This window comes from Rhamphochromis sp. 'chilingali', assembly GCF_963969265.1.
Source record: "Rhamphochromis sp. 'chilingali' genome assembly, chromosome: 22".
NCBI classification, from domain to species: Eukaryota; Metazoa; Chordata; class Actinopteri; order Cichliformes; family Cichlidae; genus Rhamphochromis; species Rhamphochromis sp. 'chilingali'.
The window spans coordinates 18,528,679-18,672,857 of NC_137950.1; the positions used below are offsets into that span (position 1 = coordinate 18,528,679).

Genomic DNA, 144,179 nt, shown 5'->3' on the forward strand with positions numbered 1-144,179 from the left:
GACAATCGGTTGCTCAACTCCAATTTCCAGGAATTTAAATTCGCTTTAGTGTTTCTTCTGTTTGTGGCCTTCAGTGAATCTGATTATTTGTTTAAAAAGTGGTTGAATTGGAATATTTTTTAATTGAAAGGTGACATATCAGATAAAAACAATAGCAGCTTTGGCAATAATCAAATTTGAGTGAAAAGCCTGTTAGCATTTTAGCATAAAAATGCTCCACACGGGTTCTTTTTCCACTAAAATATCAGTACTTTCTATATGTCTAAATATGGCACAGGTCTTACCAAATTCAAAACTATGAAGTTATTCTCTGAGAAAATCCCAAAAAACAATCCAAAGATAGACGTCGGAGCAGATTTGTAGTTGTCTTTTAAAATAACGTTGAACAAACAAGGCTGTCAGTTTGTGCAAACTGCTATACACAAAGTGTTCTCTTTTCATCCGACGTGTCACACCAGATCATAGTTTAACATCACATTAGTCGGAAGCATGCTCAATTTTAGTTTCTGCTCCGGATTCCAGCTGTTTAAACGCTGGGCCCGTTTAAACTGTGTCAGCTGTTAATGACCGTCTAACGCCGTGTCATCCGCTGGTCTCAAACACATTTAAGTACACAGCACGCACATTAAATTGTTCACCACCTGTAATTTTCCCCGAAGGGAGGCAAATGTTTCACATGTTGTCTGATTTTGTCGCGGTTTACCACAAATATGTTTCACTGAGACGCCGGAGCAGGTCTCAGTTTGGCTCTCGACTGTATGCATCTATACGTCCCTCCTCTTTATGTCTAAAAGAGGAGAGGTGGAAAACAGCTCTGTGCCCTCCAAGTTTAGCACCACTCTGTACTTTTGGTTAGGCCTGAGTGGGCCCTCTGATTTACTTTGAAATGCTCCAATTAAAATAAAGGCTAATTGTTAGTTTGTGCCTTCTTTTTTCCTCAGACAGGAAAATCCTCTCTCTCCTCTCTATAGGGCGTCACATCCCAAATTATGCATTGTGTACGTCTGAATGTGTGCATTATATACATATATATATTTATCCCTGTGCTAGAATTGCCATTAGGCGGTATGGAGTACATGTCAGTTCTTGCATGATAGCAGGGTTAGTTGTGCTGTGTGTATGTGTCTAGTGAACTGCATATAGAAAACGTCTGTGACTGTGCTGCAGCAAAGCAGGCGTGCATCTCCGGCAGCAGCCACCAAACAGCTCCTGAAGGGGCAGTCAGGCTGCAGCTGTTTGTTTATTTAGCTCTAACTTGTAATTACGTCTCCGACAGACGGCACCACGTAGAAAAGACATATTTGGCCCCACTCAGCAGCCAGTCGTCAAAGGGCGGTCGCTGTCCCGTTTGATTACAGTTGTGCATTGTAGCCGTGCCATCCCGATGGCTTTGGGAGAGAAGAACCACAATATCACTTAAGAGGCAATTATAAGTGACTCCACTGTTCTGAATGTGTTAATATGAGGTATTATTTCACATGACAGAACAACACTTTCATTTTAAATGGGTATGTGTTAAGTTTCAACTAAAGCACACAGCAGAAGCGCACCAGAGTAAATGCCAGCACAGGTCCAGCAATTTGAAAATGCTTTGTCCGGGTCAAGGATGATTTCTGCTTATCATACAAACTATATGGAAATGTCCCCCTGGTAGCACGGATGCTTGCTGCGCTTCTTCATTTGACATTCATAAGCAGTTGTGACGACCTCATCAGTTAGATGGAGCTGACTCCAAGACGGAGACAACAAAACCGCAGACCTCAAAATGAGAGGAGCAGGAAGACAGAGACTCCACTTCACAGGAAGCGTGCAAACTGAACCGAATTCTCCCTCTCTCTCTCTCCCTCTCTGTCTCTCCTCCTTTCTTCCCTCCCTTTTTCTTCACTCGCTAGTTTAAAGTTGTCCTGGCTTTTATTTTGAGAAATATTAATTTGGTAGAAGAGTGGTGTCGTATCTGAAACACAACACAGAGAAAGAAAAAAGAGAGAGGGAGAGTGAGAAAAAAGGGGGGAAAGAGGGGAGGGGGGAAAAAAGAGGCGCAATGCGTGCACATTTCTCTCGCTTGACGTTTTGCTGAAGTTTGTACGCCACTTGAGCCCGCCGTTTCCCTCGCTAATGATACCAGCGGAGCCTCTCTGGGGAATGGCGTCCGTCGTGCGCCTGGCTTTCACATTTCCAGCACCAGGTATTTTGGGATACGAAAGCGGGGACTATGAGGCACATCATTCCAAGAGCTCATCTGGTTCTTTCTCTCTGTCTCCCTCTCTCTCTCTCCTGCTTCCTCTCTCCTCTCCAATCGGCTTCACTCCTCTCCTCTTTCTTGTTGTTGTTGTACTTCTGCATACGCAGACATTCTCTGTCCCACTGTAGTTCTCTGTCTTTCTTTCTTCCTCCCTCCCTTTCTCTTTCCCTCTTACTTTTTGATTTGGTAAGGATGATTTCAAGTGTGGAGGGGAGGAAAAAATGCATGCACAGGAGAGGGAAGAAATCTTTTTATTAACTTATTCATTGTATGTGAAATCAAGAGGATTTTTCCTTTCTCCCCTCCGCTCCCTCTCCCCCTTCCTCTTGGTTAAGGCAAATGAATGTTTAAAGAGGTAATTTACTGGGCCCTGGCAGGATCTACATTGTGTATTACACAAACAGGCAGCAACAAAAGGAAATTCTAATCTAGACAGTAACACGACTGCACAGAGGATCCTCGGCAGGGGGTCTAGATGAATTATACAACAATCTGTGTTCTCCCTCGTTTAATTTAAAGGTCTGTTTTCAAGGCTATCACCAGCTCCCACTTCAGAGGAGAGACTTGGCCCACTGAGGTCAAGCCTATATTGACAAATATCAAGAGGCAAGAAAGGAGTGCCCAAAACGCAGATATGAATAAGTAAAGGCAAACAGATAAGCAAATGTAAATCTATAAGGCAGAGGGGAGGCAAAAAGACAGGCATGCGCACGATGTCTGCCTCCCAGACGAGGCATGTGAAAGCATTCTTTTATAAATGGGGGGGGGGATTGTTTGTTTGATGGCGCTGCTTGGCTGTCAGGGTCTCTTAGTTTTCATGTGGATTTACTGTAAGGAAGGTGTCATCGCTGATGGTCTGCAGCGCATGGAGGCCGATCGCCTCCCCTGCCTGCCTCCGTGCATTAATTTGTTGAGATGCTGCTTCCAGAGATGGATTGAGGCAATATCGTGAATTTTGGTTACATAATAGCCATGTGATCATGCCAGGTACCTCATGGTTCTTTTATTTTTAACCTCCACTGATGTAGTTTCAAGTAACTCTGAATGATGTCCGCCTAAATCTTTGAACTAAAATATCCTTAGAAGAACAGCCCCCCTGCTGGACATATTTTCCTCTCTCTTTCTCCTCCTCAACCGTCTTTTTCCTTTCTCGCGTTTCAAAAAGAGCGCCAGGTGGTGACAAAATTGCCCAACCACCCAGTGTCACCTCGTGTCGCCACTGATTTTCCTCATAGGTCAGTGGGAGCCACATACGGCAACCTCCCCCTGCCCTCTCCCAGTCCATCATACCTTGGACAATCAACAGGTCACAACCCCCAACCCTTCCCTGTGGCTCACCACCAGCCTCCTTCTGACAGGATGAGTTTGACCTTTGATCCCTCGAGCAGACAGCTCAATCTGCTTTTTATGGCACCCGTCATAGCAAAGAAAAGAGACCACAGCCACATCAGATGGTCCCAGGGAAATAAACACTGGCAGCTTCCTTCTTTTTCATTGTAACCCTTTCTCAGTCACATGCACTCAGTGTTAGGCTTTGAATTAACAGCATGACATTGCAAAGCACTTTGGGCATTTACACGTTGTCCTTACATATTATTCGCTTCCTTTATTTTCTCAGCTCATCATCAGTGTTCTTTAATAGTCGGAAGCTTGTGGAGCTTTTATTTTTGCGTGCTCGTACCTCGAAAGTCATAACCCAGTGCTGAAGAATGTGATCTGATTGAGGAGGCATTTAAAAAAAGAAGAACTCTGATGCAAATTTGGCCCCTAGTTCACAGTAGAGCTGCCAGTGATGTTTGCTCCCTTACGTCCTCTGTGCTCCACCGCTGATTTAACCTCCAGGGATGAGCAGCCAGTGATCACAACGCTCAGAGGAAGTTAGTGGCCTCCACTCTCCAGAGGCCAGCACTTCCTCTTGATTTCGCCTGTTCTGTCGAGAAAGAAAAGGAAGGTAAAGATAAAAAAAACACCCCTGCTAAGCCGTGTGTGTGGGCTTCACACAACTCTAAAACTGCGTCATCAGCACAAAAGATGAAACTCAGAGTATGTGTGTGTCTTTGCGTGAGTGCATGTGTGTGCATGTGTGTATTTTAGGCAAGGTGCCTGCCCTGGAGCTAGATAATGTGAACAGAAGCAGATGGGGAAACTTAAACGCACACCCACTAGGGTATAGCAGAGCTGGCACAAAGTGAGAAGAGGTCTTAGAACATCTCCCAGCCCGAGTGGATGCCAACACTCTCGCTATCACTGAGACTGGATGACAAAGAGAGTGAAAAAGAGAGTGAGAAAGAGAGTAAGTGAGAAATAGAGGATTTGTGGGGTGTGTGTCTGTGTGTGTTTTCTACAGTACCTCTACTTTTTGTTCTTTTTGCATATTTATTCCTTTTACGAAACTATTGGCCCTCTGTCCTTCTGTTTTGCGTCTCATCTGCTGCGCACCAACACTAGGTGTGTCGCACTTTGAGGATGCCTTTCTGCATTCCACATATTTTGCGTATCGTTTTATAACATTTAAAATGAAATGAATTTAAAAGTGGACGTGCTTCGAGGCCACAATCGTTTGCAGGACGGAAACAAAAAAAGGCAAAAGGAAAGACACATAAAGGGTGTCCCATGTTTGTTTACAGTGCCACGAAATTCTGGATCAAAGGAACTTATGTTTTATAATAGCTGATACTCGGGCGCTTGATTGATTAACCCCACATGAGAGAAGTAATAAGATTTCAAACAGTCCATCATTGCAAACATAAGTGCACCAAGCACTTGGGCCTTGCAGGAATTCACCATCTGCCTTGTAGATATTAGCAATTAATATGCAATAAAAACCCTCCCATGCAAACCCGATGAGGAATAAATGTGTCAGTGAAGAAATGCATTCAAAAAGAAACATACAGGCTTAGTTATATTTAAGGTTATGGACTTGATAGATCAACATCCATTAAGTTTTCATCATTCCAGCATCCACAAGGGTTTACAGACACTCAGAAAACACTACCAAGTGTTTAATATTAGTAAACACAAGTTTGCTATTTCTCTGAAGATTCTGAGTGTCTTTACGTAGGATTTTTAAAAAATCACAGCTGGTACTGCGATAGATAAAGATAAAGATTACAACATAACAGTGCTGACTTTTTTCCTCTTTTTTTCTGCACAATTTTTTAAAAATCATGACATCCAGACTCTAAAAAGGGAGACCTCCTAAATCACTCCGACTCCGCCTGTTTGACAATCACGCAAGAAGCACTTGTGCCAAACCTTAGTCATGCGTCACATTTCGCAAACCATCTAACTCACTTGGGACCAATCTGCTTAGGCTCATAAATCAGCTCTGGATCTCCGCATAAGCCAGTCGGGGAAGGCCAGGGTGAAAAACGGGGCCAATGATTCCTCTCCGCCGCAATGAGATGCACATGTTGCTGCCTGGTGGGTGGGAGCTGGAAAGGTCAGAGGGGGTGTGTAGGTTAATAATGAGGTGAACTTGATCTTCTCCAGTCCCAGAGAAGACCAGTCACTCTTTCCCCCCAGAGGGGAGGAAGACGATTATCTCAGCAATGTAAGAAGAGGAAAGTGATGAGGGAGAGAGTGGTAGTGGCTCTAAACTGCTGGGTCAGATCATGGTGGTGAGATTACAGATAAATGGTTTATTAGTATTGATAACAAAGGTAGTAAAAATCCTAGTTGTACTGGCAATATTAAGAGGAAGACGTTAAGGTGGACTATACATATCAGTGCTAAAAGTGGCCATTGTTTCAAATAATGAAGTCAGCACACGGAAATCTACAAATGAAGACTATTTTGGACTACATTGACTCATGGAAAGCTGTTCATTCAACAGTATGTACACATTATGGTGCCAGAACTTGCCTTTTCTTTCCAACACCTCATTACAAACCCTTTTTAATACTTGACACGCTTAAGAAGCATTACACTGGACTCAAATGTTGCACAACCAGCAGCTGTATAAGGGCTGTCTGCACACACTTGCTGTAAATAAAAATGTTGTATGTATATCTTTAAAACTTATAACTATATCAAGCTCATACTGGATTTTTACTGAATTTATTGTCAGGGATAAAGATTGTACCTGACAATTTTATGTTTAAACCATCTTAATCAAGACATTACGTGCTCCTTAATTATTTTGTGCTTGCTGTTGATTTTTCTGCCATGCATGGTAAAATCAGAAGCCAGCTGAGCATAGTGCTAAGTAGGATTTAGGAAACTAGATCCTGATCCCCTTGGGCACACTGTTCCAAAGCTTAATGGTCCCGACAGAAAAGACTTTTAACACTCTTGACCTCAAGTCTAGACTTCCTTGACTAGACTAGAGTTCCTCTTGCACGTGTCAGTCATTAAAACATTAAACGGGAGCAACTCAGGTGCAGCTATTCTTATCCTCTTCATTAGATAAAACTAAAAAAATATGTGAATATGCATAACTGAGCCACAGTATTAAAATGATCTTGATGTCTTGGATCATTTAATCGCAATGCATTGTAGCACCTTTGGTCATTAATGTGGACTTTGACACCTACCACTTGTCTAAAAAGCATGAAGCTGTTCCACCAGTAGGACAGTGTACCCTGTATTTTCTCAAGAACCGCTCAAAGAAGGCTGGAGGAATAAGACAAAGAGACCAAGTGGTTGTACCAGCCTCCAGCTCTCCAGATCCCAATCAGATCAATAAGCCACAGTATGCACCTAAACAAGTCGGACATACCCGATCCCCACCAACCAAGCAACCCACAAAACCCAAAGGGTCCCAGTGCTATACAATGACAGGTCCGGTGTCTACCTCCTACAGCTCAGAGCTGTTACACTTCAGTCACAATAGAGTAAAAATAGGACAAAACCTCCCTGTAACTAAGAAAAATGGGTGGTTGCTCGATATTTACACAGAATTTTTTTTTGCAGTCAGAGAGTGAATGCAAGTAGTTGCAGTAGCTAAGTGGTCTCCCAAAGGTTGAGCATGCAACACCCTCAACTTCTGGGCAACCACTTTTAGTTGTAAGGTGATTTCACAGGTCGCCTGGTAGGAGGCAACCTGTGCAAAAAGCTGAGGTCGAACTTACACTAGCAGATTTATAAATGCAGACAGATTGCTAACACGTTCCAATCAGCCTGTGTCAGCCCGCATTGATGAGCGCAACTTACCGTAATACAATCATTTGGAAACTGGTTGCCAACTGGTTGCATTCTGGTTATATTTTTATATAAAACCAAGGTTACTAGGCTCCTGTGTCATTTTGTAGTTAACTTTTTAACTAATTATGTTAATGTGAAAGTTCTGTTTGATGTGGATTTCTTTGTATGTAGATGTCGACAGATTTAGAATTTACAATGACAGATTTTCTGAGAGATTTTCACCAATAGATCAGCTAATCACTGTATTATTACAAATCTCCAAATTACCAACTTGACCCCATTCAATCTCCATCTTATTGTAACTTTATTGCTGTCTTGATGCACCAAAGTTGCTTTGAAGACTGCAGCTGATTGTGTGGTTGCAGACTTGGTCCTTATCTTCAAAGCAAACATTTCAGAGGCAACAAGATAGCGACTTGATTACACACGGTCACACCAATTTTGAACGTGCTACACTCTCCAGCCTGTGACTTTAGCATTAGGGAGAATTACAGAATATTTAGTATGTGAGGATAAACCATGATCCAGGTGGTAGCTTTGATGGAGTGTATAAGAGTTTCATGACAACTTGTGTAACATTTTGTGGGAATATTTTAAGATTGAATTTTGGCTTGTTCAGATGTAAGCTGCATTAATGAGCTTGTTCCAGCTGAATGCTTAAAAAAAGTTTAGGGAATTGTGCCACTGGGTAAAAAGCTGTTTATAGTAGATAACGAAAAGTTAGCACTAAACACTTAAGGGGCTCTTTGGGAAATTTAGCAAGGATAACATCTGCTGGTAAGTTAGAGAATCTTATTTGAGAATATTTTTAAGAGCTAGAGCAGCACTGAGGTCAAAACTGCCCAACAGCTGTGAAGTTACAGATAGCAGGTCAACAAGCGAACGAAAGAGCATGCACAGCATAGGCTATTTGGGGGGGAAAAATCAGTCTTCTGTATTCTGTTAACAAGGTTTGACTGCTGAGGAAATAAAGGCATGCTTTATAAGAATTTCACTTTAACACCTCGGAAATTTGCTGGAGTAAATTATGTTGTATTTCATGAATTGTGTCTAATTTAAATTAAACAAACAGGAAGTCTTTCTTAATGTAGATAAGACACCATAAGAGCTTTTCTGTATTCTGTTAATGCCATTTGATGCCCTTCACGATAGGTCTGTTTTTCTCTTTCTTGAGAAGACACACATTACGCACGCACACACACACACACACACACACACACACACACACACACACACACACACACACACACACACACACACACACACACACACACACACACCGCATATTCCACCCCCTTGTACCAATGTCCACGTTTGATTGATGAGGAAATAGATGGCAAATTGCAGTGTCCATCCTGATGGATGACATCATTTGGCCCGATGTGCTGATCACGTATGCCAAACCAGGGGCTCGCTCACCCCTCCACCCTTCCTCCACTCCCCTTTGCTTACAATTGATCAGTGGGAGTTTTGTACACCAGCTTCCTTTGAATTTAATGCATGAGGAGGGAGAGAAGTTGACGTGGCTCTTTACTGCCCGTCCCGGTCCCTCGGCTCCCCTCCCTCCTTTTCCACTCCTCCATCCATCTTTATCTAGAGGGGTCCAAGACATGACAGATCCAGTGGCACTCTGTTTGTTTACCCTCATATGCAGACAATCAGTCTGTGTTAAATGGGCCTTCTGCTTTTAGATGGATTATTGTTTACACAAGTTCAATTATAGGGGGGTGTCTAAATGGAGACTTATTGAAGGGGACATGAAGAAAGATGGGCAGCGATTTTCAGCCCTTGACTTCTTCTGTCAATGTTTGTTCTCGTCATCAAACCAGTGCTGACATTGTCGAGTGTTTCAGTTCTTGTCAGTGTGTTTGCCAAAGAATTTTTTAAATGCCTGTTCAAACAATGATGGTCAGCTTTAAGAGGTAAATATTCAAATTGATCTGTAAAGCCTTGACTTTTACAGGATGATGTGATGCACGTTATAATGTGTAAAATAAGTCTGGAAAAGACCTGTGACTGGGGTGAGAGTGGTTGTCAAATCTCAGGAGAGCCGTGCATATTCCTCAATCAAAATTCCTACACGTGTAAACAGCCTTGCCGAGCCTTGTTCTCCCAGAAGCTTATTTTCTGGAAGCCATCCAAGCGCCACCTCATATTCAAATGGGCTGACAGGTGAAAAAGAGTCAGTGGAGGGGGCGGGGGTGGAGATGTCTTGATTGATGGGCCAATGGCGCGCAGTGGCGTCTGAATTTATGAGCCAGAGCAAATCTGAATATTGAGAACACTGCCATCGTGTCATACTGGACATATTAAGAATTATTTGACAATGCATTATGTTGGAGATCTGTCACGCAAAAAAGATGAGCATGCCCTCCCTGTGCGGCTGAAATTACAACCTGCGGTGCAGTGAGGAGTGGCTCCTACTTTGTCAATTCTCTATGGACCACTGTAGGACCCACTGACCGCAGCCTTCCTCACTTATTCACAGTTAGTAACTGCCAAAATAAATAATAAAGAACATCAGTATGCATGGATTCTGCTGTCGTTTTGTGTCTCCGATTTATATTGTTGACCAGCACCTTAACTTTGCATGTTTTCCCCTATAAACACAACTTTTGAACCTTAGTTATGGCACTGTACAGTCTTGAGTCACTCCACATTTCTTTGAAGAAATCTATTGAAAGATTTGCATGGAAATACAGGGTATAAGTCAAAAAGTTTTTCAATCTAATTTGAAAGTTCACTTTTTTGTATAACCACCTTTATTCTTCAACACAGCCTAAATGCTCTTAGGCAAGCTTTCTTATAATTTCTTTAATTAGACTTCAGGAATAGCTCTCCAGGCCTCTTCAAGGACATTCAAAGCTCTTCTTTGGATGTCTCTTGTTCTGTTTTCTGTCAACGCGATCCCAAACTGGATTCGTCACTCCACAACACCTGTTGCTGCTGATTTTCGGTCCAGTTCTTGTGTGGTATTTGGCATACGTCTGTATTTTCCCTTTGTTTCCCTTGTTTAAGAATGACTCATTGGCAGACAGCCTTCCATTGAGACCATTTCTGATGAGAATCCAATAAACACTAGATGGATCAACTAATGGGCCAGATGTGTCTCTCAGGTCCTGTGTCAGGTCTTTGCTGGAACTTTCCCTCAATTTCTTAAACACATGACCTTCAGATACCGTTCATCTCCTAGTTCATCTCCTATAGATAGTTTTTGTTTTTTTGTTTTTTTTGGGCCTGTCACCTTTGTCTTCCATATCAATCTATCGATCGATACAAAAGAGGTGGTTCTTTGTTAAGTTGTCTAGAGACAACATTGGCTCATCCCTTGAATTAGGTGTCTTTTTATGCTCGAATGACTCATAGATCAAAACACATTCTTCTGACAATGGGTAGGTACAAGGACTGGACAGAAAACGAGTGAAAAAACAATCAATTGTTAAAGAAAAAATTTGAACGACTTTCAGAGAACTATTCACCAACACACTTTAAAGAATAACAAGAAAGTTTGTCTCCTTAGAAGCAAAATATGAAGAAATGAGGGGTGGCACAAGGCTTTTGCACAGTATTATAGCAGAGTTCCTATAGGCCTGCACATAGAGGCAAAAAATGTGTACGTCTTGAGTTACTCCCAATAGGCCACATGCAAACATTTGGTCAGAAACCCATTGTCATTGCATTTTACTCATTCGTACGTTTGTTTTTTTTTTCTGGTGTGCAAGGTACAAACAAGAACAAAAAGCACTAAAAGTCTGAATTAGGAGTGAGTTGGGATGGCAGATGGCGCATGTTGAGGGACTCCTATTGAATCCTATCAGACAAACCTACAAGGTACAATGACACCCACTTTAAAATACAAAGCCTGCGAGCCCTGGCCACTGTTAGTACACTAGAGCTAGATCGAGTTGATTACAGCAGAAACTGTTATGTGATCAAAATCTAAGAAAAACCTTTCATATTATGATGACTTGTTTACTCCAGTCGATGTTCTCATGAGTTCACAGCCCTCGAATGTACTGTGGTTTACTGTTACATGGAAATTATTTAGCCTGTAAGTACTCCATTCCAAGGGTGTTTCCCTCTGGGACACAACATAGTGCTAACAAATGTCTTCCACCTTGGATCAGGATTGTCCTTCCTGGCTCTGTACTGCAGCTAATCTTAGCTCTCTAAACCACATGTGACCATTTTCTTTTTACCATAAAGGAATCTTCATCTGGTTATACAAGACGCGGCTGCAGTGGTGCAATGCGATCGTGTTCGTGCGCGCGCAGCGTGTAGACGTGTTTGGTTTTCTCATTACAAGGTGTCAAATTGTTTTTTATTTGGTCGTTTAATTAATGAGAGAAATGAACCCCGAGGCTGTGTGTGTCCACTACAGGGGAAAAAATAAAACCTCCTGAGCCGCATCTCACATCGGTTTGTTTTCCCAGGGTTTTTCTCGCTGCTTTGCTCGGACTGAACATGACAAGAGTCCGCTGTAATAACTTCAAGGTTTTAATCGGATATTAATTTAGATGTGAGCCATGTTCCTCCAAATGGTGGAGGAAACAAATCATTGGCCCTTTAATAATAATCAATGCCTATCCCCCCCGCCCAGCACCACCCCTCCATTTTCCCTGTGCATCATCTGGTGAGCTGTTTGTGTGTGTGTATGTGTATATGGTATGGTGTGTGGTGTTTCTAGGTGTACTCTGTGAGCCGTGTTTTTTTTCCTGTGGGGGTCTCTTTGGCTGACCCCGCGACCTCTCTTTCTCTGAGGACAGCCAGCTAAGAACCAAGCAACATATCAAAGAGTGGGGGGGGCACAGCCAGGCCACTGGGTTTCTGGCAAAATCATCTCAATAAATAAATATCACAAGACACCGCTGGAGGGAAAAGCTTTGATGTGGGGGGGTTGAGCCCCACTCTCTCTTTTCTCTCTCACTCTTTTGCAACCTCAATACAGGCTCTTCTCCTCTGGTGTCTTCTCTCACCGCCAAACCTTCACCACTTGCTCTGACAAAATGGCTCATGTGTGCTCCTCTATACTCATCTCAGCAGCACCAAACGTTCAGGGGCTTGTAGTTTCTCTCTCTGAGGAGGTGAGAGTTGGAGAACAACAGTTTTCTTATCAATAGATGCAGGGCGCTGGACTGGTTATGAGTAGCTGGCACCAAAAAGTGTTCGAGAAAAGCCTTTATTTTCCTCCACGATGTTGAGCCACGCAGGTGAAGTTTGCGCTTTGAAAAGAGGTTTCGGTTCTGTTTTAATCGTTTCCACAAGGCACAATAAGAAAGGAACCGCGCTGTGAATCATCCTTTTGATTTTTTTATGTTGCTACCTGAACAATAAAGCACGCCGTGCCCAATTCTCAGTAAATAAGAAGTGATATACAGCTGCATTGTGATTCCATGAGAGAATAACCCTTTTCTTCCTTAATATGCACCAAAGCTTTATCTGTTATTTCCCTAAAATAAGAGTTCTCAATGGGCCTCTGAAATGTTTTATTAGGCCCACTTTTTAAACCGCTTATCCAGTTGAGGCTTGCATTCCCTGGTAGTCCCCGTACAGGTTAGCCATCAGGGGGGATAACTCAGAGAGACAGCCATTCATACGTACATTCACACCTACAGCTAATTAACCTAAAATGCCTGTTTTTGTCTCCCTTCACTGAACCTGGTTCTGTCAGAGGTTTCTTCCTGTTAAAAGGGAGTTTTTCCTTCCCACTGTTGCCAAGTGTTTGCTCGTTTTCTCTGTTATGTTGTTATTTATGGTCTTTGCCCGACAATATAAAGTGCCTTGAGCTGACTAATATTGTGATTTGGTGCTATATAAATGAAACTGAATTTAATTTGGGGATGTGAGAGGACGCTGGAGTACCCGAAGTACCCTTGTTTCTGTGAGGGGACGGCGCTAACCACTGTTCCGCCCTGGATCTCGCGATGTGGAGTGATGCATCAGCTGAGAATGAGACGGAGGAAGCTCGGTTAGCGTTAATTTGTTCTTCCATCCATCGTAGCAGACTAAACCTTCCAATTTTTGAAAATATAACTGGTGTCGCGAAATATAACAGCCAGCACGAACAGGACTGAATTGCCGTTCTCTAAATGGACAGATTACAAATGGCAAATAAAAGTTTCAATTTGACGCATCTTTCCGAACTCAGTCATCAGAATCGAGACTAGAGCAGGGCGATATGACCAAAGATATTTATCACGATATACATTTGAAAATTTGCGATAACGATATAACTGACGATATAATTGACACTAGAAAAAATACTTTACAACTCCTCAACTTTATTAGTGCAAAAAAATAAATAAATAAATGTATTTTAATGCACTTAAACAAGCAGCTTTTATGTGCATTAAAATTATATAAAAAATTTGCAGTGCAAATGCAAATTCCTTGCTGACAGTTTAACCAAAAGGCATTTCCAGTGGAAATTGGCCGACATATCCTCAGCATGACCATGTATAATATCCACAAAACTTAAAAAGAGGTTATACACACACAGTACGGTAAAATTATGTTGAAGCACAGTACGTATCACTCCGCGAGGCTCCTGCCTAATATAGCCGTAATGCTCCGACAATCCATCAAGCGGTGCGGCTTCGTAGCTTAGCAAAGTCGTACTGAAACATTTGACAGATTTTCGAGCACCGTGTACGACATAAAATCGTTTCGAGGTCAGTAAACACAACCAGAATTCATACATAAGGCACACAGGATTATAAGGGGCACTCTTGATTTTCAGAAAAATCAAAGGATTGATTTCAAGTGTGCCGTATTTTCCAAACAACACGGTAATAACGACGGCCCGCTAGCATACGCTACCAAAAATAGTGCTTTTTTGTGTATCTGACGGACGAAAGCCAAACCAGTCCCACACCACTGAAGTTGCAGCATTTTCACAAACCAATTCTGGTTCATCTGTTTCATTCAACGATCCACTTTCGCTCTTCTCATTCTGCATCGCCGGCATGTGCGTATGTAAACAAAGGCACTGCGCATGCGCGTTTTACCCATATTCTATCGCGATATTTCATTTTCTTATCATTGCCCAACATTACACCGGTATCACCGTGAACGGTATGATATAGCCCAGCCCTAATCGAGACTCCTGCTCTTACTTCTTAATCCATACAAATGAACTGTATTCTGTTCTTACGTTTAAGAAGTCACACAACACTTTTGTCACTGTGTTCACTTCTGAAAAACATAATAGCTGAATAAAACGTCCTGATGTAAGTGTCCTAAATTTCTTCAAGGCAGTTGCAACTCTTTTGCTGGCTGTTGCCTCAGTCTGTCACTAGACACAGAATGTGTTTTTTATGGGGTCACCCTTAGGGATGAATCACAATGTCTGTTTTATGGGGGAGTAAATACACACTGGGCAGTATAAACTATTATGTTTCTTCTTTGCAGGATTGCCTCATGCCTGCGTCTCTGCACACACACACACGCCGAACTTGAGTGCTGAGCATTGAAAATAGCTGACTGCTCTAACACAAATGCGGTGCACTCTTCAGCAAAAGATGTGAAAAAGTCTGTAATGTCAAACATGGTCTGCAGTGAGTGGTTGAACACAAAGCTGACAGCAGCAGTGTCCGGTATTTTGTGTGATCTAAAATGAAAATACAGCAGTAAAACAAGTGGTCTTGTCGGGTTCTGGTCAGTTTTTTTGTTGTTTTTTTTTCCTTTCTCTTTTTCCTCACGTTGTATTTCTGCGAAGGAACATTCGTCCTCAACAACACCGACATGATTTAATTCTCAAACTCGGTAGTGCTCATCTCTGAATCAGTCTAAAAAATACCAAGCAAAGTTGGAGTTATAACATGATAGTATGACTTTTTTTTTTGCGTATTTGCGTGTAATTAGTAGCTCATGTTTCATGCATTTATATAATCTATCACAGTGAAGTGCACTAAGAGAAAAGTAGAATTAAGAAAATGTCTATTTAGAGTTACAGATGAATTATTAGTGTGAATGCTTGAAAAGCGTACGTTTTTTGTAATCCTACTCCTTCAAAACCGTTCAACTTAGAAAAACCATTCAAACACCGTTAGATTCCTATTCTTTTGGACAACACTGCTTCTATTTTTCATATTTTTAACATTTATATTTTTAATTTTATTCAACTTTATTCAACAAAAACTTATAATGTATTTCAATGGGGAGACCCTTCAAATCCTCATTCAACTTACTCATTTTTAAACTCTTACTACTTCCACATACATTGACATAGAGCCACCATTCAAACTTTAAAACGAAGACAAGACATTCAACTATTCAACTTGTATTTATCTTTTCAATATCTATTATACTTTTTCTTCAGTTCCAGTTTAAGTTTCATGATGTTTTTTCACCCGTTTCAGAGTTTATAATGGGTGTGTATGGGACGGAATGTTGGGGCTAGAGTGAGGCAGCTCAACTGCTAGAGTGAGAGGAGCAAAAAAATTAATCTTAAAATCTTTTTTAAAACTGCTGCTGTGTCCGCAGCGTTTGCTCTACAGGTATGATTTTACCCTCAAAACGTAGCCATGGCTGTCCTCTTTCATCCAATGTGTTTACTATTGTCCTAGGTGTTATGGTTCTTTCATAAATGTCACCAATGCACAGCCTCCTCCCTCCAACTCTTCCATAGACTCTAATGTTAAAATGGCTCAGAAGGTTCGTTTGAAAATCAGAAGAGCATGGTGTTTTTACACTGTCACCACGTCCATATAATAAGCTCCACAGGCATGAAAACTGAGAATTAGGTAGACTAGACATTGCTGTCGCTCACGGTGAAAGAATTTTGTCAATACGACTTTTACTTTTCATTTGGGAGCGATTTGTTTCGGCCTGACTTTTCTGTTCATTTTAAGCAGCAAAAGTGAGGTGCATGTCTGTGTGCGTGTGTATGGAGCCATTGGGTGCGGTCACTATAGCAACCAGGCTCACACCTGCCTGCTTAACGAGCTCTGCCTGCCACTCTGCCAAGATTCATCTTAAACACTTCTCTTTCAACTGCTGCTGTGTCCACAGTGTTAAAGCCATCATTTTACCCTCAAAACGTCGCCATCGTTGTTCTTTTTCCAACATCTTGTCTTTCAAAGCTCAGAGATGTAAACTTTTTAAACTGTGTGGGTCCAAGTGGAGGGATAACATTTGAGTCATTCAGTGATTCAAAGAATATGACCTTTTAATATTCCTTCAGATGTTTTCTTTTTTGTTTTTAGTCTAAATTTCTTTTCTCATTTCTTAGATTTTTCTCATTTACATTTAAAACATTTTCAGCTATTTTCCAACTTCTTCTGTGTGGTTTTCAGCTTTTAGCAGTTCAGCACTTTTTTTTCCGGGTACAAATTTCTGTATTTTTCATCTCATTCAACATTTTTAACTTAAAATTCAGCAATTAATTCATTTCAGTGCATACATTCAGATTCAAGCATTCACACTGCAGTTTCTTCAGAAAATGCACTTTCTAGTTATTATTATATTTTATCTATTCCGTACGTTTTTTGTACTCCTACTCCTTCAAAACCGTTCAACTTAGAAAAACCATTCAAACACCATTAGATTCCTATTCTTTTGGACATGACTGCTTCTACTTTTCTCATTTTTAACATTTATATTTTTAATTTTATTCAACTTTATTCAACAAAAATTTCCCATGTATTTCAATGGGGAGACCCTTCAAATTCTCATTCAACTTACTCATTTTTAAACTCCTACTACTTCCACATACGTTGACATAGAGCCACCATTCAAACTTTAAAACGAAGACAAGACATTCAACTATTCAACTTGTATTTATCTTTTCAATATCTATTATATTTTTTCTTCAGTTCCAGTTTAAGTTTCATGATGTTTTTTCACCCGTTTCAGAGTTTATAATGGGTGTGTATGGGACGGAATGTTGGGGCTAGAGTGAGGCAGCTCAACTGCTAGAGTGAGAGGAGCAAAAAAATTAATCTTAAAATCTTTTTTAAAACTGCTGCTGTGTCCACAGCGTTTGCTCTACAGGTATGATTTTACCCTCAAAACGTAGCCATGGCTGTCCTCTTTCATCCAATGTGTTTACTATTGTCCTAGGTGTTACGGTTCTTTCATAAATGTCACCAATGCACAGCCTCCTCCTTCCAACTCTTCCATAGACTCTAATGTTAAAATGGCTCAGAAGGTTCGTTTGAAAATCAGAAGAGCATGGTGTCTTTCCACTGTCACCACGTCCATATAATAAACTCCACAGGCATGAAAACTGAGAATTCGGTAGACTAGAAGCTGCTGTCGCTCACGGTGAAAGAATTTTGTCAATACGACTTTTACTTTTCATTTGGGAACGATTTGTTTCGGCCTGACTTTTCTGTTCATTTTAAGCAGCAAAAGTGAGGTGCATGTCTGTGTCGTGTGTATGGAGCCATTGGGTGCAGTCACTATAGCAACCAGGCTCACACCTGCCTGCTTAACGAGCTCTGCCTGCCACTCTGCCAAAATTCATCTTAAACACTTCTCTTTCAACTGCTGCTGTGTCCACAGTGTCACAGCCATCATTTTACCCTCAAAACGTCGCCATCGTTGTTCTTTTTCCAACATCTTGTCTTTCAAAGCTCAGAGATGTAAACTTTTTAAACTGTGTGGGTCCAAGTGGAGGGATCACATTTTAGTCATTCAGTGATTCAAAGAATATGACCTTTTAATATTCTTTCAGATGTTTTCTGACTCTAAATGTTCTTTTCTCATTTCTTAGGTTTTTCTAATTTAAAATTAAAACATTTTCAGCTTTTTTCCAACTTCTTCTTCTGTGTAACCTTCAGCTTTTAGCAGTTCAGCACTTTTGTTTTCAGGTTAAATTCGGGTTTTTTTTTTTATCTCATTCAAGATTTTTAACTTAAATTCAGTAATTAATTCATTTCAGTGCATACATTCAGATTCAAGCATTCACACTGCAGTTTCTTCAGAAAATGCACTTTCTAGTTGTCATTTGACATATAACAGCTTATTTAAAAATGATCAGGTTGCTGTCTTGGCGCGGTCCTTATCGGTCTCGTGTTCCTGCTATTTTCTCATCTGGTGGTGCAATGAATAAAAGACCACATGACAAGAGGATAACATAACGAGGTAAAAGTGGGTGGAGGAGGTGCGAGCGGATCGCCCGGAGGGGGGAAATGTAGGTACATTAAGCTCAGCAATTGGTCAATAATCCCTTCCTCTCACTATTGAGAGGAATGCGGATTTGAGTGTTTGTGTGTGCGCGCTAATACATCGAGCACTATAGGGGTTAAACTGCGTGTCTCTGGGGAGCGTGTTATTGACTGTTGACCAGCCCAAATTAATTTTCAACAAGCCTCTTCAGGGGAACAATGGAGATGGATTACTATTGCAGAGGGAGGGCCTTGTGTGCTTTGGCTTCACTAAGTGGATGTCTGGCCTCTTAATGCGCCTCCACCTCGGCCAAACTTACAATCAGCTGCTTCTGTTGCGAGTCGTCGTGATTGCATCCCGTGTGCGTCCTCTTTAGAGTTGAACATAAAGGTGTGTTGACAGAAGAGCTTCTTTTTCGCCCTAAATAATTTTTTCCGGTGACGCTGAGTGCAGTCATTATTTCCAAAGTCTGATTTAAACGTGCCTGTGTAGTCGATGTGCCTCGGCTGAGGAAGTCAAGCAGCCGAGTTAAACAAGAGGCCTCATTGTTAATTTGAGCATCCTGGCTTATTAATTTGGTTTTGATCTATCGGAGGCGGCTGGGTGTCATCCCATCGCTTGTTTTCCCTCTCCCACTTTGAATGGTACAAGTGACAAAAGGCCTCCCACACACAGTAGCTGGCGCAGTGTGATCACTGCATGCTGAGACACAGGGAGGTGTCAGCACTAATCTCCTTTAAAATGGCTCTCTTGTCTTACATCCGATGCTCACAGCATATCCTCGGCACTGTAATTGTGTCTACTCGATGAGACTTGCCGTCCCACTTTTACGCCACTTTTGTTCCATACAGGGAGCGCGCGCCACTGAAGTTGTGATACATTGCACTTGACTGAGGAGTCGAAATTCAGTGGAATGTTTTTACCTGCTATTCTCAGCCATGTCTTGTGCTTTCTAATCTTCCATCGCTAAAAGAGGTAATAAGAAGTAATATGCAGTACAAAAACACAATCTACTCCCATTGTCAGCCTTGGGATAAAACCAACTTCTTAAGTATATACTCTGGAAAGCTATTGAGACTGTTGAATTTCGCAAGGGTGTAGGAGTGCCTCTTCTCCCGGGCTCATATTCAGGACCTTGCAGGGAGATCCAGAGCGGGATTTGAGGTTTTATTTTAAGGAGCACTCACATTTTTTCCTTGCAACTAAAAAAAGCAGAGAGACTGGTGCCACTTTTAACTGATTAGGGTGATGTTTTACATCCAGTGCACACAGTACATCACTCTCATTGTCATTGTTAAACCGGGGCTCTTATCTCTTCTTTTTTTTTCTTCCTTTTTTTGTGCACGGTCATTCATAGACTACTTTGTTTTCTGCGCACAGTACAATCAGATTTGAATTGCAGTTCATTTATTGACAAGCCATTGTGAAATCGTGATGCACCTCCATTAGCTCGGTGTGTTTTGTTTCGATAGAACAAAAAGTTTCCCGTTTTAATAGCCGTGCACGGCATCCTCGCCTTAAAGGTCGGCCTCTTTGTTATTAAGCAGGTTACGTCGGGGTTAGCTGAACGGCACTGCCCTCACGGAGACAGGATAAACTGTGGAGGACAGGTAGACGCAAACCACTCTATTAATTCAAAAGTAATCAAGGGAAATGTAACCTGGAATTTCCCCTGGAATTTTCTATTCCCTTATCCCAAAGCGACAGTGTTACTGCTATATTCTCCGAGTATGACAAAAGGCCCACGGCTGAGGCAGTTTTCCCAAGGTCGCTGCCTGTGATGATGAGGAGCGTAGCTGACTTGATACATCTGGACTTCATTACAAGAGACTGGAACATGCACCACTATCATTCTCGCTATATCTGCTAAGGGAGACGGAGCAGACGCAGATTCCAACTTAGCAGGGGTTGTCTTCCATCTTTCCTCATGTTTTAAGGCTTCGCCTTCCGTCTTCCTCTCATTTTCCCTTTTGTTATTCGAATAACTTCATCTTTATCTCTTCGAGCGCCTCTGAAGTGCTGTGTGTTTATGCAAAATCCATGTTTGGCATACTTGTCGAGACTGAAGTGAAGATTGAAGTGCACGTCAGTACTTTAACTTGAAGCCTGCCTTACTTGGATGATTCTCCCCCTTGTTTCCCCTTTCACTTTGCTGAGAAAGTTTCTTCTTCCTCTCCCATGCCTCGTTGTTGCCCCGGAAAAGTCAGAGCTAAGTCAGAGCTCTCCCTGTCTCGCCCCCAGGACAGAGAGCACCTAGCCACATGCCTTGTAGGCTCGCCAGGAGCTCAGCGCCTCTGAACTGACTGATTGCCACTCGGAAAAAAAAAACTCCCACATTGTTGCCGTGCTGCCATTTGCTGCCACACGCACAAACACGAAGCACATCAAAGGAGCATATTCACTTAGCCCCACTCTACATCCTCATCAAGCCATATACCCCATTCCCCGAATGCACCCCTGCACTCCTCCTCCTCTTTCCTTCCCTCCCTCCCTCCTTACTCTGCCTCTCTCTTTACCCATGGTAAATTTTGCAAATTACTTCAAACAGACTAATTTTCATTGCGTATCAGAAGCAGCGCACTGGACCATGTGGCTAAGAGGAAAAATCAATGCGGCCCTAAGTGGGAGATCAAACTCAATATGTAGGTTTGGACTGAGCCATAGTGTCTTTATTACACCGAATAAATCTATCTCTTGTGTGTGTGTGTGTGTGTGTGTGTGTGTGTGTGTGTGTGTGTGTGTGTGTGTGTGTGTGTGTGTGTGTGTGTGTGTGTGAGAAAAGCCCACATGGGCACAAAGCTGAGGAGGCTTTGTTTGTTTCCTTCGCTTGAGATGTGCATAGAATGAAATGTCCTCTCTGCAAGTAAGCAAATTTTCATTTATCCCGAGCTGCCTTAGTTCTTCGCTCACCTCGTCCAAAAAAGGTGAAGGCTGAGGTACTTGTGCTGTTTTATGCCATGCCTAACGTGGAATCTAAGTTCGGCTTTTCATGTCTAAATATACAACGCACAATGCCACGTGTGACAGCAAACCTCCTCACCTTGGCCATTATCCGTCTCATAAACTGACAGCTTGCCTTTATGATTTAGTAATTAAAGTTCATGCAAAGAAGTCTAAAGCTGCGCGTGTGTGTCTGCTGTTCCCGTCCTTATCACATCCTGTCCTCGTAGGTATTTATTGAAATAGAAAAAGCTGCTCCTTCCATGCGAATGACACAAGTAACCACATTTCTGTCTTCATTTGATATGTCATTGCTGGACCTTGTACCATATCAAGAAACAACAGGGATCCATTATTGATATCTAGCAGCTAAAGTTGCATCACCTTGAGAGTTCCAAAGGTGAAAAACAGCGTAGCACAACTGGGGTGTTGTTGTTTTTATTTTATTTTTATTATTATTATTATTTCTTTATTTATTTCTGTTTCCCTCTAGTGAGATGTCACTTCAAAAACAACCCGACCAAGGAATGTTATTATGCTGAGAGAATGTCAGCCAGTTACAATAGGCTGCTTAATGAGGTAGTGTGGCAAACTTTCAGGCAGGCCATAATATGAATTATTTGTCATTGGCTCTGTGTGTGTATGTGTGTGTCTTTGGAAAGGGCCCAGTGTAAAGTGGGATGAAGGCAAGCCTTGATGGAGAGATGTGGCACTAGCCTGGGGGCTCGCTCCACTGTGAGGGTAGTTAGCTTACTGCACACCGCCATCATTAGGGACTAGGGCACTTGTGCTTGGGAAGGTGAAACGCAAGCCTGCACTCAGACAGCAGCGAGTACACGTAACACCTGTAAATATGCTGCGCTTCTTCTCGGCAACTCCGCCTGTCTCACACTCGGTCTCGAGGTGTTTCTACTTGAGTCCTCCCCCTTGTAAGAAGCTCTTTGTAACAAACACTCGGGAGAGATCGAGCTGTAAGTAAACTTTAAAAGTCGATTAGGAAATGTAAAAATGGCCTGTATTTATATAGCGCTTTACTAGTCTCTAAGGACCCCAAAGCGCTTTACATATCCAGTCATCCACCCATTCACGCACACATTCACACACTGGTGATGGCAGCTACATTGTAGCCACAGCCACCCTGGGGCGCGCTGACAGAGGCGAGGCTGCCGGACACTGGCGCCACCGGGCCCTCTGACCACCACCAGTAGGCAATGGGTGAAGTGTCTTGCCCAAGGACACAATGACCGAGACTGTCCAAGCCGGGGCTCGAACCGGCAACCTCAGTCAGTCAAATGCAGATCTGAGAAACTGGACTCGTTGTGTTGTCACTCGTAGATGTGAGGATGCTGTAAAACAACAGAAAGCATAAGATGCATCCAAATCGATTCCTCTGTTGCTGCTCGATTCTGTGACCTTTGGTTTTATCGTTCGATGTCGCAGAATTAATTTTTTTAAAGGAGGATCACAAGATTACGAGAAAGAATTAATTTTTCTCTCTTGGAACTCCCCCGTTTTTTTTTCCCCCGTTACAATCTATTTGTTGTGCGATACACACGTTAACACCTTTATGCATCCAGAGTCTTTGTGATTCAGCTTGGCCTTGCTGCCGGCACACTGTGGGATAGTCCTTTAGGAAAAGCACCAAATCATACCAAATCTTCCCTCATTTGTTGGCCCCTGTTTATTTATTTGATGAAAGAGATTCTTTCATATTGTGAGAGAGAGGAAAAAAATGTCTTGAAATGCTCACCTTTCATGTGCATCATTTTATTCTTCAAGGTCATCGGACAGTTGTCAGTGAATAAAGAGTGGGCTGATTCTTGCTAAACAGTGTGAGGATGGAAGATGATGTTGAGTCTATGCATGACTCAGTGTGTGTTAGGATTTTATGAAAACAAGGTGGTCTCAGCATCAAAAGCTAAAGACATAGACAAAGGATTACTAACTTTTCTCTTTTTTATCAACTTGCTTGTACAAAAAAAGAAGAAAAAAAATCAACAATGCAGAAAGAGACAGTCAGAATCAGCTTTATTGGCCAAGTATGTGTACACATACCCTACGAGGAATTGGGTTCTTTCTCTCAAACAGCATGTCTAATATAAACAAAAAAAATATTAGGTTTTTTTTTTTTCAGTAATTAAACACCTTTTACATCTACCGTTTTTCTTCAGCCCAGTGTTTAAGAATACCAAAAACACTGATAACACGCAGACTGCACTGTAGCACTTCACCTACACTATAGAGTGCAAACTTGTAAGTATTGACCTCACCTCAGGATCCTTTACTTGTTTTTCTTTCGACAGTCCTGCAAAAATCAATAGATTTCAGTTCATCCTCATGACTTAAATCTAAACTCCATGAGATACGGTCAAGAACGGTACGCGGGGCCACTGGCTCGGTATTCCTATTCCCAAACAATTCCTCAAGTGCTTTTTGAACCTATGAAATTTGATGTCTTTCTTCAGGGAGCAGTATACTCAAGTGCATGAAGAATGAATGAAGGTTTGTTCCTATGCGATGAAGGTCACAACAAGGGCCACAATGCACTGGAATTGGTTTCAATATATTATTTTGAACTAGCTATGCAATTCAGGCTTTTTAATTTTGTATGCCTCTACAGTGTTATGAGAACTCCTTTCAGAGATGGCAGTGGCTCCAAACTAAAGAGCATATTTGAAATGTACGTCTGCACAGGGAAAGTGAACACTGACCCCCCCAGCCCCCTTTTAACTTTGTATTGAACCCAACTGAGATTAAAAAGAGATTATGATCATGAAGTACGACATTCATCCGCTAATATGAAGCTATATGAAAACATGTGCCATTTTAATCTTAATAAAAGAGACTAGTTGTTTATGCTATGCTGCAGCCATATCTGCAACCTTTCAGTTTTGTCTTGTTGCCACAATGAGGGTCAGGGGAATACATCCAAAACAATATGTCTTTGTATGTTGTTTGTTGTAACATAGGGGACATATTTAATGTTTTGCAGTGTTTTCTGATTTGTATGCTTGCCTGCGGCGATGGCCTTCAACATTGTTCCTCCATGCCACACTCACATCAAAACACTTAATTTCTCTACTCAGGTACACAAAGCCTCTCCTCCTTCTCAAAGTGCAATAGAACCATCACAGACACGTCCATGTTATACGTAGCTCGCCGGTTCAGGGTTCAAGGGTATATACTGCACAAATACATTAAATGTGCAAACATTCAAAGGGAACGAAGAAAAATTCCTGCATTTCCTTGATCGCAAGTGAACCCTTTCTTTTCCAGCTCTTCTTCGCCTGGCTTTCAGTCTGCATTACAGCTTTAGTACTTTTGTGTTGTTTGCTCGGCTATTTTGTATATTCATGGAAACTTGGAATGAATAAGAAATCAGTGGTAAGCTCCTCAGTGTAAGGAGTGGGGAAAAAAACACAATCACGTACAGAGAAACTCTTCCTTGTGAAGTGGTTGTTGATAACTTGAGAATGCCTCGTAAATGAAGACCAACCCTGCCCAAAAAACACTGCATATACTACAGAAACTTTGTACACAGCTTTCCTCACACAGGAACACAACTTCAGTGGAACAGATGAAATCCTGCAGTGGTGATGTTTAATGGATGGTATGGCAAGAAAATGTCTAAAAGCCAATGCAATAAATGACAGCTATGATCAAACCTCTGTAAACCTCTGTATTGAAACTGTGTTGAAATGCTGAATGTGTTCAGGGACCACCCTATGTTAATCTGCATTAATGTCCATTAATACTTCATTGTGGAGCACACATCCAGCCCCAGTATAACGTACTTTTGTCACCAAGAAAAAGTCTTTTTTTAATGTTCTTCTACATGTCAGTGATTCTGCAGCTCCAGAGGTCCCACTGCCCTCAGCTCATCCTGAACTCTGGCCTCCATGTTAAACAGAGGCTAGGGAATGGAAAATTTCCCTATGGGAATAAGAGAAGTTTCACCTTATCATTAATTTAGCACAAGAGGTCCATTTGCATGAGACACAAATGACTGAATGTGTTCAGGCAATGTGGGAAAAGGAGATTCTTCTTATGAAGTGTTAAGATTGGAGCACAGTAGTTCTTGCCTTTCTTACCAGACTACTTCTGCAGTCCTCTCACACATTTGTGCTGTCCTGTACTTTTTAAACGTATGCACAAAGTACTCTACTTTCAACTCTGTTCGATACTTGAAATAAAAAAGCATAGTTGGTAACGCAGGCAGGAATACAGAGAAACTTGGAGTTAAATGGTAATAGAACGTGAACCTAGATCAGTGTCAGCTGCTCAAATCTGTAGTGTCCATATACTGAGCAATAATAACTGATTAACTTAGCCTGGGATTAATGAAAGGTCCTGAACACTAGAAGAATATCCTCTTATCTGTTTGAATGCATGAACTTGTACAGATGTGTCATTTCTTTCCCCTTAAGCAGCAGCTGTTGTGTCTGGGTTGCAGTCTGGTCAGTATTAAATCTTGGATACGAGGGAGAGCTACCCTGACCTCTCTGTGCAAAGAGTTCAAGGCAAAATCAGATTTTCTTTTAAAATTATTCTGAAAAATGGGAACAAATATTATTAGAAATATGCACTGGTAAACACATTGCAGGTAAGGGAGACACGACAGAGTGCATAATTATTATTATTACCTTTAGCAGCTTATAGTAGCAGCCTTACAAACATCTAGAAAATGCTAAACATACAACATAAAATACAAAATATATAGCATAATACAGAATTTACACACACACATGTAATGCAAATCTTTAGCACTGTCTAACACAGGGTTGTCCAACATAAGGCCCGGGGTTCTAAAATTGGCCAGGCAAAGACTACAGTCCGGCCCACTAAATGGCTGTGAGGATGTAGATTTTGAACTTTAAACGTTTAAAACTTTGAACATTTGTGCTAAAAATTGTTTAAAAAAAAAAAAAAAGAAAGGAAAAAAACCCCCAAAACATTACATTTAAAACTACAGGAAACTTTCCTGTCATTTTACTCATTGTTCATGTAGAACAAAGACTTTTTTTTCCTTACCTCTGGGATGAAATGTTTAGTTAAACATCTTCACACTGACAGAAACGTGAGTTTCACTGGTCCGGTCCACGTAAGATTAAAGTGGGCTGTATGTGGCCCTCATTGTAAAGAGTTTGACATCTGTGCTCTAAAACATCCACCGGTATCCTTCATTACATTCTTTCCTATGCTTTTAAATCCACCAGTAGATGCAGGTATCTGTCAGGACTGTAAGCACATCGAAAAGCGATCACATAGCGGAGCATTACTGTTAGTAGTGGGACAGAGAAGGGTTCAAAGGTTAGTTGGAAGTTGACCTTTGTAGAGAAAAATAAACCAGTGCTGTTTTTTGTGATTGGTCACTGATGAGCCCATCAAATCATAATATCCAGCTCTAAACATGTTTTATCTTGTTTTCTGATTGCGCACGATGTACTGCCCTGCAAACAACGAGTATAAAGATGGCTTATAATTTAAAAGAAAAAAAAAAAGACTTGTTATAGGAGGAGCGGTTCAAATTATCTAAGTGATGTTACTCCTTCTCACTATGAAAAGTTTTGCAGAAGTTAATCACAACTGTTTTAGTAGAATACGAAACACCTCTGTTATTTTGTATAGCAAATAATAATAATAAAAAAACAAGTAGCCCCCCAAAAAACACGCTTGGATGTATATTTCCATTTTATGATTACGACATGATGATTCTCGAGATTTTATTTGAATAAAATGCTACATTTTTTGGCAGATTTCCTTATAAGACCCCCATCCTGAGACGCTGGGTTCGGGGATTTTCAGAATAAAAGCGAAACACAGATGCGCACATACTAAGTTGCTTTTATTAATACAGAACTGCATGCTACAGAGACTGTACAGCATAAACATTTATTCATTACAAAAAACATGGTTTTAGAACCATTTAAAATAACAGGAAAAAACAAACAAAAAAATATAAGAGCATAAAATAGAACAGGAACATCACAGCCGTTAAGGAAACATTCAAACTATTTATCATTAGCATCTTAATAAACCAGAGAAGAAATCGACAGATTACAGTCGCGTCATGTCAACTACAATGGCACCGAGTGGATGATTCTCTTGTAGCTTTTTTTACAGCCTCTTGCAACATCAACATGCCTATTTTTTCTATCTACCTATATGTAGTAGTGTACTTAAAAGTGGCAGTTTGTGTATTTTTTTGTATTTAATAGTTTTTTTATGAACTTCCTAATATACATAATTTGGCCCTGGTGGGTTTATACAGTATGATGTCCGTCTTTTTATTAAGTTTAAATTTTAATATTTGACAATTTGCTACCAAACACATTTGTTATAGCAACATTTATACTACATACATAGCAATCTATGTAACGTCACAGCAAAAAATGGTATCGAAATTAAAAAAACAAAACAAACAAACAACAACAAAACAAAACAAAACAAAAAGAGATCCCTACAGCATGGTTGGGGTGGGGGCAGAGGAAAAATTATCACAAAATTTTGGCACGGAAAATCTGTACACGAATCTACAGTCCGAGAGATGTGACTGTGCAATAAAAAAGAAGGGCATCTGACACTTTTCCAACTACTGAACACGCGGTACCCACTGTCTCGTGTTTCAAGTTTTCTTTTCTTCTTTTTTTTTTCCTGTAAAATGGCTTATAGACGCATTTCTTGAAATGAAGTTGTGCATACATCTGTTCATGAGATCTACACAGTACACTGAGCGGAATCCAGGTTTTTCGGAGAGGAAAGATAACAAAAAGATTTGCCTTTTTAAAACCTCCTTGTAAAAATGGATCGTTCGTATAGTTGCTTACCTTAAGAAAAAATATTTGTACAATGTATTCAGAAAGAAAAAAAAAAGAGACACATACAAGATACAACAAGCAATCTCTAAAGCAATAAATACTACTGGTCCTAGCGTTGTGACATTTTGAATTTAATAACCCACAACCCTCCCACCCGACCTCCCCTCAAGCCCACCCAAACTTGCCTGACTCCACCCCAAAGGTAAACAACAAAGAAAAAAAAGACAACGCAGTGGAAGAATGCATATTTAACACAGTAATCCCCTCCCGCCCCGTTATTCTGTACATTTAAACAAGAACAAGTAACATCACAATTAAAGTTGTTCCTCAGAGAGGTGTCACCGCTAGCCTCATGCCCTCCAAGAGTTTTGAACAGATGTCGAATGATTGGTTCGCAAGCTCGTATTTAATACAAATAAAGAAGGAGAACCAACTCTTTCAAGAAAAGGGCTCGTTGAATAATCTAGCCTACCTTTTTTATATCAGTCTTTTTAAACATTTGGATGCTGAACTAGATAATTTCTGTTTTGCGCTGTTTTAAAACTACAAAAAAGACAAAAACAAAATTCATAAAAATTTTGGCAGATTCACAAAGCTATACTACAGCTCATTGTATCATTTCTTTATAATAATTAGATTTGTCTGATAATGACGGGTCAAATATTGACCAATGAACTTTAATAAAAACATAACCTAAAATTCCAAAGCCTTATGGCACAGAAACAGAAAGAGAAAAGAACCGAGGGCGAGTGAAACGGAGCAGAGAGAGGGCCTAGAAAGATGTTTGTGTGAGTGTGTGTGTGTGTGCAGAGCTAAAAAAAACAAACGGAGGAGGAGAATAGGATAGACTATTCTATAGACTTGGTCACTAGCGACAGAGGCTGTGGGGCTGTGGAGGGGAGGAGCGAGTGGGAATGACACAGCGATGCCGAGGGCCGGGCCATCGAGGACGCCACAGAGGAGCCCGGCTGCCGCGAGGACGAGACGTCACGGTGCTCCAGAGCTCCGTTGTGGGAGGAGGCGGCGGGCGTTTTGCTAGCTGCTGCGGCAGAGTTTTCCAGCTGAACCAAAGATGGCGGTGGAGGCCCAGCCAGGAGGTGCGGGTGGTGGAGTGGCTGGTGGGCCGGTTTCATAGTCAGTGAGAGAGGTTGCATTTGTTCAGTCTGAGATTTGGACTCTTTTGAGGAGGGGGAAGGAACCACTGAGGAGGGGGAGGATGGGGGGGAGTCTAGTAAGCTTCCGTCCGTAGAGGGAGGACTGGCACAGCTGCCTTCACCTTGGATGTAGCGAATGCACTTTTTTTTTCTCCTAAAGGACAAGGTGAGAGAAAGAGAGCGTCTCTCAGTGTCACAGCTTCACACTGAATATCATCTTAGCACTGTTGCTGACTTAAATGCACCTTTCCCTTCAGAAATTTGTGGGGAGAGGGTTTATTAAAAAGAAACAATACTCGATGGATAACGTTTGGAGGTGCATTTAAGCAACTTTGTAAAGGAGGAAGGTGGTAGAAATGATAGTCAGTTTCTAAGTCATTAGGCAGGACAGACACTGAAGAAAGATCGCCTGGACAGGAAGCAGAAAGGGAATGAGAAGCACGCACACAGAGATGAGGACGATGAAGAATGAAAGAGATGAGCTGTGGTCGCGTTTGCTCTCCTAACGCTCTGCTGTTCTTACAGGAAGAACTGCAGCCTGTTGTCTCTAACACAACTGTTACTGGACCCAGCTCACTGCTCTACTTCTATCAGACTCTACTCTCTCTCTCTTCTCCTGAGGGAACAGAGTTTGGATATGAGGCGAAAAAGTCAACAGGATCCAAACTGCCCTGCATCTGCCCCACAGACACGTGTGTGTGTGTGTGTGTGTGTGTGTGTGTGTGTGTGCATGAGGGGGGTCAAAGCACCATGTTTGCATTCCTGCCTGGGGTTGGGACCCTCCCCCTGCCTGCCGCGTCCCGAGGCCAGGCCCGTTGCGCTCGCAGAACCCGGTGAACGAAACACAGAAGGGAGGGGGGGTGATCAGGAGAGCAGGGGATTGTTGCATTTTTCTGTGGTGACTCTGCTCTGAAGGCTGTGCTTCAGATTTGGTTAAGGGGGAATCTCTGCCCACCTCATCTTTACCCTGACCCTGACAGTGACCCCTCTCTCTCTCAGCTCTCTATTTTATCACAAGAATGCCCGAAGGCCGCGGAGTACCAGTATTTAAGACTTGCAGGGATGTCGAGTAAGAAAAAATAAATAAAAATAGACCAAAAACTGAGCCTTTTGGAACATGTAACGCTGACTTACTGTTTAATTAAACCTTTATTTCTGTTAACTCTGATCTACATAAACGCAAACGGAGAGCAGATCACTGAGGATGAAAAGAAGGAGGGACATCGACAGATTACATATAAAAGCCCACAATCGCATGCTGGGTGGGGGGGAAAAAAGGCATGCATTTCTGATGAAGTCAACACAGTGCAAGCACACAACACCAGGACAGCAGAAAAGAGTGAGGATGAGGCTGTTAAGTACATCCTGTGCCGATACTGTAGCTTTTTTGGACGGCGCGGCGCATCGATCGGGCGTAAAAAGGTATCGTTTTGCTACTACATGCGCGCCCCGCTCTCGATAACTGTCTGTCAAACTGCAACAAATGAGCTAATATCCATTTTTTAACAGGCATATTGATTTATGGTATGTGCCTGTGTATGATATTGATTTCTCTGTCTCGGGGGAAATTATAGCAGATGCATCTTTTAGGAAATGGAGCCCAGAGAGAACTTTTAACCTCTCTGCTCTTAAAATGAAGGCTGATTTACTGCACTTTTCAGTCTCCTGATCTCATGATGTGCTATTATTAGAAATAAAGCCATGTTTCTGATAATGTGTGTGTCAGCTGTAAAGGAAGGGGCCAGCTGGAAGCTAACGGTTACAGAAAAAACAGAAAAATGACCTTTTGGTGTTCATCTTGCTACAAAATTTTGGCTTTTTTTTTTAAGCTCATCTGTGTTTTAGAAACAGTGAAAATGAAACATTAAACAGACAATGTGCTGCGATGAAATGTGTAGAGAAAGAGTGGGGCAAGATGTGGTGCAAGCCAGACACAAAGAAGGGTATTACTTAGCAGAAACAAATACCTACCATGAAAATATTCCCAATTCAAAGACTGCTTGTGTCAGAACAGAAAGACAACAGGTAGGGACTAAGTAAGGGTTATCGAAGAGGAGTTTGGAGGAAGAAGAGGTGGAGAAGGAGGAGGAAGAGGGCACAGAAAAGAGTGTCACTGAGCAGGCCCTCAGAGAAAGCAGGGCTAAATTTGTAAGCATCACAGTGTTATTCAAAAAGAGTGCCAATTAGGACATACATGACATTTAGGATGGGAGGGAATTATCCACTGCCTGGAGAGAAAATGGATTTCAATCGTAGCAGCTTAGACGGTCAGAAATGTTCTGCTAAATCACATTAGGAGCCATGATCTTTCAACATGTGTTTGGATAAAATATTTGGAAGTCTTATTTAGAAATCCATTTTCTGACACTTGGCTTGAACTGACTTTAGAGGAGTAGGAAACTTCTCAGTTAGGAAAAGGGGAGCTGAGAAGTTTTCCATCTGTTACCACAGTGATGGAAACGTGTTTTTAGCAAGACATCTGAGCCAGTAATCAAGGAGAAGATGCTCATTGTGGATGTCTTTCCTCCCATTGCTACTACAGGAGTTATACCTGCATGGTTTGCACCATAAACTCAGCTGGTCAAGCCCGAACAAGGCACGACACTTCTTTGGGGTATTTGCATCTGTTAGCCAAAGAGGTAGACACAAACACACACACAGAGACAAAAAGGAAAAAAAAAGAAAGAAAAAAGAAAATGGACACGTCATTGCACAGACAAAAACATGTAGCCAGGGCTTAGATTTAGGCTGGCAACACTGGGATGTCCTCCATATTGACCAAGCCATCAGGCTCCAGAACCTCCAAGCCCCGACCTGCCAGTTTAGGACTTCTGATTAATCTCAGTAAGGCTCATTGTAACTGTGCATCCTGCAACTTTGCAACTTGAACACATACACACAGACACCACTCATACAAGCACTCGTACGCAAAACCTTTTTCCCCAAACAGGAGGTAAAAAATCAAATAGGGTGAACCCAGAGATAGACCGGCAGGGTGTGGCTGGAGGAAGCTGAGAGGTCATAATAGCCTGGCGGGACAGACGGGGGAGGGAAGCGAAGAGAAAGGAAAAGCAGCAGCATAAAAGAGAGGAGGAAGTCCCAGCGTAGAGTGACCCAGCCTTCACCTGGCCCTGGCCAGTGCAAGCACACACCATACACACCTGCACGGGCCACACCAGTTATTCTGTTGGTCGAGCCCAAAGCGCGCTCGACACTTCTTAGGAGCGCTCAGGTCTGATGCCGCAACAAGGAAGGGAAGCCAGCAGAGAGGAGCAATAGAACCAAAACCAATAAAAAAAAAAAAAAGGAACAGAAATTAAAAAGAGGAGAGAAATAAGGAGAAAAAACAGTGAATCTATGAAGCTTGGCAGTGGCTCATTTTGCAAGAAATCAAAACCCCGCACCCAAAAGAAAAAGAAAAAATAATTCCCCTTAAAGCCATTATCAAGTGTGCCTTTAAAGATAGGGCTGAACTCGATTAGTAAGTTTCAAACACAAGTAAAAATCAAAATGCATGCAAATTATCCAATCGGGATGTTAACAGTGGAAACCTTTCAGTAGCATAATCTAAATTCTGGCTGGAGTTAAAGCTGAAGATAAAGACCGATTTGGCTGAGAGGGGTATAAATGGAGCAAATGCAGGTTGGATTAATTTACGGTTAGATGCTATCAGCGCACTACGGTTTCAAAGAGACAAGGTCAAGGTGGCAGAACTAGGAAGAAGTAGCAGATTGCTGGAGCAGCACAGTCGTGAGTTAGCCCTAGCCAGGGGAAGGATTAAAAAGGCTGGAATCTGGAGAGGGAATCTACTCTTTAGACCTGGCATCAAACAGTTGATTATTTTCCATCAGCATTGGCGGTCTGTTGCGGAACAGCTGCCAGTCACTTGCTAGCTCTACCCAGTAATCAAGTCATTATCAGAAATAGAGCTGAGTGACAGCAAAACGCTCTGGTGGAAGCGTTTGAGTCCAGGCTTTGTCTGAGCAGAGACTTATTCGACAGAGGCTGGGCCAAACTCATGCTGGCCTATAGGAAAGGCAAAAGTGCAGCTACTGAAGCATATAGATTAAGGAGGTTTACCCTGACATTACAGCCTTCAGGTCATACTTCATAATGATAATCTAGCTTTATATATAAATATATATATATATATATATATATCACCAGGTCCTCAAGCATACTGCATAGTAATTTGAGCTAAATAGCAACAGTAAATGAGTGTAAAATGAATTAAATATAAGCTACCCTGAAGTCAAATAAACAATGGCAACATTTTTGAAGAAAAGAAAGCAGCAAACAAAGCAAAAAGAGCATATTTCAAAATATAGGATTTAAGCTTAAACCTGCCTCACTGCACATTTATGAATGGATAGATATAGATATATAAATGTATACATAATTTTAAAAGGAAGGAAAATAAAACAGTTAGTGATTTAATACTCAAAATGACATTAGCACCTGTAATCGGAGGGAGTGAAAGGCAAGGGTTTGGAAAATATTCTCTGCGTTCTGGAAAAAAAAAAGAACAGATAGAGAGGCCTTCAAGAAGAAATCCGTCACCAAAACGAGCGCAAAATACATAAGAACAAGTCGTCATTGCTCCTTACATCATCAGAATTAAAACGCATAATGAATGAATGAATGAAAATCACAGGTTTAGCAAACCTCCTTAATTTTTAAGATATAGGTGATTTATTTTGTTTTTTCCTCAAGTTGGTATAAAAGCATGCAAGGAAGCAGGCGATGGGAAGGGGAGGTAGGCCCAACAAGCACACGCATGCACAGTCACGCAAACACGCACGCGGTACAGTCGTGCAGTCCGTCTGCAGGGCACAGGCAAGTAAATATAAAACACGCACACAACACTGTCAAAGTTAATGGCTCTCACGATGCTTAAACCTCACATTCTCGTAACATATCACAATACCAGAAGGCTAAGGGCCAGGGGAGGGGAGGGGGGGTGAGAAGGACTGTGGGGGGTCATGCATATTCAGTCGCTATTAGCTAGGGAGAGCAAGGGAAACTGGAAAAAGGAGGGAGGGGTGGGGTTTACAAGCAATTCTACTATTTAAATATTGCATTGGGTAGCAACTATACCAAAAAAATAAAGAGAGAAAAAGCCAGGCAATATAACTCACATACACACACAATAAAAAAAATTAAAAAAAAACATAACACAAAAAAACCAGCTACACTTTTATCTTGCAAGATGTCACATCTGCCTGACACATGATGGGGCTCTTCTAATATGAGAGATAATTGCAGCTCACTTACCATTGCTCTCTGCTTGCTGCTTTTCCCTTTTTCTCTTCTTCCTTTTCCCCTGTTGGTTAGCCGCCAAAAAATAGAAAGAAAAAAATAGACACAGACAGGAACCTTAGTTATTATATTGCAGAATGCCCAAAACATGAAACAGAGAATAGCACTCATCTTCGTGTTTACTTATTTATTCATTCATTCTTTCTCTGCCTTTTTTCTGTCTTTGCCCTCCGGTTTGCAGCAGCCACTGCAGGCCAAGACCAGAATTCTCCCTCCTCTCTCTCCCTATTTTTTGGCTCTTTTCTTCTTGTTCTCTAATCTTTTGTTTCATTTTCCTCTGTTTTGTGAATGCCTAGGCATCTCGACGCACTTCTTATTTGGAAGACGGATTTCTCAAGGCTGCTGTTGGGCGACTGCAGTGGTCAGACTGATCCCAAGATGAGAATCAGGTATGCGTGGGTCAGAGCGAACTATCCAGGCTACAAAACATTTCACACTTTAAAATCTCAGCTTTAATTTGAGTAGTTTTACAATGACATAGCAAGAGCTATGTGGGATATACTGCACTTCTTGGGCAGCTATGTGTTGCTCACGTGGCTCAAAGCTCACTGAGCATTACCGAGCATTGTAGTTCAAGGTGGTTTGAGGTATCCATGTAAAGTGGCATTTAAGGTACTTGTCTTTCCAAAATCACATGTGTATATTTTGAAAACCCATGTGCACAGAGGTAAAACTCGCCAACAACCAACTACGACTCTTTCAGATTGGAGGACTAATTTATAGCCCCTATTAGACAAGCAGGTGTGAATGAGCACCCTGGTCACGTTTTTATGAGGTAAGATTTACTTGCTCACGAACTTTAAATGTCAGCAAGTAATGTTTGAATGCCGAGGATGCTTTCCAGGATGTACCCGCCAGCAATCATGATGTTGAACCCCTCGGTAATCCACAAAAACACATGCAAAAAGAAACAGGTTGAGTTGTGCAACCAAGTTCTGTGGAATAATGAGTTCTAAATGCTTTCTATACTGATAAACCCACTCAAATTAATACTAAGACTTGGTACTTTGCATCCTTTATTTATTCCTTACTGGACTGTCATTATCTGTAGCATGATAAGGTGGATTTAAGACCAGAGCATTTTTGTCCTAGATCTACATGAACAGATTTTGATCTGTGGGGCAAAGAAAGGAAAAAAAAAAGCAAAAATAAATGGCCTTGAATATGTGACCTAGCGAAAGGGGGGGAAAGAAGAGGCTAATACGACTTGTAAACTTAAAAACTTACATAGTTGTCTCGTGCTGACCAGCCTGGGTACAGCTGCATGTGGAGCTGTCGTTCTTTCCTGGCCAGCTCGTAGTACTTGGCCTGCTCCTCCCGCGATAGGGCGTGCCACTGCAAAATGAGAAACCAGGCACAGAAAGAAGAGATTTTCACCCAGAACAGAGATAAAAATAGAAGAATGTGTGCATGTTGTGTACTTTCTGTAAATCCCAAAGTATGTCATCATTAACTACGACTCTTTTCTTCCATCCCATTAGGCCCTTTACAGCCATGTTGTGATTGAAATCAGCATGGCTGAATGTCTTGTGCGAATAAGCTGGTAGGACTTACCCTTCGCCCCAGGATCTGGTTGATGGCAGCACTTTCCTTGAGTGTGCACTCAGCCACCACTTTGGCCCGCATCTCCTTCATATAGAGCATGAAGGCATTCAAAGGTTTCTTTATGTGGACCTCTTTCTTTTTCTCTTCTACCTTTTTACCGTCTGTCTGTTTCCTGTGATGGGGCAGAGAGCAGTGAGATGAGCAGAGTCTATCTCCAAGTGGTCACCAAAAGTCAGTAATAGGAGAAAGTTTACTCACGAGCTGTCGAGAGAGCTGATGTCACTGTGCGAGGATTCCTGCTTGACGTTGGGTGTTACGATGGCTGGGTGAGGGATGCCCGTGGTGTGCAAACTGTGGTGAGGGGGCACCATGTGTGGGGGGAACCTAGAGGACAGAAGACTGTGTAAATCGTCAGAATGAACACAGGTGAAATGAGAAGATGGAGCACATGTACACACAAGACTACACGTCAAAGCACATCATGTATTTTCAGTTTCTTTCACAGAAATGGAATTGACCCTTAGCCACACTAAATACAAACATTCACATGAAAATTTCCTAAGTATTAATAAACATTTATAGACTTATCTACTCAAAATGACAGTTTACTCAGTCACTAAAGCTTAAAAAATAGTAAAAAGGTCATTTTCTGTTGCTTAATTACTACAAATCCACACTACACCCAGTCCATTTTTTTGATGGGATACTGGATCCTTTATATGGTAGCTTTATCATGCGTCTCTAACTACTGGGACAAACATGAAAAAAAATAAACATCGTGCTGAATTCAGTAAGACATAAAACCAGTAACTGATGTTTTACTGAGGCCACAGCTCAATGTGAGACAATCAAAAAAAATTGTAACGCCTCCTGCTGGTCAACAGAAAGAACACAGGTTTAGAGGAAAGGCTTAGCTAATTTAGCTTAGCTAACAGCTTAGCTTGCTGTTAGCTAACATTTTATATGTTAGCTAACATTTTATATGTTAGCTAAAAATGATCTTTGTTTATTAATACTGTTAACTAGTGTTGTGCAATTAATTTTCCCAATGGCTCCCTAAGAAACTGGGACTGTTGTTGAGGGCCATGTCATTCTTAACACATTTTATCTCTTAAAAGCTTATTAGCCGCAGCTTTAGCTAGTCTTGTCCATTTGTTTTCTTAATTTCCGATGGTATGTTAAGCTACCAATTTAATTTGTTCGTCTAGGACTTGAGGGCTCCTTGAACTCCTGTTTTCATAGTTTAATGCCTTCGATAGCTGAGAACTTCTCAGCACGCACATGTCATTGCCATCTATAACAAATGACATATACAATAGGTGTGCACATGGTTTCCAAATACGATTCTACTGGCAATTACTATTTCCATCATTCAGCTGTAGATAACAAGGGGCGATCAAAGATTTCAGTTTATTGCATTTTGCCAGTTAAACGATATGAAAATGCCAGATTTGGGAGAGGTAAAGCTTGAAGTGTTATCTCTTATCAAGGAATTCTGCAAACTAGATGAAAATGTTCTATCATACACTCCGGTATTGGGTCTGTATTTATTTCCTCCCCATTCGTTTCTGCCTATTCAGCACTGTCAGCAGCACTGACATTTTTATCTTCATCCCTCTGCACTCCTATCATCATTTCATCATCTCCAACTGTGCCACATATCGAGGCCAAAAACTCTTATTTATAAAAATCGCTCGCACCGGCTAGAACAGCCATAAGACTCTGCTGTTCTGTATGCGCCAGTGTATGTATGACAATAATTATTTGTGTGCGATTATTTGAACATGCACGTTCATGTGTATGTTTACAGCATGGTGCCTTAGTTCCACGTGACCACACACAAATTCAAGAGAAGAGAGGATGATGAAGGAGAAGAAAAAGGAGAAATAATTCTTTTTTTAAAGCAGCTCATTATCCAGCAGTGTCTGGCTGCATGGCTCCGAGCCAGAATATAATGATGAGGATAAACTCGCCAGGAACAACTAGTTTCTGTTGGAGGCCATCTCAGGGGAGTGCCAGTGCTCCCCCTCAAACTCTTTCCCTCTTTTTCTCCTTTCCCCTCTTCTCCCTTCATCACTGACACATTGGTGTTTGTGCCATGTCATCCGATGATGGGGAGCTCGGCAGCAGTGGCTGCATATCGCCCATCATTAAGGCTGCTGCATTTTCTTCACTCACCCCGTTTCCTCTCTCCCTGTTCACCCCTCCCTCCTTCTCTCTCTGTGCACTTGTTAAAATTTCCTCTGTTCCAAGATCTATTTTTCTCTACTCTCTTCTTCTTCTCTACTCCTCCCTGTCCCCTCACCACCTCCACGCTCCTTCGTTTCCTCTCTCCACCCCTCCTCCTGCTGCCACCGCACGGCCCAGGTTATGGTTTAAACATGACGGCCATCCCTTTGAAGCATGGGGGCATCATCATCACCATCATCAGGCTCATCAGCAGCAAGCAGCGCCTTGGACCAATTTAGCCAACACAGAGAGGGAGATGCATTGGAGACCCCACCCATCCACCCACCCCAACCCCGGGGCTCCTACGTCTCAATCTCAAAGGTAAGAATGGCTGGTGGGAAAGGGGGGGGGGGGTCACCGGCGCAGCAAGCCCAGTGTCAGCCAGTGCCATTTAATTGCCAGTGTGAAGCGATAGCCCCCGTGCCTGTTTAATGTATAATGATCCGGCCGGTGCGCTTCTCCCGTTAACCAGGAAAAGAGAGGGAGTGGGATGACGGGGGAACATATCAAAGGGCAGGCTTAAGCACAAGGGGCAAGGGGGCCTCTACATCCACCCACCTGTCACACATACATTCACACGCACACAGACAATATGGGGGACCTGCACTGGCTCCAACCCTATTATCAAAATAATGTCTTTCATTTGCTCCGCTGACTGTCTCTACTCTCCTTGGCTCTTTTTCCTCCCTTCCTACAAGAATGTATTTTTTAACAGGACCTAGGTGTAAGGTGCTCATGGGGGGGGGGGGGACTACGAGGTACCGGATTCATTCCTTGAATCCTAATTCAGTTCGGGCTAAGGCAGCCAGCCTGCACGCTACAAATCGTTTGAGCTATCACAGCAGTGTGGCCTGATCTTTAAACAAAACCAACAAGCTGAAGCAGGCTGTGATGAAGGGATTCTGCTATGCTGCTGACACAATTAGACAAATTGTTACTAGATTTTGTCAGCTAGTACATTTTTTTTCCCCTCATTTTGAGGGGGGTGATGTACTAAACCCTCCCATTCACCAGAGAACTCCCAGAGCCCTCCATCTATTCAGTTATACTAATTCAATTAGGGGCCTCATCACAGGGCATTAGCTCTTCCCCATGGCCAGTCCCCCCCCACACCCCAGCCAGTATATTCAATTAGCCGCACTGGAAATAAGATGATCACAATGTAGAGGCTGTCATTAAGGGACCAAATTAGCAGTCACTTAAAGCCCAAGTTGGCTGGGTACTGTTGCCAGATGCCAATGTCTGGATAGACCCACCATCTGACCCTTTGCACTTGAGACTTGCTGGGGATGGGCTGTGAGGGGCCCAATCTGACTCTAATGCAGACATCGTTCCAACGAGAAAGCAAAATTGGTGCAAGACAGAATTTTAAAAAACCAGATGCAAAAAAACTGAAGTAAACCGTCTAGGTTAGCCTATAAATGAAGCTACCCTTTATTCTCAGGGTTATGCTTCACAAAACATAATTCCCTCTTGAAACTGCTCCCTTCCTGCATCTACATGATCCATCAATGTCACAGAGGTCTAAACAAGCCGCCCTCAGGAGCTGCTTTTCCAATCAGGCTGTAATTAAACTAAAGCTTGGCTTCATCCCTAGACTCCAAACCAGCGCCGTCCAAAGTCCCCTGCTGCAGGGGCATGTAGAGGGAGGAGGGAGGAGCAGTGGGAGTGGAGAGAGTGGGAGGCTGTTTGTTTTTCTGTCTTGGTGCTTTTTTGACTCATCCAGACCCACAAATCATGGGGTTTTCAGGCATCCTAAATTAATTACGGTCACTTCCCACACAATAGAGAAGACGTGCGTTCCTCAGGGGAACAATAAGTAGCTAACTGCTGACTGACAAATAGATACACATGTATAAAAGATGGCAACGAGTACACACACACACAATGCCCTCCCATGGGTGCACTAATGTCCAGAGCAGCAGATGAACTGGACCAAAGCACTGGCCAAGTGTCAGACCCCAGCTTATATTACGTAGTCCTCTTCAAAGTGTTGCTGTTTGTTTATCTGTCTGCCTGCTTAAACTCACAGCAAGGACATGCCCCATCTCATTTCACATCAGCCTGACATGCAGCGGGGGTAAATGTTCTTCAGGGGCCTCATTAGAAAATGATAAATATAATTAATATTTGAGCATGCTAGCTGAAGCCCCACACTGGAGAATTGGCCTTTTGAACAGAGATGGGGGAGTGGGAGCGCTCCTTAAGGGAGAAGTTTCTGCTCACTGTTTGTGCACATGAGCGTGCGTGTGTGTGTGTGTGTGTGTGTGTGTGCTGCTTGCGCATTGCCCTCACAGCCAACACAAACACACACCAGTGAAGGTACAAGCAAATGAGAACAAGCATGCGTGTGTTTAGCTCTTAGGACTTAACTCACCTTGACATGGATGCGTTGACAGTGAGCGCAGTTGGGTAGGGGTGTCTAAAACCCCCTGTTGTGATTGGATAAACAGGTTGACCTTGCCTAAGAAGAGGGAAGAAAAGAAGAAAGACAGAAAGGTAAAGGAACAGAGTTGATGGAAGAGGAGAAGCTAAAGCCCTCTGTCTCTCACTTCTCCCCACCGTGGGCCTCTTTATTCTCATTTGATCAGGACAAAAATCTAGGGGATTGCAGAGCGCAGATCAAAGGGAGGAAAACTCTGAACAATTTGAATGCCACAAATCTTGATAGCAATGGCTAATTAAATTTCATAACCCTTCGCTCTGTGTCGACAGAGTGGGGCCCCGTTCCTCCCCAAGCTGGAACTAGGTGTTTTGTTGTGATAATTAAAGACGAAGCGCGGGTCTCTTTAATGGAGCCATCACACTAATTGAGGTCTACACATCCAAAGACAAACAATAATGAATGTAAATTTATACCAAAATAAAGTGCAGCAAATCAAAGGGCGCCATGGCTGCGCTCAAGGCCTCTCTCGGTATTTAGATCGCGGTGAGAAAACATTAAATTAACAGAGCTTAATTTGTAGCCTTTTGTCATATTAACAAGTGTTGACAAGAGTTACCAGGGGAGAGCCCCTATGTGGAATTGTGGGTAAAATACGGGCAATCACAGTTCATTAATCTAATTGAACCATACACAGACATGCAAAATAGTATTTGACACAAAATAGCAAGTTGAGGTTGGTGAGGGCTTAAAGGAGCTGCTGCTATGGTTAAGCAGCGAGTGTGGAAGTTGGTGGGCCAGTGAGAGACAGAGAAAGCTTTTAAAACTGTGTCCATAAATCCATAAATGAAATGTATGAAAGGTAATATCCACTTTTCTTGTTTACAGTGCCACTCTTTAATGGTTTAGCTTGATGCGCACCTTTATGCTTAGCAATCATCACAGCATGAAGATGTTTCTAGCCTTTCCGCACAACTCACAGGAGAATAAAGATGAAAGAGAAGTAAAAAAAGGATTTGCTTACTGTGGTACTAACCATCCCAGCGGATGGGGGATCTGGCCGACAGTGCCAGGTGACAGTGGGTAATAAGGAGATATATCTGGAGGATGTGGAGGCCTTGGAATTCCTGTGGAAGAAGAAAAAGTAGAAAAAGAAGATGACAGGAGGAGAGAGGAGGTGGACAGGATGAGACGATGACAGAGAGAGGAGAACCAAAATCTTTGTCAGTGCTGGGATCTTTTCTTTGTTCAGTTTCACATATGAACGGGGCAGACATCACAGGAGTGCAGATGGGAGGAAGAGGAGGAGGAAGAGGGCTTGTTGCATCGAATGTACACAGTGCTAAATCACACTTCCTGATCAAAGGCCTTTGAGGCGGCACAGCGGCACAGTGTGTTGGAAGAGGCAGAGGGGAAGAGAGGTGAGGAAAAAACACCAACACGATTCTTGTCACATTTGTCTGGTGACTCAGAAGATTAATGATATAAAATGACTGCGGTTTAGAAGTTAACAAAACATAGTATCATAATTAAAGCTTTCTATCTGATCAAAGAGCTGCCAATATGAGGCTAGCAGTTGAATCTGCCCGCTGATTTACACTGACAGTCCTCGCTGTATGGGCGTAGTTATTACATACGTGAATAAACAAAGCAGTTAAGAGCTTCCTTTTTTTCAAATTCACCTCAATATTTCTGGATTTAAATCAGATTAATAGTCAATTAGCTTTACATTCGATGCTACCAGAAGTACAACGCAGTGACGATCAAACCCCAATATCCGATCATCAGTCTCCATTCGTTGAAGTGATCCTCAGATTTAGCATAAAACAAGCAGCAAATTTTGTTTTTCACCCACCGACGGTGACAAAGATATCCAATTTAAGGACAGCTCTTTTTGAGGGCATCGCCGAGCAATCACAGCATCCACGGTGTTGCCTTTACTCTCTGTGGCAGCTGACAGGCGAAGGAGCTGCATCGACAAGCTGCCCCGAACGAATGCCTTGAAAAGGTCTCGTACACAGCCAGCAGTAAAAATAACTTTCTCTCTCATGACAAACTTCAAACAGGGAACACTAGACAAGTGTAAAAGTGTGGCAGGGAGGGGTTTATGTGCAGCAGACCAGGAACTGGGGGACATTTTTTATTTCTTTCTTTTTTTGGCTGGCTGATGTGCGTTTCTTCCACACAGCTTGCTTTTTGCCCATCCAGCTGATGCTTCAGGTATTTTGGCCTGTGGTAACAAAGCCAACGTAAACCCAGATGAATCTTCATAGATTAAAGACGTTGGCTTCTGCTGGTGTTTGTTCCCAGCTGATTTAGCTCATCCAGGATCTGACTCTTGAGGAATTATGGTACGTATGGACTCTTTTTTCCAAAGCAGAAAACTTTTCTTGGGAGTACAGTTATACCAAAAGTGAGTTCTATTAAAAAAAAAAAGAAAAAAGAAAGCCTGTGGAAAATTATCCCATCGCCACCCAACGCTCAAGACCTAATATAGCTCATTAATTAATTAAACACTGTGCCCAATTAAGCAGCCCCATTAAGCACTACATTAAACAGCAGCTGGCACATTATTTCCCCTTTGTAAGGGCCATCATAATAAGGGAACATTATTACCTAAAACACTAAGTGAATCCACCAGAGACCTCTGAAAAGCATGAAATTATTCAGCACACTGAAAATGCATTAACCTGAAAGGACGGGCTGAATGACAGTTAGCAAAATTAAGTGCTGGGTCAAGATGCTCGTGGAAATGAATGAAATTGCCTTAAAAAAAGTGCGCTGAATGAATGTAGGAGACTGAATTGTGAGTATAAACATGGACACTGACTGCAGGATCAACAGGCTATAAAGCAGGCGTGGAGAAAACCTGTAAAAGTCTGTGTAAATCTTTCATACCGAGGGGTTTTGTGCACTTAGTTGAAAACTGTGTGCTTGCTGGTCTTTAAAAGTAAAGAGCTCCCACTACAGTGGCAGTATTATTTTGAGCATTGGCAATTAGAGCGGTGGCTGTTTACTGAATTCCACGTTTAACGAGAAGTTTACGAGGCACTCTGCAAGGTTGTTGTTCTGAAATGTAAGGCCCTTTTTTTTTTACCCCCCTCAATCAAAACCAAACAATTTTAGTGAGCATGATAGCTGAATCAATCAGAAACAAATTAGAGCAGCAGTTTTCAATAAGAAGCACTTGAGCTGACCTTGTCCTACATTAAGTATCTTGTAAACAGTGCTAGTCATGTTTATGAAGTCATCAAATGAGCAATTAATGGATAAAATAAGCTTTTTTTTTTTGTTTCATTCCTTTTCACGTTACCTGCATTGAAAGTGTGACATGAACACGACTACATACTGTTCAAAGAGCTGTGGTTCCTTATCAAAGAAGAGAAGCTTATGTGTTTTTTCACCCCTTGAGACTTATTGTTAATTTGTTCGGAACATAATTGGGTTTTCGGGAGGTTCATCCTGTCGCTTTTGGAAAACAAGTGCACTTAATTCTGAAGGTGTTTCGAGCAGAAATCAAGCACGCCCGTCTCCGCACGCCAGTTAAACTTGTGTGAAAACACTCCGGACCGTACCTGTTTTGGGATCCACGTCTGTCTGTAGGTGAGGTGGGGGGTTCCCCGGTGTGAAGTGTTCATTGCTGTAGGTGATCAGAGGCGTGAGAGGGTGCACATGGTGGGGGTGCTGTACCACTGGAACCTTATTAGACTGAGAGACAAGAGAGAGGAGGAGGATACAGAGAAAGATAAGATGGACAGCGATAAAGAAAGAGGAAAGGAGGGGAGAGAGAGAGAGAGAAAAAAAAGAGGCGAGGATGTTAATATTTGGGATGTGAGTTAAAGATTGCAGGCGCCTGCCATAGAGTTACAACTTGAAAGTTCTCCAAAGAAGAGCTATCAAATTCTGGGTATACTCAAGGCGCCAAACCACCAAACCACAGTGAAAATAGCATGGTTTGTAATTAAAAACACTTCTGTGGTGTCACTCTGGAATTCGGTAACACAATCTAAGAGGCTTGTGGGGTTGCCTGTTCACATTTGAGTTTGATGTGTGATGAGGCACTTTTAACCACGGTTGTAAGTGAAGTAATCGATCATCTGTAAACCACAAAAATCAAGGGAGCACGCGCGTATATCCACAGTCATTAGCAGCTCTCCGCTCAGCTCTCGAGCCTCCTTCTGCTATCCCCTTCCCTCTATCTATTCCCCCAGGGCCCCAGTTCGCGGAGGGTATGGGTGTATTGTAATAAAAGGGTTAGGAGAGAAGAGGTGGGGCCGTAAATCCATTTCTGCATTTTTGCCAAATTAGTTTTAGCTATGTAATCTTCTCTTTGTGCTTCTAAGTGGCGCAGGCCCCCCCTTTTTTTTTTTTCAATTACCCAAAGATTACAGTTGAGCTTTAGGGGTGTGCTGCCGTGGGCCCCTGTGTTAACCGGAGCTCAGCCCCCCTCTCATCAGGCCAGGGCTGGGGACAGACTAATACACACAGTCCCCAACCACAAGATAACCAGATTAGAGCTCTGCTGTAGATTAGGCTGGTGGCAGAGGCTGCTCTCGCCTCTTTACCCACACATCCTTATCCTGCCCTCAGCAGTCAAAGAAGCAGCACTAATCAGGCTTATCATAACATGGATGATATGTTCAGGGGGAGAGGAGTGAGACACCAAGCTGCTTGCGTGCGTATGTGTGTGTTCAGTCTGCTCTCTCGTAGGCCACACACCCTCATTAGTGACTTTAACCCATGCAAGAAAGAAAGAAAGAGAAAAAAGCTCCACTGTGGCACATTTCCAAAAGACTTTGAAAAACATTAATGGGACTAGATGTTGGCAGGGGAGGAGGAGGAGTGTGTGTGGGGGGATACATGCATAAGATACACAGCTGCCCAGTGCTCATTGACAATACAAATGCAAAGCTACAGGCCCAGGGCAAGACAAATGTGAGCAGAGATTAATGCTGCAAACTAATCATCCGCCCAGTCTGTTTGAGGCTGAAGTTAATATCGTGTCTGTGTGAGAGCCCGATGCAGCAACAGCCCATTCAGAGTCCCGTGCTAAATTTTCACTGGGTAGTTAAAGCTGTCTATCTGCATGGTTGGTACAAGCATGGCCATCTAGACCTCTATTCTATAATGGCAATGCTGGGGGAGTGGGAAGAGTGTGTGTGGAAGAGGGGTGGGGGGCATTCCCTATTGCCGTGGTCCCAATGAAAGATTAATGAACCCCAGCAGAACTCCAGGGAGGCAGAGAGAGACTCCTGGGACTCATTCACAGCCCTGAGCTGAAAAGGCTAGGGATGGGAAAAGGGAGAGAGGGTTTGGGGCGGGTGTGTGTGTTTGTGTGTCAGGGTTGGAGGGGTGAATAGATGGAATGGGATTCGTTAAAAAGAAACACAAACGAAGGCACTCATTGTTGCTTAGGGAATCCTTATCTGATCTGCACACCCAGAATACAGGGATGAAAAAAAGGTGGAAAAAACAATCGTGATAGAGGTTACGGCAGCTGCTGAATGTGGCCGATGAGTCGGCAGCTGAATGCTAGAAGACGGCCTCGGTCTCTCCCTCTCTCCCTCTTTTTGTCCCCCCATCCCCACCACCTCATCGCTCACCTCCTAACCTCCTCCTTCACGTCTCTCCGCTCCTCCCTCGGGTAATGATGTGAAAGAATGTTGTCAATTCTTCAACTCTCTGCGCTGAAAAAGCTTTAGTGGACTTTTAAATGAGTTCTTTTGTCCAGGGACCCCGGCCATTGAGAAGACAGTTCAAAATGCCCATCCACTGAGTCCACATTTAGACAGAGGGTGTTAGAGAGGGTGTGTATGGGACTAAGAGGGAGGGAGAGAAGTAGAGGGCAGACGATTTACATCACAGTCACTTGTGGTATAAGAGTGTCCTCTTTTTTTTTTTCCTGAAAAGCTCAGAGTGATGCAAATAGCAGTAGGCTGAACTGCCTGCTGGAGGTGGAAAAACGTGAAGCCAGAAAAAGGACACTGTAACATAAACTCAAGTTTTGGTGTTTGTTGCAAGACTTTAAAGGTAGGTCCTTTAAAAGAAGCCTTTATAGTTTGAGGACTCAAGAATTGGTCAAACTAGCCCCCACTGTGTTATCTACATCCTGCTTACATCAATCAGTCAGCTGATATCGACCTTCTTCCATCAGCTAATACGCACACTCTGCATTTTTTGCAATCATCATAACTTCCTGCTGACGTCAAGACAGTACCCGGTGGTCCCTTGCGGAAAAGAGGCCCAGCACCTGCCCTGTGGCCCACTGTGGGACAATGCAAGGCCCAGGACTCGTCTAGCAGGCTGCTGGGTGCTTGAGCCGCACAGGGCCCACACAGGGAAACAAAAAGCAGGCGACGTGGGAGGCTTTACTCTCCCTGCTCCACAAAAGCCAGGGGTAAAAAGAAAAGAACATTTCCTGCCCCTACACCCCCGCTGACTCGCATCCTTCCCACCACCTATGTCGTGAAAATAAACAAATATAGCAGGAGACGGACGCGCCGCTCTGCAGATGTGACGAGCTGATTCGCAAGCTCGAGAAAGAGATTTCGCATTCAAAACAGCCTGAAGTAAAATTTAAGGGCACCCTCTTGTGCGAACATCAGTGAGCACGTTTACTCTTTCCACATCCAGGACACAGATATGGCACCTGCTGCTGAAATCCACCCAGCAGACACAAACAGAAGCAGCAGTTGTTGGCGTTTGATTGTGTTATTAATATCGCCTTGGCTCTTTTTTTTATTCTGATCCGCTCCTCTTTCTTCCAGATGTGAGGTTAAAATGCTCACAGGAAGCCTGCATGTTTTAATAGGGTCATAATCAGCCTCTTCCTGCAAATTCAATCCATTTCAGCAAGTGCATAAATAAAAACTATATATAATATATATAGTAGCTGGTAACTTCCATCAGTGAAAAGCCTTTCAGATGTCAGACCTTTTGGAAGGGAGATGGGGTACAGGAGAAGTCAGGGGGGGAATAAAGTGACAGCAGGACAGAGTAAGACAAAGGGAGGGGGACAGAGAGGTGGAGGCCAGACAGGAAAAAGCTGTTGGCCTTGCATTTCCGCCTGGTGGAACCTTGCAGGGCCAATTTGAGCCCTAAATGTGAAGGTGGCGACCTTGTGGGCCCAGTGGGTGGCTGGGCAGGGGGCTAGAGCCTCTGTCTCCTTGCTTCATGTCATGATATGATGAGTTGTCACAACAGCTTGCAGGGCGCTAATGAGCTGTAGTGAGGCCGGGGCAGGGAAGGGAGACCGGGAAGAGAGGGGTGAGGGACGTGGGGATGACAGTGGCGTGATGGATTGGGGTCCTCCAAATTCCAAAGCAAGCAGAAAAAGCTGCCAGAGCACACTGCCTCTCCCAGAACACGCAAGTGGCCGGAATCCAAATCACATGGAGTGACACCATACAGAAAACAACACAACAGCAATAGTGGGAAGGGGGGAGATGTGTGTGCGCATGATTTGATATAAAGCAAAACAAAAAAAAAAAAAAAGAAACAAAGTACAAACGGTGCTGCCACTAATCTAATCATCTGGTATCAATCGATGCTGTCCTGCTGAAATCTGTTTACACAGAATTAGTTTTCCTTTGGGAGGCATAGAGTGCCCCCTCCAGGCTACAGATATTAATCTCTAAGCAAACGCCATATCATACCAATGAATGTTCAAACACACACACACACACACACGCTAGTCCTCGTAGCACTCAGCCAAATCAATCCTCAGATTCAAGCAGACAATCTAAAGGAATACTTAGAGATTAGCAGCGATGGAATATGAAATGCTCTGACAAATTACAGGCTTATCAAAGCCATGACCTTCCAGGATAACATGCTGATTAAAACTCTGCTACATTTCAAAAATAATAATTTTTTGGTTAATCAGAAGAAGAAGCAGGAGAAGAAGAAGAAAACTCCTCAAAATATTAAGAACCTGGGGATTGTAAGGGGGAGGGGGGGTGATTTAAAAAGCAGATATGGCGGTGTTGATCAGTTTTCTCTTGCAGAGAAGATGCATCTCCGAGGGCAAGAGGCTCCCGAGACCACAGTATATTTAAAAGTTAATCTATTCACTTTGCTGCAGTGACATGCTGACTGCTTGATCAGAGCGCTGAACAAAAATATTATGTGGGCCAGAGCCTTTGCTCCCCTTCCTCCTGCTCTCTTCACTAACACTCAAGTCATTCGTCATCATTTATTTTTTTCCTTCTGCTTCCCATCTTTGATAGTCGGCACATCAAATAGAATTGCAGAAAGGACATGTTCTGATATGTCACAGATAAATAAAACTGCGCACAAATAGCTTAAATATGAAGTGGTATTTTGGTAGAGCTGTTGTATTCTGTGAAGACAAATCATCCTCTTAGACACACGTGTGTTCAAGCTTTTTTCCCCCTCTTCCTTTTCAGTGTAAACAGCCTCTTGAACTCACATACCTGAGTTAGAGGAGGCTTCTCTGAGAGGTGATATTGTATGACGGCGTTAAGAGCCAGACTGAACTGTGCCTTTTGAAATGCAATCAGTCCCTAAGAATTTCATCAGAAAGCCGAGCAATTAGAATCTGAATTGAATGGCAACATTAACAAAAGAATATGTTAATCTGTGAGGTTGCCCCAAATCTTATTTTACATTTCACAGCTAAGACATGAGTTTGATCAAATATTATCAAGTAAATAATTCTCCTCTTGAGAGAATCACGTCTATTGCCTTTTTAATTAATTTAAGCACATTGTTTATAACGTTTATTATGTGGGCTTTAAAGTTATGCTCACAAGTGTGTGGCAAAAAACAAATAAATAAATAAAAATATTTGGGATACTGGTCTTGGATCAAGGTCAGGCATGCACATACACAAGCACACGAACATGCACGAGTTTTTAACGTCAAAGTATTTCTAACAGGCTTTTTTTTTTAAAAATCAAGTGACCACCACTCTCTCAGCCACCCCCCCCCCCCCACCCCCCAAAAAAACCACTCCCCTCCTCCCTTTCCCCTCACCTATCTACAACTGGCCTGCACCACAACAGCTACCTGTCAAAACAATGTTAAAACCCTTCAGTGGTAAGAAAAAGCAGAGACAGTGAAGAAGCAGGGGAGCAGCGTTACTCACCCAGCTGCTCAGATTGAGGTGCCAGCAGCCCACCTGCTGGAGGAGAGAGAGCCCGGGGCCTAGGACTCCTGCCTTGGCTCCCGTCTCCTCCGGCCCGGCTGGAGCTCCATCCCGCGGGTACATGACCCCCTCGGTTCCACCCCCACCCCCACCCCCGCCCCTGCCTTCTCCTCCTCCTCCTCCTTCTTCTTCCACCTGGCCCCCCCCCCAGCTCCTCCTTCCCCGTCTACGCCGGGGAAAAGCCCTCTCACTTTCCTTGGCCGCTCCTCTCCTTCACTTCTTCTCTTCCTCCTTTGTCTGTTCCTGTCTTGACTCCTTCCTCCACTGTGTGCGAGTGTATTGCCGGGCATGTGTGGCGCGAGCGTGCATATGTGTTTGTCGTCCCCCCTCGCTTTGCGTTTGGTGCCGCAGCCAGCTGACCATTGTTCCCTCAGGTTTTTGACATTAGAGTGCGTGTCTCCTGACGTGTCTAGAGCAGGCTCAGGGTCTGAGGCCTAGTTCCCCCCCCCATAAACACACAGTCACCAAATCCTCTCCACCCACCCACCCACCCACATCTGCCTGCTCAAAAAAAAGGAGGAAAAAAAAGAGGAAAGAAAATCCCCCAAAATCCTTCACTCTAACCACAGAAGCACTTGCTCTTTGCGGCCACCAGTCTCCTCTTCTTTGTCAGAGAAAGTTTTGATGCCGGTGACAAGAAGTATAAGAAGTGAAAGCCAGAATGTGGACAGAGAGAAGGAAAAATTACTCTGAGCAGTTGTTCAGCACCGCAGTAGTCTTCCCACTAGCTATACTCCAGAAAAAAATACTCACAAACACACACACACATACATATACACACAAAATCAGTTATTACCCAAATCCCTGCTGTACGTTGGGTCTGTGTATGTGTTTCTTAAGAGTATGTGTGTGTATGTGTGTGGGCTCTGCTGTGCCTCCAGGATGCCCAGAGACGAACTGGCAGTTTGAAAAGCTTTGGCTACAAGGTAAAGCGAGCAAAGCGAGAGATGGAGACAAAGAGGAGAGAGAGAGCAGGAGAGAGAGAGAGATAGAAAGTGGAGGAAAAAAAAGGAACAAGACACAACAACATCCACAAAGGGAGGGCAGGCTCAGCAAAGTGTGGCCAACAGTCACTTTATCTGTGTGATGCTGACAGTCCCCTCTTCATGCCCACTTTCCAGGGGAGAAACCAAGGAGAGGGAGAGAAAGTCTTCACTCTGACACAGACGTGGCACCTTTCGTTGCAATCTTTCTCTCTTTTTTTTGGTTCCTGTCCTCTACCCCGCTCTACTTTTTTTCCTCTAAACAATACCTTAGAGTGGAGAACAATTCTTCTTTTAACCCCCCTCCTCCCTCCTTCCAACTCAATTCAAGGTTCATGTGAACAAGGCCTCGAGCCCCTCCTCACTGCCCTCTCTTCCCTGTTCTCCTTTTTCTCTGCAACTATTTCACCTTCAAGACCATTATTCTTCTGAATACTGAAACCAAACAATAAGCTTTGTGTGGTCAAGATTCCCCCCCCCCCGAGCAATTCAAAAGATGTGCCATCCACTGCAGAAATAGACGAGATGTATTTAAAAGGGAAATCCTTCAAACGAGACTTTTCATTTATTATTTAAAAAAAGAAAATAAAAACGTTCCAGAATTTTGCAATGCTGTTTGTTCGCTTTATTTATTTAGTTTTGGGTGTAGCAATAAAATAATAAATAAATAAATGAAATATCCAAAAATATTTTGTTTATCCTAACATGACTAAAAATAAGAGAAGAGGAAATATAAAAAGTTTAGTAAAGTTTAGTTTAGTAAACTGAGAAGAAACAAAAAAAATGCTACATGTTGAGGAAAACTTCTTTTTCAGTGCAACAAATTAATTATTTAAAGTAATAAGTCAAGCTGTCACACTTTTTAAAGAGATTTTAAATTTTGCGTTCTATAATAATAATTAGGCTTGCCTTATTTTAATTATCTAAACACCTGGACCTGAATAAGAACCATGACAAATTAAATATTTATAGAATAAATGTCACATTTATTCAATTTTTTTAACATGACCTAAATAAGAATATCAATAAAAAAATTAAAAATAAAGTTTAACTACAGTGAGAAAATTTGTATGTAGAAACAAGCAATAATTTCTTTTTTGGAAGTGAGGTCAGAGAAATGAAAACACAAATGCTTCTCATTACAGCATTTTAAAAGCTGGCAACAGAAACAACTGCAAAGTTTTTTTTCTTAATACAACAGAGACTTTGTTTTCCTCAAAATACGCTCTCGCTTTCTTTTCCTCCTGCACTCGCTCAGCCTCTCTGCTGCTGTTAGGACCCTGCTCTTCCCCTGGCCTGCAGCAGGCATTCCTGAGGCCCTTAAAGCCAAAACAAAGCCCTGGGAATGTCCTTTACACAACTTGAACAATAGCGCCGGGGCTCCAGCTTGACAAGTAAAAGAGCTCCGACAAGGCGGTGGCTAATTGCCTGCCCTCCCTCCATTCAGCCGCCCCGCCACACTCCTGCCATCTCCTTTTGTCCCACGTGCACTTTCTTAAGTAAACTGCCAGTTTGCCAGCAAGTGATGGACAGCTCCCAATCATCCGGCCACAATGGCATCAACGCCACAACACAAGAGAGCACAGGGAGGATAAAAAAAACTTTTAAAAACCCTCTTTTTTTTATTCGACGGTCTAAGATGTTCGCACGAGACCGAAAAGTGTGCGAGGGGGAAAAAAGAAAAAGAATGACGGACAAAAAGTTTTACAAAACAAGGAAATGAAACAACCTATGACCTTAGCAGTTCATTGTTTTCTCTGATAAATCACAACAATCGGAGGCAAAATGCACGAGCACCAACTTCAAAGTCCTCAGCAATTACTATAATAATTACAGTATAATTATGATATTTCCAAAAAATTCTATTTGAGTAAAAACAATTGAAATTCTTTTAAACACACAAAATCCAAATTAAATATTGACTCAGATTTTTTTTAATATTACCAGAAGAATGAGAACAGCTGATGTGAGCGATGATCAGATTTACTTAAATTAAAACGTCAATAAAATATATATTTTAAAACTGATTCGATACGAATAACAGCATGCATGAATTAAAACGTGAAATAGCAGCATTTTATTTTTTAAAGCACACAATAAATAAGAATCGTATTTGGTTTGATGTGTTAGAATAATGCACCCCTGTCAGGCTGTCAGGACAAAGCAATCAAACAGTGCCTTTCATTATCCAAATTGTCAATCTGTCACTTAGCAACATAAGTGTTATAAATTGCCAAACGGAGCACAGAAAAATATCCACGGATAGATTCAACCAAAACATGATATTTAAAGTCAAACAAGCACCAGAAAATTAAGCACAGCTGTAATTAAAATGTTGAAAAGTCTTACCATTTAAAAGAGCTGTATTTGAGATGCTGCTCGGTTCCTGGTTAAAACAAGCATGCTGGCACTCATGGTAGTGCACAGACTCCAAGCAGACTCCCACCACCATGTCAGCCACTAATCCACTGGGGGGCAGCACCTCATCTACGGCAGCCCCTCGCTAAAGCCCGATGGGTTAAGCCGATAAGACAGCGGCCGGAGGACCGGGCGACAGCCAAGGTAATGCTGGAGCGAATTTAGGACGGCAGCCCTTCGGGTCCCAGAGCGGGGGGGAAGGACCGCGAGCGAGCGGCCAGAGCTGGCTGTTCACTTTCAGCCACCTCACGCATTCAAACGCACACTCAGAGGCTGCGCTGCTCTTCTCCGCGTCTGTCCGGGACTCCCTCTTTACCCCTTGCCCATCTTCATATCCCCCCTAATAAGCTCTTTTGTGTCCATCTCTCTTTCTTTGATAAGTTGAAAGAACAACAAAAAGAGGGCGAGAAAGAAAAGCTTTCATTCAGCTTGCTTGGAAGACATAAAGGTAGTGGAGTGCTGTCTATAGGAGTTGCCCTAACTTGGCTAAACTCAAGCAGCGGGGTGTCTCTCGTCATGTCATTAATCCCCAAAACTAGCCACGCTCCATTCACTGCTAGTCACACTAAATTAAATGCAAAATCAAAAACACAAACACCGGGCAGAAGAAGTGTCAGAAAAAGGGGGAAAAAAGGCTAGAGAAAGCTTTCCGATCCAGGGCAAAGGGTGTGTGGTGTTGCAGCCACGTTGCCCCTAAGTCCTGCCCGTCGGTAGCCCCAATTTTTGATGTAGGAAGCCCCGGGAAGAAAAAAAAAAAACCAGTCTCACAAAAGACAAAAAAAACAGACATTTATCACCAAAAGAGCCTGTCACTGTAGTACAGCTTTTGCACCTCCAACTCTCCTGCCTGAACTCTCTTAAGACAACTGAGGGGGGAAAAGGAGCCCCAACTCCAAAGTCAAACCTGCCAGACAACAAGGCAACAACGGCAGTTAAAATAATACCCAAAAATACAAATAAATGGATACAAGCTGTGGACGGTTTTCAGGAGAGCTGGCAATAGTAAATTCAACCCGGCCAACTGGTGGCTTGAAGAGAGGAAGCCCACTCTTAAAGCCGTGATCCGACCATCCGCTATACCACCGCTGTGAGCCTTTTAACCACAGCAGAAAAAAAATTACTATTGATCTTCAAATGGCGATAATTGAAAAGATCAAAAAGATTAAACAAAAAGAAAAAGAGAGAAAAATCAAGAATGTGCTGACTTACCATGTTGTGCTCCTTTTTTGTTGCAAGATTTTGTTTAAATAAAAAAAATATTTGCTCAAAGATGCAGCATTGGAGGTGTCAAATTTTTGTAGCCGTCTCTTGATCGTATTACTTCCACAGTCCTGGTTTCCAATGCGTCTGAACTTTTTCCCTTTCTCTTTTATTTTGTTTGTGGTACCTAGCCTTTTTTTCCCCCCTGCTTAAGACTTTAAAAGCCTTCAGCTCAGTAAAGCAGCACAAATTATCTTGCCACCTTGCTCAGCTCTGATGCTTTGGCCGCTAACTTTGGAAGGCCCTTTACTACTGCATCAAAATTAGCATTGTCAAAGCAGTTAATGAATATTAATATTGTATTTGTCATTGGAGCTGGCCCATTGCTGAACTCCAAGTCATCCATCAGGGACAAGATTAAGCACACAATTATTTCTGACTGACAGGGACCAAATCTGGAAGATTTTTTTTCCCCTCCAACAATTTAAAGAAAAAGACACAACATCATCTTAAGGTACCTCCCATGAGACGAGACAAGATTAATACACTTTTAATGAAGCAAGATTTCATGGTGCACGAACAGCAGGAACCTCGAGAAAAAAAGGAGAGAGGAATATAGAAATATTTCGGCTCAATTTCTACAATCATTTAAGCACTGGATTTATAAATTACAACTAATTTCGATGACAGGAGACAAAATTTTACCTCAAAGATTTATATTTTTTTGGAGTGAAAAACATTTGTTCTCTCAGGTATCTTTATTAATACATAAAAGCTGGATTTCACCTTTTTTTTTTTTTCTTTTGATCATAGAAAAAAATAAGACGTGCGTGCGCTTCAGAGTAAGCGTCGCTGGAGATAAATTTAACATGAAACAATAATTAAAACACGGGACCTCCGGCTCTCTCGGCAGAGCCCGGCAGATCGCCGACCGCTGAGGACCACACAGGCAGCCTGCATCAGCACCACCCGCTGCACCAGCTCCATCCCGGAGCTTTCTCCCCTGCTTCGCCGCCCGCTTTCCACTGAAACGGCATCACAACCAGCAACTACGGCTCCCGGCACAATTTTCCAAACCTTCATCGAACGTGTGACAATTCTTATTATTATCTGAATGATAATAATAATGCTGGTTTCATTTCTCCAATGAAAATCCTCATCGGAATTATTTAGTAAATTTAAAGCTCTCGTTGAAATATTTACCTCAACAAATATCACTGCTACTAACACGTGTCTAGAAAAATTAAGCAGATGACGCATCATCTTCTTTACTCCTCTGTATCCAAAGCACCTTTTGCATGATTTTAAAAAAAATACAAAACACTTTTCTTAGTATTGTAAATTTTGAACGGCACCATGCCCAGCTTTCCCAGCAGCATCCTTCCTTTCCCCACAATTATCTGATTTCTCTTCTCTTTTCAATCATTTCAATCGGGGGAACGGACAAATTCTTACCGGGTCCAATTAAAACTTATTTTCTGTTACTTTCTGTCGTCTGAAGAACACAACCATAAAATAAAGCGAAAAGGCACAGAAGCAGTCGCACAAAAAAATGGCAGATGTGGGGCACTAATGCCAGCAGCCCAGTGAATTGGTGTGAGTGTAGGGGTCAAGCTGCGGGCTCACCTTGGAGCGCCGAGCCCCTGCCGACCACCCTGCCGGCTACCTAATACCATTAGTAACCCTTAGATGAACATACTAAATTGGCCTTTTGTTCTCCAGGAGCTGATCCGGCCTCACCAACTCACTGGTATCACGGCACCGAATGCAGATGGTGCTGGTTTTCTCTGAGATGAATAGCGCGCTTGAGAAAGCGCTGCTTCATCCCGAATCGCCCGATCTCTAAAAGCCGTCGGCGCGGCATTATCTTATTTTATTGTATTTTTTAAATTATGTCGCTTTTAAAAAAAACTGGAAATAATTCTTTAGATTTTTCTTTTTTACCAGTTTATTTACTTTTAAATCTGAAATTTAACTAAATGTGTGTCATACATATAATTTAGTATAAAAATGTGAAACTCTTAATTTGCAAGATTGTTCAATGTTTGATTTCACCGGCTAAAAATTGTAAATGTAATAAAATTAGGAAGCTAACCTAGTTTAAAAAAAAATCTAATTAATTGTGGGTTTAAATAATTATCTCAATTAAACACGTATCGCTAAAAATATCAAAGAATCAAAATTTCAAATGTGCATCACTAATAAATCATTTCTAATTAAAAACATAACAAATTTAGATTTTAAACATACATCTCTTTAAATTCAAATAAGTGCAAGGAAGGGAATGACTCAAATTTAAATTACAATTAATAAAACAATCTTTTCATTGTTGTGACAAGGGCACAGACACTGATTAAGTGTTCACACAAGGCCGTCTATGAAAACAGGCACCAAACGCTGCGAATTAATTCAAGTTGAGAGCCTAAAACAGGTCCAATCTAGGTGAGGAGGAGAGAAGGGAAGGGAGAGACGAAAGTGAGCGGAGCAGCCAGCTCTGTGGCCCAGCGTGATCACATCAGCGCTAGTATCAAATTAACTCTCTGACTTTGAAATTTATTGATCTGCTATTAAGACACTAGTGAACTTGATGAAGTGAGTGCTGTAGGTGACTCTGGGACTTCAAAGTGTTGCACCAGCCACATAAAACAAGCCACTTTGATCCCGGCTCCGCTCCTCGGATCTGGAGAGGGGGCTTCAGAGGAACCCCCAATTCTGCTCTCCTCTCTTCTCCCACTCATCCCGGGCCCGGGCTGCGGCTCTCTCTTTCCCTTTCCACATCTGTTGATGCCCCAAGAACCGGCAAAGCACCGCTGGCACACAGTGTTCAATCGCACCAATGGAGAACGCAGTAGTGCACAGTGGTGCAGACAGATGTTTTTTCTGATTCACTGAGAAATCATAATAAAGCAACACACACACACACACGAACACCAAAAAATGCAATACGATGTCAAAACAACAACTAGACTAAGGTGGCCATCTAAGCGCAATGGCATTAAAATTCAGTGTCGATAAGAAGGGGATTCTTCATGCCAAATACGGCATGTAATAAGGTCGACGATGAGAGAGACAATGCAGAGTGGAAGATAGCGGTACTATTGTGTGGTGAATACATCCCCCTCTTCGCTTAAGGCAAGTCTTCCCACTACATTAAATATTGTGTGCTGCCAATCACACCTGCCTTTTTTTTTCATTTTGTGCCACTGGGTGGAGGTAGTAGTTAATGTTTTCAACATGCACTCTTATCACTACAATATACCGAAGCAGACACAAACCACAGCCGGCCCACAGAACACCACCTCATCTCCACAAACTAAAAACATTACAGGACAAAATACAGGAAATAAATACGGAAAAAAAGCAACAACTAAATAAAATCCTATTTGTTTCCTCTCATCATTTTGCAACAAAACAGCCTACAAAACTTAGGTTTGCCCTCCACTGAGCTGCTAACTTAGCGGGATCAAGTAAAATAAATATTAACGGCTAAATTAATCATCGGGAGGACAGTGTTTGCACTCAAGCTCCAGTGCTCAAAGGCAGGGGTGTGTATGTGTGTGTGTGTGTGCGCTTGCGCGCGAGTGTGTCTGCACTTGGAGTGCCGGGGCTAAGCTGCGTCTGTTTAATTAAGAGGGGTAAAACAGATGACAAATGCGAGACAGTTAAACATTTAATGTGTGCTTATCTCCCCCCTCATTTATTTAGTTGGGAGAGATTCAGAGTGGGTGGCGTTTAAGAGTGATGTGCCGGCGAAACGCTGGCGGAATTAGAACGTAGCCCCGTGCGCCGCGAGAAGTCAGCAAGCAGCACGCAGCCATTTCCTGACAATTGTTTTGACGTTTTGCAACTTAATTCTGTTTGATGGGAAAGAAAGGGATTAGGTAATAAATCAAATAAACACAAATATGGATTCTGCTACACAGCTGTTTCTGAAAAGCAAAAAAAAAAAAAAAAAAAAAAAAAGGAGGACAACGTAAATGACAGCGTAACTCGATTATGGATAAAGTATTTTTAGCATCATTGCCTAAATTGTCAAAACAAACCATGCAATTAAAAATGCAACTATATCAAAGGCCTAGTTTCTCCTTCATTTCACCTGACAAAGACTTAATTTTTTTTTTCTGGTTGATCCCCATTGTGTATCTCGTACTGATGCACATTGCCTAGAGTCAATGTCAAATCCCAGCTCCAAAAGTCCCGCAAAAAATACAGAACGAACAGTGCCCGCGGCACACACATTCCTTTTACTCAACCCACTTGCAATATCTCACCCAAAGTTACCGTTTCCACTGTGACAACGTTAAACTGAAAAACAAAAAAATATTACATACCTAGAATATATACTCTACCTATACTGTGTGCGTGTGTTTATGTAATATATAGCGTCTGTTTATCACAGTATGTTAAAGAAGGGAAGAGAAAAAGAGAAAGAGATAAAATGGGGTGGAAGGGGTGGTGGGAGAGAGAATGGAAAGCTAAAAAAGCACAAAAAAAGAGAGAGTGAGAGAGAGAGAAAAAGAAGAAAAGGAGGAGGAGGTGGAGGAGAAAAAAAGCACTGTGCCAAAAGCATATATAAGAGAAACCTTCACCAATTAGTGGGGAGAAACGGGAGAGGGAGCTGCCGCGGCGTCGGCACTCAAAGAGCCAGGCCTCGCGGCGAAGCTGTCATGTCGGCAGGATTGATCAACAGGCCTGCTATTTCTAATGGCATGTTGTCATGAAGCTGCAGCCATGGGGAGCCACCTGCCTCAGTCCTCGCACAGCATTCCGTGTGTATGTGTGTGTGCGCGCGGTGTGTATGCATGTGTGTTTATGTGCATGAAAGATGGTTTGGGGGGGTATTTCAGCAGCCATGCCTATTCTGTGCCCATATATCTTTTACTAACAATTTGAAAACAGCCTGGAATCCTCCTCCCACTCTCTGGCAGTCTACCTTGCCTACCCCTGAAGGTGGAAGAAATGTGCCATCTTGGATCTTTCTTTATTCTCACACACAGCAAAGCCAAGCTGAGGTAAAATCCAAAACAATGGAAGACCACAACAATAAAAACAATAACAATAATAAAAATAATAATCATAATAATAATAGATTAAATTTGTCTTTTTAATCTTCACAGGGAATAATTACTGTCCGACAAATATATTCCTCAGTTGTACGGTATGAAACACGACACTACAAGTAAAGTTATCCTGTCTTTGATTAAAGCTCGTTTCCGTTTCATTAAAAAAAAACAAGAAAACCCAACAACAATCTGTCTAAGAATAACCAGACAATGGAAGCTTGCTTGTAAAATGCCGACCCAGAAAAAGCGCAATCAAAAAACGAGAAAATTACTTTGTTGAAAAACGTCACGTTATCCCCGTTTTCAAACTGCTTCACCGGGCCACACAGCCCGCACTCGCTAACAATAAAAAAGTCAAATAAAAGTTACAGAACTTGAGAGTTCAAGGTAGCGCGGGCTACTTGGAGTGCGTGTCACGTACAGTTAACCTTTTTATCGGGCATGCCTGTGGTCTCATCAGTCGATGAAATTCTTTGCCCGCGGCGGTGGCTTAGCCGAGGGACATGGACCAATAGAAAAATATTTCATTGTGTTAGCATTTCAAATGGCGAGTGGAGGGTGGAGAGGAGGGCATTTGGAGGGGCGGTGGGGGAAGTCGCTCGAACCGATCGTTGCCAGCGGAATTAATTGCCTATTCTGAGAATAATGTCCCTTAACCACGATTCTCGGAGGGCCGAACGCTAGCAGAGGCCACTTTTTTTTCTTTTTTTTTTGTTTGGTGTCTTCAAAAAGACGAGCGCTTAGGGGTACTGGCCGTATTAGGGGTTTAGCTCAGTCCCCTTCAGGCTGGGAAAAATAATCAGAAGCACTGAACCAAACTCAAGTAATCCGTACTCCAATTAAAAACGGCGAACCCATTACACTGAACATTAGCGCATCGACAAATAAAAACCTTAAAATTACGGCTAAATTGATTAAACTTTGCCAAATTCTGACAAATATTTGGAGTATTAGCGCAAATTCACTTTAGGAGAGACAACACGAGAAATTATCCTTCTCCGTTCGGCTATCAGCCAGTGCTCGATAAATGGCTCAAGATGGCGCGACCCCAGTGGTGCTTCTATCCTTTTATTTAAGGGGATTTAAGTTCAGGCTCGGCTACACATTGGCCAAGCATATGCAATGACCCTAACTGATATTGGTGCATCTTTTAGCCAGATCTTAATCTAACCTTTATAAAGCTGTGCAGCTTTTCAGACTCAAAACAGCATTAAGAAGTAGCATTGTTTGGTGCGAGGAAAGAACAGCCCTGGGAGACGACGCCACAGAAAAGCTGGGGCAAGGAGCCCTCTGGAAAAGCAGCTGCTTATGCACTCCACTCAGTAGACAAACAAACCAAAACCCAACGGCTACGAAGGGAGGGGAAAAATTTATTTTTTTTCATTTTTTTTTTTTTTTTTGAAGACAGACAGGGCATCCCAAATGCTACCTCCCTCCACATCGACCTCTACGGGCCCATTCGTGCTCGGTGTCAATTTCATCCCTCGGCAGATGGACGGACGAATTCGCAGCAGTCCCCATTACACGCCTCTCCTTCGCTCATTGTGAATTCAGTCAACGAAGTCAATCTTATTAACTTCCGCGCCGGTTCACTCATGACATTTTCTTCAATTTTCTCGCCAACATCAAAAACATCAATTAGCAGCTCGAAAATGGGAAGGAGCGAATGACAGAGTCCGATAACGCAGCCTTATTTGAAGCCGAGGGTAAATCTATTCTCCAGTTTTGAATGTGTTCATTACAATTGCGTTTTCAAAGAAGACCTCCAAATAGCAAAGAAATTAAATTTATCTCCTAGAAATGTCCAGAAATTGTTTTTTTTTCTTCCCTTTCTTTTTTTTTAAATCCTGTGTCTATCTCTCAGCCTCAGTGGGTGACACAAAGCATTGTGGTGCTACATTTTCTTTTTCTCATTAGAACAGATCACAACTCCCACAGAAGTTGAAACCCTATACTGTAACCTCTAGACTAACCCGTAGAAATTACTTTAAAAGGAGTCCAACATTTCTTTGGGAAGAAAAAAGAAGGCGATAAAGTAGCCTGCCCGTGACCTACGGATCCAACAAAAATACTAGACGATAAATGCAGTATCTATTTTTTACCCTACAAGGGGAGCTATTATCAGATTAAAGGAATAAAACGCTTTACGGGGAAAAAACGCTAGGGCTTTTCTTTTGTATTTATCAGTTCTCAAAATCAATCTTCACACGAGCATTTATCATTTAATTTACACGGCACCATTTAAAATGTGCTGTTACATTTTGTTTGTCCTGCAGCAACATTGTCACACGAATTCTGCAGTTATATTCATTTATGCCAAAAAAATTATAAAATTTGATTTTAAAATATTTTTGATACATCCAGGACTATTTTTAAAGAAATCTTAAAATCGCTGTTTATTAATAAAACAATTTTTATCATGAAATTTAAGAATGCATCATCTAAATATTAACAACAACAACAATAATAATAATAATACTACAATTAAATAATTTTTTTACAATAAAGTAGCATAATTACGTAAGTAACATTTGCATTTTTTTATAAACTATATTTTAAAATAGACTTACATTGAATAAATGTAATAAATTTCGATTAAAAAAAACAAACGAAAAAACAAACAAATCACAACCATTTTATCCACAGCCTCATTGATCATTTCCTGCTACTCCACAGCACAGTTACATCAAAATGTGAAATACAAACCTACACATTAATGAAGAAGCTCTCTCATGGCTCAACTCCTCTGCCTCCCATCACTGATGAACATGTAACTCAATAAACCTCGGCCGGTAACCTTTAAGTAAAAGGCTATTTTTTTGCCGATATCCAAACATTGTCAGACGGCTTCCTCATGCTTGAGTTACATCTCCGAGGGGGTGAACAAAAGCAACTTTAGTGGCTGTGGAAAGACACTCGCAATGCGAGGGGGGGAGCGGGCCGGTCGCTTACGGAGATGTGCGTATCACGTTCCTCCGGCCCATTGATTTCTGATCTTTTGACATTATTTAGTAGCTTTTTATTTTCTTGCCCGTCTTTTATTCCATGTCATAAAAGACATAAATGTCCAAACAAGTGATGTTGGGAATATCTACTATCTGTCAGAAGAGTAGGCTTTTCCCGGCATTAAAGCGACCGAATGCTCTGACGCAGTGCCGAGAATCGGCGGGATGAAAATATCACTCTTTGTAATGGAGGCTAATCAGATTTCGGATGCCGTTTGCCTTCTAGCTAAAAGGAGATGGAAACGCTTGGAGCAATAGGGCTGTAACCAGTATACTTAAGAGTTCATCGCAATCCTGACCTCGACACAAAAGGCCTTGCGTTTGTTTTCTCACACTAAACTGGTATGTACGGCCAAGAAAAACGGGACGCGGAGTCAAAATTTTAATTTATTCCTAATGTCATTTTAATCTTTATTTCTGTTCTAAATAGACATGGCTGAAGCGGCGAAGCCAGCATGCTAAACGCAGAGGAAAACGAGGCGATGCATCTGTAACACGGCTGTCGGCTGAATGTTGAACACACAGTAGTGATCAGTTCCATTAAGCGGGGATTTGATCATCTCCCCCGTGCGCTTTCACAGCCCGGCTTCAGATTAGATCACTGTGAAAATGGTCAAATGGTGTGTTTATCTCTCTGTAATTATTTTGATGCAGATGACAGAGATTGGTTGTTTGCATGTGGTTAGATGAGTGTGCACAGTGTGAGCCAAGGCATGCACACACACTCTCAGGCAGGCACGCGAGCGTGGAAAGAGCTGAATGGGTACTCTCAATGCCATTAACCCATTAGATAATTTCAACAAAGGCCTGAGAATAATGTTTTATGTGCAAGGGGGGAAAAAAATTAATGTTCTTGCTGGGCAACACAAATGGACTTTCAATGAGATCGAAAGCGAAATCCTCGGACAAGAATGGCGTGTGTTGAGCTAAGCTTAAACATGTAACCGCTGTGGTAAAAACACTATCTTACCTTGACAGAAGTAAAAAATATTTTGTTGCGCCCCTAAAAACAAATCAAAGCAGACTACGTGCTTTCATAGGAACACATCTTGCAGAAAAACAGCAGGAAAATGTGTAATATCGTCAGTCAGTAATGATGTTATGTCTAAAGTTTAAGTTCTCTCTTGGCACCAGCATAATTGAGGCACAGCTGATCTCCACTGTGTGAAGAGGACGTTTTTGTCCTTCCAGCCTCCGCTGCTCTCAGGATGCCCCCTCTACCTCGCTGTGACCTTGAGCGAAACAGCCTTAATCCTGAAGGGTCATTTTAAGATCTATTGCACACTTCCGAGGCTGATAATTACATTCAGATTTTTTATGAGATCATGAGCGTGATCTTTCGGCTCGCCCTATAATCACCTCTATTTTCACTTCACTCAACTTAGGCTGTGTCACTAGATTACCGGCCCTTCGTATCTACCTTCCCAATTACTTTTAAGAGTTTTGGATGGACAAATTTGTGCTTTCATGTCCCGTGTTAGCAGATGAGTTGCTGCTTCTGGCCATGAAAGGAGAGTTTTTAATGAGCTGAGGTAAGGTTAATTGGTTCACTAAGATCCTCTGAGTCATGTGCCTCTATATGAAATGAAGTCCATTTCCTGGAGTTTCCCCCGGACGTGTTTAATAACAAACACTTCAGCCCAATTTTCATGTTCCAGGGTGCAGGGAGAAATACAGTGAAGCTTGGCGAAGGTCTGTGTGGAGGGGGTGGAGGTTGGTTGTTTTTAGTTGTGTTACTTGCCTATACTATTAACGCCATCGGTGTTTATGTTTCTTCTGAGACCAGTGTGTAACTTAACGAATGCAATTATTGCTGTGTACTTCACAGATACCTAAAAGCTAAGTACCAGCAAAATATTATTCTGCGGCTTCTTTTTTAAAAAAAAAATCTGAAATCATATGAGGCTGCACACTGTACTTATTCACTGTGGTTGCTTGTCACATAGACCACAGTTGGGTTTCGCTTGGTTTTCTGTTCTCCAACAGTGTGTAAGAAGAGCTTTCATCTGTCGTCTAAGCTAATTCTGCATTTATCTATGGCGTAATATCCCTAATATTCCTAACACGATGTTTACTGAGGCAATGCACGCTTGCACATCTCAATATTTGCGACCATAAACTGCAAACAGTCTCAAACTCTGGCATTCAGCCTTGACTGTGGTTAAGAAAAAACACTCAACTTTTTGCATCTGTCAGGCTTGCACCAATGCCAGTGTTTAAAATAAACAACCTTGGGAAAACTATGGTTGCATTTATTGGGTTTTTGTTGTTATTTATTTGATCTTTTGCGCCAGAAGAAACACAATCTTTAAGCATTTAGCCAGCGTATAATTGATAAGACACAAGAATATGCTACTGATAAATATAATGCTATTTGGCAGTGAATGGGTTCAATATCAGCATCCCTGGCATGTACACATATCAAGTTTACCCTCAAAGTATGCATCAGTTTCAATTTGGACTCCCCTTTCCCACTCAGGCTCAGTTCCAGCTGCGTGCTTTTCTATCAGGTTTTTCACTCCAGTATGCAGGCTAGCTCAGAACATGATCGTTCCCATATGTGTTTGCTCATCACGGGACAATGAAACTGCATGAAGCTTCTGCTATTGTTATAACTTCCCAAACCATAAGGGTAAATTCGCAGCAACTTGCCTTCACTTCAGCGCAAGGGAACCGCTGCACACACGCACACACACATCACACCGTTTCACTAATCTCCTGCAAATGACTGGGCCTTTCACTTGCTATTAGAAACTACATGATCTGAATCTGCCCAGACTAAAAGACCTTGTAATCAACCCTGGTGTAAATGTGTTAAGTTCAGTGTCTTGTTGAGGGGGGTTCAATGGTCCTGACAGTGTAATTACGGGTTGCCGCCACAACGCAGCGGCCAGCACACTCAGCGCTAATTCAATCCATCTTCATTTCCAAGAGCAACGCCCCTACCATTGATGGATAGTTATCATTAGAGAGTGACAAAGCACTGAAACAACTGAGGCGTGAGCAGCAAAGTGCGTGTGTGCGTTTGTGTGCACACCGGCAGTGGAAGAGGTGTCCTCTCTGATGCACACTGCTGCCCCAGACAGCAGGATTGTATATTACAACAGTATGAATACAGAGAGATGGGATGGTGAAGAACTTTGGGTCAGGGAGCAGGGTTGCATCCTTCACACACACACACACACACACACACAAATAAATACACAGAATACCCGCACAGAGTATGTGTACGTGTTCACAAACACGCACAAACAGTTTGGCTCGCTGTTACCCCGACACACAGAGAGGCTATGGCTCAACTCACCAGCCTTTTATAGCATGCTGCTCACACTGCTCAGACTCACACACACACACACACACACACACACACACACACACACACACACACACACACACACACACACACACACACACACACACAGGTCTGGGCACCATCTGCAGCCAAACACTAAACCACAGGCTGTGATTGAGGCAGACTGGCCTGCTCCTCTATATTTTCAGTCTATATATTCAGTCCACCCTGGGCTGTATATCTTAATTATGTGCTCTACCTCTTTTCCTAAAAGAAGCGGTGATGGAGTCTGCCAGTCAGGCACTGGAGCAGCAGCAGGCCACTGAAATGAGGCCCTTCCAGTCTTTATGGGGCCTCCAGCTCAGCCACTGCATCATTACACGACTTTTAAGCTCTGGACAAAAACACAGTGGATGCCTTGTTCCCCGTGTCTTTCCTGGCGTAACGCTGCATAATAGAAGCGATCCTGTTTATGGCATTTTTTCGTCTCAAGCTGCACGCCTTCAAAACAAACTGGAACTCCGAAACTTTTCGGGAAGACTAACAGGCTGTGAAAGGCTGTAATGAGTAAATAGCTCAAAGGGTAGAAGGGGAACAAATAGCCAGAAGGATTTTAGCGCTGTGCTGTGCTCACTGATTTGTCTTTTCTCTCCTAGCGGGTTGCAGCTTTAGGGTCGCTGCCGTCTAATACACACGCGCGCGCGCGCACACACACAGACACAGGTTAGGCTTTGCCGTTTCAATGACTCAATCGCATCTGGAGCTCTCCATCGATTGTGGTCAGTGACCCAGCAAAGGCCCATGTGGCGAGCGCCTTGCTCCACCTCTCCGAATCAGACCACATTCAGAAAGGAAATCAGTATCATGGCCGCCCCTGTCCATTAACCAGGAGGTGGTGCTACCGGGATGTAGAGCACTACTTCATCTTTTTGCTTACATAGCTGAAAGGCAGACAGGGATTTGTTTGGTAGGGGTTTTCATAATAGCGGGGATTTAAAAGGCTTTTCTGACACCTGGAGTTGTAGACACTTCCTCAAAGACACAGACGTACTCTGTTTTACTGTCGGTGTCGATTTAGCGGCAGAGAGCGCTGAGAGGTTCACAGTCAGGTGACGCTGCCTACTTGAATGCATAAGATTCTCAGACTTGTGATCTCTTGTTCAGTTGGCTCACCGAGAGGAATGAATGGCTTGCTGCATAGCTCCAAACTCGCATGCACGCACACCCACGCAATTAAATCTGATGCTTACTCATGCACATTGCTAATGTGCCATTAAACGCTCACATGCGCTGTGCATTTTATGCAGCGAGCTCTGGCGATCGGTACGCATAACATGGAGGCATGAGCTCAGCGGCCAATGTGCAGCCGCAGACTGGCTGGCCTGCTTGCAGACCCTGCAGTTTGTTTAGCAACACTCCTTTTGACGACGCCCGAAGGGTGCAATTAAGCCCAATTAGAGCCTGTCGGTTTTATTAAGAGGCGCAGACTGGCCAGGCTCGGGGGCAGTGAGGGGTAGGAGGGAGGAGGAGGAGGAGAGGGAGGAGGAGTCTGCAGCACCAAGCTATCGCTGCTCTTGAGAAACTAGGCAAGCACCACTGAGGGGAAACTGGTGTAAATACACTGTATGCCAACTAAACAGGACAGCTGTGGCAATTATGACTAGGTTGGACTTTTTAAAAAAAGCCAAGCACCGGATCAAGTCCGCTTCTGCAGGTAACCTCTGTTCAAATGCAGAGAGATTACCATTGTGATGGCGCACAAACGCCGCTTAGAAGCGCAATTTTGTGATCAGAGAACCTGCAAGGATCAATGGATGACAAAACCAACTCATCTATAAATACTCACTGGCTACAGTGAATGCAGACATGTGTGGATGCAGATGTCACAAAGCATTTTCGGAAAGGGGTTGGGGGGGTGGCTGTGTAGTTATGCGATTCTGCCCTGATACATTAGTGTGGCAGTGAAAAGAGCAATACAGCTGGCTTGGAACAAAAACTGCAGCATCGCTTTCATCAGCAAATCAAAAAAAAAAAATAGAAGAAGAAGAAGAAGAACGCAAATGAATGTATCATTTTCTCCCCCCTCACAATTCCTTTTCCGTCGACCCCTCGACAGAGATGTTTACAGATAGCTATCATTCCCCCTCTTTTTCACATTTGTGCTTGGACATGTTTCAAAAGACCGGGCCTTTTCATCTCCCCTCTCGCTGTGAGGAAATTTGCTCCTTAATGGCTTTCAAAACAGGAAGCGCAGACAATAAAAAAAAAGGAGAAGTGAGAAGAACGCTTCGCTCCCCGGTCACCCCCCCCCCCCTCCCACCCCCACCCCTCCTCCTTCAGTCGACGCATCCTTTGCGGAGCTGAGTGCTGCGGCACACTGCTGCTCTGCCATGGTGCCAACTGTGCCAGTCACACTGACCTCCATCTGCAGGCAACTTGATACCATCTCTTCAACCGCCGCGTACTCCCACTGAATGGGTTTGCTCAGTCACAGTGAAGTCTGAATGGCATTCAAGGCTCAGGCTTGGAATTGTGTTTCAAGTTTGTGTGCTATTGTATTCTTTGTTCACAGCTGCTGTGTTACAAAAAAAAATCCTTTATCACTAAACTGAATACTAAAACGGTTGTACTGGAGGAATGCACACAGGAATACATTACTGCCAATGTGCAAATCATCCCACTATCAGGCAAATTAGAGACGATTTAAAAAAAAAAATTATTTATTTATTTTAAAACAAGTCTTTATCAATGACCCTCGGAAGAGTAAGGCTGAAATGCTACGGACCGGCTCAAATTACTACTTAAAGATGGTCTCTTGCCAAGTGCTAGCCTTACTATTTTTAATAGTATATGTAGGTGTCTGTTTACTCATGTTGTATTCATAATTCCGCCTCCTGCAGGGCATCTGTGTCCACTGAGTGCCCTTGAACATGCCATGAGTAGTCTTTCTGCGCCTCAACTAAAAAGAAACCTGAAAGACAGCTACACACGCTTCCGCACAGTTGGATAAAACAAACCTTAACCACACAACTCAACCTCACCAAAGAACTGGCTTTTTTTCAAAAGATGTTCAGAAGAGTGGTTTTTTTTCCGTTTTTTTTATCTCCTCGTCTTTGCTTTTTCTCTCCCTGGGAAAAACAAATGCATCATTTTTCAGTTTAAAAAAAAGAAAGAAAGAAAGAATCTTTACTCCCTCCTCTCCCTCCCATTGTGCCATTTCCGTGTATGGAAGTGTTCCCTCCCATTGATTTTCTCCCAGCCAAGGCCCTACCCAACACAAGCTGTTTCCTTGCTGGTGTCATCTCCTTGTGCCTTTCTCCTTTTAACTGTGCTTTACTCTTGGCATAATATACAACTGCCAAACTGGTGATAGGGAGGGAAGAGCAATGGGAGGAAAAGCCGATAAATGCACTCAAAAGTTTTGGCTATTGATTTCTTTTTGAAGCAGATAGGGAATAAAGAAAACTGTTCAAAGCTACAGAGAGGCCCTTGTTTTGATCACCACTACAGTCGAGCCAGTTGGTAATGTTGTTGGTAGTAAGGCATTGTGTGTGCAATGTTTGCTTTGTTGTGCATTGTGTTACAGTTCAGCCAGAAGGCTTATTAAATGCAGAGGCCAGCATGCAGTGCTATCACTGATGGATGCAATCATAGAGAAAAAGGTTTTAATTCCAATGGAGGATGTCAAAGTGAGCACACAAAACACTCCAGCTGTGTGAGGAAACACAAAAAGTTTTTAAGTTTATAGCAAGGGAAGGAAAGGCAGGACTGAAATGGAGGAACAGTGGAGAAAAAGAGGGACTGGAATATCCATGGCATCCATCTACTTAAGACAGGACACCGCAATCAAAGGTGACACAGTGCAAAAATCCAGATATGGAGGGAAAAGCTAAGCAGGAACACTTTCCAGCAGCAGCCTCTGCTCCCCTACTCAGCCAGCCCTCTGTGATGTGTGCCTGTGTCCACTGGGGGCTACAATTAGTCCATCAAACTCATTCAAGCCGGGGATCCACACCGCCTCTCCAATACCCCTTTCTGATTCTCCAAAGCCTGCGCTCGTCCAAAGAGACAGGCAACTTGTAAGACTAGGGGAGGTAGCCTTTGATGTGCCAGGTTTTACCTAGGCCTCCCTTTTTGCTCATATCAAGGCTGAGGAGATATAACAATTAAAATGGCGGGACAGGCTGACGTCGCGGCACGTGCTTGCACAGGCATGTGCCCACCTGTGCGCCTAGGACACTGGCCTTTGCAAATAGAGGGAGCACCACAGCCTGCTGGAGCAATGAGAAGTCACATGCAAGTTCAGATATGCTCTTTATGCCAGTGCTATAAATCTGTCTTGTGGCTTCTCCTGGCTTCATATTGGCTGCTCCCCCCACCTCGTTTCCGTCTGTGTCTGTCAGTTAGGCGCTTTTTTCCCCTGTAGCAACATTTCACAACCTTTTTTTGGCCTGTAGCAGCTTAAACTAATCGAGAATTTTCATTATTTATGAACTATTTAATTAATTTATAAAGCAAAAACATCCTCCATGTTGTTGTTGGATTTTTCTTTTCATCTTCAGTTTAAGAATCTGCAGTCTTTCTGTTTTGCATTAATTAAAACTGAATAGCTTGGGTAAACAGGTAATCTGGAGGTGCCATCCTGGGCTATGGGAAGTTCTGGTGGAGATTTTTCTGACATAACATATTTTATGGAAATTTAAGTGTTTTTTTTAAAAAAAATGTTTCATTTCATAGGCTTTTATTTTAAGTGTAGTCTTTCAAAATCACCCCTGACTTGTCATCTGCGTGTCAAAAGACAGAATGTGTCCAGAACCCAAAATGAACAAACTCAGAGCCTGTGGTTCAGGGCGAGCTGCTGCGTTTCGTTGTGTAAGACCCAGCTTCACTTCTGTCTTTGCTCCAGTGGGGCTCGGTGGCAGACAGCCAGGTAATTACACAGCACTGACAACCAGCTCGAAGAGAAAGGGCCAATACCACACACACATACACAAAAACACTTATTTGCATGCCCAAAGTATACAGCTCACACAGTCCCACCTGCACACACACACATAATCTGTCTTGCATTCTCTCTCTCTCTCTCTTCCCTCACACACACACATGCACACCGTCCCTGCCAAATACAAAGACTACATTATGTCAAGGAGGATTACAATGACTCCAACCTGACCCGGCTCTGCAGCCGCTCTACCTCTGGCGTGAGTCTCCCTGAATTTACTGTTTGGGGCTAAAAGACTGTCCAAAGTTTAAACAGGTGTATACTTATGCAGATGCAACAAGGCTCAAACATGTGGTCTGCATTAGCTGCTGCAGTGAAGCCAAAGCTGGAGCAGGAACCAAGCCCAGCTTGTCACTTGGGGTTGGTGATCTATTCACTTTCCATGAATTCGGGAAGTGGACACTTCCTCAAATTCCAATATAAATGAATAAACGAGACGCTAGAAACATATGCTTATTTAATCTCCGGCATAATTCAGAATTGTGAGTGGACTGCTTTAATTATTTCCGAATTGTTGTAATTGAATTCATGCATGGGAGTAATGGGTTTAGCACTGCTCAAGTAAAGAAATAACAAGACAATCAACCACACTGAGCGCTTTTATCGGTTTTATTTAACTGCTTTAATCCTCGGCGTTGAACCCAGAGGTGCGCAGAGATCGCAGCGTGACGTCACAGTTTCACAAAGCAGCGTAACGGAGTCATAACAAACTCTGCAACAGTCTGAAGCCTTAAAACCACTTGAAAAAGCAGATATTCTTAATCATCATCAGGGCTGCAACTACACTAATCCCAACAGGCTTGCCACTTCCTTTGAGTTAGACTTCAAATATGAAACCATTAAGACTAAAGTGATATCTCGCTGCAGTGAAATGTTTGTTTTTATTATCACATATTTAAAAAAAAATCTTCACATGAAGCTGTGAAGTCAATGAATCTATGGCCAGGGAGCAGCAACAACACGAGTTAGCCATTTCAATCTGACAAAAAGCACAAAAGATTCAAGGAGTGAGTCGGCATAAAGGCAAGTAAATTGCACCAGCAAAACAAAAGGGAAGTCATGCTTCAAGGAAGCAGGAGGTATTCTCTCTCCCTTGTTGGTTATTCCACACTATTTTTTTTCCCAAAGAAAGGATCTTGTTTTAAAAAAAAAAAAAAAAAAGGAAAGAAGGCATGGATTCCAGTGAATGCCAGTGAGAATCAAGCAAGCTATTCATGCTGCCAGTTGATTTAGGCACGCCTCGCTACACACCAATCAGCCCAGCCCCGGCCTCGCCAGCCACTCACTTGTCTGCCATTCCAACACAAGATGGAGACAGTGCCAAAAGTTCCAATTAAAATATCCATTTGTGATGTCTGTGCAAGAAAAAAAAAAAGAAAAAGAAAACAAGGACCGGGCTTTTTCGATAGCGTAGGAGAAAATACAACAAAAGCTGCCAAAATTCTGTGGACAAGCCACATACTTAAGAGTTTTCTGTCTACACAAACTAAATAAGTACGAAGAGTGTGTATGTAGGCAGAATGTGTGTGTGAGGGAGACAGGGAGAGAGACGGACTGAGCGTGTGCGTGCACGGGAGTACGAGCGTCTTGTTATGGAGGAACAGAGCATGTTGCAGATAAGAGGGCGATGCTGTTCAAAGAAAAAGGCAGGCCGGTAAAGTGCGCGCCGATTCGACATCATCGCCTTACTGTCCCTTAATGAGCCTGGAGAGGAAGTCTGGTGTCCACAGAATGGGCTCCTGTCTCACTCCAATCACGCTGCCGGGCTTTTTATTCAAATCTCAAACACAACTGTCACGCAGCCAGTCTGGCCGCGCTGTTTATCTTACTCCAGGAGGATGTTAACAAGACAAATGAATGAATAAATACACAAATAATGCGTTTAGGTAATGTTAATAATGTATGAATTGGAAGCTGCTTTTTGACAGTAGCGCTGCACTAAGGATTCTTCCCAACTTTGGTGACAAGCTTGTTTATTCTTTTCCCAGCATGCACTTCTCTGCATCTTTCGAAAGGCACCGTCTAGCCAGCGCTGGGCATCTATAGCACATCTCGCTGATGAGAAAAAGCGGTCTGACACATTAGTTTAGACTTCTCTCCCATGAAAAGCAGCCAATACCCTGAGTATTGAGCCATCTCTCGCTTCATCCAAAAACCTCCAGGAAGATGATCCTCCTTAATCTCCCACAATGCAGCTCTCCTTTTCACCCCATCATCATTCCCTCCTGCTATTACTTGACTGATTCCAGTGACGTCTTTAACGGGCCGTTCAATTAGAGCAGACGTTTCAGAATGGCTGGATAAATAAATACAAAAGCGTGCTCACACCTGCATAGCTATGCAAAAAGCAGTCGTATCACAGCGTCACCTGCCTCAAAGAAGTGTCCCAAACTTCGAGGACTATTAGAACAAACAAAAACAAAAACAACAAAAAAAGGGAAAACAGGAGCAGAGGGGGAAAAATAAAAAAAAAACACTCAAAGAAACTGACTGAGTAGGAAAATAAGCATCACATCAAATTCCCTCCCCGGGCCGAGACAAAAGCGAGGCCTGGTACTCAGACACTGTCGACTGCGCGCACTTGGAAGACGGAGGGAAAAAAATAACAACCCACACATCAAAACCAGAGCCAAACAAATCCAAGAAAAGTTCAGATAGGTCTTCATTGGAACCGCAGAGAGGAACAAATCAAATAAATTGGGGGGTTAGTCTCGTTCAGGCTGCCCCGACAAACCAGGAAACACGGTTTAGGATATATGAGGAAGGTGACGGAGGACGATGCTAAATGACTCAGAAAGCAGATACCCCGTGTTTACCCCTGCAAACTCCAAAAGAAAAGCCCCCTCTCCTGTTATAACGCGGGTGGGAGAGAGAAAACTGAATTCGAGGCAGCTTAAGTGCTCTCTGGAATCACTCAGCATTCCACCGTCTCCGACACATACACATTCACCGAGTCGAAATTTGACTGCGACAGTGTATTCATCCATAACTGTAAATTGTTCTTTGGGGAATTTGGCGGGGCTTCGTACACCCCACAACCCCTTCCCATCTTTCCCCGCTACAGTCCCTGTATCCTTGGCCTTTCCAAAAAGCTGTCTCCATCACTCTCAATCACAAGCTGCTTGCTCATATGTAAAGAACAGACAGTTGCCAAAGCAATTGTGGGATCACTCCGTGCTAAATCATTATAAAACCAGAAATATCTGTGAGGCCACAACAGTGATCCGGGGCTTATAAAGACGAAGGCAACAATAACTCATTGCCTATGTCCTTGAAGCACCTTCTGTAGTTGGATTATTGATTGCTTTCTGATTACTGTTTGCATTTATTAAATCTTTTAAGTACATGTTGCTTGTCTCAGATGCCTTCTGTCTTTCTGCTCTATAGGCCACAACTTATGTGCATCAGCACTGCTAATAAAGGGTTTAAATATCTGGGCGGGAAAAACTGGCAAAACTTCCAAAGTTTTTAAATTTTACTTCAAGACTTTAGTAAGAAAATTAAATGGTATATGTTTAGGAGACAAGAAAATACGCCTACCACTGCTTTTATTATTATAATTTCTAAATTTAATTTCCAATGCCATATTGTTTTATTTGCAGGCTCTACTACAGTAACTTTGCGTGATTAAGGCTTTATACTGCCTTGGTCCGGCCCCTCGGCTATTCCACAGCCCTAAAGCGCCAGGGCTGGCTGGGATATATGATCTCATTGACATCACTGACAGATAAGAGTGGAAAAAACTGTCTAAAACCCACCCTCTGGAGCAGTCTGAAGTCCATACGCTACCCTCACAATTTGAAAATTTGGCCATTTTAAATACAAGCGTCCATCATTCTGACAGCATGAGAGAATATAAGGAAAAGGACAGTAGATCCAGGTTCTAGTTACCAGATTTCTCTTAAGTGTAAGTCCAAGTCTTTGATATTAAACAGTAATATATACTAAACACCATGCCTGTGCTGACTCAAGGATCAGACAAACAGCTGCTCCCCAACTTTGCTACTTGCCCCTGTTGTAGTCTGGTTGTTGTTGTAAACTGACAGTTTCCTACATAAAGAAAAAGCCTGACTTCTCTTTGTTGTGGCTCAAAAAAAAGGCATGCTCCTCTGAAAAGTGATTTTTTCTCAACTACAGAAGGCTGTCATTTTGAAAGAAGCACAATACTGCAAACACACCTTCACTAGTTGTGTGTGTGTATATATATATAGAGAGAGAGAGAGAGGGAGAGAAATATATAAATATATATATTCAACCGCCCGCTTTTTTAAAACTAAAAAAAGGGCAGTGATACCTGCACAACATGCATGCTACAAAGAATTTGTGTATGTGTGTGCATGTGCTAACAATCAAGAGCCAAAAAACACTAAATTCTGCAGGCCACCCCTGGGATATATTCTCTAAATCTCTTCACCCCGTTCTCTAAAGTTCACTTCCAAACTTCCTGGAAAAAAAGGAGCAGAATTTTCTGAGGAAACACAAAGAGGGTTAGTGAGAGTAATAACAGCACGGAGTAATAACATTTTGTTTAATCCCGCACAATTCTGCCTCGTACCACAGTGAGAACAGCAAACCGGCGGTGCGGCGAGGCGGTGCGGCGAAAAGAAATTGCCACTCCTGCAGATGGCCCTGTGTTAGCAGCAGAAGTAAGAGGTAGGAGTTTGTCTGCAAGAGAAACGCCACAAACTCCTGAAAAGTTGCCATGAGCCACTGCTACCCTCCCACTGCCTCTTCCCTCCTCTTTGTGGCTCGGCTGAAACCTCAGGCCTTTCCTTACTACTGCGGGGAGGGGGGGGGGAAAATGAGGTCAAGGATCGCCTTACTCAGGCCTGCCTCCCCTATGGTCACCCCCTCTTCACCACCCCCCGCCCCACTCACTTAAAACCTCATTCCATCACTGTGGCCAAATCCGCCTCGTCCGACTCTCACTCCGCCCTCCACCGCTCCGAGTTTCATTTCTTCCCTCCCCTCTTCTTTGCTACCACCCACCCTGCGCACTCAACCCGGTGCTAATTGGTAAATCTGTTGAACCATGTCATCCCTAACAATGAGACACCTGGAGCTCTGTCAAAACAAGTTTCTCTGTGAAACGGCCTCCAGTGTTAATACAGTAGCGTACCGAGACGCTGAGTCTGTTGTCACTCGCGAGGCTGACCACAGAAATGCAACCAGGGATCGTCCTATCTGAGGACATGTCTCAAACGCCAGCACACCCCGACTGGCGGCATGTGAGGATTGGTTTGTTGTAAATTAAGATTATTCATTAATATTACTCCTGAACCTTGACCCTGTTTCTTTGTGCAAATAAACTCTGACTTGATTGTCATGTTTTTCCAAAGCCTACTTAGTTAGGGGCTTTCGATCCACTCCTTGAAAGCCTGAAAGTCAGAGCTCAGGGTTAAATAGAGTCAAACTCCTGAATGCACTCACATAAAAGTTATATCATAACCTGACTATCTATCATCTAAATAAGTCACACCTTAAACACAAGGACACTACGCACACACACTCCTGTAGACAAAGATTTGTTTGTAAGACACGAGCACACACACACACACACACACACACAGAAAAAGACAGACAGGCACACCCAACAGTGATCCTTACAGACCTTGTCAAACAAGTTCTAGCAAAGGCACTTGTACAAGAGGGGGGGGGGGAATCGTGTCAACGTCGACGGAGGAATGTTAACCACATTAACAGCTGATTTCCCTTCGGCCTGTTTTAAAGGGGCTATGTTTGGGGTTTTTTCCCTCCTAACAACAAAGGCTGCACATGGTGTGCAAAATCAACAAGCAATTGATTAGTCAAACAATTCAAGTAAGCAATCTAGAGAGCCACGGACGTCTCAGAGGAGATTAAGACGTCTCTGATGGGCTTCGTAATGCCAGCCTCTTTCTGACTTCCCAATGCCCGACTGAAGCAAATCAAAACAAGGCTTAGCGATGTCCTCAGAATGTCAGCATTGCAGTAGAAACAGGACTAACTTTACCTGTGAGCTTTAAAAAAGATTCCACAGAAGTTGTAACCAATGAGTTGCTGCTCTTTGATAAAATCTGGACCCAAATGCCAGGAATAAGGAAAACTCTCAATATTCAAAACAAGTGCACAGACAGTGGCAGAGTTAAGGGTGGCCAGGGGTACCCACTGCCCTCAGTGTCTAAAACAGTTAGCCAACCCACACAAGCAAAAATGAAGCCGGCAAAGGAGTTTTGCATATACAAACAGAACTGCAATTTCATCCAATTGATCATATTTTCAACTCCAATAACCTCATAAAAATTATTTGAAACAGCAATAAAAGCAATAAAAAGTATGCAGGGTAGTCTGCATACTAGTCTCAACCTGGCTACCCCCATAAAAAAGGTCTTACCCTGCCACACATCTAAAAAGGACGTTACCCATTAAAACATGCATTATTTTTTTCTTACTCCTCTTTTAAAAAAATGTTATCACTAGAAAGATCTGGAAAGTAAAAACAGTCACATGCAAAAACATTTTCAAAGCTGAAAAGAAAAAGAAAAAGAAAAGAAAATCCAAGAAGTTAAATGGATGTAAAAGAATGAAGCCTGAGCACCGTCCCTCCGGTACCATCTCCTGGATGAAGGCATTTTAGACATTCAAAAAGCACATTAGCATTAGAGCAGCAGCACTGAATTAGCGCAATAAACAGCAAAGCATAATCATCATCATCATCATCATCATCATCATCATCACCAGGATTTCATTTTTCATTCTTATTTTTGTTGCTGTTGTTTTAAATCATCAATTATCAGCTGTTAATTTGTGTGTGGAATCAACCAAAAATAAAATCCAAGAAGATATTTTTGGAATTCAAAGGTCTCTCACCAAATGAAATTGGTGAAGGCTCAGATCTGACTGTCCGGGGAATTCCCAGCGGAAGGGCCCCTGTAAGGCAAAGATGGACGTTCCCAAGTCACACAATTATATCAGCTCTCCATCTCATCTATTCTTTCTCTCACTCGTACACTCTCACACACACACGAACACACAGATATCTGCACTCAATCCCAGCCGGCCAGGTTTTATGCAGAAAGCAACGTGTTCTCCCTGGAAATAACGCATCCCCCTGGCCTTTTAGTTATTTAAGCAACTGCCTCATCTCTGCTGGCTCAGCTTTCTCCTGGGTGCGCGCTCGGCCCCGTTATGACTAATTTTACTCGGAGAGAATGGGAGAACACTGGCTCGGCACGGGGTTACGCGGTTGTCAGTACTGGCTGGCTGGTTGTTCAAACAGTGTTTCACTTTGGTAGAACATTTCATCTCCTCAGCATGTGCACCTTCACATATGTTCAGCAGCAGTCAGCTGATCTGGGGACTTAGCGTCGCCACCATTTTGGCAAAAGCTCAAAATATTTTAACTGCAAACAGGCGACAGGATGAAAGGTGTCACCAGTCGTGCTTTTACTGATGGCAGAACAAATTACGCCTGAAATAAAATGATGGCGACTTTGAGTCCCCAGAGCAGAATTTTCAGGTGTTTTTACCTCTCTGATATAGGCATTAAAATTGTGAACTACATTACTAGGTTTTCAAATACCGATTTTTTTCTTTAAGAGGCATTCAGAGGTTAAACTGGCACATTTAAAAAGATCGATAATTTGCCTTAAAGTTTGGGATTATGGAGGACAGGAGGAGAAGAAAATAAGGGCTGGAGATAAAGAGCCAAGAGGGCGAGACACTTAACTATGTCTTTAAATTTAATACGCACACTTGACAAAATAAATTAAATATTTAACAATTTGTATTCTCACTAGGTGGCCTGTTAACAAGTTATCAGGTGTTTTAACACATTAAGGTGTTATGTTCCAAATCCTAGGAGCACGAAGACTCTGAGCTTTGTTGTGGTGTTGTTGCTGACTAAGCCAACACTGAGTGGATTGTCTGTGGGAACAAGCCACCATCCAGACTGCTGGACAGATACAATGACTGAGGTGCTCTCATTTTCATTGTCACAGTTCCCGGGCCTGACGCCATGTCTCAACTGCCTCAGATTTTGGCCCGAGCCGATGATGTAAGCGTGACCCCTTGAACAAACTCCTTGTCTGGAGAAGACGGCGAGTGACAGCGGACAGTCACAGCTGTCTCTAATCTGAGAGCTGGACGGCACCGCCAAGAAGAACTAGCCTATGTGGATGGAATCTTCAGTGGTGTCACGTGCTAAGTTGGATTTACATATTGGTGTATAGAATGACAAAATGCAGTATTAGTATTAGTAAACTCAACTAAGAAAATACTTGCACATAAAAGAATCAGATGAAAATTACTTGTTATGTTTGAGATGTGCAGTGAAGGACAAGGATTGATGCACGTGAACAAAAAGAAGACAAAAGGTGGGGTGGAGTAAAAGAGGTTATTTAGAAGAAGGCTTAAATGCAGAAGGAAAAAGCAGCTTAAGGCTGACATAAGCCAGGATAGAGAAAGTGCGCTGGGTAAAGCCTATGGACAGTTTGTGGGTGGTGGCTGCTGACCACGGGGTCGCTAATTAACAAGAGAGAAGGCTAGGCCTCCCGGAGGCCTGGACGATTGTCTGGACAGCCCAGGTGCATGGCCCATTCAGACCACAGGAAGCTCCCTTTATCCCTCTTCCCTCAAAATGGACAGAGAAGTGGTCAAGGAGGGTGAATGTGATCCTGTCTCTTTCTAATGCTGACCTTGAGCAGCAGTCGCACGACTATAATAAGAATCCACTGTGGTCTGTCTTTTCTGAAAGCATGGCTAAAGCTGCTTTTCCCCCCCCAACCTAATATCAAAAATATGTCACTTTGTATTATTTTCTTCCCAGCCTCCTTCTAGTATAGAACCGGTGAGAGCGAATGGGAGTAAAATACGCATGTTCAACAGTTGCAAAAGCTCAGGTGGGAGGTCTTACAAGCCGTAAAAATGCCCAGATTCCATCACTTCCTCCACACTAATTACCATACACTTGGAGCGAGTGCCCTTCTTCTCTTCATCCCTGAGCCCATGCTTCACTTCCTCTGACACACACACACGCACACAATGGCACACAGCGAGGTGCAGTCGGGAAATGGTTAACACTCCAGCCGTCCCCTGCTGCCAGTGAAAGCCCACAAAACAATGGAGACATTGTTCGTCCAGGACTAGACTCTAAACTCTAGGGTTGTGTACGCGTGTGCATGATTGTGCACGTGGATGTCAGAAAGTAGACTGTGTGCGTATGCTCTTAACATGGACATGCCCACCCACCATTCCCAGAATAGCAAATTAGGAAATGTGATTCAATTAGAATGGCATATCTTGGTTTCTTGGTACTGGATTAATTAAAATTGAGAAAAAAGAAGAAAAAAACTTTCTGAAAGTTGACAAATGATGCCATGACATTACCAACATGAGCCTGGATTTCAGCTACGGCAATACTGTTATGCCATCAACACATGCTGTGTAAGAGGTGGATTTCCAAAACAATCTCATGTTGTGACATGTTGTGTTACCAGTTAACACAATAATCCCTATCTAAATAAAAGTATAAGACTGATTAAGTCACGCATATCTACTCCAAAACCTATCAACCAGCTTCAGGCTACTTCCTCTAGTCAAGTGTGCACAAACAGTCTTCAAGACCACAGTGTCAAATTAAACCCTCACAATAAAAAAGGCAAGTTGACAAAGTAAGGACTGTTTATGATCTTTCCCTCAGGAGCTGTGTGAGGCATAAAAATGTTTCTTGGAGTCTCTCCCTCTAGAAATACACATCAATAGGCAGATAAATATTGAATAACTTTCAACCAATGGCATGAAAGTTCAGCAGCGGCAGGTTTTGAGGCTGCCTGCGGGGTGGTCAGGCACTTCAAAAAGTCCTGCGTGCCCCCCTTTGAGGGCATGGTAAACAGGGGCATACACCGTGCCCTCAGAAAGACCAGCCGGCGTGAGGTCACTTCCTCTTTTTCTTGGCTGATCCTCCAGTGCTCCACCTCGAATGAGCCTTCCAGACAGAAATGACACCATCTGTCTGCATCTTTGTCCCTGCCCATCTCTCTGTGCCTTAACTTTCTCAGAGGCTTTATCTGCAGGCATCGATGTCTTTCCTTCTTTCTCCGTCTTTATATTGTTGTTTTAACTGTCTCTTGGTCACTCAGGCTTCAGATTGCTGTTATCGACAGGCCAATCAAGAGGTTCTTATCACTGTCGAAGCAGCCTGTTAGCGCTCCAGGCAGGAAGAGTCAAGGTGATTGAATGTTTCTTTGCATTTGTAAACAAAAAGAAGCTACCGTTTATAGCCCAATTGATTGATAAGGGGATCACGTACTAGATCGTGCAGACCTACATCTTGTAGATGTAAAAAAAGAAGACGAAGAAGAAGAAGGAGGGGGAAAAAAGGGCTTGACCGATGAGTGACACCTGTGGGAGTCCGCGTGGGGTTATCATTGGAATTCACTACGCTGTACACAGTTATCTGTCTTTTCTATATGTATGACAGCCGATATGATGCAAACCAGGGAAACATTCAATCACACTTCCTTCTCAGTCAGAGGTGGATGCTGGAGCAGGATGGAAGGAGTGGCAACAATACAAGCTGCAGTTCACCTTCAATTTCATCACTTGTACTAACAGCCAGTTGTGTGCCTATGCAGCCATGCTGCAATGCCTCTGATCTTACCAGCCTGTGTACTCTATCAAACAGATCACACTGGGGTTGGGCAATATGACCACAGATATTACAATATATTCTCCCATATTGATCACTGTCGGTACTAATCACACTAAGAGTTTAAGAGCGCTCTCACTATTGCAATGTGATATTTCTTTGGCTCTCTGCTTACAAGTAAAGCCCAAAGAAAGCAAAAAGCACACCAAAAGGTTTATTTAGAATTCAGATGAGGTTTTAATTATCAAATCCAACTCACAGCCCTGTAAAAACCCATTTAGGAGATTGAATTGGGAAAAGGTTGCTTAGGCTCACTATTATTTTTGGCCAGAAATCACCTATTTAGTCCCAAACTAAATTGTATCCATGCTCAAAGCCCATCTGTGCCCACACTAGGCTTAACGGTTCCTTTTTACTAGGGGTTATGTTGGATGAACATATGTACATGTTGCTGCTATCTGCAAACTAGATGACCTACAGTGTCCAATGTTTATCTGTGGTACTGGCTAAATGTAAAAGAGCTAAATGTTTATAATAAGGATTTCTTTTCCGCCCACCAGCTTAAAAGAAAACGAGATAAACGAGAAAATAAAATACGGCCTGTTTCAGAATGTCACAACTGCAGCATCCCTATTTTTAACATAACTTTATTCGTCTTTATTTGTTTTAAAGAAGCAATTTTCTGTTACATTTAATCCCACTTTACTGCCTTAAAGTGTCCTTTGGCATAAAATGATCCAGGATTTTATTAAACTTGGGAGAAAACTGATCTGGCCACGGCTTCGCTTCTCTTCATGCATTTTGCTTTTACATCTCCCTGATCTATTACTTATGACCAATTTATGTCTTTATGTCTCTTATCTTTTGGTGTAACTCAATAGGTACGGTCTCTACTTTTCACTGTTGCGAGCTTATTTCTTCCATCAGTCTGGTTGTCCATCTTTCTTGTTTCATGTTTGTTTTTGCCCCATAGCCAATTTCTGTTTTCTGAGCTGGTGTTGCCTTTTTTGTTCCAAGCCTATTACTGTTTCATGCTTGACTGACTGTGTGGCGTTGTAATGGAGCTTACTCTGTCTTCTAAAAATCAGATGTTTACATTTATAAAATGTGCTTTAATTGCAATTATAGATCATTTTAGCAGCCAAATGAGGTCTCTAATTAAAGCAGTTTATTACAGAAGAAAAGCAGCATGACGTCACCCCCAGAGTCTCCAAAGTTAGAGCTGCAGCGCTTTTTCTTGTCCTTAAACTTCTTCATGCGGGGAAGAAACGTGAATTGTGCTGCACGGGTTGATGCGTATGTGAGGTGGTATTTACAGCCATATGACTCATAGCAGGATAAAACCTCAAGTATTTACCTGCAGCGTTTGCTGCCTACGACCAGTTTAATGACTTCAGAGAAGTTGGGACTCTTTTTCTCAGCGTCTCCGAAAATAACAGAGTAAGAAGAGGCCCCCTGAACTCTTTGGTATAAAAATAACACTAGCATCGCAGGCGAAGATAAGGAGGGCCTTAGCTGGGCTTGTTTTGTTCAGAATAACACTGTCATCACTGGCTCTTTGTCTTGAAGACCACTTTTGACAGGGTTTCTGTTTTAAATAAAAAGCCTTGTCAAGTCCTGCTATTTTTAAGCTATGTTGTGCTTAACTTAAATAGCCAAAAACACTAAAGAGGCTTTGGTTTGCCAACTTTTCAGCAAGCGTTCGAGCACGTATTTACTACACACCATAAATGTAAGTGAACTGATCAAATGTCATATGTGACTCAGAGGGACACCGTGTCTTGACAGTGTAATCTGCGTGACAAAAATCCTTACTAAGTTTGGCGTGAGCTCCAGAGTCATGTCATGATGACAACTGTGCAGCAAACACAAAAAAAAAAAGGGGGGGGGTTACTCTGTAGCCATTACCTCAGGAGATACTCACGAGGATACAAACTTGGAAGGTTTCTCCTTCTTAAATTTTCATTTTCATAACAGTTAATGCACTCCAAACAAAAGTAACAACTGTGCCAATAACGGCCCAGGGCGTTGATGGCCACCTCACTAATTCTGCTCAATCCCTACTCTCATTGATTTTCTTGGCTCGCTAACCCTGTGACCACATACGTACACCTCCCCATGTTCAACCTCTCCGCTGACCTCCTGAAAACTTTAAGCCTTTGGCTAACTATGAAGTTCATATTCAACTGTTCAATCTAGAACTGCTAGCCTCTTAGATATTGACATGCCTGGGATAGATGCTCTGTTATGTGCATGTACTGAATATGCCCCTATGGCTGTCCAGCCAACTCCAGAGTACTCCTCCAACTACATGGGTAGGGTAATCAATGCTGAAGGAACGCCCACACTTCTCTCAAAGGCGGTGTATTAGCAGCCCAGCGTTAGCCTATTCTCATGAAAGTTGTCAACACGAGACCAGTTTTTCCACCATCAGCCAGCTCAGCCTGCCCCGGGAGTTATCATTTTTCCCTGAGATTACAGCACCTGCCACAGCGGCCGCCCCTGATCGCACTTGCAAAACCTCTGCTTTCTGGGACCCACGAAACTGCCCTTGTCAAAGCGTGCACCCGCACAAAAAAGAAAAAGTTGATATAAAACTGACTGGGTGGTTAGTGACTGTGTTTAAGGGTAAATGCAAACAGCTATGCGTATTCAAGTCCAAGGGTTTGTTTCTGTTCAGCTCCGTCAGTCGTGAATGAGGGAAGAAAGAGATAAAGGACCGAGCGGCGTATTACTTACAACGATGTGTGCCGGTGAAGGGGACCTGGCATCTTTAAGTGCTTGTCTACTTTGAAGACTTCCTGGTTGAACATCTAGCAGGGGCCATTTCATCTGTAGGTACTGAATGGCAGAAAGGAAACAGAATGGAAAGAAAGAAACAAAACATGTTAACAATGCAGAAAGCAAAAACCAAAAGACCAAATTAAAAAAAAGACAAAAAAAGGGGGAGACGACATTTCTTGACAAGTGTATGGATGTGGTAACTTAAAAACATGGAAACGCAAATAAAGATCTAAAGGCGGATGGTAGAAGGTGGTGAGGATGGGTCAAGCATGCACACGAGAGTCCACAGCAGCAGCAGTGGCAGCAGCAAAACCAAATCATATCAGAAACACATTGCACACATGTGGTAACCAGGCTCCATCGCAGGTTTAGAGCTCTACTTATCTTTAAAAAAAAATGTTTATGTTAACTAAGCAGCAGACACATGATTCAGTGACACATTTTTGGAGTTAAGGTCGAGTTAGGGCTGGCACTGTACGCAGCTTATGGCTTTAAGATGACCTAATGTCATAAATGTGACTGTTGTCAGACATTTTATTAGAACCCATAAAGTGGATAGAGCATGGCGTCTCACCACCACGCTCGTCTAAGGCTAAACCTCTTGACTGCACTTATAAATGATTGACTTGGCCTCTATCAGAAGTCAGTCTGTCTCTTTCTCCCACCCTCTCTCTCTCTCTGACACACACGCACACAGATAAGCAGAAACACAGGTCAAGAGAAACATCTGTCCGGGTAATAAACTTGGTGGCATCCTTTGTAATTTGATGACATACGTTGACCTTAAAAAGTATTAGCTCATACCTGTTGGCAAAATGACCGTGGAAACTTTCTGGACATGTGCATATTTAGTCATATTAAAACATTGCAAATGCTCAAACATGCAAGAGCAGTACGAAATTTATAAATTCTTGCTGACCACACAGTAAACTGTGGCTTGCTCAGCCACCAACTGCTTGGTGTTGACTCTGCTTATCAATGTCACAGCCACCTAGCTCGAGGGAAAGAGGTCACAGCAACTGTTTCAGCTGTGAAGGAAGGAACAACAGGGGCTCTACGCAGCATAATAACAACGGGTATTTCAGTTACATTGGAATATTTGCTTTATATCTGCTTCAATTCCATTGAGAAATCACTGGGATTGGGACTAACTAACACCAAAGAGGAGTAACAGTCAAATGCTGTAACTTCAGTGCCACGGACACTCTTAAATCACACTTCTTCCCAGTCTCTTCTCCATATTTATATATAATTATTACACCCATGATCACATGTTGGCACATGATGACAAAAAGTTTGCATTATCTGTTCCTCGAGGACAATCTATGCAGAGTGGAAGAGATCGAGCTTAATTGTGTGGTAGTGCTCGCACAGCGACGAAGGTACGCATCCGCTTTCTTTGTGTTGCCATCTCGCAGAAGTGACGGCTCAGGCACGTCTGAGGATATGTGCGTGCGCATGTGTGCGAGAGTGTGCCGGTGCTGGTGAGAGTGAGCGTGTCGCGACCCTTCCTGAGACTGTGTCTAAATCAGTGGTAATTAGCGAAGGGTTCACTGTGGGGTGTCTGCCAGTGATAGACGCTGGAGGGAGTTATTGACTCCATGTCCTCGGTTATAGCCTGTACTGGGAAAAAAAATAGTTTGCTGCCTGGTCTTTCTCCACAGCTAACACTCATTTATGACCCAAAGATGGCTTTTACTGCTAAAAAGCTGGGTTTGTTTATGCTTGTTTGTATGTCCTCAGAGTGGAAAAGGGAATGGTTATAAAAACTCCAGAGCCGAAGTCTTGTGAGCTTTTTATGCACCCCCTACACTGGGTATTAATTGCCATGAAGGGGGGTGAGTAGGAGAGAAGGGTGGTGTTGTAACAGTAAAAAAAGAAAAAGAAAAACTAAAAAAAAAAAGGCAAGGAGTAGAAGGAGGAGAGTGACGGGGCTGCTGTCATGTATGAGGTAATTCAAGACAGCGTCCAGTGGTGCCAGAGGGGCGAGAGGACAGGGCAGTGGTGGAGAAATTGGAGGAATTGTGAATCCAGTCATGGGAAAGTCCTGCCATCCCGTGCGCATGTGTACATGTGCTCACACATTCGAATTTTCAAACACAGCTGCAGCCAGGGGAGGTTAAAACAAGGGGACATTCTGAGGAGGTGGGTAAAGACCGTGAAGGTGACACTCCAGAGTGGGGTGATGGGGTAGTGAGACACCAAAAGTCTAGCAGGGAGAGAGGGAGGGTGCTGGGAGTGCATGCCCTGACAAGTGGCTCCACTTCAGCTCTGCTGTTGCAAATGTTCTCACACACTAATCTCTCCTGCAGATTTTATAAGCATGCAGAGGAAAACGGAGCCTTGGCAAGAACCAGACTTTCCGACCACCCCCTTCTTGGCCTCCTGCCTCCCTCTCCTTCTTTCTCTTTCTCTCTCCGCAGGCCCGTCTGCCCTGCTAACGGACACGCTGCCTGGGCTTGAGTAGGCCGTGACCTCTGACCCCCTCTCTGCTACTCCAAGCCCCTCCCTGTTCCCAACTCTGCGACCTGAAAACTCTCCTGCTATGAGGGGGCCCCCCGTGTAACTCAAGAGCCATTCCAATGTGACAAATTGCTCCATTCCAGGATAACTCTCTCCTCTCGTCTGTCTCTCCTCCCCTCCCTCCCACACATACAAACACTAGCAAGCCCCCCTTTGACAGACCCCCACCCTGTAAGAGCCATCCTAGCCGTTGTGCTCCTGCTCTGGGTTATGCAGCATACGGCTTCTCCTCTCTCCCTTTCAGTCTTCCCACCCAATATCCCTCTTGTTCTCTCCTCACTACCCTGCACCCCTCCTCAGCTGGCCAGCCCCACAATGGGATCTGAATGACTCAATTGTCTCTGATGAAGTGAAAGACAAGGGAGTCCTCTAAATCCTAACAGAGGGATGAACTCACTCTCGCTTGTCCCGATATTCCGGTCGTCTGCTGCTTTCCTAAGAACAAGGAGGCAATTGGTGATTGGCAATTGGGGGGGCTGGAGGGTGTTGGCAAGGGCTACTACATCTTACAATTAATTTCATTACGTAAGCTTATTAGGTAAGCTTTTTTTTTTTTAAATGCAATCAATTTATAGGTTTAGTCTATAAAAGATTCCAGAGCACAGGAACATTTCATTGCCAGAACTTGTCAGAGTCCAAGAACCTTGAAATTGGCTGATGTCTGACTCTCCGAAACTCCAACACCAAACACAGCACTAGATTTAGACCTGCCACAGAGTCAAAGTGGGGTTCAAGCCCACATCAGCTGACAGCTCAGCTGATACCCTTCAAATCCAATATGTAAATCACACATAGAACATTTTTAAGCTCTATTACGCTGCATATCTGCAAGTCTCTTTGCAACCCACCTAATCCGCAACTCTTTTTTTTATACCCTTTCTGTCTCAAACAAAGTCAACTCTGTTGTCTCGAGGACTCCTGTATTCTGTGTTGTTGCAGCTGTCTCTCTCTTTCCTACCGCATATGTGCAACTGTAGGTAAAAACAGTCATGCTGCCAAATATAAGTTGCACTAAACAGAAATAACAATTTCCTTTTGAATACACATGACCTGACCTGACCTGAAATATCCTTACCTCCGAGGAAACCCCCCCCCCCCCCCCCCCTTGTTTACAATGATTAATTCTATAACCTTTTACTTGTTTTAGCTATATTTTGTTACTATACTATATCTGAGTAGGTGTTTCCTACTTGCATGTTGAACCACTCACCCAAGTCTGTGACTGACTGCAACTACACCCAGGTTTGACATGTTATGAGCTACAGAGTGTTAACCCAGATCTGACTGTCATCGAAGGGAAAACAAGCTAGGGCCCTGGTACCGTGTCACAGCTCATGGTAGTGGGGAAGGAAGCAGCCTAGAGACAAATGAACGGGCATCCTGAGCTCACACCAGCTTCCACCACTGTCATTACCAATTCAACAAGCTGGCACAGAAGCAATTTGGCCTCAAACACCACTTCCCAGTACCCACAGCAGACACCCAAATCCTCCTGAAAATAAAACATTTTTTTTTTTACTACAGCCCATCAAAATTTGACCAACGCCAATATAAGATATCGACAAAGAAGAAGAGGAAGTCTTACTCATAATTTTTTTAGTGTGAACGAGCAGGATTGTTCTGTCTGTTTCTCGTCAACAACCAGCTTCTTCTCTATAAAGCCCCCCCCATCTGATGTTTTTATCACATGCCACTGCACGGCTTGTTCGTTTTGTTTTGGATTAAGAGCAGAGGGCTCGAGACCAATCAAACAAACAGAGGTCCTTATGTGCCAATGTGGCTCCCAAACGCTGGTCTACTTTCCAGATGGGGAACAGGAGACAAATGGGGGATCCATCGAGCATTTCAGCCATGTGAGTAATGTAAAAGATAGAAAGGCAGCAGCCTGGGTTTTAGTGTCAGCATATGGATGCTGGGTGTTGCTCTAGACTCCAGCAGATATTCAGACCATCTGTGGCCACCTCATTTCACAAATATGACAGCTTTACACAGACATCAGGGGGGAACATATACAGATAACAGATATACATGACCCCCCACCTCCAATCCCAACATACTGTACATGCTTATTCACTGATTCACACCTGAAAAACAAAGCTCACCCATATTTGAACATGCCACGCTCGACTGGGCCAGCAGCTCCTCGGGGAGGGCGCTCAGAGATGGGATTGACAGCTTGCAGATTACACCAATCAGACCCCTTACTATAAAGAGCTTTATTTAAGTCTGAAATGATCAAGGCTAGTAAGAGGAGCCCATTCAAAGCTGCACAGAGTAAACTGCACTGAGCTTAAAAGATTAGTCCATCCAGTTTGACTACAATTTTACCCCTTTAAAAACGAGAGCTGAGCATATTGTCTTGATCTGTTGCGGATAATGCTGGCAGTCTTTGTCCTCACTCACAGGTGCAGGAGAAGAAGCAAACGCACGCTTATTCACACGTAATTTATTAAAGGGGAGAAAGTGATTCTCTGCAACAGAGAGGAAAAGCTTAAAGGAGAGTCTTTGAAATAGTTTTGGTTACAAAACAAACAAAAAAAACAACCAAAAAAACCCACCAGCCCACTTTGTTACATGATCCATTGTTGTGTCTGCTTCTGCATACAGCACATGTCTTTTCAGGAGGAACGTGTTTATTGTAAAGAGACCTGCGCAAGAGTTCCTTGACAAAACTGAGAGAAAGTTAGCCAACACAAGAGGGTCCATCATGGCTGCTTTGGTTCTACTAATGCACATTTTATGAGTAAATATTAAAGGGAAAAAAAAAAGCACCCCACCTGATCTGATAGCCAGAGGCATTTTGCAACCAGGAAAATAAAAGTGAAATGTGGGAAGGCCTGGGGTTTGTGTGCCCTGGGGCGGGAAGGGGTCCGCTGGGCCCATATTTACTCCAAAGCCAGAACCGCTTGGGGGTTCCACTGGCCCTGACAGCACAGGGGCTGCCGACCTGATCCAAAACCTCCCTTCTCCTCTCCTTACCTCCTACCCCCTTTGCCAACAATCTCCACCTAAACCTCAAACTCCCCTCCTCTTTCTCTCTCTCACTCGCTTTCTTTCTTGCAGAAAAACTCGCCCTGACACTTTCATATAAGCCTTTTTTCCCACAAGGGTAGAATGTGCACATGACCTCTCCTGCCTCTCTACCCAGCTCAGACTTTGCTCACCGTTTACAATGAAGCTGTAGAAACGAGAAACTACTATTGTTCTATATTAGTTCAGAAAGCACTGTAGTCTATGATGGAAAAAGGGGGAGCATTTCTCAGCTTTTAACACTCTTTTTTTTTGTCCATGAACACTTCTTCTTCGTCTTTTTTTTCTTTTTATCAGGTCCGTCCTGGAAGTTTGTTTCACTCTTTTTAAACACTGGGTCACGCGATAAGTATGGCTATGCTCCATCACTGTTTGCTTAGCAGGTGTGGACAAATGTGCTGTTCAAACACCAGCTGACTGACCAGAGTTTCAAAGGATTGCACAAGCCACAGAAGACATATTTTTCCAAGTGGAAAAAACAAGGAGAAGACATAAGAAAAAGACTAGAAAATATAGTTACATTCACTTCATTCAATTAATTAGATGGGGAAAGTGTGCCACGAACACTACCTGGATGAAACTATAAAGTTCTCAAAGGAAGTGTGAGGATGATATGACAGCATTCTAAAATACGCCAACTTCTCAGCTCTTCTCAGAAAGTAAACACCGTTCCATTTCTGACTTTTGCACCCCCTCCCCCCCAGTTAACACTGTCCTGTGTCATTAAGAGTATCTCTTGGCTGCTCTATAAATAGTGGCATGAAGGGTGAAGGCCAGTAGGAGATGGCTAGTCTTCCATCGGGCCAGTTAATGAACAGGTACTCTGGCACCTTTAGCATCCAGCTCTGCGACAGAATGCCTTTTCTTTCAGGTGTTCCTCCTGCTGCTCATCTTTCTCAGTGACTCTTCCACTTCTTTTCGTTTCCTTTGCTTGGACACAAATAGGCTCTAGGGTGCTTTCATTGACTTCCAGACTCACTGGGGTAACAAACTGTTATGAGCCTGGAAGCTCTGATTATTTCAGTGAATGAATCGTAATTGATTTATTTTACTTTCTCCTATTAGGGTTGTTAAATTAATCAATTAACAGAGTGGGATATTCAGGCAGACTAGAAAGAACTGATATCTTCTAGAGTTCACACCGTAGAAGCTGAAAGAATACCTTAATGCTCAGTTTAGGCAGTATACGTCAAGCATGGTTTTTTTGTACCTCAACAGCAAACGACGGGCGCCCTATCAGATCAACACGATGAACAAGTCCCTCCACATTAGCCAACAGTGTAATGGCATATCAGATGTACAAAGTCAAAGGTAACTGGAATTACAGGTTTGTGTTCTCCTGAAAGCTGAAGATCAAATAATCTTGGATGTCTGATGAATCAACTAGCAAAGCAGCGAAAAAAAATGAAACTAACAAACACGTAAGTGGGGAAAACTGGATTTCCTTGAATGGCTTCTTGAGGCTGGATCCAAGCTCCGAAGACTCCAAAGTTAAGATGCTCAACTTTACAGCAAAAACATACAGGTTCCAAAGTGTAGTGGTTAACACATTTGGTTGGCAAGCAAACTGGGTTGTTTCCCTTTAACATTTAGCTGAGTTTTGTAATACGTATATAGCTGTTTATCGCCTTTTATCAATTTTAAATTATTTCTTCAAAGCTAAACTTCTTGTTAAAAAATAACAACAACTAAACAATCCAACTTTGTCATTTATCAAGCATACCAACACTGTCACTCAACCCTGCCAGAAATGTTGCCATAAGATGGAGTCAGTCTGCTATCAGTCTACAACTGAATTGTTGAAATCTGCGAAAATCACACATTTGTAGCTGTTTAAAAGGACAGAAATTCATATTTTAGTATTACACTTTTATTCTAAAAGAATATAACAAGAATACAACCAGCTGGAAGCCAGCTGAGTCGAGTCCCCTTGAGTTGTGCTCGCTGACAAAAACTCAATCAGACAGATGGCAACAGTCTTTCTGTCCTTAGTATTCCCATAGTGTTTTAATATATTTTAAGAAATATCGATATTTGTTGTCTCTGTATCGATACAATATCGCCACATAAATTTATTCCCCACACTTACAAGATATGTTCACTTCAGGCTCCAGCAGACCAAGAGGCCGAGATTCATACAAACTGGACTTCACAAGCCAACAAGTGACAAGACAAAGGCTAAATGTGTCTTTAACTTCAAAACAGTCCAGTTACCAAAACACAGCTCTGTGAATAAACCTAAGACAACATAACCTCGCTGAAACCCATGTAAACACCCAGTGTAAATATTAACTTAGTCTAGATAGTTCCAGTAACCAGGAATTCTTTGTAACTTATTTAGCATCATTTTCTAATAGTAATCCGTTGAAGACCCTTGAAGATCAGTGGCAGAAGGGGCCAATGGTCCGACAAAACAATGAGGGCCTTGCCAGTTGAAGTCTCATACACGCTGACCTACTGAGAAGCTGCTTGAGGTGAACGGGCATGTCTGCAGGCCTGGGTGTGTCTGAGCCCCTTACGCAAGGCCAGGGCAGGAGCTAGGAGAAGAAGAGGTTGGGCAACTCATATGTTACCTTTGCAGGAAGCAGGCTTAAGGTTGCAGAGGGGAGAGTTAAAAAGGTGAACAGCAGCTGAGCTCTGCTACGGGAGAAAAGTAAGCTGATTGCAGCGCCCACGTTCTGCTGGAGAATGCTGTATTTGGTATTGTGCTGGAGGAGAGCTGAACGCTGCCCTTGATGTTGGGTGTCTGGTTTTGTTCTTCGAGAGTTCACTATGAATTAGTTAAACGGCAGACTGGATATAGGGAAGCTATGAAACATGCCTCAGAGGGAGAGAGTGTGTACACTCTCAGGCTTCACAAAGACTTCCGATATTCTGAAAACACTACACGCTATCACACAATTCCACCTACGCGCGTTCATCAATCACAAAGCATTATGTTGAAGGCATCACACGCACATACCAACAGGCAATTAATCCTCACAAAAGAATCATCTGAAACTAACAAACATTTAGTCTGTTTCATGTCTCTTTCACACTTGCGCACCTTGAAGCGGTTCAGCCTCCATATTCATGAGACATACTCCCTCAGCAGAGCTAAAGCCCAGGATTTTAAGGTTTCAACTCAAATCTCAAATATGGTTTCAGGTTATAGATTCGTAACCCAAACAAGCGGGGAAAATCATTAGCTTTCATCTAATCTATTTTAGGTTCAATTAGCTTTAATCAAACTTATTATTGCCATTGAAACATGGTATTTACTATGATATTGTGCACGGAAGACAAATGCACACGAGCAATTACATGCACGCACACACAGTGGGGTACTGCCGCTTTGCCACGGTGGCTTAATGAATAAATAAGTAATAAGGACTTGGTTATTGGAGCTCATTAAAATGGGGGATGCTTCCGAGACAATAAGACTTGAAGAGGGTCAGGGGAGGCGGTTGTGTGACTAGGGCTAGTGTCACACACACCCCTCGCCACCTCCGTACACCCCATCCCTCAATGACCTGACCACATGGCCCCAAACGCTCACCTCCAAATCAACTCTGTCAGCCAACCTTACCCTCAGCATTCCCACCTTCGCTGACACGCAACAGCGCATACATCTTCTAGGATGTGCACACACACACCAAAACATACACACCTCTCTCATGGTTAATTACCACTTAGCTCAATCACGTGCTGATCTGTCCATAAGAGCCCCCTCCACCTTCCTCCCCCGCAACACAAACAGCAGCACACATGCCAATTATTGATGAATCTTTAATATGGCGCTTTGCAAAGTCTCCATCTCATTTCCTACCACTGAGCCGATGATTACGCTTTGAGTAGAGGCTTTAGCATCCAAAAAATGCATAAAACAGAGTAAGAATAAATTAGCTTAATGCAATATCATTGCAGGCCTGAGATAAAGTGGTCTGAGCCATTTGGAGAAGAAAGCTAACTTTAAATTTTTTGGGGGTGGGCTCATCCTGTCTTGCATCTCTGACTGTATATAAACCCCTGGACACACACTCTCACACACACACACAAACACAAAAATCCCACACCACGATAACGTGTCAATAATGAGCTGAGGCCATCTATTGATCAGCTTAATTTTGCATCTATTAGCTAGGGAACGGCTTGCTCCGGGGGCGAGGGAAGCCAGGCGCTAACACGCACCGACAGGCTGGATGGAGATCATTACAACTGATGTTCACACACACGCTGTGATTGACATGGAGATAAGGCAGGAGAGAGCCCAGGCTCGCACGCCTCCCCGCACACTAAGCTAATGATACACCAAATGTGTGCTTGGTGTGTGTGTGTGTGTGTGTGTGTGTGTGTGTGTGTGTGTGTGTGTGTGTGTGTGTGTGTGTGTGTGTGTGCAGGAGCATGATAGAGAAAGCATCTATCTAGAAAGAGAGATGGAGCACAGGGGGGAAAAAGAGAAAAAGAGGAGAGGGAAAGCAGGCCACACGCCTTTGCTAATTGGCACAGTCAGACAACGAAGCTCATAAAGGACGAAAAAGCATTTAGTGAAGCATCTCAGCTTTCTAGATCGCCTTTATCAAGTCTGTGTCATTTAAATACAGTTGCAAATAGCACAGCAAAAGCCCGCTTTTGACCTGGAAGGCCACGGCCTCGTCTGATTCTTCCTTAATTTACAGAGTTTGCATAAGAAACTCGGTTAAGACGTTCATTATGAAAATCGTTTGTTTTTTCCGTGAACGGCTGATTGCAAGCTTCACATGTCAACGCTGCAAAGGAGAAGATGAAAAAAACAAAACAACCAAAAGAAAGAAGCAGAAAACAGGTCTTTCTCCTCCTCTGAGCTTATTCTGGCACTCTCTTTTTCTGCAAATCAGAAAGAAAAAGTGAGGTAGAGCATAAGGGTCAGGTTATAACCTCTCGGAACAAGTTTTCAAGGCGTGCTGTTGGAAATCAAATGTGTTTTAAGTCATCCCTGGCAGACGCATGCAAAGGCAGGGCAAAAAGAAACAGCTGTAAGACGAAAAAAATAAGCAAAATGCCCGGCTGTTCTCCCATGTCCTGAGAGCAAGCAACTTTGACAACCACTGTCCAATGTTTATAAGTTGCAGGGGAGTGGTTTTCAAAGCTATCCAAAGGCAGTTCGCACTGACCCTAAATCAAGCTTAAGGATGCATCCATTCAAAAGAGGGTGTGCAGAAAACAATACGCTATGTTGCCCTCATCCTGCTGCTTAACCTAGCAGCAAAGAGCCCAGCTCGGCATTGACGCAACAAGGTGCAATACAGGGATGCTGCTGCTGCATGTTACCCACACAGACAGTGGGAGAAACTGAGAGGAAAAAGAAGGACCTGGCGCTGGAAAAGCGCCTTTTACCTCGGCGTCAAAAAGGAAACATCTGAATGTTTGTGTACACCCTCTCTACAGCTGAGTTTTTTTGTTTTCTTTATAGGGTTGAGATCTTGTTTTATGTCAGATTCTCATTCTATGGAGGTGAGGTCAGAGGCACTAAAATAAAAAAAATAAAAAAATAAAAAAAAATTAAAAAAACCCTTGGCTACAAACTGTGTGTTTTTGTCAGCTGAGGGATACAGCGAAGGGATCGAGGGAGCGGTGGGAGGAGGGAGGTGAAGCGGGAGGGGAGGAGGAGGAGGAGAGAGGGAAAAAAAGCCCTCAGCCAAGCCATCAAGTTGAACATTGAACTTCACAGTAGTAGCTGCCTTTCTATGCCTCTCCTTTTGATGTTACCTCCAAAGCAAAGGATCAAAGGCTTGGAGTGTGGCGTGGGGAAGTCCCAAGCTCTTAGCCTGCCAGCCTGTTATATATGCAAAAGTCTACGCCAAAAGAGAGCGAGAGAGTGGGGCAGAGAGAGCAGGAGAGGGTGCTCGGGAAAGAGGAAGCTTGCATGGAATTTGGTTAAATAGCGCGTTTTGTGTCTAATGAATGACAAGGGGGTGACGCAATCAGACAGCGAGCTACAAAATGACGTAGAGCGGGATGGAGCTCGCGCGTGCACAAGTTTTAGAGATGCTTCATGCTCGCAGGGCTGGGCATAAAGGCTTGGAGTGAGTGGCGCTGGCAGTGTCCTGCCCCCCCACCCCCATCCACGGGTTCCTCCTCAACCAGCAACACAGTACAAAAATTACCCTCAACACACACATGCGTGTACGTGCAAACACAGACAGACACTTCCACCCTGCACCAACCACCAGCTCCTCTCCAACATCAAGGGGGTGAGAGACTGTGTCGTCTTGACATAAATATACAGTGTGCTGTTAAAGCGAAGACTACAGTAAACACAGCGTGCATGAAATCCTGGTTGTGTCTCACTGGAGCAGAGACACTCACACAACACACTACCAAGCGCACGCACGCGCGATTGTGGGCTCAGCTGGGCCAAAGAGTCGAGCAGAGGTGTGCTAAAATTGACAAATCTCTACGAGACAAACACAATACACACACACACTCACTCACACACACACACACATTCACACACACCCTTTCCCCAAGGCTGTAGGATTAAGAGGTCCAGCTGGCTGACAGCAAGCCCTTCCTTCCCACGTATCCCGTCGATCTCACCCAACTCCCCCCACCCACCCACCAACCTCCACCCCCCACCCCCTTCCCTTATTTAGAGCCCCTCCCACACCTCCATACCCAGGTCTGACAGCCAACCAGGCCACAGAGCATGCCAAGCAGATACACCTGAATTTGACACTGATCACATCAGTCATACGTCAGAGCAAAAATATATTTAAAGACATGGAAAATCCTCAAGATAAATGTGAATGTTGGCCAGGAGAAGGCCTACATATCACTGGCACCATCAAAGGGGGTCTGCCAATCCATCTAGTCTTCCTGTCAGTGATACTGGTTGCATCCTTCAAGATACAGATTCCTAGAGAGCCAAGGCATCGATGGAGGCGGAGCAGGGGAAAATTAGCCTAGCGGAAGAGGAGGAGGATGATATTTAATACATAACGAGCCCTGTTAATGAGGAAATAAGGGAAAGTGAAGGAGAGAGATTGGGCGGAAAAATAGCAGAAGCTGCCATGTCCATTTACGTAAGTGTGGAAGAAAATACGCCGCACGCTGCAGGGTGTTGTTCGACTCGCATATCATTTTGTGAGCACAGACGTATGTGAATATGCAGGAAAAATGCATTCAGTGCTCCATAATTAGAGCTAGGATTGAGTTAATTCATTCAGTTTAGCAAATGTTTCAACGCTAGCATGAGACAGGAGAGATCCAAAGGGGAAGTGAAGGATGATACGTCATTATTTGAGTTAAAAACATCTCAAGCGTTTCTGATCTTCAGTTCCTGGATACTAATGAGCCAAAAGCATTGATGATTAGCTGGAACCAGGCAGCAATGTCAGATATAATAAAAGTGCCAAATGCAAACAGCAGCCATAACATGCAAATGGGATTAATAGTCCGACTGAGCTTTAATTTCCAAATCACCTGTCATTCACTTTTATATCTATGGCCAATTTAACCCCAGATGGGTAAGAGAATATGAGAACCAAACACTGATTTCTTCAGCATCCTTGTTACTTATGGCCAAAGGTGACTGATGGGTCTTATACAGAAAAAAACTTGGGGCAAGTTTGGGTTAAGACCAAGCTATACTGGCTATATTTCATTCGCAATCGCAACCTGAGGCTTTAAAAGCGAGCATTTGCCCCGATGGAAAACTAATGAGAACAGAGAGAAAATCTATCCAGCAATTCACCATGATACCATCGACAAGTGCAAAACGCTACCGCAGATTGGGTTGGGTGGGGTATAGGAGGAGATAAAAAAATAAAAACAGACAGGCAGTGGTGTAAGGAAAGAATAAGAATTAGGGAGTGAGAAAGAAGGGAGCAAGAAACAGAGGGGAGTGAAAAAATTCACAATGATGACACGTAAGTGCAAAGAGCGATTAAGGATTTACTTTCAAAAGGACTCCCATTGATCTTTTTTGATAGACCTGCAATAAATCAAACCGGATTGACTCGCATGAGAACCAAGCCTAATCCTTTAGTCAGATCCAGGAGAACTCCAACCAAACCAGCTGTTAATTTAGGCTTTACAAGATAAAGCGGGAGAAATCCAACCTGATGTACCCTAGGGCAGAGGCTTACATCATCTCTGTAAAGCAATCAACTTATTGCCAGTTTGGAGAGGTAATCAGAGCACATACTGAGAGAGGGGAGGGGAGGGGTAGTGGAAAAAGAGAAAAGGGAGATGGCTGAAGAGGTTAGGGAGAAAACAGAAGAAGAAGAAGAATGTAAGAAACAGAAAATAAGAATCAAGTTCAGTTTAAAAATGCTGCTCTTTTTTTAGAAAAAAAATTAAAAACTGATTTTTTTCCTCCCCCTGCATGCCGGGCAGATATACAGGTCTTCAGACTGAAACTTATCTTTGAAACCAAAAACATGTTTACACACAGTACAACTCCAATTATCTCCAGAGGGTGAAGATGAAACGGAGAGAGCCTCGCTTAGCTGCAAACAGGAGCTCTCTGGGTTGACAGCAGGGACTGGAGGACGGATACAGTTCCCCCCCATCCTCCACACCACCCTGTAATTTCCCTGGAGGCCGGCCCAGACCTTGTCCCCATCCCCAGTGGCAAGTGCCACCTCAGCTGGGTCCCACCAGCCATGCTGTGGCTGCACCATAGCACAACCATAGTAATTAAAACGGTTATTTTTGTTTGGGGGAACAAGAGAGACTTTTTCTTTTTTCCAGATCTGAGCGGAAGTATTGCAAGACACCATCCAGCCCACACTGACTAAACCATGCCGATGTCTCTTTCAGTTGCGCATTTGGTGTTTATGTATACGTCTATGAGTATACTGAATGTCATCAGGGATCTACAGGAGTTTTAGTTCCTCTTCTTAACTGGGCGTGTGACACCGCGATGCAGGATGCAGAGGATAAAACCACACAAGCACCCTTTTGCAGTATGCACACTGACACAAAGACTCATTAGTTCGCCATCTCCCCTGTCTTTAATGTCCTGTTTACAACGCAAATCAACCAGATCAGCGCTGAAATCCAATCACAGGGCTTTGCAGGGCTCTTCACGTCGGCCTCACAAGAAAGCTGAGGAGAAGCAGGCCTTGTAGTCTCTGGACACTGTCCAAAGGAAACCAAACCTCAGGAGTCCAAACAAAACCACACATAAAATCAGAGTTAAAACAGCAGTCTCTATTCAGCCCATCCTGACCCCACAAGCACACACAGAAACACACATACACACACTTTTCTGACCCCTGCTTTTCTATCCTCTCCTGGTTACACTGTATGCACACAGGGATCATGCTGACTTCAACAAGGCTCCTGTAGAATTGCAAAATTGACTGAGGCTTGGGCTTCGACACACGCAGGACGCAGCCATGTAAAGGCTGCCGCTTAAGCTCAACTCACATCAACCTGTGCTATCTTTAGCAGCTGGGCTAAACTTTTAAAACCGCACAACTCTCTCTCCCTCCCACCCTCACCAACAGCTTCCCTCTGACTTCAAATAAGACAGCCTGGCTCTTTGGCAGTGGCTCGCCCGCTGGCACCTCCCTCCATGGCCGCAAGGTCACACGTTTAATTACACAGAAAGTAGTAATCTCACCAGACAGATGGCAAGCAGGCCGCCTCTCAATTACTTTATGCCCAATTGAATGATTACTGATGTTATTTGCGAAAATGTGGCACGCAGAAAAACACTACAAAAAGTAGATTTGTAGTACAAGCGGGAAGAGGGGTCGGGGGTGAGGTTACAGGGTCGTGGCCGTGTTAGGACAGAGGCTGATGTGCCTCTTGTTAAGCAACTGCAACTGAGATAATAATAATAATACTAAAAAAAATATATAAGGCGTGAAGAATACAAGCACGGCTGTGTTAGCTTTTGGGGAGGGGAAAAAGCAACAAAAAACCCAAGTTTAATACGACAGCGATCAGTGCCACAAAAAACAGACGCTTATTTTTCTCGAAACCAAAACTGGTACAGAACATTGGCCTATGTGGAAACAGTCAGCTCCCAGCAGCCCAGTGGAGGAAACCGCATGACAAGGCCAATTTAAAACGTGAACAAAGTGTCTGTCTCTTAAAACAGAGCCAAGAAAGAAAGAGCTGGGTTTTCTTCATTTCTTTCCCCCTTTAGGACTACCATTTTGTCATTGGGGAGAATCCCATTGGGCTCAAGTTCTTTCCTAATGAAAAAAAAACAAAACCCCTGACCGGCAAGTGTGAGCTGTCTCATCTCAGCATCCAACCCGTGTTCCCCGTCGATGCCTCACTCATCATCACTTAGCTCCTCCTGCCAATAGCTTCTGCGAACAATTAGAGGTTAACTTTCCCAGCGTCTGAAACCGCAGAATCTCAATTTCTGGCCAGGAAGCTCCGATAACTGAGCTACCTAGCCAAGAATCAAGATTCCCCTCAAGTTCAGGTCTGAGTTTTACCCCTTATTCAACACTTACTGTTAGCAGTGAGGCCTCTCTCGGCCTGTTTATGATTTAACACGACCGCAGAGCTAAATAACAGCAAATTAACTGTGCTGACTGGCCTCATTAATGTCATGCATAAAATGCTTTCACTGAGATCATTTCTGAATGTGCAATGGCAACCACTGATGTAAACTCGGTTGCCAAACTTTGGTTCTGGGCCAAAAAAGGTATGGCTTCTGGCCGGCATGATCATAAATTCTCCAGCCTAGTTGGGGTAACTCCCGCTTACGCCTGTGGGTGTCAGATTAAACCAAAACTATTTGTCTCATGCCAGGAGACTACATAATTTACAGCTGAGCATTTAATTCTAAATTTAACATATCATACAAGGACAGACTGGCTCATTGGCTTAAATAACGTCACCCCAAGCCATGTAGCATTAAACGTACAAGCACTGGTAGTGAAGAAATTTGCCCTGTTGGTGACTGTAATAAGTCTGGAAGTTTCCACTAACTAGGAACAGTTGTGTTGAGAGGCACTGCTGTAAAATGATCTGCAGGAGCATATAGAAAACTTCCACGTTTTTTTTATATTATTATTCTTGAGTCAGGGTGAGGAATTCCACTGGCCTATAGATGGCAACCAGCAGTTGTTCTCCCATGAGGACGGGGGAGGCAGGCATCTGGGAAGAAGCGAGCAGGCGGATCAGGGAAAAACGATGACTACATCTGCATATTTACAGCACAGGATTTTGAGTTTTCAGGACTCAAAGTCATCCCAAAAGCAAGTGCAGAAAATGAGAAGAAAGGGTCCGTGAAACTTCCCCCAGAAGGCTCAGAGGACTTACAGTGATGACTCCCAGGCACATCCACAACCCCACGATACCCCGAGATGACGGGGGGAGGCTTCCAGTTGCCGTGCTCGGGAAAGAAGCTGCACCACTGAGCCACAACACTACACCAATCCTCACATTGCTATAGGAAGTCGAGAGACATTTACAGAAGGGGCTGAGGAGCAGGGGACATGATGGTAGCCAGTATGTGCAACTCAAAATTTATACCCCAAATACCCACTGCATGTCTTTCGGTGTTAGATTATCATCAAGAGCAATGCAACAGACATGTTTGAAGGAAGTGGAAAGTTGACCTACAAATTATTTAATTACTTTAAACAGTGTTGGCTGCAGAAAGTGAACAGAGAAGCCTATGCACCATGCATACATCACCCTTGAAGCCACAGTACTGCAGGGAGGCATGCCCATTTCACCCCCCACTGATCTGGAATTCTAGCCTGATGCGATCTCCCAATGGCCCACACTTGACCGTGGGCCTTGCAGTCTTTTCCCAGCTGCTGTGTGGCAGGCATGGGCCGCAGTGGTGGCACCTGTCTTTGACAAGCCCCGGCATTCACACTAACTCTGGTTTCCCGAGGCCGGCTGCCTGGCAGTCAGGTGACATATGCTAACGCACACTTTCCCTGACACCGAGTGCACACACATACACTCTGGCAATCCAAATCTACTAACCCAAGAGGCACTTAAGTGTGATCCCAACCACTTAAAAAGCATCTGCATCATAGTGAGTGAGGTCTTAGCCTCACATGTCTCTCTGTCTGATAGCTAACCCTGCCCTGATTCAGGCTGCGGCTTGAAGCCGTAAACCAAAGCTTCCCTCAACGCCTCTCACCCGCCCGGCGAGGCTCTAACCACTGTTTTTGCATACCACTCAGCTTGTGTAACCGTTGAGTGGTTTTGCTCCACCAAGACAATGGCTGCGTAACAGACTAAGCAGAGTAAAGACGTCTAATGTCAATGCACTGGAAGAGTTGATAAACAGAAGTCGGTCTACGCGGCGCAAGAAGCACAGACGAAATAAAAATGTAAGCACTGGGAGACTAAAGTGCCTCCAGGATAAAATAATAACAGTAACACGGATGAGACTGCCAGCGGCTGAGGCAAACACTGCACAGGCCAAAAGCAAAGATTTCTCAGGTGAACCGGTTGCAGTCTAGATAAACAATGTAATTATAACTCATTTTGAAAGTAAAGAGTTGAGAGAGAGTTTCAAAGTCAGCAGGGATCAAAATGAACAGAGCCCTCTAACGCTTTAGTCTGCTCTTCCTTCATTATCTTTAACTAAAATTAAAGTGTTTGCGAAAGTGTTTGCAAAGGCACTATTAATAAACTAAAAAAAAAAACAGAAACTAGGCAACAACACTGGTCACAAGCGTTTACACTTCTATATAAAAATCAGTCGTTTAACTTGTAGGACGCGAGGGTTGCTGACAGCACCTGATTGAGCTCTTGGTATGGCAAAGCATGCCGGTACTCACTCTGCTGCCCAGCAGACCAAAGCAACATTTCCCCACCTCATTTGCAAAGCAATCCCGCTTCCCTCCCACTCAGTGCATCTTTTTGTCATTTCCATGTCCAGGCTCCACTGGCTTTGTCTGGAGGAAAGCATGGAACCCGGTCTCAAGGAGACTCTGCTACCAAAAAGCCCCCCCTCCCCAAAAAAGAAAGAAAATACACCCAACCCATTGAGCCAGCATACACTCACCTCTCCCCCCGCCTGACTAATGTGCCCTGACACTCGTACATCACCCGTAAATTGGCCAAATGAATTAAGCACGGCCCCTGCTTAGCTTTACGGGCTTTAAATGGATTTTCTCCTCTCCAGGTCTGTCCAGTAATTGCATTTATCCATCTTGTTGAAGCCAGGTTTACACACTCACAAAGATCATGCCAATCCCCGGATGCATTTTCCGCTCTGATGGCAAGAGTGTGAGAGATTTGTCATTGGATCATAACAGGTAATTCAAACAACAATTAGATGACAATTCCACCGTATGTCAATGGCTGGCTCCCTGCTTGGATAGGACCTTGGTTGAAGCAATGAGGTTCCCCTCTATCGCTTCATCTGTCTGAATATCTCTTCTTGTTGCCATTCTCAGTGTGATAAATGCTCCCTTATAACACTTTTTATCTATTATCCAAGCCTCCAGGTTAAAACAGCAAACACCCACAGCAGGGAAGAAAGTACTGGCTATGAGTGTTCAGTGTTCACACACACACACACACACACACACACACACACACACACACACACACACACACACACATTCAGAGAGAAAGAAGTAAGTGTTAAGGCAGAGCTGTGAACACCGGCATCAACGGGGGTCATCTCCACACTTGTGGATGTTTGAACAGAAGTGTATCAGCCATTGGGGGGGGGGGGGGGGGCAACGGACAATTCAGCTATGTAAACATGCTGCAACTTCCTTCCCTCCAGTCCTCTAGGCCTGCACTGAGACAAGCCAGTGTTTAAACAGCACACACAGCATTCCTGTGCCTGGGCCCAGGCCAGCTGCTGCATCCTCACTGCAGGCCTGCCTGCCTGCCTGAGCAGAGACAGATACAGGCCTTACAACAGCAAGGGTCATCCACAACAGACAAAGGGCTTTTATACAACATGCAAAACAGGTTGCATCTTCCAGAAATGCTCCCCATGCTGCTGAATGCTGTAGTCCTAGCTGACCACCCTGAGAGCTAAAATAATAACATCGCCGAGCCAGACCTTAACCATTTGACGCCATCTGTAATGATAAAGCAGGAAATTTATCTTTATTGGTACACGAAATATGCAAAGTGTGGCTGCCAATAAAGATAGAGGAGGCAGTAAAGTGAAGATAAAACACCTTCTGGTTCTAAAGTACACTGTGACGTGCATCACATGACACAAAGGCCAAACCTGCTTAGTAATGCCTGCCTCTAATCTCAACTTTCATTATGGCTGAACTGGTGGTTTCAGGTTCAAAGTTAATCTATAAAATGAACCTTTGGTTTGCATGCCAATGGACAGTAAACTAAAACTAGGTTCCATCTAAGAATAAAATGAATAGTTCTCGAAATAATCGCACAGTAAAGATCCGCTTTAGCGGAACAATTTAACCCACACAGTAGAGCATGCAAAAGTCATACATATGACTATCCAAATAGTTAGAGACATATCTTGCCTTACGTGTTGATCCATCAATGAATTGTGGACTTTAGTTGAGTTTTACTGGGATCAAAATTAAAAAATAAACTTTTGGAATAACCTGATTTTCAGTATCCGTGCAGAACTATGTACATTTAAGTTATGGGAATAGATTTAATATTTAACACAGAGACCAGGCGTCATTCAGTGTTGGTTTTATTATAGGAAGACTGTGATAATTACTTCCCTATTGTGTCAGTGCCTCCACTGGATACCATCAAGAGTTGCCAACTAAATCCGCTCAATCAAAACTGTGATTTCAGGGGGACGAGACTGCATTGTTTTCTACCTCCACAGCGTCGTCTTGCCTATCTGCTGTTCATTCGTTTCCCCGCTCTCTTGTCCGTTCATCAGTCCATCCCCTCTGGCTGGACAGAGAGGGCCACACATCTCACCTCGGGACAGTTGTCCAAACAAGCCTCTCCATTCACTCTGACCCCTCGAGGGAGAAAGACAATTGACAATTCACTTCCACCAGTCAATTTGTGCACTTTTGGAATTGACCCTGAACACTGGTGACACACTGGCCTCTCACTGGAGCCCGGATGAATACATAATACTGAGAATGCCAGGGAAGGGATGGGAGGGGGGATTTATTTTTTTAAAACTGAAGCCATTAAGAAAATAATGGGGAAAAAATATGCTATGCCATATAAAAATTAAAAATCCATCTTATTATTTAAAAATTGGTCAAAAGCAGAAGTTTATATGTATTTATATATATATATATATATGCACTTCCAAATATCATCACCTGCACAATGACTGGCAATTCAGTGCCCATGTGCAGGCCGTGTGTGGATGTGACAAGCTGTTCTCATGAAATGTTATCTAGTGCTGTACGCAAGCCAACAGCTGTCTCTTTAAAAGAGGCGTATTATTATTGTGTGTAAATAGGTTTCTAACAGCTGGTTAAAGAGTTAACATGGGAATTTACTCTTAATCTGTTTTCCACTGGAATTGCTTCATCAACTAGCTAAAAAAAAGAAAAAAAGAAAAAGACTCTAAAGTTGCACCACATCGCAGGGTATGGAGGTTACATTTTATTAGCCTTGTGCATTTTAAAATAATCTTGCCAACATTTTTTTTTTTTACACAAATCCCGCCATAATCCGCAGATTAGTAAATGCATTTATTTCGCTCACACTTTTAAACCCTCCCTCACCTTTTGCGAGGAGTTATGAATCCACCACCTCCTGACGACAAAAAAAGCAGACGATCACCTCATTAGCGGACCGGCTTCGCTTCCAAAACACACACACACACATAATCACACGAACACACGCTCCTTGGAGCTTATCCCGCTACAATTAAAAGTTTAATTAGTAGATTAAAAATACATTGACTGGACTTTTATCACCTTAAACTCCTCTATTATGTGTTTAGCACACACAAGTGCCTCCTTCCCATCTGAGCCATTTTGAACAGATTATCTGCATACTGAAATTCCCTTGACTACATTAAGGCTGCAGATACAAACTGGGTAGAAAAACAACCATCTGCATATATTGCGCGTGGCTGGATGAACACCGGACAAAGACTTTTGTATAATTAATGTTTAATATCTAGATGTGAATATTTAAATCACACTGCCACCACTTTTGTGAGGAAAAAGTGAGGAAAGTATTTTTAAAACAGATACTGGAATGAATGAATGAAATTCTTCTTCTGTGGTACATTCCAGGACATTGTACCACATCCATAAAAGGCTGGTGTACCACAGGTGTTCACTGCACACTGGCACGGCTAGTCATTATCTAGCCCAACGTGATCATTAGGAGCTGTGATGGCAGTTTGGCACCTCCTCCCTGCATTCACACACACACAAGCTGGAATTACGGAAAAAAAACAAAACAACCTCCAATGGATACTCAAGCACTCCCCATCAGAAAGAAAAAGGGGGTGAGAGGGGAAGCTCGTTCGTCAACGAAAAGCATGTCAGAGCCAGTGCACTTTGACCCCTCCCAAACACATGCCGCAATCCAAACAGAAGGTCGACAGCAACCAGAATTCCTCCCAGCGTCACGGCGGCCTTCTCACCCAGAGCTTTTAAGGCAAATATTTTCTGATGACGACGAGAATGGGAAGCACGAAGGGAAAACGTGGAGTGGAGGTTGGGCCGAGAGATAGGGCGGCGGGGCGGGAGGGGGGTTTATTCAGAGACGCGAACCACGCACATGAACACATGCCTGTTCGTCAGGCGTGAATGAAAACTGAAACTCTCCTGTTCCAATCTGTGTTCCTCTCTTCCCCCCCCCCCCCTTTTTTTTTTCATTCCTCCAAATGGGAAGATAAATGTGAAGCCGAGGGGCACTATTGTTTGGACATCTAGCCAGGAACTGTCGCTGCTCTCATTGCCCTGGCATTAACAGCAATTATGCGCTCTATTCAGACAGCTTTTGTGCGGTCGACCCCCAGGCCCCCCCACCGTCCCAATTCACTCACACACACACAGACAGAGGCCTAACACACATTTCCCGCTTTTCTCTGAGCCCCTCCCTCCCCTCCCACTCAGCTACTGGTGAACTCATTTGACTACTGGAGCACTCTGGTCCCATTATGAATGAACTTAGAGGAAAAGGAATATGACAAACAATCTGTGGCTTCCTTCTTGGATGCACATACACAGCATCCACCGCCTTGTTAAAAAGTGACATTTCCAATGTTTTTTTGTAATTACGACGCTTTTAAAAAATAGAAAAAAATAAAAATACCAATTCTAGGTAATCACCTCTTGAAAGCAGCTAATCCTAGCCCTACCCATAACCTTCATATCTAAAAAGATGCGATCAATAGTCATTTAACCTTATCTTCTTTTGCTGGATGCAGCAAAGTAACACTGCTAAGAAAATTTCCAGCAACCACTTTTAATTATCTTATCGCCACTTCCATATAAGTTCAGAAGTTCATTCCATCCTAGGAACACCTGCATTTGTACCCTGCTGCTCTTCAGTAATTTAAAATCCATAAAGAGACAGTAAAGGTTTTTTGTTTTTCTTTGCTTTTTTTTTTTTTTTTTAAAGGAACTTGGCGTATATTGTTGGTAACATATTCCAACAGTGCAAATATTTTTGTAAGAGGAAGAAGTAAAATGGGAAAATATTGGCTTCTCAAGCATATATCTCCACACTGCTTTTGATATTAAGCATGAACTTGCCCACAATGCTGTGGATGTGCAAGATGAGCTGTTCACCGGGGTACATTGAGCTAAAATAAGGTAACATACACAGATAAGAGATTTTAAGTGTGGCTACATGGACACACACACACAATAATTTAATTTCCATGTTTGAGGGAGCCCTAATCCCTGTGGGCCAAGAGTGGAGCTAGCATATATTTAAACAGATGACACAAGTTTCATTCCAGATGTACAGTAGTATCTTTGTGTTCAGCTCTATAGAAATGCACTGGAGAAAGAGGTGGGGCTGGATGGGTGGGGGTAAACTGGGAGAGGAAGGGGGTTACACCAGGGGGCTGGGGTAAGAGGGACCCCAGTGCACAGCTGCTTAACTAATGCCTTTTTTTTTCTTTGCTCAGACACAGAAAAGCAGAGTGTTGGTGGCTCACTGACGGAAACTAGGATAAATGGATTAATTCACTTTTAAGAATAAAAAGCAAAAATAAACATATACATATATATATCCAGATTGATAATGATTAACAGGCATAATGTCACATCGAAGGCAAAATTAGGCCTCAGATTAGCTGTTATTACATTAAAAGCAATAAAGTCGATGATTTAATTAAAAAAAAAAAAAAAGGTTCAGCTCCAAACCAGACTTTACTGCAGCTGCTACACCCAAACCCAGCTCACACTGCCACTAGGGAACCACTACTCCCTTCGCACTAGTTTAAAATCTGATTAGAAACACACCCCACAAACTGACTGATTTTTTTTTTTCCTCCTGCCTCTGTGGTGTTTCAAGCGGAGTGACAGATCGACGAGCGCGTAAGCTCTCACACGGCTCAGCCTGCCAACATCATCAGCATTAGACAATTAAGCCCCGCTAGCAGGGAGAATTTTTTTTTAATATTTTATATATAAAAAGGTAAATATTTACTGCACAAATCTTTTCCATTCATTCACCAGGCACTAACAAAACCTTACTGTACTCCCTCTCTCTCGCTCTCTTTCTGAGTCCTCAGCACCATCACCAATCCCCCCACCCCACCCCTACATCTGCGATTCATTGACTTTACAATTTACCACATGTCGAGATGGGAGAGGTCGAGCCTCCATTTGAATCACGGCACAAATATGCGAGTGATTTATTGTTTTAAAAACCCCGGGCCGATTTAGTGCAACTCCACTTTTTCTGAGCATTACTCCTATTGGCAGACCATGAACAATTACAGTTCGGACTAATTAAGCTCTGAGAATGTGCTGTGCACCGCTAATGTCTAGCAGACCCCAATTTTAGTTTAATGGTGCCAAACTTTGCTTCCCAGCCACCCCCGCCTCCCCCTTTTCTCTAACTTAACTCCTCAAATCCAAAGCAGATTGTACTTTTTTTTTTATGAGTGTTTATTGAGTCGAAGAAAAATAAGGACCTTTTTTTCCTTTTCCCCCTCTCCTTGCCTAGGATGAGAGAAGCAGCGGAGAGCGAGTGAGAGGAAAAGAGGGAGTAGATGCAGAAGAGGAAGAGAGAGATGGGGGAGAGTGAGTGAGAGAGTGAGCGGGAGCCGCTTCCGCCATACTTTGTAAACAAAAGTGATTTGCAAGACAAAAGGAGCGCAACCTTCCAACTAAATTCGGAGTGCATTCTGCAGCTTGAGGCACAAAATGCGGCCACGTCGTGCCACCAAACCCCCCACGGACACCAATTAGGCCCTATTAACATGTAAAGCCAATTTGATAAGGTGTGGGCCCTATCCCTTAAATCCGCATTAAACTATCTTCCCCCCTTGTCACGGCCACAAAAAAATAAAATCCATTTTACAACAGCCGAACACACATAATCCATATGATATACCATTGTTATGCTTATGCTGCTGCCATGTTTAGGAAAGATACTGTCTGTGTCATTTATAACAGATAACAGGCCACAGCAATGTGTGCACGTGAGCACAAAGGAGGTGGTGTGCACTTATGCGTGTTGATTATAATAATCTCACCAGAAAATCCTCCATTATTTCTTCCTTAAAAATAAAATAAAAAAAGACAAAAGACCGAGTCGGCCCCCGTATCAAAGTAGATTTATGTTTTTTTATTAAAAAAATAGGTGAATGTGCAGCAACATGAGCAGTCCTGGCGTGACTAGACGAATGAAACAAAAGAGGAAAAAAAGGGGAGAAAACTATTGTTTCAACCACACAAAGCCTTTTCACCGCCCTGTAGTAGAATCATCACGGGTTCTCGGAGAGTCTTTCTTATTTTCCTCCCTTCCCACTCTAAACACAGTATTGGATGCACAGTGTTGTGTCTTCATCCCCCGTTTTGCTCCCCACCCCGTGCACTTTCTCGTTCTTTTTTAAACTGCTCGTAATTATACGTCGAAACTCAAAACCTCCGCCAAAAGTCTCCAGGCCTGGAGAATTATGGGGCCAGGGGTGGCGTCAAATATCTTAACATTCATAAGTCCGCGAGGCAGTAAATAAAGCCAGTGGATTTACGGCCCAGCAGCCCCGATGCAGGGGAGCTGGCCGCCCAGATCCCATTCTCCCTCCCTCAGCCTCTGCATCCACAGACCTGTTGAGGTGTAGATATTAGCCCACAGCACCGGGAGTTAACCCGCCGCCTTTTTTTAAAAAGCCTAGTGTTAGCATTGGCAGGAAACAAAAGGTAGTGAGGAAGAAAGGAAGAGAGCAAAGGGAACAGGGGGAAAGGAGATAGAAAACCCAGGGTGAACTAGCCAGGCCACTTCTGCAATTCAACCTGCACCGAGTGATCCAGTAGGCCTTTGTGTGAGGTTTAGGGAGGAGGGAGACGGCAGGGAAAGGAGAGGAGGAGACGAGGGCAGGAAGGCTTTTAAAGCCCGGGCACAGCGTCATGTCAAATTGCTAAATGATACTAAATTGTGAGCCTCCTTGGGCTTAGGTGGTAGGAAAAACAAATTTTCACTGGTTATGACTCCCAGAGGTCAGACAAACTATCGTAATAGCCACATGCAAGAAATCTTTTTTTCCCCTCCTTAAGTCATGCAAACACTAAATAAGTGAAGCAAGTTAAGACGTCCAGGGAGATCAGAATCACCGCCAGCTGATGGGAAACATTTAAACCCATCAGAATTTAGCCTGTAAGACTTCCAATCAATTGTATTCATTTATATAATTTTTAAAGAGGCAAAAGGAAAAACCAGCATCGCAGCATCACCAAAACCGAGTGGAGAAAAAGAAAAGGCGAAGGTAAAAGCAGCGAGAATCAAAGCCTTTCATGCCATGAAGGAGAAAGTCTCATTCTAATGATACTAGCAGTCATATTCAGTGCCTTACATGACATGTTAGGGAGCAAGACAGCTAATCAATGTCCAGGTGAATTATTTATGCCAGCTTTAAGTCTAATAGATTTATATTACAGCGACCGCTGACTTCAAAGCGCTAATGGCTGGACACACAGCGCGCTGCAGACAAGAGGGGGCCGAGGCAGTACAGTAGGAAGACCACCATAAGTCAAAAACCACGTCCAGGTGCATCAGTAGGTTAAGCTGTAATAAAGGTTTCCTAATCATCTGCAAACGAGCACCTCCTTCTTTTAGATTTTGTAATGACTTTTCCTTAAATAAGGGAAAGCGGCACAGAGAGGAAAACAACAGATAAAAAAATAAATAAATAAATCTGGGAGCATATATTTTAAAAAAAAAATTAAAAATCTTTCCTTTCCTCAATTATGTCCGAGAATAGTATTTCAAGGGCATCATTAAGAGGGCAAAGGTCAATACGGTCTCGCCGCAGCATCCTCCAGCCATACCACACAGTTTACTGCTTTTCTAACTGCTGCATAAGCACAAGGAAACGAGCGCTCCACACACAGTAGTGTGTGACAGCAAACTACAAAACTCTGCCATCGAAACAAGGAAGTGCTTCACTTCAAATCATGCGTGTTGTTGTGAATGTGTGTTTGTGTCAGTGCTGATGAGAATAATGAGTGACTAATTCCACATACCAGCCAGCAGCGTTAAAAAGGCTGGCTGACTAAGAGAGAATGAATGGCAAAATGTTCTCCTATGTGCAAAAGAAGCACGCACGCAAAGAGAGAACCTGTGTAAGCAGCAAAAGAAATATTTCATGTGAAACCATGGGTGATCATGTTGAACTCAAAAGCAGAATTTGTGTCAAACACAAAAGAAGGCATTGTGTGTCAGATGTGCGTTGATTTCCAAGGTGTGCGGAGAACACAAAAAAAAAAAAAGAGGTAACAAATATCAGTTTCGTTAGGCAGAGCTGAGGTGGTGGTGGTGGTGGCGGCGGGGGGGTGTTGGAGGGTCACATTTCCTAATGCCTGGTCTTTGCCTTAACCTTGTAAAATGAGATGACAGGTCCTAAAGCGCAGACTTGTAATTGCAACCGTTTAAAATAGGGGGGCAAAGAAAAAGGAAAAAAAAAAAAACAACACCCATGGTTGAGAAAATTATGCTGCTTAAGGATTGCCATCGCCCAGTGGGACCGGCGAGGTGCTGAGCAAATGAGTAAGTGGGCATAATTACAGCATGGCTGATTGTGTTTAAATAAATAACATGAATTTATTTATAAATATGGGTTTACTGCATGGCACATGTTTGCCATGGATTCCTCGCTGGGAGCAAAGGCAGTGCAGATGCAAAACAGCACAGTCTCACACAATTCCTATCAGTAAATCACACCATACATTCAAACATATAGAAATATATATATATATGTCTGTATATGTATATATATACACACGCATTTGAAAGAATAATTAGAAAAAGTAAAAAATTAAATTAAAAAGAAAAAAATGCACTGCTTGATGTTTCAGGGGGGAAAGCTATCACGCATGCATCTTTTACATAGTGTCTTTACAGGTTTTGACACATGCAAATCACTCTGCAAAAAAAACCAACCCAATTTGCATATTGATTTTATTTGTGTGGTTTTACACTGCTTTCCCCTGCTTACAGTGTGTCAGAAAAGCTGCTATATAAAGGCCTGAATGCTCATGCATGGTGTTGCATTTAGAAAAAAGGGCATTTTTGATGAGGCCATGCAAACACAAGCCAACTGCATTATTCAGGAGAGTAAAAACATGCACTTGTAAGCCTGGAGAATACGCAGACCCTTAGTAGTAATAATGATAATAACAACAATAATAATGTCATAATCATTATTAAATTATAACAAGGAGAATAAAATTTTCACAGGGGCTTGTGCATTTGATTTAAAAGTTGCTAAAAATATTGGTAAAAATGCCGTGCACGTAAAGCTGACATATAACAATAACCTACTTATTTCTGTTTTTCCTTTTCTCCTTTTATTTTAACCCACTTGCAGCTCTTTAGCACTGTTAGCATGCTAGCTTCTGACCAGGGCAAACGGGCTGGGAGCCGCGTGCGGGCACGCATGCACGCATGCATGCCATTGTACTGTACACTTCACGGGGAGTTTGCAAAACTTGGCTCTGCATTTTTATCGGCTGCACTTCAGGGTGACAACACTCCGCGTCTGCCTTTGCCTCGGCGCCTAACCCGGGGAGTCAGTGTGTGTGTGTGTGTGTGTGTGTGTGTGTGTGAGACGAGTGTGTGTGCACATACAAGCTGTAAATAAATGAACTTACTGTGCGTGCTGTTGGAGAAAGTGATCCATTGGGAAGGTAGGGGCTTGTGAGATCGGGGATCATTATAAATGGATAGCCCGGGTACGGTGGGCTCTTGAACAGCCCTCCATCTTGCCTTTTCGCAGCTAACATGGCGAGGGGGGGAAGAGGGGGTTGTGGGAGAGAAGAAAACTTTTTTTTATAAAGTGGCCTTGAGAACTTTTTTTTTTTTTTGCAAAAAAATTGCAATTGCATAATAAAAGGCGGAGGCACAGGCACATATAATGTCATGTTGTAGGTAGAAATAAAATAAAAAACAAGAGTGAACAATAAAGCAGAAACTCACCCTCCTCTAAACTTTCCCTTGTTTTGTCTCTGAAAGTTTCAGATCTAGGCGCAGGCCGTCTTTCCGCCTTGAAATGCAATGAAACACAAGGATTGCGTTAAAGTTAGCACAGCGGACGGTGAAGGGCGATAGTTAACTTTCTTTCCAAGTCCACCCGCTGTTACAGTGTTAGTAAATGTAGGCCCCTAAACTTAAAAACAGCGCCGGGGGGACGATCGATCCCCGATTTTTTTTTCTCTAACATGCGAAGAAACAGACTGAACTCACCTCTGAATCCGACGAGCTGTTCTGATTTGTTTCCGACTCGTTTACAAGAGAAGATTTGACATCTGCTAAATCCCTTTCTGCCGAGGAGTTCTCCGAAATTTTCTCTTCCTGCTCCCCTTCGTCTTTGAAGGAAATCATTTCATCGTTTGCGCCCAGATCGTCCCCTCCACCGCCGTTGAGCTGCGGCATTTTTCCCGAGCAAAAATCTTTTCTCTTTTCTTTTTTTTTTTAAGAGACAAGGGGGCACAAAAAAACCAAAAAAAAAAAGTTTTTTAAAAAAACCTTGATCTCGGTGATCTAGAAAAGTCCGAGTTTAAGTTTGGGGTCTGTATTGGCGTTTTCCAAAGCTCTGGCGGTTGGTACAAAACTAAAAAAGAAGGGAATCTTGGCAGAAAAAGGAAGCCGGAGAAGGAGCCGAGCCGCTCGGATTGAGTGAGTTGAAGTTGGTCGGAGTGGTTTTCAGTTCAAAGGCGGCGCTGATTGACAGATAGAGAGGGATGGAAATAGAGAGAGTCTGGATTCAGGATTATTGACAGGGAGAAACACACAAGAAACTAATGAGATTCAAACAGGGAGGGACTTGAAGTGACGTTTTCATAAATAGGAGGAAAAAAAAGGAGAGAGAGAGAGGGAGGGAGGGGAGAGAGAGTGAGAGATGGAGGCTGGAGGAAGCCGGCGGACGACTGCGGTGAAAAAAGCATGTGAGGAGGAAAAAGGCAGTTTGGGAGCAGGACAGTGATGGTAAAATAGGAGGAAGATAGGAGTTGCTTGCAAATGTGGATTAAACGCACATATGGGCGGTCTCCCAGAGGGAGGAGGAAGAAAAAATGAAAATAAAAAAATGAAAAGAGGGTACTTCCTCAGGCTGTTTGCAACCAGTTTGACTCCTCTGTTCCCGACCAGTCTGCCACACTAGGGCCAAATAAAGTTAAGATCATAGCTGAAATTAAAGTTTTATTTTTTTATCCCCTCCAATCCTATCCTTTCACATTCAGATTCTCTAACCTACTTTTGGATCTGTCCTTAGTTTGCATACTAACTACTAGAGGCCCATCAAGGCAGAATAAAAGCTATTACTCCGACCTTGTTTTCCTACTTTATCTGCTTTGTCAGGTCCTTAGATCTATTTTTCATCATATTAGATAATGTTTCCTCAGATCTATTTTTTGGGATGGAGGGTGTTATTGCATCCTGCTTTCTTGACAGGTGTGATGTCCTTTGGGACTAACCTGAATTCCTCACTGGCAGCACAGACTGACTACATATATTTATTTATTTTTCTCTCTCTCTCTCTCTTCTCTTTTAGCACCCAGGCTGGACACAAACAACTGATGCAGATTTAGATGCTCCAATTCTGCGTTTTATTTAGCAGAAAATCAACCACAGACAGCTATATGATACTGCAGACTACACATATGCATATATTAGGAAGAAAGTTGAGAGAACTGCTTATAATTTGACGATATACATATTTTTTTTAGATTTTATAGATTTTATCATCTAAAAGCCATTGCATAAAATTATTATAAAAAATGTTTTTTAAAAAAGAGAAAAATGTTTACCAGTTTTCTCAAAATAAAATTGATTCATTAAGGGTATGCGTTAAATAACAAAAGAAATTATATTATATTATATATTATATATAAATATATAGATATACATATATATATCTATATATATGCATATCGGTAAATGAGTAGGAGGGGGAGGTGAACCTCATCAGGCAGGAAATGCATTTTCTCTTACAGCCAATATTTGATGGAGTAATCACACAAACACACACACACATGCACAAAAAAATTTAAATATAGCTGCAAGAAACAGAGCTGCATCATACATCCAGGTGACACTTATACTCTGTTGCAACATGGCTCCTTTCAGGCAAAAATAAAAGAGTGTGAGATCAAAAAAAAAAAACAAGCCACAGAATTGCTGATTAAAAAAATATTGTTTCATGTCATCACGCTCTAAGACGCATAAAAACAAATATTATGACGCTAATTCCTCTGTATCTGCTCTCAGCAGTGTTGTCAAACAGAACTGATGGGGAATTATGTGCACAGCGTAGCACCACTGTGCTGTGAATCTGCCTGCCTGACTCACCTAGACCAGGCAGCACCATGAAAGCAGACGATTCCGCTCGGTGATCACTGATGTGCCTTATCTGGATGCGGTGAAAGCTGTGATTGTGTTAGCTGGCTGCAGCCCAGCCAGCAGTGTTAGGGGGCGAGGAGGAAAAGGGGAAGGCATTGCCGTCTGTGGTTCTCATCCAGTGTGTCTGTGTTTAGGCAGCCGGTGGAAGAAGAAGAGGCACCCTTCCGCTCGGGGCCCTCCAAACCCGAGCCCACACAGACCAGACCAAAGCAGAGGAGATCCAAGCTGGCCTCTCCCCGGATTGCCTCAGCAGGTACCTGAGAGTTTACTGGGGGCTGGCAGCATGTTATCATGCATGCCGTGGGGACACCTGCCTCTGATGCCGCCCTGGTGATTCTAATCTACAGGACCCTTTAATATCATAATGATAGGCTATGCTGCTGCCGCCGCTGCCTTGAATGATGGAGCGGGAGCACACTCAGTGTCTGTCGCTGTTATTTATTTTGTTACCGGCATCTTCACCTCTGCATCCTTGTGGCTGTCGTTCAGTGCAGACGCAGACTGCCTCATCCTCCTTTGGCTGAGCGCGTGGAGGAAGTCAGAAGCATCACCTGCGCCTGATCACATGATCGCACTCTGACCTTTTTTCTTTTCTTTTTTTTTTGAACTGGCACTTTTGGAAATGAAACTTGGCCCAGATTTAATCACACTAATGTTCCCTCACACACATTTAATATAATTAAATGTCAAATTAAAAGTATATAATGCATGCTTTGATCATTTTGCTTTTGCTTTACAGGAACAAAACACGACATTGCTTTGAAATATACACGCATGCAGCAATATTTGCAACACACACACAAGAAGCTTTTTACGTAGTAGTCCACATTTTGCTTTTAATTTGCTCCTTTGCTTTCAAATAGTGGCTTGAATAATTAAATGGCCTACCCAGTCCAAACAGTCTTTGGTGAAAAGAGCTTTCATGAAGAGGAGTTACTGTTTACTATAATCTCATAATTCTTCTCAATCCCCACCACCACCCTGCACATATGCTTCATGTTTGTGTAAAGCAAATAGAAGCTGCACAAGTAAAAACTGACATGTGTTTAGGCTGTACTGGTTTATGTACAGCCTGCACAGACAAAAATATCCCATAGGTTTTGTGTTCACATGTACGCGGCTAAATAAAGTTTGTCTACAGCTGTTCCCAGTCTTAAAAACACAACAGGAGGAGGGTTAAAAAGATTCAGAGTCCTCGAATCCTCAGACATCACAGCAAATAGTCGCCTGCTTTCGAGCAACATGCAGCGAACATGCTCTGCGTTGTCAAACGGTTAATTTCCCATCATGCATCTGCGTTGCCACTAAAAGGTCTCTCGTTGCTGATTAACATATTAACGCTGGACATTTTCCTCCTTTTTTTCCTGCACAAAAAAGCAGGCTGTTTTATGGTAACTTATTTATTCCTGCGACGAGGTTTGTTTACTTGTTAATAAGCCAGACTTAAGATTTAACTTCATGTGCATTTGCAAATTCCCTCTATTGTTGAGAAAGATGCTGCGGAGCATTTTTTTTGGCATTTGGCTCACATGAATTCTATCACCGGGATAATACTGCAGTTAGCCGTAATTACATCTATACTAATAGTCCTCATTGGGGGTTTTTTTTTCTTTTTAAAGAATGGACAGGATGGAGAAATAGATGTCTGTTTTACCTGATTATGAAAACCATGTCTAATGCTGTATAATATTTTAGGCTAAAAGCCAAATCACACAACAAATATCTAGTTTGCGCTTGCATTTGTGTGCAAATGGTTGAGCCCGCTTTCTTGAACACTCTTCCTCTCATTGTGCTCGCCAGATTGAGTGCATGGCTGTTGTCTAAGCATTTCTGTGTCTTTTAATTACTCACTGGATGGATTGGGGGGTTTATATTCTATACATCAAAACGTGGCAAATGATGAGGAAAGAGCCGCTTTCTTGAAAATGAAGTCATTTCATGTGCACAATGTATATACAGTCGATATATACATTTATATATTTATTTTCACTCTTATTGTAAATGTACAAAAGGAGTTTCTCTGCTCCCTTGCCCCTCAGCACTGTAATCATTTGACACAATAGGACAATTTATTTGAGAGAAAAAAAAAAGCTTTGTATACAGGAATTCCATTCATAAATCTTTCAGAAATTAATTTAAGAAGGAAAACGCTCAGAGAGTTATATTGACCAAAGCTTTAAGGGCTGAGGGTTATGTCTTTTTCACAGAGAGGACCTGTTATCAATGTAGAAAGAAGAAATCCAGTGCGTCTGCTCACTGAAGGTCACTGATGTCTCAGGGACGTGTTTTGTATTGTATTGTATTGTATTGTATTGTATTGTATCTTTATTTGTTTCAGACATATAAAACAAAAAACAGGAACATATTAGTATAAAAAGCACAATGTTTTGTTTTGTTTTTTAATGCATTCAATTTCTGTCTGTGTTTATAACCCACATTACAAATCTCAGTGATGACAGCACAGAATAAGAATAATAGCATAATGAATTTGCCTGTGACTCCCCACGAGAGTAATAAAAGAAACAGCTCGGCGAGCGTCTCATTAGGTTAAAAGTTTGTGACTCAATTATCAGAACAGGTCAAACCTGAGGATGTAAAAAAGTTTCATTTTTATTTTTGCCAAGAAAAAAAAATTGGACGAGGAGTTAGCTTGCAAACAGACGTCCAGTCTGTTTGCAAGCTAACAGACTGGACGTGTGTGCTGAATGTAGGCACACTGCTCTTCATATTACTGGAGGAACCGGACTCAAGCAGGAGCTGAGCGTCTCCAGAACTCATCCGCGCAGCCAGCATCATGGGAACTATATTAGGCCAGCTACGTGAGCTGTCTCCTGTCGCCTTCAAAACAAACAGCCGAGCGATTTTCAGAAATGGACGAGATAGCCATTAATCAAGGTCCGAGGCAGGGCCTGAACTCTTTAAACATGGAATCCACCTGTTAGACGAGCTAACTTATGTACTGTGCTGCACACATGCACACGCACATGCACACGCACACACTGTTCACCTGTCCATCAGAGCAGCATCTTGCAGAGAGGAGCAAGCCAAGCCGCTGCTGGCTGGTAAATGTTGCTTAAAGGTCAGTGGTGTTTGAGCCAATCGGTTGGTGGTTAAGTAATATTTTCAGACTGGCTTTAGGTAGCCGAAGAAGATGTTTATAGGCTGATTCAGGTGACTCATGTCATTCATGTGTTTCCTAATGGATCTTCTGTGAATTCAGTTTATATGTAATGCAAAGCAAACATGTAGTAGCCTTTGTCACACAGAAATCACTGACAGCCTGCATAAAGGAATCACAGATGGGTAAAGCCCACTGGCATTCTTCTTAAAAGCACGGCCCTCCCTGCAACGATGCACATAAGCACTCAGGCGGCAAAATCCTGATGAATTTGAGGTGTTCACCTTGTCAGCTGGCGAGCTGCTAAAGCAAAAGTCAGACAACAAATTTAACCTGTGACCTTCATGTTTTTCACCACTAAAGAAAAAGTAAAAGAGGACAAATGTGGAGAAAGTATCTCCCTGCTGAGTCCTGCTTTATCCCTCTGAAGAACACCAGGACTCCCTCTTCTTTAATGGTATTGTAAGCAGGACCGTTGACATCTCTGCGCTTTTAATGAGGAGAAACTCTTTCTGATTCTTGGTTAAGAGAGGGAGAGTCTCATAGAAGGTGCTTCCTCAAACAGGAAGCAGAGGGCCTTATTGTAAGAGGAGGAAAAAGAGGGAACTGTGCCTTCTTCATGTTCCTGACAATGGGACGTTAATTAAAATCACAGTAAGGGCAAGTTGACCTTTTTTGGGGGTTATGTAAATGATGGAAACAGGTGCCTTTGTGTGACTGCGTGCGAGTTTTCAGCAAACTTTTGTTGTCTTGTGTATGCATGCTATTTTTAAGATATCCAAGGGACTTATGCTCATTGAAGACAAAGTTTTGGTAGCACATTATCTAAACGTCTTTGCAGTAAACCAACCCACAGAGAGGAATTTGAGATGTTATTTCAAACATAAAGAGCGCCCATTTGAACTTGACATTACTGCTCATTTGCAGAGTTATGAAGAAGCGACGGGTTTTCTTTCAATGCTATAAATTCTTGGAAAAAGCTTGAGTACAGAGAACCCATTGCATCTTTAACGTGCGCCGTTATTAACGAGCGAGACAATGGAGACGTGACCTTGTGTGAAATGAGTCGCCTCTCGGTATAAATCAGAGCCGTGGCGTGTTCATTTGGCTATGTTTTCATTAACAGAGTGGAAGATGAGCCGCTTAATGAGACATCAGTCTGCGTTCTTTGTGCAATACAAGTCAAAAGAAAGCTAAACATCATCCAAGGTTAAGTTGTGAGCAGGTTATAGCTGATGCGAAGGCTCATATCTTGGTGGTCACATATTGCTCTCGGTATCTACACACACAAAACAAGAGAACCGCAAGAATATCATGTAGGTCTGAGCCAAAATCTGTTTGTCGTGTATACAAACCCCTTTTGTTTACTTGAGGTTGCATTCGCTTTGTAAAATATATGCGCTAAAATCCAGTCTTTATTAGACTGTTTAAAACTGTGAGTAATATAAGTAGAGGGTGGGAAGCTTTTGTACAAACCATTACCATTTTAACTAGTCTCTATGTAATTACACTGGACTCCTTTGTGCCCTATCTAACACTGGAACACACATTTTACATCTCATTCCTCCAGATTCTTACCTGAAACTACTTGACATGTTGTTTTTCGTATCTTTATCTGTTAAATAAAACACCTTACTTTACCTCAGTGTGTCCTTTGTTTTATACTTGTGTATATATACACATCTGTATTTATTTGACTCCGAGTTCCTGTGTTCCCAGACCCAGTGTATGTGTGCAAATGGCAAATAAAAGATTTGATCTTCTCTTTATCTTGACTTCAGTAATAGTCTAACTTATAAGACTCATTCTTTTAATTTAAATCTTATACACCTAAATAACACTTTAGAGCCTTATATTATGTGTGCCTGTTCCTAAGGACATAAGCCAGACAACTGCATTAAGTATTTAGGTCATTACTAAGTAGCATAATGTCAAACAATTTTTTTAATCCTGTATTAAAAATCACAAGCAATTAAAGTAAAAGCACTCATTATGCAAAGTTTTCAGTGGTTTTCCATATTATAATGTTAATATTTTGACTTAATAAACTGATCATTACCATATATTGTGTTTGTCTCTAGAAATTATTGTTGTCATGTATATTTTGTAAAGTAAACTTTCATAAAATGGCACTAAAGTCTCATTTATCCATCCATTTTTTTAACTGCTTAGTCGTAGGGCAGCTGGATCCTATCCCAGCCGTCGGAGACAGGTTACACCTGAGGAAACCGGAGCGCCTGAGGAAAAACCATGCAGCCACCAGCTCCACACAGAGAGCCCCCCAGCTGTCCAGCAGGTTCAAATCAAGAAACAGTCTTAATTTGAGGTGGCAGCGCTACCCACTGCACTACCACGCTGTCAAAAAATATTTTAATATAGATTACACATACAGTACTGTGCAAAAGTCATGAATCACCCATTAGTTTTTTTTTAATACAATATCTTACATATAAGGAGCCAGACTTTCTCCATAGTTCTCCAGGCTTTCTTAAAGTTTTTCAAACTTTTTCTTTGGACATTGGCTGCTTTTCACTCATTTTAGTCCAGTCCTTGTACCTGATCACTTTCAGACAGATGTTATTTTGTTTAGCCATTTAACCTTGACACAATAATTATAATTTATATAATTTATAATTATAATTTAGATCAGCGGTCCCCAAACCCCAGGCCACGGACCAGTACCGGTTCGTGAGTCACTTGGTACCGGGCCGTGAGAGTTGAGCCACGGGTGTGAAATTTATGGTTTTCAGGGTTTTTATCGTTAACTCGGTTTCCCTGGGTCTTTTCTCGTGTTGTAGTTGTGCGTCTTATTTTGAAAGAAATATTTACGCGCTACCATAGTGACCAGAGAGGGTTAAGGGCCAGAGGGGAGGATGTCACTCTCAGTGTTGTTGGCGCATTTCAGGAGGATGCTGCTAATAAAGTTAGACAATTACACAGTGAATTCGCATTTATTATTATATTTACAAAAAAACCACAGTTTTTGTCTTGGTTGTATCATTTGATTTTGGATCTTCTGTGAATCGCGACACCTTAAAGGCCGGTCCGTGAAAATATTATCTGACATGTTGTGCAAAATTTGAAGAGAAAAATCGACCAGAGACCTGACATAGGACCTGAGAAATGCACGTTACCCTTCAGTCCATCTACTACTCTCCAAAGCCTCATTAGTAATGGTCTCAGTGGAAGGGTGGCTGTCATAAAGCTTTTCTTGAGGAAGAGAAAAAGGGAGTTATGCCAAATTACACAAGAGGTGGACTGAAAATCAGTGGCAATAGGTCTTATGGAGTGATTAGGTCAAATCATTCTCAATATGTACAAGGTCACTGGAAATCTCCTAAGAGGGCCAGAAAACTGAATGTCTAAAGAAAAGTGTTGGGAATCTTTTCGAATTTGATAGAATTGTGAACACGGATGCTTTTGCTTTGACCTTAAAATCTACCATGTATGTACCATCCTAATAGTGTTTGACTGACACCAGCTTCATTTTTCAGCATGACAATGATCCCAAACACAGTAAAAGCAGCATAGCTGCGTAGAAAAACACACTGTGGAACACTAAGAGTCATGGATTGGCCTCGAACCTTAACATTACTGAAGCAGACAGAAAACAGAACTAAAGCCAACATCCAAAGAAGAGCTTCGAATATCCTTAAGAAGTCTGGAGAACTATTTCTGAAGACTGAAGAAAAGAAATTAGAAGAAAGTTTGCCTAAGAGAGTTCAAGCTGTGCTGAAGAATAAAGGTGGTCATACCAATATTGATTTTCAAGCTTGTTAGAATTGTACAAACTGTTTTTCCTTTATATACTGTATTTACACATTTCAGCAAATCCCTGCATGTAGTTCCCATTTTCTTAGTAAAATATAAAGAAATGAGGGGCAGCTCAAGACTTTTCCACAGTACTATGCTTCAAAGTACAGTACTGAGAGTTGAGAGTTAAAGCAGGCACTAATCTGGTTCTAAGTTTTTAACACATTTAAGTAAAATCTAAACCTCTAAAGCCAATTGTAAAGAAAACAAAACACTCACATTCTGCATCTCTTTTCTTTTTAACTTATCATGACCTCACTGCATTAGTCAAACAGGGATGTTTAACGAAATCCCTGATTGTTAAGACCCACTCATAATTCAACAGTTGTTATTTTGCAGATGACAGAAGGTAAAAAAGAAACAAGGGCAACCAAATATACCAAAGTACATATTTAGCTGTGTAATTCCTCTCTTTGTTTAAATGCTCTTTGTTGTCAACATGACACATACTGTACGCTCACAGCTGCTCTTAAAGGTCTGTCGGTCTTTTGTTTTAATGTTTGACTGTGATGGAGGGATGTGAGTGTATGAAGTTTGAGGGCACAGTTGGTTCAAATATTGATTACCTCTCAGGTATTCGTTTTTCCTGAAAATTGATCCCACAATCCTTCATAATCACACAGATAGTTCTGTGGTAGGTACATTAGATACAGTGCCAACACACACATACACAAACACACATCCACAACAATAAGGCCCCAAAGCTTCATGCTTTAGCCTCAACTGGAGTGTTTTGGCTGCAGCCCTCGTGGTCTTCTCGAAGATCCTAATTGAGAAATTAATGCAGAAAAATCAATTGGCCTCAAGTTTTATGTCCAATAGACTCCTGAAGGCTTCAAGCAAGCAGCAATCAATGCTTTCCACATGGGTGGCTCCAAAGCCCCCTCACTCTTTTGTTTATGTGTTCATAGCTGGAGGATTTCGATATATGAATTTAAATGAAAGAAACATTAATGAATTTTCCACCTTTCACAATCCCCTGTGATCTACAATGTATATTCCAGGGCATGAAATCATGCCTTTGGTTTTCATTTAAGTATGACTTAACGTGAAAAAAAAAGCTTACTAGAATTGGGATATATTTTGTAGAAATTGTGCCCTTACCGGCAACACTTTTGAGCCGGCCTTATTTACACTTCAAAATGAGGATCTTTTAACATTCTGTGATCATCTGCAGCATTCTTGGTGGATGAATCAGTGTGTTTTGTGCATCCCGTTTGCCTAGAGGACATCAGCTTATTTAGGGCCATTTGAAAGCTCTGCACATCATCATCAGGTCAATGAAAAAGCAACCTTGAATTCCCTTTGACACAACTGTCTTTTTCCAGTTTTCAAACCAGCCTGAGCGTGCATCACCTTGTTGCGACTTAAGGCAAAATGGAGGAATACAGGAATAAGAGAAAAATGTGAGTGAAAATAATTTTACTTTAAAAAGAAAATAAGATTTTTTTTTCTGCTGGTCTTTCTACCATTTATGGTCATAATCCCAACCAGAAGAAAATGGACATCTGTTCGTTGTTGCTTTGCCACGTTCCTCTTTGTGCTCGTTAACCACCTTCCAAATTCATCATAAGCCCAGAGATCAGATCACAGTAATATTTGATCAATATTAATAAGGATAGCCAAACTCCTCCAGTAATTACCACAGTCTCTGGGCTTTGATTTCGACCATTACTAACGCCTCTGCATCTTTAGATTAAAAAAAAGCGACCCCCTTTTATTTCATAACATTAAATCCCGACATGCATCTTCTAAAAGCTCTAATAAGACAAAGATAAGATTTGCATCCCCATACAAGTGTCTTTTTCAATTGATTATGAAGCCGCCATTGATGTGCGAGAAATTGATGTTTTCCTCTGTTCTTAAGGGCGGCTAATAGAAGGGGCGGGCTTCGAGGAGGAGACTTTGCTACTTTGATCTTCAATCAGTAAAAAATCCCACTTCTTTGTCAGACTATATTTGGTAAATAACAGTGACAATCTGCAGGGCCTAGGGAAGGAGAGAAGGAGAGAAGGAGAGGAAAGAGAGATGTGTCGAAGCGATAAAGATGGGTTGTTTGAGAGAGAGGACAGTGGCAGAAAAGAGGGGAAAAGGAGGGAAATATCTTTCTTGATATATTTAGGACATTAAAAAGCGAGATAAGCCTTTAATATTCCCCACCTCAAATGGCTTAAGACGGCAAATATTTCTTACCTTGTTTATTTTGGGCGTAAGCAAATTTTGCACAACTGCCTCCATGCTTGTTTGACTGACGTTACAATATGACACACACAGCAGGCTTCTAATTAGGCCCCATGAAAAACAACAGGTGGATGTGAGAAAAGTAATAAATCACTCAGCCAATATGGCTGCCAACAGGCCCGTTGCCTTCACTGGTTTTTTGTTTTTTTTAATGTGTCTGCAAAGAGAATCGTTGGCGGACATGCACTCTGAACAGATGCACAAGATGTTATGTGTATCCCACGCATATTTGTGCAGAGCATCATTTTCTGTCTGGAACTTTTTAATAAAATTCTCATAGACGCTGCTCATGTCTATACTGCACCTTTGGCACGAGGCTTGGCTCATGTTATATGCTATGGGATATATCATCATGGGTAGATAATGAGAATTATGCCTTCTATAAGCCTTTCCATACAACATGAAAGCATTCAGACAAAAACATAAGAAAACACGAGTGTGCTGATAACATTTAAAACTGGGATGTTAAAGTCTTTTTATAATGCAGGCCACATACAACGCACTTTGATTTTATCCGGACCAGTGAAATTCCAATTTCTGTCAGTGTAACAAGGTTTAGCTACACATTTAATCAGTGAGATGCCTTAATATAAGAAAAAGAAGAGCAATTTCATCAGTATGTTGAGTATTTTCTACATGACAAGAAAATGCAAATGCAAAATCCAAAGCCATCCAATGGGGCGTATTAGAGTCTTTGGCTGGCCAATTCTGGCCCCAAGGCTTTATGTTTGACAATCCTGAGTTAAATTATGAAAAAGAACATTTATCTTTTAGAAATATTAGGAGCTTGAAATTTGTGAAATGCTTCAATGCTCATCCAAGAGGCTTCTTCAGATCCAAAACAAAAGATCCCAGGTATTTAACCCCCAGTAGGGGTTGGAGAGTCCAAGGTGTCGCCACTTTTTGTTTTAGAACTGAAGAAGCCTCCTGGATCAGGGTTGAAGCATCTTCACAAACATAAAGAAGTCCAGTTGTCTTCTTTTTTCAGGCTCCTAAGACCAACACAACCTGGATGCCTGAGAACCTACACAGACATCAAGAAATGGCTGCGTTGTGGTACAGTGGTTAGCACTTTGGTTTCTCAAGTCCAAAGATATCAGTTAAATGGTGATTTAAAACTACCTATAGGTGTAAATGTGAGCACATCAGACTGTCTGTCTCAACTACGTTAGCCAGTATTACTAAATCATGCTCGCTTAATTTTGAGAAGCCAAAAATCACTAATTAAGATCAAAATTGGTGTACCCTTCCTCCAGCGTCACGGCCTACAACAGCAGTAATGGGGTCCCATAAACTAAGTCATGTAAATGCAAATGTTCAAATTGAAATCATCAAACAAGGCATTTGTGAAAATGTGATAATGTTCCAGTTGGGAATCTAGCAGCTAAACAGTTGACAGCATTATACTTATGCGCCTGATAGCCGTTACAGCACAGTACTGTAGTTTGACAGAGTTCTTACAGTTCATCTGGCTCTTTCTAAAGCTAACAAAAGCTTCTTTTACGGTATTTTATGGTTTTTGTAATGACTTTTTGTGTGCTCTTGGTGGGACTTCAGCACCAAGCAAACAAGCAAAAAAAAACACATATACTTTGTCGCTTGGTATTTTACGACCAGGCCAACTCTTTATCATCCACTCAAAAGTGCTCAGTTTTTAACTTTCTACAGCTGTGTAACTCCAAAGGTGTGATTTTCTTACCAACGAGTTAAAGAAACATTGGATTTGCAACACTGTGTGTCTCCAATTAACACAACAGCTGTTACATAAACCTAAAGTCAAATTAAGCTTTAAGCATTTTGTTGTTTAGTCGCTTCTGAAAGAGACCCAGGCAGGTAAAGTGTACACGTGGGCTGAAGGCAGGTTAAAAACACCCGCGAGGGTCTCTAAAAGGGACTAGTTTGAGGGTTGTAAAACTCAGGTACACAAGCAACGCAAGAATCAGAAAGAAGAGCGAAAACAGTTTCGTTTAAAGGGACACGAGACGGGAAGGCGGGAGATGCGATGGTGAGCCGCGTAGACGGAAAAGTCGGAGCTGAAGCCCGACACGGAGGGAGCTCGGTGGGAGGTTGTGGAGAGGCTGGGGGCAGGCTCCAGGCAGAGGAGAGGGCAGGGAAGGATTCACGGCCCAGGATCAACAACAGCACACTCAATAACCCCCCCCCACACACACACACACACACACACACACACACACACACCCTACACCCATGGGCACCAGGGAGAAAATATGCCTTCAACAAATGCAAGAACTCATTTACAAATTTTTACAAACCTTTAAGGAACAAAAAAAAAGGTGATTCAATGCTGTTCAATATCAACCCTGTAACAACCAAACAGCGGGCTGGGGATAAACCTGAAACAGAGGGCACATGCACCAGACATTGTTTGATTTTTTTTGATTTTTTTTGGGGGGGGGGGTTGTTTTTAAGAAAACTGCTTTTTCACATTTTCGGATGTTAGATTTTTTGAAGACAATGCGAACAATTAACCAGAGGAAAGTATGAAAAATGCCCCCTATCTTATATAAATAACACAGCCTCGTTCTTCTCCTGCTGAGAAGACCAGAGTATTAAAATAATACGCAGTTAAAAAGAGGTTGCACTTGCCTCATCCAGGGACTGTATATTTGCTTCAGACAACATAATAGTGAAATTAATGAAAAAAGTAGTTTGCCTCATTTTCTTAATTACTCCAAATCTACCATGATTTTAAAGTTAAAAGACTTCGTAAACATCATAAGAACACTTAGATTTGCAGATCGCCAACATTTAGTGCAAAAAACGTGGTTTCAAAAGACAAAAGATGCAATTAATATTCTAGTTTGTAATGACCTTGTATCATAATGCATTCATTAAAATAATTTTCCATTGTTTTTATAGTAGCTGCTCCGTGGTTGCTTGTATGATTTCCAAAAAACAAGACCGCATGACCTCAGCACAGTCTAATTGTGGTCTAATATTGATTTTTTAATTTCTAAGAGATTCATGAATATGGATTGGTGAAAGAAAAGGCAAAAACATTGATAGCGTCTTAAGATACGCTGCTCGGTGATTTCTAGCTCCCTTCCTTTCCTTAAAATGAGAGGATGGAAGGCTGGGAATGCGGTGAGGCTCTGCTGCAGCCGAAAAGCTCCGGTGAGGACTGAGGGCTTCGTGTAGTGGTTACCGGCTCACTGAAGCCTCTGACCCAGCGACCACCAACCTCTCAAAAGTAACTCAAGCCAAAAGTGAACATAAGAGGCTCTTTCTTCCAGCCCTGTTAGAGCCCGCATCCATAAAAAGCTCTGCTGGTTCCCTCGGTCTAAAGATGGCTGATTCTTCCAAACATCTCTGGCCAAAACTATTAAAACTATTAAAACTCTTCAGAGAATGCCACACAAGCAGCCCCTGTCCTAATACTAATGAGGTCTTATACTACGAGAAAGAATTCACTTTAAGAGCTTTTTGGTTTGTTTGCACCTTGAAAAGCATTCATTTAGCTTCTGTTATTCCGGAGTTCCTTAAATTCAAACAGGAGCGTAAGACAAAGAGGATTTAGGAGAAAACTTTGTCGTCTTTCTCAGGGAATGAAAATTTCAGAAGGGCTGTTGCTCTCCGATCCCTGCACGTCCATTAGTGGCCCCGTACCCCACCACGACGGGAGAGAAAAACCTGTGTCAAAAAGTCTGTTTTGTAACGGAGCCTCATCAGCATATTTGAATAATACATAGTGCTTATAAGCATATTAAATGGAATGCGGCCACGCGTCATTTGAAGGCAGAGATTAGACCTTCCCAGTTAATTATAAAGATGTCAAATGTCAGCGGGTGAACCCACGCCCTGAGGTCGCCCCCTTTAGTTTGGTGATTATATGCACAAACTATAGATAAAGTGTCATCATACAGGCTATTAAGGTGCTGAGGCTTAAAGAGAGGCTTCCCCTCGCCTTTATTACTATGCAGAATCTGTCGAGGAGAAAAACGAGACCACGCACTCTTAATGGTTTCTCAAACACTTACTACTCTCGCCTTATATTTCTCTCACATACTTTGAAACAAAGATTAATAGGGAAGCTCAACTGATGTTAACTTGCCAAATTAGCTGGCTTAGACCTTTAAGTTTCCAAAATGGGTTGCAATAGCGCGCCCTTGGCCGAGATGGAGTGCGCGCATAAGTGTGCGAGAGCTTGTTTGGGTCATTACTGCACCATTAAGACCCAATCAGCTCACCAGGGCAGCCTTGTGGAAAGCAATACGGGGCCCGAGACAGCACCTTGGGTTCACCTTGACAGGACCGCCAGTCAAACGAGGCAGCCTTCTCTGTGTTCCTGTCAATCTGATTCCCCCTCTGAAGTTCATTTAAAGGGAGGAGCAGCGGCTCACTAGCTCCTAACAGGTAAGAAGGGCCCATATTATCAGCCCTCAGAGAGAGCAGGGCAGAAGTCTGATGTGCTCTTTCAACTGTACTAAACTGTCTGTACAGTAGCTCAGCTCACTGACTGACTAGACACACACACTCACACACACAAACACACACAGCAGCAACTCTGTGGGCTGATTGGAAAACAGAGAGAAAGAGAAAGAGCAGAAAGTGAAGGAGAATAATCTGAAAGATGAGAGGTGCTGATTTGGAAGGAAATGGAGATGTAAAGAAAGAAAAAGATTAAGGGTACAGGAATAAGGATGAGATTAAATCTAGGAGGAGAGTCAGGCTGGTGTAAGACAGAAAGGAGAGAGAGGGGTGAGCAGGAGGGGGGAGTCGGGTGCGAAAACAAGAGAGAGAATGGTATATTTTCAATGGAAGATATATTGCAATCCACTTTTCTGATTTTAGGAGTACACTGGGGGGAGAGGGGGGAGGGGTATAGGTGTTTGTTTTGGTTTGGGGGAGCTGACACAACATCCACTATTTCCACCGTCAGGCATTCCCCATCACACAAAAACACTCACACACACACACACACACCCAACGTGAGGCCCCAGCCCAGCCCTTCCAGCTTCCTCAATATTTCATGGGATGAGCCCATGCTGACTAACTCAAGGCCATGCAAGCAAGGCTCCCTAACCAACCAAAGCACTCACAATCTGCTGAGGTTCCCGGTTGCCAATATCCACGATCGTGGAAACAATAACATTTAGCTCCAGTTCCCAGGAATCGGTTGAAGGAGACAAAGAAGAACACGGTGCATCTGTGATGACTGCCATAAATGTAAATGTTATCATTTTTGAGCGTGTCTTCAAAAGGAAAGAAGTGAAGGAAAATGTGTTAACCGGTATCACGATGCATTTTTGAGTTGGAATACAATAAGTAGCCACATGTTTAAAAGCATCCTAAGACTCTTCAAGGGGTAAAAGTTCCCGAATTCAAACTTGTTTTTGAATGATTGCTTTAAGTTACCTCATACAGGATTCTTCAACTTTTGGGGGGAGTTTTGTTGCCTCCTTTCTGACCTCTTGGTGCTCTTCTATAATCCCAGCAGACAGATTTCTGTCCAGAAACAGAGTGCAAGTAGATTATTTGACACATTCAAACAAAAGGCTCCTACATTTTTCACATTCTGTGTGAGCTGCCGGATACAGGACGGCAGTACCATTGGAGCAACTGGAGACTGTCCTAACTGGGACTCAACAAATGGCAGATATTTCGTTCTCGCTTAAAGGATATACCAGACGATAGTCTGTTTTATGTTACTGTCAAGCAAATGTTACTTTCAGCCACTGGCAAGGGTTAAAGTGGGACTTGGCAGGTGGAGCGTGGGGTGAAGAAATGCTTAGAAGTAAGACGCAAAATAATTCGTTTTTTGAGTTCCAGTATATTTTTCTACCAGCTGTGATTGGCTGGTCTGTGCTGCTACTCTCACATTGAATTCAGCAAGATATAAGCAACGTTACATCAGCCCCATGGCCGGACACTATAAAGTTGGTATAAGAAGTGGAATTCAGTGAGTGACTCGAACAGTATAAACTGATGTCAGCAACATTTGATACAACCTAACATGAAGTCCAGAGCAAGTTCTGTACAATTACTGTAAACCTCACCGCAATACAGCAAACAGGTTGTTTGTTAGCCTATTACCAAAATGCATCGCTGAACAAAACAGGAAATCATTCCTGCTTGTGGTAATTCCTCCATCAAATGCACAATATGCACTGTAATAGCTGCACACCCATAATATTTGCACATCCTTGCACTTCAATTTCAACCATTAGTGTTATATACTGGGATACTTATAATTGAGCTATTTGTATATATTAGTGCTATTTTGTTATATTTTGTAACTTTGTAATATGTTTAATTTAGTTTAGTGAGTTACTTTTTTATTGTCTTGGAGCAATTGTGACCACATCATTTTCTCAAGGATTCTGATTCTGATCAAACTAATTTCAGCTGCCAAAGCAAACAAACTTTAAGCGTTTTAAAAAAGGATTCAACACCTTTACAATTGTTATGAATGCTTATCTACTGAGACCAAACCCGTTTTTCTACTAGCTGTAAATATTCTCAGTCCTGCTGTAAAGTGAGCATTTTAGCATGGGAGTCTATGGAGAGTAACTCACTTGTGTAGCAAGCCTCAAGTGGCAATTTGAGGAACTACAGTTTTCAACACTTGACATTGACATCATTTTGCAGTGCTAACCACACTTGTGAAATCCTGGAAAAATTAATCCATATGGTATGGTGGAACGAGCTACAATATCAGGCTTCACAGAGATCACATGTTACTAGGATCAAATGATGTTTTCGTGGGATTCCTGGACAATAAGAAACATGTTCTTTAACAGTTATTTGAAGAATGCCTAAAAAGGTTTTTTAGACTACGCATAACACGTATAGATTTACTGATGACTGCTGAACCTCAGCTGGATGTCCAGTATGTGAAGGTGTCAGTTAATCCCCACAGTGAGATACCAAAAGACTTGAAATAAAGATCTCTGAGGGTGTTTGTAGATTTCTTTTTAAACAAACAAACAAACAAAAGTGAATCTGTATATAGTTTTTGCCGTGATAGTTGTTTTTGAGTCTGTTCAGAATGAATATCGAACCATCAAACGCTCCAATTTTCGCCACTCTGCCTTGTTTTGTCTGGATTTTCTTCAAGCCGAGTGTCATCGGAGAGTAAACTATGTGTACGCTTTCACTCCTTTGTATTTTTTCCCTCCGCCTCCCTTTTCTCTCTCGCCGGATGTGTGCGAGAGAGCCAATGTGCGCCTCTGTGTGTGTGTTTGCAAACGAACGTGTGCAGGCTTTGTTTTTCTTTTGAACATCCCTTTGATGTTGCTGTTTATTTATTTATTTCTCTGCCTGCAAAGGCCTTTTCTCGGCGGTTAGGGCTACAGCGGATTGGGCGCGCGTTGCTCTGAGTGCCATCCATCAGCGAGGAGCGTCTCTGACGGATGAACCAGTGACCTCAGCTCCCTATAGCACATCAGCTTGGAGCCGAAGCTACGCTGGGAGATTTTTGTTTTTAAGGAGACGCAGTGTAACCAGGAGGGCCTCTGCTTCATCACCACCCTGTCTCTATCGGTGTGCATCACATGTAAAACAACTATTTCATCTCTGGCCATGAAACGTTGTATTACTTTGGTTTCTCAGTGATAATGGACCACCCTTCTGTACCCTTTACAGCTGATTTGATACCTTCTGTCCTCTCTGTTCACAAAGAATGAGAAACACCAAACTTTACAACTTAAATTATCACTGGAAAAACTCAAGCAGTCATGTTTCAAAAAGATTGAATTCTTTGATCAATAAGTCAAAGGAAGAAGTCTGTGTACATAAAAATGCAAAGGCAGAAGCATGTCTAAGAGGATTTTTTTTGTAAGAAACATCCAGTCCAATCAAAACTACATACACTGTTAACATAAGATTTAGAACCTGTAAAAAACAATTAATGTCCAGGTTTTAGACTCATTGTACGTGAATTTGGCAGTTATGTGGGTTTTGCTCGTAAGCATTACAATGAAATATCTCGATCTCGATCTCTAGCTCCATCTGCATTTCAAATTCACCCACAAGCTGTACTGATGACCATTTCACAATCCACATTAGCGACAACAGACCTTTCTTTGCCAATTATCATTATTCCACTGATAATTGCTCACTCTGAAATTTGCTGAATCTGTCCATGGTGCTGAACCAGCCTTACCAGTACTTAACACATGGTCTCTAATCAAAGCCAGTTGCATGATTTTGTGTGCATTGTGACAAAAACTAGCTGCATGTCCCTATGTAACTGAACTTTACAAGACCACTTTGTAAACGTTTTATTTTAGGCTAAAGGCTAAACTCCATAATAACCTGACTAGACAACCTTGTATGTGCATCACATGTATACAAAAACTATGCAAAGACTGCAAGTTCATAGATTTCACAAAAACAAAAACCGTGCATTACGGATATACACTGACCTTTTCCTCTTTCTACGTTGATTTCTTGCTCTTTGAAACAAATTCTTCAGACCATGGCCTGCAGGTTCATGTTCAGCTTGTCTTTGTCCATATCTCTGGTATTCTTGGATGGTGTCTCCTCTGGTGAGTAGCCCTCACCCTTCAGCCTGTATGTCATAACCTGTGGAGTTATATTTCTGACAGACACCTACCCAGACATCCCGACAGCTAAAATAAAACTGAGCTCCCCTTTTCTCTCTGCTTACTCAGTCAACTAGCATGAATCTATTGTTATTGCAGGACACTAATATTCCTGACCTCTATAGTGCCTTTCAGTTTATCAAATCGCTTCCTTTATATTTATTACTTATTACTAACTCATTTATTTACCTTTATAACATCATTTTGTATATATAAAAAGAAAAACCTGAAGACCCTGATTATTTCAACACCACTATGACACGATTTGAAATAAGCAGAAGATAATAGGAATGTATTGCTAATTATTACCAATTCTATCGTTGTTCCATTATATTTAGCTAAGTATTGCTAGCTAACTATTTCACGTTAAGCTAGGCTACTTTTGCTATATAATCTGCAGCTGATGTTGCTATTTTAACTTATTGTTTGTTATGTATATCTACTAATTTGTTAAGCCGTCTTACACCTAGGTAATAATTTCAACTGTCTATCGATGTTTTATGGAAGTTACAAACAGTATTGACCACCAATTATATCGGCTAACAATTGCAAATGTTAGTTAAATATATGTTTAGCAAGCTAATCCGAGCATTTATTCACTTTTTAAAACATTTTAATTACCTATGCGCTGCTATTTTCAGTTTTTCTTTTTACTCACTTTTAGTTAATAACCCCTGAAATTTAGGCCTAGATCTATACTCAATAGTAAAATACACTCACTGGCCACTTTGTGAAGTGATCTTGCTAGCACTGACTTGACCTCCTCTTGCCTTCAGAACTGCTTTAATTCTTTGTGGCATAGATTCATCCTCAGAGATTTTGGTCCATTTTCACATGATCCCATCACACAGCTGCTCCAGATTTATCATCTATGATGTGAATCCCTTTTCCATCCCTAAGGTCCTCTTTTGGGTTGAGCTCATGTGACTGTGGAGGCTATAGAGTGAGTTCATGCTCAAGAAGTCAGGTGACATTATCTGAATTTTGTGGCATGGTGTGTGACCCTCCCACCAGCAGTATAGGCGGATCCGCTGTGGTCATAACTTTAAGGGACAATATCAGGTAGTCTGTGGTGTTTAAATGATGCTCAGCTGGCACAAAGGGGCCCAAAGTGCACCATGAAAACATCCCCCACCACTGAAACAGGCAGGATGGATTCATGCTTTCATATTGTTTATGCTAGATTCTCACCCTATCATCTTAATGTTGCAGATGACTCATTCTTTATTTTCTATTGTCTAGCTTTGGTGAGCCTGTGCAAGCTGTAGCCTCACTTTCCTGTTAATCTGGCTAAATTTTCACCTATTTACACTGCCGCATATCTACTCATGCTTTTTGCCCTGTTGGACTTTTAGTGATTTTGTTGTGTTTCCAGATCTGAACAAATATGTAGGTGAGGTCACTCATGTTAGTTATGAATGAGCAAAATGGCAAAAAGCAAGATTCAAGATGGTATAAAATGGATTTTAAGTAATAAGGACACAATTTTGCAGACCATCCAACGATCCTCAGATTTTTAGGTCACAAAAGGAGGGTCGTGTCCTAATAACGTCTTTCAGCTGTAGCCTTAGCGAGATCCAAACAAGCCAGAGTGCTTCACAATGGTGCCTGGGCTCAGTCTAACGAACCCTTCAGTGATAGTAACAAGGCTCCACACACAACTGCATTTTAACAGAAAACATCTATTATGTTATCTGCAAATAAAAGTATGCAGACCTTTGCGACATCGCCTTAACATGCCTAAATGACAACAAGCCGCACTGTTAAAGGTTTTACCTTGTTAGTTGCTGCTGACAGCATAGGGCATCGTGTATCTGTAAGAGAGATCGGTGGTAGATCCAGACTCTGCACCAATAGGAACACAAGGTCCCCAAATCCTTTATAGGCTTCAGAATTCAAAAGGAAGATCTTGGTTGCGCCATCTTCTACTTTTACTTACTTTCCAATCCCATTGTCCCCGTTTTAGTAGAATATGAACCACTCGAGAACACATTCTCTCTTTGAATGAGTGCAACAATTCTGAGGGTTCATTCAAAGGCACTACACGAGCGCATCTATAAGATTGTTCCTTTTCTAAATGGTCCGTCCTTCAACCAGTGCCATCGACTCAAATACAAGTAGACTACATTAGATTTCAATGGCTGTGAGCAGTGGCTGGGTTGAATAAGAGGCTTGCCTTATTCAAACCATGAGGAGTGTTTTTTTGTGTGTGTGTGTGTGTGGGGGGGGGGGGGGGTCTTTGGGCTGTACATTTAAAAAATACTGAAGTGTTTTTGCACTGACCACTAATGCCGCCGTTGCATCCACAGGGATGAATAACCTCATGACCCATGAGTCCCCATATGCTCTCTAAGCCCTTCACAAAACCTCCAAAGAAAACTAACGTTAAAGATTTATGACCTATAGATTATGCAGATATTTTGTTTAAATTTTTTTTTATTATTTATGTGGGCTTGGATCCGTTTCCAGCCTGACATTTAAAGCAGCACGAGCACATTAGAATTCAACAGGCAGGAAGAAACAGTTTGTATTTGGTTTGTTCGACCATCAAAGTCTAACGAAAAATCCTTTCTTAAAGAGACATCACAGAAAGTGTTTGACTTGGCTTGAAAATCCTTTGTTCTTAAATCAGCTCACAATATCTAAGAAACAAAAGATAAATTCACGTCGTTTAAACGTCTGGCCGAACATTTGATCGAACTTTAAATCTATCTTAAAAGGCAGCTATGACATGCGCACATAAAAAAAACACAAGAGCCTCTACCGCTGACAGCACGTGAAATATTTTTTAAAGGAAAACTTAAACCACGTACAACTCTTAACATTTAACTCCGTTTTACATCAACCCTTTAATTGAGGCATACCATACAGTAGTTATCTTCTTATCTTGATGCAAGTCTGTGAAGGTGTTACTGAAGAAAACTGATTGCTGTCGGTCTTTCTGTACACCAAATTTTCAGTAGTAGAAGAAGAAGAAGAAAAGGTGTTTTGCAGTGTGCAGCTTCTTCTACCACGACTGGCCTCATTTGAGAGTGGTCAACTGCCTCCTAGACAGATGGAAGTGCTTACAGTCCACTTTTATCTATGCAAATGCACCAAAGCCGTGGGTGTTGAGGAAAGTAAATGCTCATTTGCGTTTGTTTTGCTGGCAATATAAGAGCCAGCTATGCCTTCCTGCTGTTTTGTACCAAATCAGTGAAATTACTTGGTCACCAAAGACAAAGCACAAAGTCCTGAGAAACAGAATCTACCTCTCGAAGGTCTGTGGATGTTTTGTTTCTCCCTCACTCTGGAGGGGAGTGTGTGCATTCAGCATTTTTGATCCTGCAGTGTAATCGAGCGTCTCCTTGTTTGGAGAACCGCCGAGGGATTGAAGCACCATCCATCAGACCTCCCTCGCTCTCTGGACTGTCCGGCCATTTTACATGTGGCTGAGTCCGGGCCTGGAAGAAAAGTTTTCATTCTCGTGACGAGCTTGTGTTTGAGGCTGGTTTATGACTTTCTCATCACAGCCAGCGTGCTACGAAATTTACCTTCACTTAAAGGGAAATGTATTATATGTGCACCTTAAAAAACCCCAAACAAAAACAAATAAAACAGCAAGCAGTTTACGGAAGAATGTTTTGCACTGAAATTGCTCTAAAATCTGACCATCTCAAGCTGCACTGTCCCATGCATTGCTCTCAGCTGGATCAACCTTTGTGGTTCATTGTAACAAGCATGCCAACAGAATCATTAATATGTTTTGACCCCCTCCTACGCCTGGTCAAAGGAAGGCCTATAGGCCAAAAGTGCTGTTGGCCTGTTTAGCATAAAATGAGTGCATTAATACCGGGAGACTCAATTATTTTACAAATAGTTTGGTTGACACTGCAGGTTATGAGAATCTGCCAACTTTGAAGACCTTTAGCTAGAGGCAGTGCTGGCTTTGGCACTAATTATGGACAACACTATGGCATGGATGACTGCAAGTTACGTGTGCATTCAAAATGCTTTTTAAACTGTCTTTGGGGTAACATAACACACAGAAGGAGTGAATTATATGCAAATTTATTGATTTATGTACTTTGTGTTTTGATGGTTTTTTTGTTTTAAATTTTAGTTCCAAGAATCACAAAAAGAAGGAAATCAAACCTAAAACTGTAACACAGATTGTTACATTTTAGGAGTGTATGACTGCATTTCTGTGTTTTTGAGGTAAGAGCTCACATGCCTCCAAAAACCTTTCATGACACGACGTTATGATTGCTATGATTTTTAGCTCAAACCCAGCTCTCCGTCTGCTCTTTGGTAGATCCAGACGATTTTCTTTACCCATAATCCCCCTGCTGACTCCTTCCCCTTTCTCTCACCTGATTAGAATTTCTGCCGTGGCCTCTGGGATTGGATGATTTCGACATATTTTATTTAACTGCTTTTGTAAGCCCTAATATTCAGCAGCTGTGATCTATGGCTGAATTACAATTTTCAGGGTCAAGGAGGGACTTGTGGTTGTGGAAAAGGGGTGGGTACGACCGGCTGCGCAGGTGGGTGTGTGCGTATGTACGATGGCGAGAAGGGGAAGGGGAAGTGGGAGGAAAAAGGAAAAAAACAGAGAGGAAAAAGGGAAGGAAGACTCTCACGAGTTGTCTTTAAAAATGAATGAGAAAGTGGGTAATCCCCGAGTCACAGCATGAAAAGAGGGAAAATCAATATGGCCTCTCAGTTCACTTGGGCCCTCACAAGTCCTTGAGATGAACAAAAAGTTGTGCATTTTGTTGCCACATCCATATGTCTCAATAGAGCGGTGTGTGTTTGTGTGTAAAACTAAGCGAGTGTGTGTGTGTGTGTGTGTGTGTGTGTGTGTGTGTGTGTGTGTGTGTGTGTGTGTGTGTGTGTGTGTGTGTGTGTGAAGAGTAAGCCTGTCTGCAAGGCTGTTTGTGTTGAGAACAGCATAAAGGTGAAGGAAGGCCTGGGGCCCGTTCTTCGTACCTCGCTAAGTAGGTTAGCTGGATTTGATTGTTGACGATTTCGCGTGATCCTGGATCAGTCGGTTCCCCGAAGCTCATCCGGGACTTGCTGTCATAGCAACAGAGCCGTAAGCGTAAACCTGCTCGGGAGCAGGTTTACTTTATGTAAACAGGATTAGATCGCGGCCACGCAGGTATGTCCGCTTCATTTATACGAAAGCAACAGCGATAAATAAATAACATCAATGTAACTGAAGATAATGCAGCACTTGATCCTTTTATTGATGTCACACAGATACATACAGGTCATTTCCTAAAAAAGGGAAATGTACTATTAACATTCTATTACATGTATGTGATTATTACAGATGTAATTCATATTTCAGAGTAGTAATTGTAAATTACTTCGTGTAATCAAGATGAGAGACCACGGCTATAAAAGCCAAGGTGGATTTGGGAAGCCTGTCGCAGCCATGTCCTGTCCGTTTACGCGAGCAACCCATTGCGGAAGGTGCAAGATTGATAAGGAGAGTCCTCAGAATTCAGCGTATATTGCGGGACAGACAGGATCCTTTAGCTCAGCGCGACAGTGTGCTCATTGAGAGATATCGATTTTCCCGTGAGGATATTATTTACTTAACCAACTTGTTGACGAGGGGGTGCAGGACCACCACCTGTCTTTTTTTGCTCTGCCCTTTTCTTGGTTGCTGTTATGAACAAACAAACAGATTATTCCAGGGTCTCTTTCCAAGAGACGAAAAGCAATATAAGTGATAAATATTACCATTCTGTAGGATATTCTTATATTTCACTTTTACTTGTTCCCATGTTCTAGTGGGTCCTGTTGTGGCTCTAATGTGAAAGAGGATATAATATAACAATATAATATAATGTAATATAATATTGGATAATATAGTGTAATATAATAAATCTACCCTACCGCCTACTGGTGTTGGCCAGAGGGGCCGATGGCGCAATATGGCAGCCTCGCTTCTGTCAGTCTGCCCCAGGGCAGCTGTGGCTACAACCGTAGCTGCCTCCACCAGTGTGTGAATGTGAGAGTGAATGAATAGTGGCATTGTAAAGCGCTTTGGGTGCCTTGAAAAGCGCTATATCAATCCAATATATTATTATTATTATTATTAAATTACTTACGAGTTTAATTTGTCAGCAACTTTCTGCCAGCCCTCGCTCCTTGCTTTTGCAGCCTTTGCAGTGTTCCCTTGCGTTCTGATTAAACTCTGAAACTCCTGAAATCCCTCACTCAGGAGTTCTTGCTCTGCTGCCGAAAAATACCGAGCCGAGCGCGCTCCTTCGACATTTTCGCCGACCAATCAGAGGGTTGCCGATCAATGTTTCTACTATCGATGCGTAGCCCCTTTTATGACACCCAGTGATGTCACATTACTGCGTCCAGCTGTACTAATCGTCAACAGCAGGTGTGTTCGGGGAACCGGATTAGCGAGCTCACGGTTAGCGCGATGATTTGATCTTGGATGTGTCATTTGATCTTGGATGTAGTAAGCGACGTACGAAGAACGGGCCCCTGGTTCATATTGTGCAGGGTGAGTGGTAAATACCTATAAACAGTGTTATCACTTGCAGTGCTGTGCAAAAGTCTTGAGCCATCTTTCATTTTTGCATATTTTGCTAGGAAAATGGGAAATAGGTGAGGTGATTTATTGAAACGTACGTGTAAATAAAGTGTATATAAGGCAAAGACAAAGTTTGTTTAACTCTAACAAGCTTGGAAGTCAATATTTGGTTTGACTACTTTGTCCACTTTGGATGTTGGCTTCCTTTTGTTCTGTTCGCTGCTAAATGATCCCACACTGCTTCAATAATGTTAAAGTTCAGGGTGTGTGTTTGTGTGGTGGGGTGGTGGGGGTTCAATCCAGGTATGCTTTAACTACATTATCAGTAAGTTTGGGATAATTGTCATGCTGAAAAATTAAGCTGTTGCCAATCAGATGCTTTCTAGTTAGTATTTCATGGTAAATCAAAATGTGTTGGTACTTTATCAACTTTGACATCATCCCCAACACTTCTGGCTGAAATGCAGCTCCAAACCATGACAGAGCCTCCACAGTGTTCTACAGATGGCTGTAGACTTACTGTTGTAGTTCTCTTGACGTCTTCAAAACATCTTATAATTATTGTAGCATTTAGATGAGTCCCCCATTTCTTCTCAGAGAAGTTAATCAATCTTGACAAAACTTACTATAAAAACTGCCTAGGCTACCAGTATTCTCAACATCTATATAGTTTTTGAGAATGATTTAAATAACACTCAAATAAATAATAATTACATAGATTATGTGTAGTAGCTGATCTCCAAAAAACTAACAAACAAATGCCCATAGGGTGAGTCTTTGATAGTATTAACAATGATTTGAATTAGTAATTTATAATATAGATTAATGACTCCATAAGACCTCTTGCCACTCATTTTCAATCCAGTTCTTGTGTAATTTGGCATAACTCAGCCCTTTCTCCCCATTTACCTTTCTTAGGAACAGCTTCTTGAAAGTGACCCTTCCACTGAGACCATTTCTGGTGAGGCTTCAGCGAACAGTAGATGGATCAACTGGTCAGATGCATCTTCTGGTCCTGTGTGAGGTCTTTGCTGGATTTATTCCTATTTCTCAAGGACATGACTTTCAGATTCTGTCCATCAGCTGTAGAGTTTTTTTCCCCACACCTACCATTTCTTCTATTGTCCACCACTTCTCCAGTTATCTCAAATTGTATTACTGACACACTGCACACCATGCTGAGCTATGCCAGGTTTTCAGCTAATAGCTCTTTAGGAATCACCTTGTTAGTACAAAACTACTATTTTGTCTCCTGTATTTTTTGTCAATTGGAAACAAATTACGTGCTTTGAGATAGGCTGCTACTAACAAAGTGCCTAAAGATACACTTTAACATTGGTCTTTGCTAAGTTGTCTGGTTTATCCCTTGAGTTAACTTCCTTTTTATGCTTATGATTATTCCACTGTTATTCATGACCCCTTTAAAAACTACAAGAAAGTCTGGCCATTTAAAAGTCAAGTATAAAGAAATAAGGGGTGGCTCCAGACTTTTGCTCAGTACTGTAACACTTATTATAAAATAGTTCTAGCTTATTTACTTATACTACTGATTAAAAGTACGTGAAGAACTTTTGCGTAAAATCTAAATGTTTTTCATTCACTGACTAAAAATGGCCACGCATTGTGCATATCTGCCATGCCCAATGACCCTTACCTGTGTAGAGGTTGAGGATTATTGCACTTGATCCCCAGCACACAAATAGGTGGTAGCCCCCATTCAAAAGACTCAAACTTTCTGGAATAGATGGAAAAAACTGGCTGGAGAGATCTGGGATTGGGTACCTTCTCATGAATATTTACCCCAAAACAACCACAAAAACCTCCCCACCCTTTGGTGCTGGAGGGGTAACGAGCTGATGTAAGTAGTGGAGTGGGGGTTGTTTCTCCTCAACAAACACATAGCTGTTTTTCTCTAACCTGGGCACTCTTCCATCTACCTGAATATCTTAAAGCAGAGGCTACCTCATAACTATCAAGTACACCTTCTCCATCCATCAATCCATCCATTCCCCACTCAACTACCCTTCTCCTCTGTGCTCTTACCCTAAGCGATGCCCACCCCCCTTCCCCAGTTCATTAGCGAGCTCCTCAGTAGCCTGTCATGGCGGATGTGCTCCATCAAAGCTGATCGACTCCTCGTTTTTCCAGAAAGATGTCGCGGGTTATCACCGCACGCTCAGATCTCTAGCTACGGGAGGAGCGTGACTGGCAGGCCGTCTTTTGAAGACAGTGATTCCTCCACTGATGCCTCCCAGTTGGAAATTTAGAATCGTGTCTGCCAAGACACCATATGCAAAGTAAATTACTGTACAAGGGCGAGCTCAACTAAACCCTCCTCTTTCAGAACGTCCAGGCCACTGAGTGCCTCCCAGGCAACCTGGGCTGCTTTGCACTCATTCCCACTTTTCTCCTTTTATGTTCTTTCTCTTTCTATCATTTGTCTTTTTAAAATGGACGGCAACACAGGAGAAACCATACAAGACAAACGCGCAGCAGTCACAGAATGCGCTCATTCTCACTGCTCAATTGCAATGATAGAAATCCATTTAACAAAAAATATAAATAGAATAATCTCCAGCATGTCATAAAATATCTGCTTGGACACATTGTAGCATACTGATGAGGCAGTTAAAGGGACCAAAAGAATAAAAAGTGGGGGGAAAAAGATCCACTGACAGCTCTATTATCTACATAACCTCATTGTCATGCAAATGACGTTGAAGATTACCGCTGTCTTTGTAGTGGAAAGTGTTAATTTCAGTTCAAAGGTTGTGTTTCTACCGGGAAAGATGTGATGGAGATAGAGGGAAGGAAGAGTAAGGAGGCAGGGATAGGGTCTGGTGGTGGTGGGGGAAAGCTGGTCTGGCTCTGCATCTCTGTTTCCTCCACGACACAATGTCTTAAGAGGATTTTCAGCACACGGCTTGCTTCACCTTTAAAATACGAAAGGAAGCACACAGCGCCACATTCGGTTTGTAAATGTCAGCTCTTGTTTTTCTCGTACCTCCTTACTCGTTCCCGCGGAGTCAGTCGGAGACCCCACCAAGTGTTTGTGTGCAAGTTACGACACAGCATCTAGGTTACAAAGATCCAGAGCCGCTTTAATCACAGATGTCAAACACAGACACTGACAGAGATCACAAAAAAAAAGTCAGCTTCACAAGTCAGGATCAGCCCGGAGTCTCAATTGGCTGAACTGAAGGGAACGCGATAACTCGAGACGGATACATGCGCATGTGGACTATTCGGCATCACCTCTTAACACTGGCCACGAGCACACGGACATCCGTGCATGCATGTATGGCTGCGGCCCCTGCGACTTCCTCAAATAATGGGGGCCTTTGTCATTTCATTGTGAGCACAAACACTAATAAAACGGTTGACAGCGCTGATGGGGCGAAAAAACAGATAGATAATGGGCTGATGAGAGAAAGAAAGCCATTCTGCTGGAACTGGTGGCATGTACAAATGGAGACCATGGCTCCTCTTCTAACAGCTCCACACTAGAGCGTGTGTGCCTGTCTTTATTGGGATCATACGTGCAGCAGTGTGTGTGCGTGCGCATATGCGTCCACGTCTGCTGAATCAAACAGAAGAATATTCATTGTACTCCTCAAACAGTGCCATTGTGATTTTCCCCCCCCCATTCTTCTTTTTCTTGGCTAGCTGTTCTTGCTGGGCCTCTCTCAATGTACATGAATGTGTGTTTGTGTGTGTCTGTGTCTGCGTGTGCAGTGGGTGACAGCATCGTGGACACTCCTGAAGACGAAGCGCCCACCCTCCTGTTGCGATCCCACCACTGGCGCTGTTTGTGCCGTTTAAGGCCCGCCCTCCGCTGGGGGGACAGGCAGCTCAAACGACGCTTGTCACAATCCCTTGTCGTCTTAAATGGCTGACAAACATCGGGCTTTTGCAATGGTTGGTGCATCACACAGGTTCCTTGTTGAGGAACCTTCCTTTTATAATTTCTATGTAAAACCACGTAGAGAGGAT

At 42.6% G+C, this 144,179-nt stretch overlaps 1 protein-coding gene across 21 annotated transcripts; it reads right to left on the bottom strand.

The window, feature by feature from the left end:
- Positions 1-27,995: 27,995 nt before the first annotated feature.
- tcf7l2 (transcription factor 7 like 2) lies at positions 27,996-114,369 on the bottom strand. 21 transcript variants are annotated; one of them, XM_080872246.1, is made up of 16 exons: positions 113,750-114,367; positions 113,483-113,549; positions 113,158-113,282; positions 84,386-84,487; positions 77,869-77,928; positions 44,463-44,595; positions 41,912-42,014; positions 40,882-40,968; positions 36,534-36,674; positions 36,285-36,447; positions 35,957-36,065; positions 34,686-34,748; positions 33,870-33,920; positions 32,573-32,645; positions 31,963-32,035; positions 29,428-29,565 (listed from the first exon to the last, which is right to left on the bottom strand). In XM_080872246.1, the coding sequence occupies exons 1-15, from the start codon at positions 113,936-113,938 to the stop codon at positions 31,993-31,995; spliced, it is 1,509 nt and encodes a 502-aa protein (XP_080728372.1). In that variant the 5' UTR covers positions 113,939-114,367; the 3' UTR covers positions 29,428-29,565; positions 31,963-31,992. The 21 variants fall into 21 exon arrangements, with proteins under 21 accessions (XP_080728380.1, XP_080728369.1, XP_080728385.1 ...); XM_080872248.1 differs by lacking the exon at positions 31,963-32,035 and adding an exon at positions 31,383-31,443 and having other exon boundaries at positions 29,431-29,565; positions 113,750-114,369; XM_080872252.1 differs by lacking the exon at positions 31,963-32,035 and adding an exon at positions 31,383-31,407 and having other exon boundaries at positions 29,431-29,565.
- Positions 114,370-144,179: the final 29,810 nt, after the last annotated feature.

Excerpts from the sequence above, each read along its gene's own strand:
- tcf7l2 (XM_080872254.1), bottom strand. The coding sequence starts at position 113,938 with ATGCCGCAGCTCAACGGCGGTGGAGGGGACGATCTGGGCGCAAACGAT. Across the intron at positions 113,283-113,482 it reads AAGGGAAAGTTTAGAGGAGG|CTGCGAAAAGGCAAGATGGA; the intron begins GTGAGTTTCTGC and ends TCGCCATGTTAG. Across the intron at positions 40,969-41,911 it reads CTGGGATGGTTAGTACCACA|GCAAGGTCAACCTGTTTATC; the intron begins GTAAGCAAATCC and ends CCCTCTTCTTAG.